A 113,449-nucleotide genomic window follows, 5' to 3' on the forward strand; every position below is an offset into this window, starting at 1 on the left:
GTTGTCTAGCGGTTCGGAGATGGAAGTGTATACAAAAGTAATATACTTGGAAGAACCGACCAAGTATATCACTTGCGTATACACGTCCTCCGCAGCTGCTCTCTCCCTACCTAGTTCAGAAAGCTTCTAGTTCGTTATCCTAAGATGGCCGCCAGAAGAGCCGCGCGCCTGGTCACGTGACCGGCCCCCAGCCTGTCAGCGTCGCTACACCCTCGGTTTCGTGACGCAGAGCGCGGGCTCAGCCCTGTTCTCCTCAGTCAGACGTGTCTGAGGGGAAGGCGCCATTACTCACAGTCCTGCTGCAGCATGTGTCATGTGTGACGGCTCTATGGCTGTTCCCTGTATGTTAGTAGCGGCAGACATACATGATTACCTGTGGACATAGAGGAGAGCGTGCCTCGTGCATGCTCTAGCGCTCCCTCATTTTTTGACATTTTTTTTTACATAAGAAGCTGCGCTTATTTTTTTTCTGGGCGTACGCCTTGTCATAAATTAGTTACAACTCTGGTAGCTCGTGGGCCATCCGGAAAATCTAGTTTTCTGCCAACTTTGATGCCTTTTCCCTAGCGTAACATTAGTAAATTTGCCAGGTCCGGACACCCTAGGCTGACCCCCGACACTCCTTTTTGTCGAATGCACGGGCGTTCAAAAAGTCACAAAAAAGGGGTTATGCAACAATTTTACACCAAAATGAGCCATAAAACTGTTAGTAAATGACCCCCACTCCTACTTTCCAGAACCGAGGGTCAAGTTTGGAACCTTTTTTGTCCCTGGCTTCTAAACCTACATATATATTGGGGTGGATCGCTGGCCCCAATAATGACTCGTGACCCGACAGTAATGTGCTGTTTGGGGACACCAGTGATTTGCTGCAGAGGCGACGTGACCCCGTCTGTAACGCGTCGGTTACAAGACCAAAGGCACTGCAACGTAGCGGTCATGCTGATGAGTTAGTGCTGTACTTTAGGGACGTTGTCCTGCTCCTAGCGAAAATTGGGGAAGAAGCAAAGATGTCATAGCAACATATCACTGGTGGTCTGATTGCTGAGACCCCCTCCAAATCACTAGAATGAAGAGATAGAAGCACTTGCATATCACTCACTTTCTTCCAGCAGGAGACCGCGAGGAGAGAGAACGCGCTAAGCGAGCACTTTTCCCTCCTAGCAATTAGTGGGGGTCTCAACCAGGGTTGATGACAAGAATTTTTTTTTTTCTGGGCAAAATATCCCTAAATCACTGACAGTCAACATTTTTATGGAAAAATTGGAAAACCCATAATGAATGATAAAGATTTCTCGCCCAGTTTCCTTGGGGGACACAGAAGACCTTGGGTATAGCTCATCTCCCTAGGAGGCGTGACACTAAGTGAAAACTGTTAAGCCCCTCCTCCACAGCTATACCCTCAGCCTGGAGAGAGAGACTGCCAGTTTTTGCTTAGTGTCCAAGGAGGCAAGACACTCCCTGCTCTGCAGGGCTCTTTTCTCCTTGTTTAAATTTTTAGATTTTTACTTTTTTCTTTCTTTTTGTTCCAGATCATCAGGGACAACAGAGACGCACTAGACCTCTCTGTTCTCCCGGGGTTGAGCTGCGCCAGTGCCGGTCACCGCACTGCTGCCTCCCCCACAGAAGGCAAGGTGGACCAGGGCAGCCCAGCTCCCCTGCATCCCGCCAGCACAAGGGTCGCCCGCACGCCAAGCCCCTCTTCCAGCGTCCTGCCACTACGGTGCCAGTAGCTGAAGGGGCGACCCTGCTGGAATGGACCGAGGGTGAAGACGGCTGTGGTAAGAGAGTGGCTTCTCCAGCCCTACGTCCCCCACCCAATGGTCTCCTGCGTGCCTGACCCCCATACTGGGCCTCTGGACCCTTCCCCTGCTGGACATAGGCTGGCCCCTGGGGTGCCGCTGTGCGGCAATCTGCTCCTCTTTTCTCCTGGCCTCATGGGACATGCTGCTAGTGAGGGGACTATATCCTGAGCTCTCCGTCTCTGGGTCCCCCCCTGGCATCTGGGCTTCCCCCCCATTTCGCCTGATCACATTGGGCTTACCGGAGGGGCAGGACGCTACAGTGGAGTAAGGAGGACCCCTTACTCTTCCGGCCGGCGGGGTGGGCTCCCGCGGCCAGCGAGCCGCCATTCCGGCCCTCCTGTCTTTTCTGGCGGCGGGGTGGGCTCCCGCGGCCGGCAAGACCGCACCCGCGGCCCGCATTGGGCTTGACTATGCCCCAGCAGGTGCCGGTCGGCGGGGCTCCGCTAGTTGGTCCCAGGCTTCGGGCCTGCTGGGCCGCAATCCCGACCGGCCTGCGGGGTGGGCTCCCGCGGCCGGTTTGAACCGCCATTCCGCCTCAGGTCCCGGCGGTATGACGGGCCGGACGCCACAACTTTAGCCCCCGGCTTCGCGGCCTACTAGGCCGCAATTTTCCGGTCTCTGGTGGAGGGGGCGGGAACTTCTCCAGGCGCGATTTTTTCCCGCCTGGAGGTTCCTCCGCCCCCAGGGGATCGCACGCCGCCCTCCAGGTCGGATCCCTGTTAACCCTTTGGGTACAGGCCGGCTCCCACAAGTGGGTCTGTATAGTTAGCCCTCCTTTTTTTTCTCCTGGTCTTCTCAGGGCCCCTATATAGTGGCTCCCCTTTAGCCTCAGAGGCTGGGTTTTTAAATTAGATTAAAAAAAAAAAAAAAAAAAAAAAAAAAACGTTTTATAATGATAAAATAATTAATAATTGATCATGATTTCTATTGGGCTGCGCAGGACGCTGCAGCCTCATCAGTAATGCTGCATGTCTGCATGTCCTCTTTCCACAGGCGGCATGGTGTTGCGCTCCCAGCCTGCGTCGCTGCTAGGGCATTTCCCCTTTTAGGTGGTTTTTTTTTTTTTTTTTTTTCTTGCCTCTTCCAGGATACGGCGCTGGCCAAGTGCATTCGGACCTTCTGTAGGCAGCATTCATCGTCTCTCCGGTTATGGTGCCTGCCATGTGCATTCCCCCCCTTCCTAGGCGGGCTACTGCACTCCCCCTGGCTGGCCATGTGCATAACCCCCTTCTTAGGCGGAATACTGCACCTTCACCGGATACGGTGCTGGCCATGTGCACGACTCCCTTCCATAAGCGGAACGCTGCACTCTCTGGTTTTGCTGCCGGCCCTGTGCGGGACCCCCTTCCTGGGCGGAACGCAGCACTCACTGGATTCGCTGCCGGCCATGTGCGTGACCCCCCTCCTGGGCGGAACGCGGCACTCTCACTGGATCTGTTGCCGATCATGTGCATGACCCCCTTTTTTAGGCGGAATACTGCACTCTCGCCGGATACGGTTTTGGATATGTGCACGTCCCCCTTCCATTGGTGGAATGCTGCGCACTCGCTGATGTGCTATGATGTACTATGTTCTTATGCTGCACTCACTGGTTTCGCTGCCGGCCATTTCTTAGGCGGTATGCTGCACCCTTGTTGGATTCCCTGCCGGCCTTAGGTATGCCTCCTTCCCTCAGGCAGCATACATACTTCCCTCTGTCGTTGGTTGTTTCCTCGCAGGTACGTTGCTGGCCACGTGCATGTATCCCATACATGGCAGGGTGCTTGCGCTCTCGCTGGATCCGCTGTCGGCCATATGCATGGCCCCTCTTCCGTAGGCGGTGTACGCACTCTTGCTGGATTCTCTGCCAGCCCGGGGCATGCCTTCCTTCCTCAGGCGACATGCACGCATCCTTAGTGACTGTGTTTGTCTCTTGCCAGTACATTGCTGGCAATGTGTATGACTCCCATGCATGGCGGTGTGCTCGCACTCTCCCTGGATGAGATGCTGGCCATGTGCTTTACCCTCCCTTTTTCTGGGCGTTGTGCTACACTCTCACCGGATACATTGCTGGCCAGGAGAATGGCCCTCTAACATGGGTGGGACGCTTGCACTTCCATTGGTTACGGTGCTGGCCTTGTGCATGACCACCTCTCACTTCAAGGGCAGAATTTGGCACGCTCATGAGATTCACGGCTGTCCTTGTATGGCTGTGCTGGACTTGTACATGTCCCCCTTCATTGGCAGAGTAGTTGCACTCTCGCTGAGTTCAGTGTTGGGTGTATTATTGCACACTCATTTAATGCTAGGATATCCCTGTGCATGTTCCCCTTTCGCTAGGTGGACCTCCTGCGTTCCTGCTGGAATATAGGGTAATGTCCTGCTTCTCTGAAGTAGGTATGGCCTTAGGCATCACTCCCTTTTGGGACGGGTCTTTGCACTCTTGCCGTCTGCTGTTGGCCAGGTACAATTTCCCCCCTTTCGGGGTGGGCTGATTGCGTTCCTTCGCATGCTATGCTAGGTTTGTGCATAACTCCCTTTCAGGTTGCACTTTGCAATTCCGTACATGCTGGGGCACTCTGGGACGAGCCCCCCCCCCCCCCCTTTTTTTTTCTAGGTGGGTTGGCCTTCTCGCTGCTTACGGGGCTGCTCGTACGTATGCCTCACCTGCTTCCTGCGGCATACCTTTGTTTCTTGGGAGACGATGCTTGCCGCCAGCCTTGCACTCGTCCCTAGGGAGTTCATTCTGTCCTCCTGACCGGACAGGCTCTTTTGCTCTCTGCTGCACCGAGCTGACAGGGAGTGTTCGTGGGTCCTAGATGCATGCCCATGCGTCCTTCTGCGGCATTACTTCCCTGCGCTAGTGGTCACATGGTCGAGAGTGCTGTTGTCTGCGGCGCCTCTCGAATTCTTCGTTGACTCTGGCAGGACTGTGGTTCCCTTGCCTGCTGCAATTTCCTCCTCTTCGGATGCAGTGTGGTATGAGTCCTTCCTCTTGGCGCCTCTACGCTCCTGTCTGATCTGCTACCGGGTTCGGGCTGCTCTTCTCGGGAAGGTCACCCGACTTCTCTTGGGTGCTGGATTACCCAGGTCCGGGGACCTCCGCCTTGGGTTCTTCAAGGTATTCGCCTTCTGCGAGACGGTGGACTGGGCGTCTCACAGTGTAGCGGATTCTGCTTTTGAGCTGTCCTATGGCTTCCCTGTTGCCCACTCCTCCTTTCGGTTGGAGGGTGTGTTGTCGGCCTCTGTCTCGACGGCCTTATCTCGCCGGCTTTGTTCGGCTCCCGCTCTATACGAATCACTCCGATGTGGCTTCTCGCCAGCCTTCGGAGGCTGTATTTTCACGGTCCTCCCCTCTGGGGAGAGCATGTTTGTTCATGTGGATGGTTCCGGTGTTCCTTTTGGCCTCGTACCGTCTCCCTTGTTCACGCTGGCTGTATTAGCTGTGTGCCTATTTACCGAGTCTACCGCGTTCTGTCCCCCCACTGAGTGCAGATTGCGTGGCCCGTTCTAAGACGATGGTCCTGATGTAGACTTACCTTCTCGATGTCTTGGGGGGACTACCTCGGTCCAGGTTGTCCTTTGGTCTCCCTCACCGGGACTGTACAACGTGGTTGCATCGGCATGGACTTTAGCCTGCCTTCCCCTGGCGTCTGGTGGATCCTTTGGGTTCTTTCCCTCTGTCCTCTGCTCCTCCACTCGGGTGGATACGGGACAACGTTGTTTGAGGGCCGACGGGGCTAGTTTTGTCGACCCTTCTGCCCGTGTTACTGGTCTGCGCCTGATCACATTGGGTTTTCGCCTGCTTGCCAGGCGACTGTCCGCTCCTGGCTGTGTTTCGTCCAGGATCTGTCGTAAGACTTAGGTTTTTTTTTTTTTTTTGACTGGGGTTCTGTGGGAAGCTGTGCATTCCCCACACTGAAGTTCTTTCCCCATGGTTCTGTCTTTTCCTTGAGGTGTCAAGTGTCGGCGCTGTTCTTCCTCTTCCAGCGTTCCCGGCCCTCTGGCCTGCCAAGTCCTTCTTCCTCGGAGTGGCTCTTTGGTTCCTCTGTACTGTCCTTCGGTACCGCCCTGGGGACTGTATTCTGAGCTCTCGGCGCTCCAATCTTGTCCTTGGAGCCGTTACAGGAGTTCTCTCTATCCCTTCTGTCCTGTACGGTCGTGTTCCGTATCGGTCGTGTCTCTGACGGGTGCCAGATTGGCCTTTTTTGTTGTTACGAGCTTTCTGTCTTTTCCAGGTCAGGGCTGTTTCTGCATCCCGTTTCTTCCTTCCTTCTGAAGGTGGTGTTTGCCTTTCGCTTCAACACCTCACCTATTTGGTCGTTGTTTGGGCCTTGCCGTTTTTACTTGGAGATCTCCGACTCTTGCAGACGTTCGGCCTCTTGGGTTTCCAGGAGGTCTGTGCATAGGGTTGACAGACTCCAGGGTGGTTTTCCTCCGCTTGATCAGATTGGCTATTGCTGAGGTTACCGCACCTAGGGCAGGATTCTGTCGTTGGTGTCACCGTTCCTTTCACCAGAGCGGTCGGTGCCTCCTGGGCTGGAGGCATTGGGCTTCGGCTGTGCATTTGGGCACGGTGGCCACGGGTCTGCCTTGCACGCCTTACTGAGTTTCTACAGGGTGCATGCTCTGACTTTGGCGGATGCTGCCTTACCCCGCCTGGGTTTACAGGCGGCGGTTCATTGATGCCTTTCGGGTGCTTCACCTTGGTGCTGTGGTCCCTCCCCCTTTTGGACTGCTTTTGAACGTCCCAAGGTCTTCTGTGTCCCCCAAGGAAACTGGGCGAGAAAACGAGATTTTTGTATAACTTACCAGTAAAATCTCTTTCTCGCTCTTTCCTTGGGGGACACAGCACCCACCCATTCATTGTTTTTTCTCTGTGCGTTTTCCGAGTTTTTGTTACCCGTTGGGTAGTTGGCTTTTTGGTTCCTTGTTGGTCTTTGCCTTTTCTCACTGCTTGGACACGCAACTGGCAGTCTCTCTCTCCAGGCTGAGGGTATAGCTGTGGAGGAGGGGCTTAACAGTTTTCACTTAGTGTCACGCCTCCTAGGGAGATGAGCTATACCCAAGGTCTTCTGTGTCCCCCAAGGAAAGAGCGAGAAAGAGATTTTACTGGTAAGTTATACAAAAATCTCGTTTTTAAGTAATAGATGTCTGTATCTCAGTATATTGATATTAACTCATCACCAGCGTGTAATGTGAGCTGTAAAATGATGAGAATTACCACCAAAATAATCAAGGACCCCCAGCCTCAAAAAAAAAATCTGACACATCTAGTTTTTTTCATGGACACAGGAAAAAAGTTGCCTATTTTTATGGACTGTCCAAAAGTTTTCTCAAAGCTCGGTGACCCTTTAACCCTTTCACTACCACAACTGGAGCGATAGGCAAACATGGCGCCGACTCGTACGTGCAGCGGGCGTCAAGGCCTGCGGGTCTCTATTTCAAACAGCAGAGACCCGTGGCTAGTTACTGCGATCAAGTGAGATCACGGCATCTAAAGGGTGAAAAAATCCGGAAGCACGAGCTTAGGGTGTGTTACCGGCATCCTCTGTGGCCAGTGAGGATACTGGTAATTAATTGATTTTAATGCGCTCAGCCTTTCAGAAGAGACTAAGCAAGGACATTTATGCTGTCATTCTTATTTTGGCCACCAGGTGGCAGACCAACATAAGAAATGAGCAATCCCAAGCAATAACTGGAATATAAAAATCCATGATTGTTCAGAATTTTTATTTTTTTTATTGGATTTTGTATGCTTAAATCTTCCCACTTTCCATATAATAAAAAAATAAATACATAAATAACAAAAAATATAAACATCATGGTTATCACTGCGACCGAAAAACGCCTGTACTATTATAATATAAAAATATTTTTTTAATACAGCGAATGGCATAAGGGAAAGAAGGGTCAAAATGGCCAATTTTAATTTGCTTCTCTTACAAAAAAAAGTAATAAAATGTGATAAAGTCACACACACTCCAATATTGTCCCGCAAAAAAATGAGCCCCCACACAGCTCAGTAGATAGAACTATAAAAATAGGGGTCAAAATATGGTGATGTAAAAAAAATTTTTTATTTTTTTTTCAAAGTTTAACCACTTCCAGACCGGGCCATTTGCCCCCTTCCCAACCAGGCGTAATTTTGCAAATCTGACATGTGTCACTTTATGTGGTAATAACTTTGGAATGCTTTTACATATCCGACCCATTCAGAGATTGTTTTCTCATGACACATTGTACTTCATGTTAATGGTAAATTTGAGTCAATATGTTTTACCTTTATTTATAAAAAAAATCTAAAAGTTAATGAAAAGTTGAAAAAATTCACCGTTTTCAAAATTTTTATCTCTGCTTTTAAGACAGATAGTGATGCCTCATACAATATTTATTACATACCATTCCCCATATGTCTACTTTCTGTGGGCATCATTTTGGTAATTTTTTATTTATTTTTTAGGACGTTAGAATTTTTAGAATTCTTGAAGCAATTTTTTAAATTTTAAAGAAAATTTCCAATGTCAACTTTTTTAAGGACCAGTTCAGTTCTGAAGTCACTTTGTAGGGCTTACATAGTGGACCCCCCCCCCCATAAATTACCCCATTGTAGAAACTACACCCCTCAAGTTAGGCCTCGTTCACATCAGCGTTCAGCCTTTCCGTTCTCCTGCTCCGTTATAGGAGCAGGAGAACGGAAAGGACGGATTGGGCACATAACTGAGGCGAGCGGAGCATACGGACCCCATAGACTATAATGGGGTCCGTTAGGTTTACGCTCAGAAAATGATTTTGGAGCGGAGACAAAAGTCCAGCATGCAGGACTTTTGTCTCCGCTCCAAAATCATTTTCTGAGCTGGGGTCCGTAGGCTCCGTTCGCCTCAGTTATGTGCCCAATCCATCCTTTCCGTTCTCCTGCTCCTATAACGGAGCAGGAGAACGGAAAGGCTGAACGCTGGTGTGAACTCAGCCTTACTCAAAACTGATTTTACAAACTTTGTTAACCCTTTGGGTGTTCCACAAGAATTAAAGGAAAATAGAGATTACATTTCTAAATTTCATTTTTTTTGGCACATTTTCCATCTTAATCAATTTTTTTCTTTAACTCATCGAGGGTTAACAGCCAAACGAAACGTAATATTTATTTCCCTGATTCTGCTGTTTACATAAACACCCTACATGTGGTCGTAAACTAATGTAAGGGCAGAAGGAAAGGAGCGCCATATGGTTTTTGGAAGGCAGATTTTGTTGGACTGGTTTTTAGATGTAATGTCCCATTTGAAGCCGCCCCTGATGCACCCTTACAGTAGTAACTCCCCAAAAAGTGACCCTAGTTTGGAAACTAGGGGGTAAGGTGCCAGTTTTATTGGTACTATTTTGGGGTACATATGATCTTTTGTGAGGCAATGTAACAAAAAAATTGCTGTTTTGGCACTGTTTATTTTTTACAACATTCATCTGACATGTAAAAATAGAATAAAATTAACTGGGCACTCAGGATATCTGAACCAATTGAAATTTATTATCATATATTACAATAGCTCTACGCAACAGTATATATTGGCGGTAATGGTAAACACTAAATGTCAATATATATATAAAACACACAACATGCAGTAAAATCATGTAAAACACCTGGAAAATAGAGATCTAAAAATATAATAAAATTGGAATATTCGATAGTAGAATGTTCGTATAAATATTCAGCCGAATATTTGTATGGAAAAGTCACCTCGGATAATGGTGGCAATAAACAGTGTCCTCTGATATTGTCCTATTGGATTTAATCACAGGGGTATCCAAAACTACAGTCCCAATACGCGGTCCACTGAACCAACTTTAAGCGGCGTCCCGCTTATAACATCCACCAGCAGCGCCCCACTGAGTTTTGGATACCCCTGTGATTAAATCCAATAGGACAATATCAGAGGACACTGTTTATTGCCACCATTATCCGAGGTGACTTTTCCATACAAATATTCGGACAGGGTGAGTCCACCCGACTGAGTGCACCTCTTGGGGCTGTAGTTACTCTTGTGTGTTACATTTATCTTTTTATTCATCTGACAGGTTAGATCGTGTGCTATTTTTATAGAGCAGGTTGTTACGGACGCAATGATATCAAATATGTCTACTTTCTTTTTTGTTTGTTTGTTTCAGTTTTACATAAAGCATATAAAAAAAAGGTTTTGTGTCTCCATTTTCTGAACACCATATTTTTATTTTTTCTGCCGATCGTCTTGTGTAGGGGCTCGTTTTTTGCAGGAAGAGTTGACATAAAAAACCTATAGATATGGGATATCGTAATCGTACTGACCCAGAGAATGAAGGGCATTGGTCAGTTTTGGGTACATATGATCTTTTGATCATTCATTATTACACTTTATGGGGCAAGGTGACCAAAAAATTGGTTGTTTTAGCACAGTTTTTATTTATTTATTTTTACAGCGTTCACCTGAGGGGTTAGGTCATGTGACTGTCATCTATGGTGCCAAAATGGCCTCCATTATATCCAAGGAATGCAGGTACCATCTCTGAATGGACGTTCCAGAACATCCATTCAGAGATAAACTACTGTACCACCTTCCGCGGTGACTCTGCCATATAGAGTGGTGGGAGAAATGGAAATATCCAAATATCAATATTTCTGATATTTCCATTTCTCCCACCACTCTATATGGCTGTTATTACAACCATTCTCAGCTGGCAGAGTCACCGCGGACGGTGGTACGGTAGTGTTCTGCCCCTACAGTGGTAAGGGTGAGAGATAGTGCACATCTCTTCTCCCTGCCTAATTGTCAAAGCAATACACCTACCAGTGAAGTGGTGTACTGTGTTTTTAACACCCCTTAAGTTTTTAGTTCTGTTTAAGTTCAGATAAAGAGTGCACCTCACACACACTTAGCATTTAGGTTTTACTTGTATTCAAATAAAAGTGAAGTATTAATCAAGACAGGTTCTATTGCCTGGATAGGCATTTGTAAATAAACTAGTAAAATTACCTTACCCAGGTCAGGTCCTAATTATATTCATTTTTGGTTTTAGAAAGTACAACTTGTCCCGCAAAAAATAAGCCCTCATACAGCTATGTGAACGGAAATATAAAAAAGTTTTGGCTCAAGGAAGATAGGGAATAAAAATAAAAATTAAAAAACCTCTGGTATCCTAAGGGTTAAAACAGTAATGTAGCGGAAACATTTTCTGTCCAACAATAGGCCTGAGGACGTGACTGAATATGTGACGTAAGTCCAGGTGACTCAGGCGCTGTTCACAAACACGTCACCAGTCTGGAATGAAAGATGTCACCAGAGTATATTACATGACTGAAGCCCGTATCAGATAGTGGAACCCATGGGGCTTGTGTTTTTGTAGGATGAGCTGTAGTTCTTATTGACGTACAAGTACTATGACTTTTTTTGATCACTTTTTATTCTATATTTTGGCAGAGAGGTGTTTTTTTTTTGTTTTGTGCAGGACAAATAATACATTAGTTTTTAATTTGGATGCAGATTCAGTGATGCCAATCTAGTATTTTTTTCAGGTGGCCATACACATTAAAGTTGATCGAAACGGACAATGTCAACTGAAATGATCACTGAGAGGTCATTATCATTGGAAAAGAAGTGGACCTTGTTTAATATTTTCATCCAATAGTTGGACAAACATAGAAACATAGAAACATAGAATGTGTCGGCAGATAAGAACCATTTGGCCCATCTAGTCTGCCCAATATATCTGAATCCTATGAATAGCCCCGGCCCTATCTTATATGAAGGATGGCCTTATGCCTATACCATGCATGCTTAAACTCCTTCACTGTATTTGCAGCTACCACTTCTGCAGGAAGGCTATTCCATGCATCCACTACCCTCTCAGTAAAGTAATACTTCCTTATATTACTTTTAAACCTTTGCCCCTCTAATTTAAAACTGTGTCCTCTTGTGGTAGTTTTTCTTCTTTTAAATATTCTCTCCTCCTTTACCGAGTTGATTCCCTTTATGTATTTAAAAGTTTCTATCATATCCCCTCGGTCTCTTCTTTCTTCCAAGCTATACATGTTAAGGTCTTTTAACCTTTCCTGGTAAGTTTTATCCTGCAATCCATGGACCAGTTAGTAGCTCTTCTCTGAACTCTCTCTAGAGTATCTATATCCTTCTGGAGATATGGCCTCCAGTACTGCGCACAATACTCCAAGTGAGGTCTCACCAGTGTTCTGTACAGCGGCATAAGCACTTCACTCTTTCTACTGCTTATACCTCTCCCTATACATCCAAGCATTCTGCTTGCATTTCGTGCTGCTTTATTACATTGTCTTCCCACCTTTAAGTCTTCTGAAATAATTACTCCTAAATCCCTTTCCTCAGGTAAATCCCTTTCCTCAGGTAAAGACAAAAGATCCTTGTTCAAAGTAACATTATTTGTGGCCTTTCTTTGGAAGAACATTCCCAGAAAGTTATTTTGTCCTCCACTCGGTTTCATGTACAATATGGGCAGTTTGAACAGCTGTGGAGTAAAATGTGTATGGTTATGTCTTAGAAACGATCTAGAGATGAGCGACTTTCCGCTTATGAAATTTGTTTGTTGGTAAAAGGTGATTTGCGTTATGGATTCCGTTACCACGGACCATAACGCAATGCATAACGGAATGCCTTTAGAGGCATTCTGTTATTCATTCCATCATGATAGAAGTCTATGGGCTGCAAAACTGATCCGTCCTGTTTCGGTTATGCAGTCCTTATGTGCTAAAAAAAATATAATCACATTACGAACGAATTTCAAATTATGAAATTCGCTCATCTCTAAAACGATCATTCACCAGATGTTTGTGTGTTCAACCATTGACTAACTTCTATGTAATAGGTATGGCCACCTTTAGAGTGGCTGCACATGGTGGTGATTATGCAGTGTAATACTTGCAAAGTGTATGGGTGCATAAATTGACTGCGTATTTTGAAATCCACAGCATGTCTGTTGTGGGTTTTTTTGGGCAGATTTCACCCTTTTCAATGGAAGGGTGAGATCGGCATAAATATCTCCATCAAATCTGCACTAAAAACTGCATAAAACAGCACATAAATGCAATAGTGTGGATTTACAGTGGGGAAAATAAGTATTTGATACACTGGCAATTTTGCAAGTTTTGCCACCTACAAAGAATGGAGAGGTCTAATTTTTATCGTAGGTACTCTTCAACTGTGAGAGACAGAATCTAAAAAAAAAATCCAGAAAATCACATTGTATGATTTTTAAATAATCACATTTGCATTTTATTGCATGAAATAAGTATTTAATCACCTACCAACCAGCGAGAATTCTGGCTCTCACAGACCTGATAGTTTTTCTTTAAGAAGCCCTCCTACTCTGCATTTCTTACCTTTATTAATTGCACCTGTTTGAACTCGTTACCTGTATAAAAGATACCTGTTCACACACTCAATCAATCACACTCCAACCTCTCCACCATGGCCAAGACCAAAGAGCTGTCTAAGGACACCAGGGACAAAATTGTAGACCTGCATAAGACTGGGATGGGCTACAGGACAATAAGCAAGCAGCTTGGTGGGACATGCGGTCTGGAGCTCCATGCAAGATCTCGCCTCGTGGGGTAAGGATGATTCTGAGAAAGGTCAAGAATCTGCCCAGAACTACACGGGAGGACCTGGTCAATGACCTGAAGAGAGCTGGGACCACAGTCTCAAAGATTACTATTAGTAACACACTACGCCATCATGGATTAAATCCTGCAGGGCACGCAAGGTCCACCTGCTCACGCCAGCACTTGTCTAGGCACGTTTAAAGTTCGTCAATGACCATCTGGATGATCCAAAGGAGGCATGGGAGAAGGTCATGTGGTGAGAGGAGACCAAAATAGAGCTTTTTGGTATCAACTCCACTTGCCGTGAATGAAGAACGAGGAGTACAACCCCAAGAACACCGTCCCTACTGTGAAGCATGGGGATGGAAACATCATACTTTGGGGGTGCTTTTCTGCAAAGGGGACAGGACGATTGGACCGTATTGAAGGGAGGATGGATGGGGCCATGTATCGCAAGATTTTGGCCAACAACCTCCTTCCCTCAGTAAGAGTGAAGATGGGTCGTGGCTGGGTCTTCCAGCATGACAATGACCCGAAATCACACAGCATGGGCAACTGAGGAGTGGCTCCGTAAGAAGCATTTAAAAGTCCTAATGTGGCCTAGCCAGTCTCCAGACCTGAACCCAATCGAAAATCTTTGGAGAGAGCTGAAATTCAATGTAGGCTAGTGACAGCCCCGAAACCTGAAAGATCTGGAGAAGATCTGCGTGGAGGAGTGGGCCAAAATCCCAGCTGCAGTGTGTGCAAACTTGGTCAAGAACTACAGGAAACGTCTGACCTCTGTAAATGGAAAGGTTTCTGTGCCCAATATTAAGTTTGTTTTTCTAGTGTCAAATACTTATTTCATGCAATAAAATGCTAAATAATTTTTTACAAATCATTCAATGCGATTTTCTGGATTTATTTTTTTAGATTCTGTCTTTCACAGTCAAAGTGTACCTACGATTAAAATTAACGACCGTAGTTTTGTCCGCATCCAATCCTTGTTCATTTTAATGGGGCCCCAAAAGATGCAGACATGTCTGTAGCCCCGCACAAAAATAGAACGTGTCTGAGGGCTCATACCCATGAACGTAAGGGCTCCGTGCCTATATTGCAGACCGTAAACAGCCCATTGACTTGAATGGGTCCACGATCCACCAGATACGGACAAAGATTTGTAATCTTCTGTTTTTGGTGGAGTCGGAAGGCCATGGAAGAACTAGGAGATGCTTTTGTGGGATTTCGGATCCATGCCTCTGCATTGCAAAACATAAGGCATGTCCCATCTTTTGTTGGATTTTGCGGATCACATACCCTTTCAAGCCAGTGGGTCCGCATCTGCGCCAGTAGTGCACACGGCCGGTGCCCGTGGTTTGCAGACTGCTATTTGTGGTCCACAGCAGAGGCACGGAGCCCTTACATTCCTGGGCACAAGCTCTTATTCTTGTCCGTTTTGCGGAAAAGGATAGAACATTTCTACTGAAGTAAAAAATAATTGGCAGCATGCACATGGCTGGTATTCATGTTTTGCGAACCGCAAAATGGATGTGGTCGTGTGCATAAGCCCTTAATGTTAGTGTGGGTTCATATGTGGCGAGTCTGTTCCAGATTTTCCGCAGTGGATTGGGGGGGAAACTGCTGCGGGAATCCACCCAAAATGAGCTTTTTTGGGGGGTGATAGGATACCAGTGGTTCCCCCACTTTTTGCAAGCAAAGGTTGAAAGCTGCGTGTAAAACCCTCAGCATAAATTGATGTGCTGCAGACTGGCATTTTAAAAATCTCATCCACTTTTATGGTATGGTAAATTGCTGTGGATTTACTGCACGCACCTGTACTGCAGCAAATTCCTTTTTGCCATGTGTGAGCATACCCTTAATTTCCAGTCACTTTTGTTTTTAATGTATTCTTTCTTTTGGTCTTAATAATGGACTTGAATGTGTGATCCCCTTATTGCTCATTGTTAGGCTGGCTGCCTGTGTCTGTCACTGTCCTGGCGTCTCGGGCAGGCGTATCTCCACTCCCCCTGGGACTAGTGCGCAGTGATCTTCCTCTCAGCACTGCTAGAGTTAATCTTTCCCTTTTGCTCCCTGTCCAGCTGATGACTAAAGTGCTGATCAGCTTCCCTGGGGTGTAAATCCACTCCCTTGCCTGAGGTTTCCTAGTCTCTAGCAACAAGTGAAGATCTGATCTCTTGCCTGATTACCGATTCTGCCCCTTGCCCTTTGCTCTAACATTAGAACTGTTTACTTGGATTATGCATTGAAAGAAAGCAAAAATATTTCCACTGTTGTTTTTCGGATTTTGTTTTTACAGCAGAACTTATGTGCTAACAAAAAAATAAAAGTTATATATATATATATATATATATATTTACGATCAGCAATACCAAATCTATAGTGTTTGTTTTACTACTTTGCAAAAAATAAACATTTGCATTACCATATTCTGAAACCCATAACTTTATTTTTGTTTATAGAGCTGTGTGAGGGCTTTTGATCACTTTTTCTAACATGACCGAAAAATAGCCAATTATGTATTTTTATTATTATTTTTCTATTATGGCATTCACCATGCAGTATAAAGATTTTTATATTTTAATAATTTTGACATTTTTGGATCTGGTGATAGCAATTATTGTTTATATATAATTAGGAAAAAAGGGGGATTTGAATTAATATTTGTGTTTTTTACATTTAAAAAAATAAATAAATTAGTCTCCTTTAGGGGAATTGAATATGCGATCCTCTAATCTCTTGTACCATAGAATGCCATAGAATACTATTGCAGTCTATGGGATTTGTACAGGCTGCCTCTCAGGCCGCGCCTCGGCCAGGCATGGCTTAGCAGACAGCTTAACAAGACAGGCCTGGCAGCCTTCACAAGCCCCCAGGTTGTCATAGAAACCAACCAGAGCCCTGCAATTTAAAAGCAGAGGGCTCCTCCTCCCTTTATCTAACCACCCAGATCCCACGGTCGCTATTGACTGTGGCATCTGAGGGGTTACGTGCCCGGGATCCAATCATTGCAACCGGCTATATTACACATATAGAGCGGGATCATCTGATGACCCTGCTCCATACACCTCTCATGCACCACTGACATACTATTAAAGGATAACTGTCACATTTAGACCCCAATTTCAATTTTCATATATGTAGTTACTAAAAGCATGATATTCCAGAATCAGTTACTATTAGACTGACTTACCCCATATTTAATAAGATTCAGCCCTTAGCAATCAGTCTGCATAAAACTGCAATTTTACTATTCAGTTAAGATGGCCGCCACTGCCCTCACCCTGAGGCTAATCCCGCCTGCCCTCACTATCCACCATGCATTGAGCTCCTCACATGCACTAGCCAGTAACAATAGTGTAGTGTCCCACTAGGTAAATGTGGGCACTACACAAGGGTCAATAGGGCCACGTTGTTCCCCACCTTTTGTGGAACAGGGTCATTGTATTTTATATGATGTTTTTATGTGTATATTCCCTGTTATCTCCTGTACCAGGCCTGTTAGGGGTAGTTCCTCCTCCTAGACAGTAGAGGGAGCTAGGGATCCCCTAGTATATATTGTCAGGTTCAGGACAAGAAAGGGTCAGTCTGGAAGGGGAGTGTAGTCAGAAGTCAGCTTGGACTTTAGCCAGAGGAGAGCTGAAGAGCAGCTTCTGACATGCAGCTAGATAGCCCAGGCTACTAGCTTTCCACCAGGAGAAGGGTTTGCCTCCTGAGAAACTAAGTTCCTATAAAAGTACAGTGCAGTGCCAAGTTTATTCCAGCCAAACAGAGAGCTGAAGGGCAGAAGGATATACTAAAGCAAGGATATACATATACCAGAGGAAGGTTTCCCTACCCAAGGATAAAGCAATAGGGCATACGGGCCTTGGAGTAACCCAGACAGGATCTGAGGAAAAGTGCAGCCTGATCTGTGAGTGTTTTTGCCCTCTGAGTATCTTGCAAGGACTTTACCTGCCGTGTATATAAAGCCTGCCTGTCACAACCTTTTTACATATGGAACTAACTAAAGACTGTAAATACTTTTACTGAAACAGTTCAACTAAGTTCTGGTTTACTGCAACTTGTGTTACTCAATTATTCCAACAATAAATCGGTGTGCCACCGTTACCGGCACTGGCGTCACAAACTTAAAGGGATCTTGCCACCGGCACATAAAAAAAAAAACTGCAACATCCAGGGCACCTCACCTACCACCCGGCCTGGTCCCTATATACAGAGAGTGCCCCAGAAGATCCATGTGCCAGCCTCTCCATCACTGCTGTACGCCTGCCCAGGGTATATAAAAACTGTGAGTACCAAAAACTGCCTCGGTTAGTAACTACCCCTGTGACCTCACCATTCGCCTCACCCTGCAGGGCTGCGTACTGCAATAGTCCCCCAAGTGTGTCAGTAACCAGAGCCCTCCCCCTAAATGGTTAATCTCCTGCAGCACAAAGGGGTCCTCTTACCACATGTTGCTTTCATTTATACACTGAGCAGACGGCAGATCTCCCTTCCCTGCTCTGCGCTGCTTCAACCCTGCATTCTCCTGCTCTGCTGAGTCAGGGAGCGTCTGCCAAGCGCAGGGACAGGGAGAAGTGCACACAGCCCAGGCACTGTTATCAGCTGCTGGCGAGGACCTGGCTTTAATCATTTTCTTACAGTTCCTGGCTGTCAGTAATCTGACCTTGCACGCTGCGTGCTTCTGCGTCCTCCGTCCTTCAACACATAGACACACATAGACGGACCCTGCATGCATAGCAACCTGATTTTAAGCACAGGTAAAAGTAGGCAGTACAGGGAACAAAACTGTGGAATTAAGAGGTAATTGAATACACAGTGAAAAGTTTAAATAGGACCACCACAATCCAATACTCCAAAAAAAAATAATAATACGACAGTTATCCTTTAAGTCAGGGATCATAAAGGAGTGAAACGATCATGCTCGATTTGTTTCTGTTGATTTCTCATCAAGACAAAAGACAGACAGTAAAACATTTATTATAAATAGACAAATACAAAAAGTGGCTCTCTAAGTCGCTGAAATGTGCAGTGTTTGGCAGGAACATAAAGTTGCGCCCGTCCGGTGTCCTGGGCAGAGATGATTAGCTCTTTGGCACATGTTGGGCTCCGGTTTCCAGTGTTGGATCTACATGTTACTTCTTCAGGTTACGTACAGGTATTAATTGTTTCCAATATTTGGCTGAAAAAAAATGGCAATTTATAGCACAGTCAATATATATACTAAGAAAAACTGCATAGGTCCTTGATTTATCCCTATTACCGGCAGTACTACATGAGTACTCTGTATCGCTATACTCATACTCTCCTGACCCTGTTTCCCTGCTGTGCACCCTGAAGGCTCTGCTGGATAACCCTGGGTTCACACCTGAGCGTTTTACAGCGCGTTCCTACTCGCTGTAAAACGCACAACAGGCAAGAACCAATGATTCCCTATGGGAATGGTTCACACTTGACCGTTTTACAGCGCGTTTGAACGCGCTGTAAAACGCCCTACGCTCAAAAAAGTACTTGAGCTTCTTTGGGGCGTTTTGTCGCGCGTTCCCGTACATAGACTTTCAGGAACGCGCGACAATGGGCGTTCGCTTGTCTCTGTATGCGCGATTGTAAACGCCGGTACAATCGCGCATACAGAGCGCTCGTTTCAGAACGCTCAGGTGTGAACCCAGGGTAAGGCTGCTTTCACGCTTGTGTTGGACGCTCCATTTGGGCCTCCTTCACAATAAGTACAGTATGCGTTTTGCCCCGTCCTAACCTTTTAAAAAAAATATATGTATGAAATAATACCACAATACAAGATTATACAGTGCTGGGACTACTTGTACTACAATTGTTGGATTTGTCCGTTCCCTCTGCAGCGCCACACAGGATCGGGTGCTGGGCATTTTCTACGTGGATATACAGTACACCAACATGTAGTCAACATCAGCATTGCCCAAATGCAATAGCCCTGACATAGATGTATTCATTTTGTAATTAGGCCTCCCTACACCCCATACCCACTGCCAATACGAGGTCATACCTGTGGCCTCGGGGCTCGGCTCCTCTTCTCATAAACGGAGTGAAGTCTATTAATGAGGAAACGCTTGTCTTCTCCTTCCTACAGCAAGCAGAAGAAGGACACGGTAAACCACAAGCACAGTTTGCTAACACATAGGTGTCTTCTCTGGTTTTAATAAAGTTGCTATAATTGTACTTGATAATTTTGCAGTAAACCCGCTGAGACGTTCAGGATTGTGCTGCGGTTATTGGACAGTACATCCATATGTCACTGTGTGGTCAAACAGGTATACAAAAGGCGCGCAATGGGCCTGTGCGGAGGGGGTCCTGCCGCCAAACTGAACGTTTTTGTTTTGTCTCATTGTGTTTCATCAGCCACAACTTTTATTCCTTTATTTTTCAGATATGACAAATAATAATTAAGGGGTTTTCCAGGTGTTTAATTAATATTGATGATCTATTCTCTGGATAAATATTTAATAGTTGGGGTCCGACTCCCGGAACCCAGCTGATCAACTTTTTGAGGAAGTCAAATGCGTGAGTTGTGCAGGGTTTTTTAAAGTGTTTTTTGACACACAGTGTGTTTGAGCACCTGGCATTTTCAAACGGTCTTTTTTGCATGTCTTTCTTTTTTCTAGGTATTGTACCACCCCTCTGATGTCACTTCCTCTTACAGTAATATGGAAAAAATACATTAATGCAAAAAATTACATTAAAAACACCACTCACATTGCCACTTTTCAAGCAAGTAAAAAAATAGGGTGGATGTCTATGGCACAAAAAGACCAGAAAAAGAAAAAAAAAAAAAAAAAAGCACCACATCCACACGTGTTTGCTGCGATAAAAAATAAAAAGTCACTGGTTCAAGAATGCCCCTCAAGTCTCAAAAATGCCAATTTGTCCTACTTTTCATATTTTTCATAGACTTCCATGCAACATCTCGTGGTTTTTTTGGGCTAAATATGTAAATATGAAAACGTCAGTAAATAAAAAGAAGACTCAAAAAGGCAAAAAAATAATATTGTTGAAAACAAAAAAACTTGTGTGACACCAGCCTGAGGCCTCATGCACACGGCCGTTGTGTGCCCGTGGCCATATAGCAGCATATGGCGGGTCCGCAATACAAGGGCACCGGCCTGTGTGCACTCCGCATCACGGATGCGGACCCATTCACTTGAAGTGGTCTGCAATCACGGAGATTCGGAACGGAAGCACGGATCGGAACCCCACGGAAGCACTGCGCAGTGCTTCCGTGAGGTTTCTGTCCGTGCCTCAGCACCGCAAATATAATAGAACTTGCTCTATTTTTTTGCGGTGCGAATGGATCACGGACCCACTTAAGTTGAATGGGTCTTGATCCGTCCCGCGCCAGTCCCCAATGCACGGAACGGACGCACAACGGCCGTGTCCATGAGGCCTTACAAAGATACAGTACTTCCTAGGACAAAAGCTCTCAAGTCTCAACTGTCCCTGCCTGCTAGAACAGTTCAAGCCAGTCAGCCTGAAATTATCATTATAAGCAGTAATACTCATCATTCAGAATATGGCTACTTTCACACTAGCATTTTTGCTGGATCCGGCAAAGCTCAGCAAAAACGCTTCCGTTACTGATAATACAACCATCTGCATCCGTTATGAACGGATCCGTTTGTATTATCTTTAACATAGCAAAGGCAGATGCGTCATGAACTCCATTGAAAGTCAATGGAGGACGGATCAGTTTTCTATTGTGGCAGAGAAAACGGATCCGTCCCCATTAATTTGCATTGGGGGTCATGCCGTCTTGCTCCGCAGCCCAGGACGGAAAGCAAACTACAGCATGTTGCGGTTTGCTCTCCGGTATGGGAACGCAACTAAATGCATTTTGGAGTATTCCGTTCTGTTCAGTTCTGTCCCCATTGACAATGAATCGGGATAAAACTAAAGCGTTTTTTCCCGGTATTGAGCCTCTATGACGGATCTCAATACCGGAAAACTAAAAACGCTAGTGTGAAAGTAGCCTAAAACACCTTACTTTACCCAGTAAGAAGTGAAAAAGAAAATAAGGCTTCTGGATTCATGATTTGTGAACAATTCAGAAGAAAGGCACTGATGTATCTTCAGCATTTCATATAATACCATCAGAAGGACTCACATTTGAAACCTGCTCCTTCAGTAACTGTATGATTTTTCTTTGGCCATTGACAATCTGGATATGGAAGTAAATTACAATCCTGGCAACGGAAAGAAAGAAGAGACAATTATATTTACGCTGTGGACAGATGTTACTTTAAGGGGGGTTCTCTGAGATTGGATATTAATGACTTATCCTCTGGATAGGTCATCAATATCAGATCAGTGGGGGTCTAACTCCTTGTACCCCCCACCAATCAGCTGTCTGCGGTGCTCCAGTGAGGTGCTGGGTGTCAGACCCCGACAATCATATACTGATGACCTATCCTGAGGATAGGTCGTCAATATCAAAATCTTAGACAACCCCTTTAAAGTAAATAGTGAAAAACATACTATATAGGGACTGATTTATTGAGGGGAAAAACTGAAGTGTGTCTTTAAGGCCTCCTACATACGACTGTATCCGTTTTGCGGTCCGCAAATTGCAGATCCACAAAATACAGATGCAGTCCATGTGCATCCTGCAATTTTCGTGGGACCCACTGTAAAAAAACAACAAAAAACAGCTAAACGGACAAGAATAGAATAGGTTCTATCATTTGCAGCACGGATGCAGACAGTACAAGGATGATATCCGTGTGCTGTCTGTTTTGTGCAGACCCATATCAATGAATGGGTTCGTGAGAGACCCGCAAAAAATGCAGATTGGACACGGACCAAAAATACATGATAGATGCATGAGGCCTAAATATGTCTATTTGTGTAAAAGGTAGTAGTCCGTGCCCCAAATTTATTAAAGTTACATGGTGCTTGTTAAAGCGGTTAGGACATCTGAGATATTGGTGGTATCAGATAAGTGTGGGTCCAAGAGGTGGGACCCCCATCTATCTCTAGAGCGGGGGTCCCAAAGTGAACAAGAGTGTACCACGCATGCACTGCATTCACTCCATTTACTTCTATGGGAGTTCCAAAAATAACTGAGCACTGCACTTGGCTGTTTTTGGGAACGCCCATAGAAGTAAATGGACAGCGCATCAAGCATGCATGTAAAGTCTCCATTCATCAGCGCTTGGCTATATTCCAGATTTCCATAGAAGTGAACAGAGGGTTGGCCACGCTTCCACAGTGCGCTCTCATTTACTTTCAGGGCCCCATTCTAGAGAGAGGTGCGGTCCCAGAGGTGGGACCCGCGCTTATCTCATATTGGCCACCAATGTCTCAGATTAGACAACCCCTTTAATTTTGCACAATCACATTCTGTCATGTTTTCAGGAGTGGAATCAACTTGTGCCTAACTTTTATGCATGGCACCCCCAAACAACAGAACTACTAGAACTGGCGCAAAACTTGCATAAGCTGGCGACGATAACTTTGATTATCTAACTATTACTCAGCAAAAGTCACAGACTTGAAAAACACCAGAAAAAAAGTTACAAAATAAAAACCGCTTACAAAACAAAAAATGCTTAGAAAATGCTATCAAAAAGCGTTGAAAAACGCTGCTGTGTGAAGAGGTGGTTTAGGATTAGACTTTTTACTAATTACATCTCCTTTAATCTGATCCTGCGGTCATCTGATATACTGATATATCCAGGGGAAGTGAAAGACTGTTGCAGGTAAAGTGAAGCACACTGTGAAATGCAGAAATGCTACCCTTGAATGAGATGTACTCTTTTTAGCGGAGCTTTGCTCTGGCTCATTAAAGGGGACAACCCAAGTGAAGTAACCCCTCCTCAGCTGTCATATACCCCAATAGTGGTTACTCACCATGCTGAAAACGTACTACAATCGAACTACAAACAGCGGGTCGGCAATATGCGGGCACTAGCCGTGTGCTCACCGCATCACGGATGTGGACCCATTCACTTGAATGGGTCCGCACTCCGGAGCTGCGGTGCCGAACGAAGGCACGGAACCCCACAGAAGCACTACAGAGTGCTTCTATGGGGTTTCTGTCCCTGCCTCCGCACTTCAAAAAAATAGAACTTGTTCTGTTTTTTGCAGTGCGGGCGGATCACGGACCCGTTCAAGTTAAATGGGTCTGGAACTATCGTGGCAGCTGCACGGATGGTGCCCGTGCATTGGGGACTGCAATTTGCACGGAACAGCCGAACAACGGCCGCATGTAAGAGGCCTAACAGAAATTTCTACCAGTAAATATCACAGCAGTACTCACAGCAGGACTCCAGCCGCCAGGTAAATGAAGAAGGTATTTTCCCAAAGGTAGTAATGAATCCAGCTGACCCAACTGAGCCGAGGATTTGACAGTTCCAGCTGCCTGACGTAGAACTTCCCTGCTTCATGCATGGTATTTAGAGAGCGGAACGGACCACAAGACTCCGAAGGCTTCACACTGAAAAAAATACAAAAATATGGAACATAAGAAATAGAGAACATGAAAGAGTAAGGGTACAGCCACACGGTTTTTTGGAGGAGGTTTTGAGACAGATCTGCCTGCAGGATTTTCAGCCAAAGCCAGAGGTCGATCCACCAGGAAAGAGAAGTATAAATCTATGCTTTATATTTCCGATACCTTTCGAATACACTTCCGACTGCAAAAAATTCTTCAAGAAGATCTGCCTCAAAACATTGTCCAAAAAAAAAATCTGTGTGGTCATACAGAATATGGATGGGGAAAGTAACCCTTTAACGACTGCCCATCATTGGGCAGAGCAGGTCCTCCGAATCTTTTGAAGAGGAGCGTTTCGGTGACGTTTCTGCACTTAGAACAAGCGGTCTTTAATAGCCATGATCAGATGAAACTTTGATCGTGGCCATTTAACTTATTGATCACTGTGGCCAAGAGTGACCATGCCGTGATTAAAGGCGACTCCCCACTTCATCAGGTTTGCCGGGGACACAATCAAGGAATGGGGGACTCCTGACACTAACGCTGTCGGCTGAAAGATCATTTGGCAGACAGCTATTTCTCCCGACTCTTCCATTAACACACACGTTTGTAATCTATGGGGAGAGAGGCGGCTTATCTACCAGAAGAATAAAAGGATCGGGTGAAAATATTGATTTCATTATCTGCTGGGGAAGAGTCAGGAACTCCCAATACGCTTTAGACCAGGGGTACCCAAGTGGCGGACCACGGTCCGAATCCGGACCCGGTTGCCAGCTGTCCGGACCCCTGCATGTTCAGCGTTCAACTCTATCTGCGTCCTGAGGGTGCAGATCCAGTTGAATAGAATGGTGAACAAGGGAGCTGCCATAGTCTAGCGCTTGCAGGCACAATGTACTGACTTTATCACGCCTGCTGCGCTCAGCCACAGACAGCAGAGCACAGAGCGGAGCTGCCCTGTTCATCAGGGGAACATGGGATAGGAGAGTTTTTACACTGGAGGCACCACATAACCCAGTGAAGGGTCAGTAAATGGGGCATAACTGTGTGCAGGGGGCTATCTAAGGGTGCATTACTGTGAGGGGGGCACTAGAGGGGGCATAACTGTGTGTGTGGGGCCATCTAAGGGGCATAATCTATGAGAGGGGCATCACTGTGTTTGGGGGGCCACCTAAAGGGGCATCACTATGTGTGGAGGCACTAAAGGGGCAACACTATGGGGGTATAACTTTGTGGAAGGGCATCTATAGGTGCATAACTTTGTGGGGGTCCACTAAAGGGGGCATACCTTGGCAGGGAGCTGGACATAACTCTGTGAGGAGGGCTACTAAAGTATGCATAACTATTAGGCCTCTTTCACACGGGCGTCATGTTTTTGGCCCGGATAAGATGCGGGTGCGTTGCGGGAAAATGTGCGATTGTAATGCGTTTTGCACGCGCGTGAGAAAAATCGGCATGTTTGGTACCCAGACCCGAACCCGGACTTCTTCACAGAAGTTTGGGTTTGGGTTAGGTGTTGTGTATATTTTATTATTTTCCCTTATAACATGGTTATAAGGGAAAATAATAGCATTCTTAATACAGAATGCATAGTACAATAGGGCGGGAGGGGTTAAAAAAAAAAATTAAAATAATTTAACTTACCTTAATCAACTTGATCGCGCAGCCCGGCTTCTCTTCTGTCTTCTTCTTTGAGGAATAGGACCTTTGATGACGTTACTGCGTTCATCACATGGTCCATCACTTGATCCATCGCCATGGTGATGGATCATGTGACGGACCATGTGATGACCGCAGTGACGTCACCACAGGTCCTTTTCCTGTGCACAGCAAAGATGAAGACAGAAGAGATGCCGGCTGCGCGATCAAGTGGATTGAGGTGAGTTACATTTTTTATTTTTTAACCCCTCCAGCCCTATTGTACTATGCATTCTGTATTAAGAATGCTATTATTTTCCCTTATAACCATGTTATAAGGGAAAATAATAATGATCGGGTCCCCATCCCGATCGTCTCCTAGCAACCGTGCGTGAAAATCGCACCGCATCTGCACTTGCTTGCGGTTGCTTGCGATTTTCACGCGGCGCCATTCACTTCTATGGGGCCTGCGTTGCGTGAAAAACGCACAAAGAGGAGCATGCTGCGATTTTCACGCAACGCACAAGTGATGCGTGAAAATCACCGCTCATGTGCACAGCCCCATAGAAATGAATGGGTCCGAATTCAGTGCGCATTGCACCCGCACGGAAATCTCACCCGTGTGAAAGGGGCCTTAGGGGAGCATAATCTATGAGGGGGACATCACTGACATTTAAGGGGCATCACTTTGATTGGAGCATTTAAGGGTACATCATTCTGTATGAGGGGCACGTAGAGAACATCACTTTCTTCTGAGGGCTTTTAAGAGGGCCTCATTTTGTGTGGGGGATCAACCTGCTGTGAGGGGGCACTAAAGGAATATCATACTATATGAGGGGCACTAAGAGGCATCATTTTATTTAGGGCACTGAATGGACATTCTTACTGTTTGGTCGGCAGAAAGGATATTAGTTGGGTTTAGAGGTGTAGCTTATTGTAAAAAAATAATAATAATAATAATAATCCAGCACTACATGTCACTGGTGTTCTCCCTCCTTCATTTTTTTTTTGCATCCTACAGCAGACTCTGGTATGTGGACCTTTAGAAAAAGTACTTGAGTACCCCTGCTTTAGACCATCAGCCATACCCACCGTTCTTGTGTATGGGGGCCTTAAGGGCTGTTTCACAACAGCGAGGCAACTGTGTGTGTGAGCGGGATCCTCCGTTCTGGACTTGCAGCAGCATGCAGCATTATACTGATTTATAATGCTGTGTGCCTCTCCTTGACCTTACTTGTGCAGGATCATACTGACATAGAGCTGCCAGTATGATTCTGTAGAAATAAGGTCAAGCAGAGGCACACAGCATTATAAATCATGATCATGTCCTGCAAGTCCAGAACGGAGGATGACGCTCACACACAGAGTGTGATTGGACTCGCTTGTGTGAAACAGCCCTATTTGTTGCTGTGACAGCAGCTTGCGTCATAGTGACACAGGATTTATTGTATTCACCTACATCATGACTATGGGTCACAGACTCAGTAAGCCCCAGCATTGTCCCTCTGACAGCTGGTGGCTTTTGATTTGGAGGGCTTGTAACATTTCTCACTGTTAAAAATGGGCATGATGGCTCCCATATGAAAGGGGCTGTCTGTGAGTGGTTGAACCTTGAACAGATAGGAGATTGACTGTAGACATGTTCTAGCCTGCACACAAGGCAGGAATATCTACATTCCAGTATAACTGGTCATGAAGTTTTCATAGTTTGCGTTTTTTAACCCTTTCATGACCGGGCCCAAAAAAGGCCTGAATATCCAGGCAACTTTTTGTGATTTTGTGCCCGTGGTGGTTTAGTGACCATAGCTTTCTTATTTGTTTGACTACCAAAATAATTTTAGCGATTTCTTTTTTTACTTGACACTTAGGACTTATTAGAATGTTTTATTTTAGAGATTTTTTTTCTCCTTTTTTAGGTTTAATTTGGAGGAAAACCGCTAATTATTATTAAAAAGTATTTTTTTAATGATAGCCTTTTATTTCTTAAATTTTAAAAATGACCCAAAAATGTGTTATTGCAATGGATTCCCTATTTTGCGACTATCGTTTTCATATATAACATGTATAGGTTTGAGCGAACGGGGCGACTATGGTGACGGTTTCTGCATTTAAAAAAAAAAAATTATTGGTAATTTTATTATTATTTTTTTACTTTTTTTCCCACAGTTTCCACTGTAACTGGGGCTCCTGTGGATTGAAAACAGCCCCCTGTTGGGACATGACACACTCCTTAGACCCTGCAGCTCTGGTCCTGCACCTGCACTAGACACCTCCGGCGGTCCCGTGACCGCCGGGACTAACAGAAGAAGCGGCTCTGCTTCCTGCTCTCTTCCCCAAGCACTCAGGTACCGCTGTCCTGTTGGCACATGAGAAGGCAGAAGCGGTAATAAACCGCTCCTGTCTTCTCCTCAGGGTCCCCGCTGTGTCTGTCAGCCGGGACCCGACCTGCTCCTGCTGATCAGCTCTGGGATTAAAGCGCTGCCTGCACGTGTACATACGTGCTATCTGCATGGGGTATGTTCAGATAGGACGAATATACACAGTGAGCAGTTGGAAAGGGGTTAAAAAGGACTTCAAAAATATTTTCTACACTTATCGGACACATCCTTCTTTTATCCCTCTGCATATGAGCCTTAAAGGGGTTGTGTCATGAAATATATTCTATATTTTTCAAACAAGCACCTGGATCTGAATACTTATTAAAAGTTTAGTATAGTCAGTGAGTTAGTCTGTCAATGATTGCCAAAAGATCTGTAATTACCTTATAATAACAGCTTTCATTAATATCCTCTGTCCCTTTCCACTGCTCCCTTAAAAGACCATTACTATGGCTCATCTGTCTCCGGCTAGGAAGACAGAGGGGCGGTCCTTCACACTGCATGCCTGCATTAGGCTTCAGAGTGAGGAGGCGTGTCTCTCAGTAATCCAATCTGATTGGCTAGCAGGAAGCTGCTGGCTACAGCAAGTTTCTATGTGACCTGAGGGAAAGCAGTTTTGGCCTCAGAGAACTGGCAGAGGAGCAATCTTGAGAAGATCCTCATAATGTAGGATTCAAAACAGCCGTAACTAAGGGGAAAACTCAAGGGAAACAGTGGTAAGTGAAGAAACTAAAGACTGCTTTATGCATAATGCTGCTGCAGCAGTAACATATTCCAAAATTGATTTTTTAATGAAAACATGACCGTTATTATTCAACTCTCACCAGCCATACCGTCTGTTAGAAGCTGTGGCAGTTACAGTGTGCGAGCTGCAGCAGAAAGATCACGCCCCTGAGCTGCCAGGCTGAAGAGAATCTAAGCAGAACAACTGGAGCAATGAATGGGGATCTGGATCCATGTGGGGTACAGGGGTGGTTCTAGCCTTGTTAGAAAGAGTTCGGCATGCACAATGTGACCTATGGCAAAAACGCCTTTAACTTCTAATCCCCCCATTGCTTCTACTTACGACCACACGGTGTAGGAAAGGAAAACTGATGCCCCTAAGAAGGAGGGGAAGCACAGCAGTGTGAGGAATGCCGTGCTCATATGTGAGGCTCTCCAGGGTTTGCTGGGAGAACGACAGTTCCTCATCAGACTGGCCTATAAAAAGAAGAGATATAAAACACGATGTTCATTTTTTAATTAAATCCTTAGGGATATCTAAAGGAATGTACATATACATAAAACGTAAAGGATCTAATATGCCTAAAAAACATTACTATGATAGATCTGTCATAAGACAGTGGGCGTCCCCTACAGATGCCAACACTTTAAAATACACCTCCGTTTTGGCGTTTTGTCCCCCGTTGTTTTTGGCGCCCGATATGTTAATTTTGAGTATTAGTACAGAGAGGAGGAGATGGTCGGGTTTCTCAATGGGCGTCTCTTTCTCGCTGGCTGTAGCACATTCCAATCGCAGCGGAGAGCGTCATAGCCAGGGAGAAGGCGAGCTGTTTTTTCTCCCTGGCTCTCTGCTACGATTGGACCGCGCTACAGCCAGGGAGAAGCAGACGCCCATTGAGAAACCCGCCCATCTCCCCCTCCCTGTACAGATATTCTAAATTAACATATCAGGTGCCAAAACAGCAGGGGACACAGCGCCAGAACGGAGGGGTATTTTAGAAAAAAAATAAAAAGTGCTGGCATCTGTAGGGGCCGCCCTATCTGGTAAGCATACCAGTTTCCAACACTTAAACCCATGAAAGGTCCTCTTTAAAGGGGTTGTCCATGATCTTACTATTGATGGCCTATCCCCAGGATAGGCCACCGGTATCTGATCTGTAGGGTCCGACACTTTGCACTCCTTCTGATCGGCTGTTTCTCTGTTTTGTGACTCTGGCGCCAGAAGTTTGTGGAACTACTTAAAGGAATTCTGTCACCAGTTTTATTCTGTCCTAACGAAGGGCACAATAAACTAGTGACAGATCTCCTTTGTAAAATGCTGGGTCACTTGAATTGATTTTTTTTACTGCTAATTTTGCAAAAATGTTGTATTGAACAGCTCCAGCACATGCCAATGAGTGCTGAATATTCATGAGCCGTTGGCTTTCTCCACCCTCTGCTGCAAATTCTAGTGGAAAAAAAACTGTCAATCAGTGTCCGGGGGCGAAGAAAGCCAAGATCTCATGAATACCAGGACTGGGCATGTGCTGGAGCTGTTAGAACTTAGCAGCATAAAGCTGGTAACATTCCCTTTAAGTCCGACCATTGTTTAGCGGACAGGGCTGTTTACCTGAGCGTTCACTTCAATGGGAGCTGAGCTGCAGTAACCAGGTCCAATCAAGCAGTGTAATTCTGGCGCCAGATTGGTGGGGTGTCAGACCCCCCACCAGTCAGGTATTGATGTCCTATCCTTAGGATAGGCCACCAGTAATAAAATTCTGGACAAGCCCCTTAATGTCAAGCAGCAGCTTCAAAAGCAAACAAGGTTTTATTGTGTATAAAAACCCGTAATCCAATGTAATATTACAGTCTATGAGAACACATGCCGAATACAGGATTCAGTTTAAAGGGATATTCAAGTTGTTACAATTTATCCCCTATACACAAAATTAGGGGACAACTTTTAGATTGGTGGGCGTCCTATTACTGGGACCCCTACAAATCCCAAGAACGGTGGCCCTGTACACCCTGTAGCTCCCCTGAAAAGAATGGAGCGGCCGGTTGAATATGCACGATGTGGCCGCTACATGCTCTTCTATGGGAGTTCCAGAGATAGCCGAGTACAGCGCTCACCAATCTCTGAAGCTCCCATAGGGAGCCGTGTATGTGCAACCGGCAGCTCCATTCTTTTCAGTGATCATGGGGGACTCAGCGGTAGGACCCTCACCGATCTAATAGTTATCCCCTATCCTGTGCATAGGGGATAACTTGTAACACGCGGAATGCCCCTTTAAGGATATAGGAGATTAGTAGAGGTGAGCTACTAAATTATTAAATGGGATAGAAGATCTTTCTTCTAATGAAAGACAAAAAAAACACTAAGCAGACCACAAAGTGCCAAGCAGGCGGCCAAAGGAAAGCAGAGTGTATCCCACGATCCCGGAAGTTCTTTAATTTCAATGATACTTCACTATACAGAAACGTGTAGTAATTGGGCGACTACACAGGGTCAGCAGAGTGTCGGTGCACCTCACCTTTTTCACGTAGAACAGCAGAAGCAATTTCAGAGTCTGCACAACAGGGATGATCGGGCAAAACAGAATGCCCAGCCTGTCCGGGAGATAAGACACAGGAATCAGCGGGCGGCGTGATGGGGACGGCACTGTCATAGCATTAGGTCCTCTCATACCGCTCAATGTCGGACCAAATTACAAATGCCTATAAATCAATAAACTGAAAACCTGCGCTGACTAAGTAGTATTGTATATTGTGGTATACCCAATGTTTCAAATTTGATGCTTTAAGTTGGTAAATTGCAATCTAAGTCAGTACCTGCTCCAGACGGTGTTCATTGAGCCCGGTTCCATACAGACTGGTTGCACTCGCACGATCTCGCGATAATCGATCGGTATCCTCGCAATGTCCTCAGTCTCGCTTTAAAACATCGCAAGGATACCGCTCGGTTATCCCGAGATCATGCGAGTGCAACCAGTCTGTATGGAACCGGGCTCAATGAACAGCGTCTGGAGCAGGTACTGACTTGGATTGCAATTTACCAACTTAAAGCATCGAATTTGAAACATTGAGTATACCACAATATAGAGTACTACTTATAGTCCGCACGGGATCTCAGTTTATTTATTAATGTTTTATAATACTCGGGGTACCGGCAATCAACCCATTTGAACCCAGCAGCGACATTATGAAGTGTTAATAACAGTACCTTAGTAATTACAAATGTAGCATAGCCACTAAGTTATTCAATAAAATGTATCTGTATAGCGCCACCTGCTGTTTTTTTATTTTATTATTTCTTTGACCTGCTTACTGAGAAGGCCGCACATGCTCAGTTTTATCCTTCAAGTGCCTCCTGAGCTGTGATAGGTAGAGCTGAGACACGCCCCCCGAGCTGTAATAGGTAGAGCTGAGACACACCCCCTGAGCTGTAATAGGTAGAGCCGAGACATGCCCCCTTTGCTGCAGCAGATAAGACACTCCCCTTGAGCTGTCAGCTTGATCTAAATTTAGCATAGCAATGAATGGGCAAATCTCTGGATCCATGGGAGGTCCAGGGCTGGTTCTAGCTTTGTTAGAAAGAGATTGTCATGTACTATATGATGGCTGATCTTCATTTTTTACATTAGTCACAGGACAACCACTTTAAGTGCTGCCCAAAAGATGCAATAACCTGACAAATGAGCGTTTTGCTCAAATGTTTCCAATAACTACAGCCAGCCAGTGTATACAAGCCCTTATACTGGGTTACATTACTTAACCCCTTAAGTTTTAAAATAAATCATAACAACAATAAGTACCGGGCCCATTTTTGGTTTTGCAATTACATTTTTGCCTCCCCACGTAATTTTTTTGCGTGGGTTTAACTATTTTTTGCGAGACAAGATGCATTATTTTAATGGCACCATTTCATTTACCATGCCTGTTATAGGAAAAGGGGGGGGGGGGGAATTATTTTTGGGGTTAAATTGACAAAAAAAAACAACCCACAATTCCACCAAGGTTTTGGGGGTTTTGACATCACGATGTTCACTGTGCAATAAAATTACCATGACTTCCTTATTATGCGGCTCAATATGAATACAGTGATACCAAACTTATAGTTTTTTTGTTCTACTACTTTGAAAAAAAATAAAAAACAAAATTGGAAAAAGTCAACATTTTCTTTGCATCACCATTTTCTGACAGCCATACCTTTTTATATTTCTGTACGAGGGCTTATTTTTTGCGGAATGAACTGTATTTTTCATTGATACCATTTTTGTGGTATGTATGACTTTTTGATAACATGTATGATTTTTTTTTGGGGGGGGGGGGAATAGTGAATTGCTTGTTTTTCATTTTTTTTTTTGGAATGGCATTCACCGCACAGGATATTTTAAAAATATTTTAATAGTTCAGACATTTTCAGACATGGTGATACCAGATAGGGAAAGGGGGTCATTTAAACTCTTATTATTTTAATGGTTTATATTTCAACTTTTAAATTAATAGAACCTGGGATCTTTTGATCCCTTGTCCTATTCACCCTAATAGAGATCTATTCGAGTGACTAGGATTTTTACAGTGTTCCTGCTGCACTGTGCTTTGTGCACACAGCAGCAGGGCGCTTACCACGGCAGGCCTGGAAGGCTGCCATGGTAACTGATCGGAGCCCCGCGATTTCATGGCAGGGGCACCGATCGGATGGCAGAGGAAGCTGCATCCCTCTGCCTTACTTCACAGGTGTCGTGATTGGCACCAGAGGGGTTAATGACAGGGTTCGACGGGATCACCTTTCCCAGTCATTATAGCCGGGTGTCTGCTGTATGATACAGCAGTCACCCACCGCTTATGGAGGGGGCTCACTATAGAAGCCCGCTCCATACATTCCCTCAACCACTGACATATGGGTACATCACGGTGGTTGAAGGGGTTGCCCCATTATTCTCTATACTGTGGATAGAGGGTAAGTTGTTGTAATGGGACAACCCACTTAACATGGTAAAACAAACAGTTCTGTTTTAAGGTTATCACATTTTATAAAAAACTACCTCCACCTTTGCAGCCATCTTTTATTGTTCCAGTCCATCTAAAATCAGAAATATATAAACTTTGCAAATAAGAGATTTTTTTATCCCATGATGTATAATCACGTATGTGATCAGCATTAAGCGATTCTAAAAGCGGGCTCACGCACTGAGTTTCCTCCATATGTGGTGGGTGCTGGCTGTATAGTACAGCTGACACCTGCTGGCAGTGACTGGGATTGGTGATACTAACGATCTCAGTATTTTAGCCGCTCAGATGCATGGGGTTAGACAGAGCGAGCCCCTTCCCAATCGGAGTCCCCGTGGTGAAAAAAAACCTCATAATAAGCATCTCTGCATATGAAAATATCCAAACTATGAAAATATTTAAAAAAAATTCTATGCGTGGTAAATGCCACAATGGGGGAAAAAAATCTGCAATTTGTCATTTTTGGATCACCTTGACTCCTTCAAAAAGTGTAATAATAAAGTGAGCAAAAAGTCATATGTGCCCCAAAATGGCACCAATTATTATATATTTTTTTAAAGGTTTTCAATTTTTTTTTAAAGTAGTAAAACGCAATGAACAAATTTGGTAATGCCGCCATCGGAACCACTGAACCACAGAATAAAGCCTCTTTCACACTGGCGTGTGCCCCCCATTGCCGTATTGCGGACCGCATTTGCGGATCCGCAATACATGGGTGCAGTTCCGTGGGCATTCCGCATCACGGATGCGGACCCATTCACTTGAATGGGTCCGCAAATCCGGAGATGCGGTATGGTGCGGAACGGAACTCTACGGAAGCACTACAGAGTGCTTCCGTGGGGTTTTATCCCGTACTTCCATTCCGCAAAAAGATAGAACATGTCCTATCTTTTTGCGATCCGCTGCGGCTGTCCCACGGACTGTGCTGGTGTATTGCGGCCTGCATTTTGCGGGCCGAAAAACGTCAACGGGCCGCACATGCCAGTGTGAAAGCGTTTGCCATCCGTTTTTTTTGCGGATCTATTGTAACAATGCCTATCCTTGTCCGCAAAACGGACAAGAATAGGAAATGTTCTATTTTTCTTGCGAGGCTACGGAACGGACAAACTGATGCGGACAGCACACGGTGTAATGTCCGCATTTTTTTAAATTAATGGGTCTGTATCCTAACTGCAAAAAAAAAAAAAAAAAAAAAAAAAAAAAAACGGACATGGAAACAAAATACGTTTGTGTGCATGAGGCCCAAGGCTGTCATTTGGCTTTTAGTGCATAGAGAAATAGAGAATCCCATGCCGCTCCAATTCCGATGCTCACTGGATCCCTGCTGGTTCTTACTGGTACCTCATGACACAGAGGGAATGGCCGCTCAGCCAATTGCTGCTACAGGAGCAGTGGGGGATCGGTGGAGGTCATTAGGTCTTCTTTTTGGTCAGATGATCCCTAAAGCACGTTTGTCACACTGGAAGGCTCTGTTCCTGCTCTTACGTGCAGCTCTTCCCTCCTACCTGCTGCTCTACACAGACACAGGAACTATAACTTTTCATCCTCTTCCCCTACTGGATTCCATGACAAACCCTGGGAGAGGGCTGGCCAAAATGGCAGAGAGAAGTTTTAGCCTTCCTAGAAAAGCTTTAAGGGCTATGTACACCTTCGGGGACAATTTTTTTATGATTACATTTTACTCATTTTGGGCTAAATTATTATATATTTTTTTTCAGTTGGTCTTTATTTTAAATATTCAGGGTTAACCGTTTGTCTAGATGTCTGAATCCTACTTTCACTTTGTGCCAGTCATCTCATAACCCTTCTCATTAAATTACTAAAAGGTCACACTTATTTAAGCCACATTCCTATCAGTAAGATTTTTTCTATTACCATTTGACTGCAGTGTGTGCATCCTTTTACCTGCGGATACATATGGTAAATATAGAATCTTTTCCTACATGTACTTGCTTTCCCCTGAGGAGTCGACACGACAGAAACGTGCCACGTCAAAAGGTCTGTAGTAATTAAGTAATTTTAGTGCCAGTGATCAGGTCCATAACTAGGGACAGGTATCCTGATGGGGTCGCCCTTCTTAGGGCGAGTGCTCTGTGTAGACAGGCAGTATGGGAGCAGACCCCTTCCCCCAAGTATAGGGTGAGATAGGGCACAGCACATTTTCCCTGACTGCACGCCTGCACAGGACTCCGTTTTACCCAGGCATCACGTCTGCTGTTCTGATCCTAGCTACTTGTTTGTTTAGGTAAGACTGCTGGCGTCTATCCAGGCGCAGCAGTGTAATTAATTACCTTTTGCCTTACCAGCATTGGGGTATCTATTTTTGAACCCCCCATTTGTATGTACGTCTGTCAATTTGATACATCCTTTGGTGTATTTTTTATTGCATATCTTATAAAAGTTAAATTTTAGAAAAGGATATTTCCCCATCTCTGCTGTGGGTCCCTGGTAAAATTGTTGTTTCTTGAAATATCGGTAATACTTCTATAACTACTAGTTTCACTCAGTTATTGGTTTATCAGTAAGATAAGAATTGAGCTATAATGAGTGTTTATAAGGTCAGAGATCAGAAAATAAGGAGCCGTCAGCTGAGCTGCCTGATGGAAAAAATTATTTTTAGATAAAAATGAGTACAATGCAATAATAAAATAAAAAAACTGCCCCAAATGTGTACCTAGCATTCCCAGCCTTCAAAGCATTGGACCATTACGGTAGTTCACTAGTACTGGAGCTATCTGTCCAGGCTTGGACTATGGATGATGACCCCGTCTCCCCAGTCCCGCCTGCATCCGAGAAGGATTATGATATTGTTCTGCCTCCATGCCCTTGGACCACCCCTGCAGACGTTCTCACTTTGCAATTCTGCCATATATTTTTTTAGTTTTGTAATCAATGATACAATTACACAGACGCAATATACTGTATGCAAAACTTTTTTTTTTATGAAGTAAGCCTTTGGACCTGGGCTTATAATAATCTGTGGCTGCCGATTCTTTACTGGCAGAATTGATTTAACTCAATCATAACCAGGACGTCACACACAGAAAGATAATCTCACCATGCCAGGGTCTGTCCGTAGATGAGCTCCAGTACATTTCGAGCAATGTCAAACTCTGTCCGACACTTTTGTTTGCGCTTCTTCTGCAGGATTAACCTGTCACAAAGGATGAGATGTGATGTGTGAGCAGACAATACAGAGGAGAGAGTTTGCAACTCAGGCCTGAAACGAGGCCCACTTCCCCAGGTTTCTGTACATCATGATGAAAGGTTATGCAGTCTTTATAGATTAGGGGAGCGTTACTAGGCTAAATGCACCAGAATTGGTCAATTTGAGCCAAAAACACAGGATACAAGTGTGCATCAGATTTATTATGCACTTCAGACAATTTAGATGGTTTTAAAATTGTGTAAATTAGGTAGTGTGGCTTAAAATACTACATAAAAAAAAAAAATCCTTATGTAAGACAGAGAAAGGTGTCAAACATGTCTGCGGAGATACTTCAAATCTGTCACACAGCATGCACCAAAATTTGGAGCATCTTCTGCCTGCCTGGACTAGTTTTAAGTTACGTTTAAGACAGTAATATTAAATATTCCCCAATGTGTTTATATCCTCACTATTGTCAATACCAGTGCTTGTTTTCAGGGAATGGAAAGCTTTGGCCTACAGCACACTAGTCAGAACTCTGTAACTTAAAGGTGTTTTATGCTCTGATGTTCTCCTTTGCCCTGCGCCGAGGGCAAAGTCTTTTTTTTAGATCAGGTGACGTACTGGGCGCTCCATAGGGACTGCTAGGCAGAGGCTTCCGCCCAGCAGTAAGCCTGATGACCTCACCGGCACTAATGGATGGGCTTTAGCGCTGCCCTAGCCTGTAAAATGGCTAGGGCAGCGCTAAAGCCCGCGCATCAGAGCCGGTGAGCTCACAGAATACACTCCACCTAGCAGCGTAAAAACAAACAAAAAAGCCCATGCCCTGCGCGATACAGCACAGGGCAAGGGAAAGCATCGGAGCATGAAATGCTCCAATGCTAATAACAGGGGGCCTGCCTGGGTGAAAATGGGGGGGGGTATGTCTGGGTTCAACTCTAAGATCCATCAGATACCATCAGTATCTGAGTGGTGGGGGTCAAACACCCAGGATCCCCGCCGATCAGCTGTTTGAGAAAGCACCGGCGCTCCTGTGAGCTCCGTGGCCTTCTCATAGCTTTTCCTAGGCCAGTGACGACACGTTCTTCGTTTACGTGGCCTAGGAACAGCTCTACTAAGCACGATATCAAGCACAGCAGCCACACAATGTGCAGCACTGTACTTGGCGAGCTGCGAGAAGGCTGCGGTGCTTACAGGAGCGCCGGTGCCTTCTCAAACAGCTGATCGGCGGCGGTCCTGTGTGTCAGACCCCCACCAGATACTGATGACCTATTCTATCCTAGGTCAACAGTATTTAAATCTCAGAAAACCCTTTTCAGCTGGATTTAAAGGGGGCAGTTGCCGGGCTGATGATTGGGAACCAACATTACTAAGAACGCTCATTCCCGATAATCAGCCCGTGTACAGGTGCAGCAGATCACTGGGTCATTAGGTCAAATCATTGTTTATGTAGACAACTAAATCATAATTCCTGTGCTGTGTGAACAGTGATCTGCTGACTGGAAACAATGAATCTGTATGAGGATGAGTGATGGCAGTAGTGATCATTCATCCCCGTACAGCAGAGGTGATCTGCTGCATGTAAATCCAGCTCTCATCTCCCTATGATGAGCAGTCAGTTATCAGGAAGGAACAGTTCCTTCCTGATAGTTGTTTGCTCAGTCGGCGCATGTAAATTCACCATCACACAGAGCAATAAAACCACTCTCTCTACTGTCTCTGACTTCCAGGTGGCAGCTCTTACCAACACGTACACCCAGCAGCGGAGATCAGGACGGGACGTGCAGTATCTCTCAATGCAAACAGTGAAGGTTTTCCATTTGCTGACAACAAGAAAATGTTTTCTGACTAAGGTTTCCTGTGTCCATGTATCTGCTGGGAAGCAGATCTCTGAATGATCTGCTGATCACGGCTCTGGCAAGATGGCCGTCAGAAAATAGAATAAAATATATATATATAAAATTGAAAGTAAAAACAAAATTTGCAAAAAAAAATAAAAAATTTATAAATTCTACCATATATTACTGATATCTCTAAAGAAATCTCTGGTACATTCCCATTATGGCTACATTGACACGACCCCATCTATTCACAAACCGCATATCCGCAAAATGCAGATACCGGCCGTGTGCATGGGGCACTTTTTGCGTGCCCGATTGTTAAAATGCCTATTTTTGTCCACAAAATGGAAATGTATAGGACATATTGTATAATTTAGGGCACATAGGCAGACTGCCCATGGGTGACATCATTGTGCTGTCTGCATTTTGTGGCGCCATAGAAATGAATGGGTCCGCGTGCGATCAGCAAAATATGCGGATCGAACGCGGACTAAAATACGGTTGTGTGATTGAGGACTAAGTGACAGATATATTCACCTCCACAGTAGCTCTCCAAACAAAGTGTCCAGCAGAGTAAAGATCAGGTCCATTATCACAAAGCGAAACAGCTCCTGTCCAACGAATGTCTCCCAGCACTGAAAAATCAGAAAGAATATGGAGGGCGCTACAGGTTAGTAGGGTGCAGACAACAGCAGGTCTCAGCATACAGGGAGGGTGCACTCGTAGTAAAGCGGGTGACGGTATGATTGCCATGTAGACAACCCCTTATATTGGACAAATACAGTGTCTTCTCATGTGCCCCCCTGTCCTGGCAGAAAATAATATCCCAACTCCTCACCTTGAGCCACGGGTGTATAACTACTGTCCAAACTGGCGCAAACAAAAAGTGGAGCAACCAATCAGATTTGACCGCTCATTTACATTAGATGCCAGGAATCTATTAACTATAAGATTACTTTACAAAAAAGGATCTGATCCCTCCTGCAAGCTTTGGCAGAGAGCTCCATAGTCTCACTGCTCTTACAGTAAAGAATCCTCTTCTATGTTTGTATAGAAAACTTCTTTCCTCCAGACGCAGAGGATGTCCCCTCGTCACAGTCACAGTCCTGGGGATAAATAGATGATGGGAGTGATCTCTGTACTGACCCCTGATACAATTATACATGGTTATTAGTTTTCTAACCTAAATAACGCTAATTTTAAAAATCTTTCTGGGACCTGTAGTCCACCCATTCCAGGTATTACTTTAGTTGCCCTCCTCTGAAAGCTCTCCAGCTCTACTATGTCTGCCTTGTTCACAGTAGCCAAGGACTATAGACTGTACTCCATGTGTGGTCTGACTAGTGATTCGTAAAGTGGTAGAACTCGTCATGTGCATCTACGTACCTTCTGTTGAATCCCCATGATCTTATTGGCCTTGGTAGCAGCTGCCTGACACTGGTTTCTACAGTTACGTTTGCTGTCCACTAACTGTCAGTGTCACCCAGTGTTTTACCATTTAGTATGTACTGGACATGTTTTTTTCCCACTCCCACAAAGGTAGAAATTAAATTACATCACAACAAAGGCCATGTTTTTTTTTAGCTGGCAAAGGATAGAACAATGTTCACTGTAGCCAGACAGATGTTATTCAGTATGGGGATGTTGGCCATTAAACCCCTTCACTACCGAGCCACTTTTCACCTTAAATCCCAGGCCGATTTTAGCAAATCTGACATTTGTCACATTATGTGGTAATAACTTTGGAATGCTTTTACTTATCCAAGCCATTCTGAGAATGTTTTCTCGTGACACATTGGACTTCATGACAGTGGTAAATTTAAGTCAATATATTTCACCTTTATTTATAAAATAATCCAAAATTTACCAAAAACCTGGAAAAATTCAGTTTTCTAAATTTTCACATGGATGGCAGCCACGATGCCTAAGGCATCGAGCTGCCATCAAGTCCCCGACACAGCAGCGTGGGGACCCGATGGACACCCTGCATGTGCCGCAGTCAGCACTGACTGCGACAGTGCAAGGGTTCATTTGCCAGCATTAGTGTTTTTACCGATGCCGGCGCATACAGCAGGGGTCCGGCTATCAGTGACTGCTGGACCCTAGCAGCTGATCAGAGCACCGTAGCTGTACGGCGCTAGGATTTGTGACCCTGTTTCCAGTGCTGTACATGTACGGCGCTGGTATCCTATGGGTTAAAAGGCATCCGTCAGCAGATTTGTACCTATGACACTGGCTGACCTGTTACATGTGCACTTGGCAGCTGAAGGCATCTGTGTTGGTCCCATGTTCATATGTGCCCGCATTGCTCTTCTCTCTCTACAACTGCTGAGCCCTCTCCACTTTAATTGACAGGGGCAGATGTGATCACATTTACACTGCCAGGCCCTGTCGATCAAAGTGCAGAGGGCGTGGCTGTTGCAGAGAGAGCTGAGCCTCTAGGTGTAACAGCAACGCCCCCATTGCTCTTAGAGGCTAATTTGCATATATTAAAACATCATGTTTCTCAGCACATATGAACATGGACCAACACAGGTATCTTCAGCTGCCAAGCTCACATGTAACAGGTCAGCCAGTGTCATAGGTACAAATCTGCTGACAGATGCCCTTTAAAAGGGTTATCAACTGTTTTCTTCGCTGTTTCTTCGAGTGCCGTGCTCCGGTCCTCCCACTGCTGACGTCATTTTTCTTTGCTGCAGCGGAGACAGGTACACAAATCACTGCTGCAGGCAATTGTTGGCCTCAACCATGCATGGGACGTCAGTGTTTGGCTGCAGCGGTGACTGGTGCACACAACGTCACAGCTGCAGCCGTTAATACATAGAGCAGCGGTGAGGACCGGTATCCATTCATTTATTTTAGGGTTTACAGGGTTTGACTGAGCTTTTAAAAAAAGAGGACAACCCTATAATAGGAATGCTGTGCCACATGGGACATGATATTCTTTATATGCATTGCGGCACATGTATTTGACGATTGCCTTATTGTAGAAGATGCCTCCAATTGGTTACGACCCACAAAACAATCGTCCTATGGTGTGGAGCAATTGTATTATTAACATACACCCAAAGATGGAGACGTCGCTCAGCTGTATGGGCGCCATTACTGGATATACCTTATTCTCCAAGTATTTCGCTTTTCGTAACAACCAGTGATAACACAGCACCCCGAGGATGACCACCTTCAGCAGAAGATTTCTACGAGGAAGAATTTAGGAGTTTAGACTGGGAGTGAAGGGTACGGCAGGAGTGATACAGGTGGGAGTAGATGCTGGATTGTCTGTAACCTGCATATAGCAATGTAGACTTCTAGTATGGGGGAGTCCAGCTTCTCCCAAAGCCCCAGGGCGTGATACATGTATGGTAGTAGCAGGTTACATAGAGACACGGCCAGTGGCAGCGGCAGCAGCATCGCCTCTACTTCCTCCTCGCCTCCTGTTCTCAGTCGTCCTCGATGATCCTGCATCAGAAGAGACAACATCAGAAGCTAATTGTCCACCAGTTATGTGACCTTCAGTCAAATCCCAAATCGGAACACCACTGGAATTTGACTTAAAGGGCACTTAATTTTGCAACGCACCACATTATCAATGTGTGTGGATACACCCTTTCCTTGCAAATAACTTACATTTAGAAGATGGATACCTGGTAGTAGCCAGTTACACTACGCCCCTTAAAGGAGTTGTCCCATCGCAGACATTGATCATTAGAATATGCCATCAATGGCAGATAGGTGCGGGTCCCACCTCTGAGACCTGCTCAGATATCTAGAATGGGGCCCCCCAAAGCGATGGAGAGCACACAGTGCGTACGTGGCATGCTCTTCATTCAGTGCTATGGGAGTCCTGAAAATAGCCAAGCAAGCGTGCTTAGCTATATTTGGTAATGCCATAGTGGTGGATGAACAGTGCAGTGCACATGCACAGCCGACTCTCTATGTATCGCTCAGCTGTTACACAGAAATGAGCGGTATATTGAGGGTGACTGCGCATCCTTGGCTGGTCTCCCTTCACTTTGGGGGGCCCTGAAGACGGGAGCAGATCCCACACCGCACCTATCTGACATTGATGACAATGTCTGAGGTTTTATTCTTGCGCTTTCGTTTTTTTTCCCTCCCCACCTTCCATGAGCCGTAGGTTTTTACATTTACCATTTACATAGCCAAATGATGGCTTATATTTTTGCATCATATGTTGTATTTTTTATTAGCCCCATTAGCGTTTAATAGACCATATATTGTGTTGGAAAAAGAAGAAAAATCTTTGTGTGGTGTAATTAAAAAACTATTCCGTCATAGTTTTATGGGTTTTTGTTTTTATTTTGTTCACTGTGTGCTACAATTGACATGACCACCCTATTCTGTAGGTCAGTATGATTACTGCAATACCAAACTTCATCATTTCTATTGTTTTATACTGCTTTAAAGACAATAAAAACTTTTAGAAAAAATAATAATTTTCCTCTCGATATTCTGGCGCTCATAACCATTTGATATTTCCATAGAGCTGTGTGAGGGCTTTATTATTTGTGGGATGACTTGTAGTTTTTATTGGTACCATTTTCCAGTATATAGGACTTTTTATAAAAAAAATTCTGGGCGAGAAGGTGACAAAAAACAACAAAACAGCATTTTGGCCATTTTCTTTCTCTCTTCTTACACTGTTCACCATGCATGACATTGTTTAATTGTAATAGTTCAGGCATTGTGGGGATACCAAATGCAAACTCTACATACAGAGGTGACGCAGCACTGACCTTGTGTAGGCGTTCTGAAATGATGTGCACTGCCAGTGCGGATCCCAACCAACTGCCCGCGCACAACACCCACGAGACGACGAGGACGCACACGTGTTGGACCTTCTTCCTGAAGTCATGATTATGCTCATCTGGACGACGCTCACTCAATAACTCCTGAATGAGATATCACAGACTTATAAAAACCGTACGTAACCTGTAAATGACTAGATACAGTTTACTGGTAATATAAAACAGAGAACAATTGTAGATAAATTATGTTCTGATAAGTCCATGGAGCTCTATGGAAAACCATGGAGCACATTTATTAAGACCGATATTTTATGTTTCAATGGGGTATTTATTGATGAAAGCATAAAAATACATGTCAGTGTAATGCAGAAAAATTCAGGTATTAAACTTGAATATACTTTTCATAGAACAATATTACTTGTTGGCATTCCTACTGCTATACACAATCTAGTGCAGCTAGTGCAATATCCGTGGCTTATAAAATAAAGACAGAATACATAGTCAAGAGGTGAATCAATGATGTACATCCCGACATATCACTACCAGTTATAAAGTAAAACAGTAACGTATGTCTGAGGAATGAGAGGAGGATAGCCAAGGGTCCCAGAATTTTTCAAAGGTAGAAAAAGTATCCATCCGAATAGCCGATAATCTTTCATATAATAAGATCCTGTTGACCCTATCTAATACTGCTTGGTAACTTAGTCCAGGTGATCTCCATTTATAAGCTATATGTATTCTAGCCGCTAATAGTATAAACTGTGATAGCTTAAAACTAGGGTATCGGAGCCAAGTAGGCTTATCACCTAGTAGACATAGCTGAGGGGAAGTCGGGTAAGTACATCCTAGAATGGAGGACAGAAGATTGCTAATCTGACTCCAAAATCTCCGGACTACTGGACAGGTCCACCAGATATGGAGCATCGTACCACTATCTTCACATCCCCTGAAGCATCTGGGAGAGACCTCAGGGTATATGTGATGTAGTCTAGATGGGACTAAATAGGTTCTATGCAAAATTTTTATGGAGGTTTCAGCTAGTGTTGTTTGCCAAGACCCTTTAGTAAGCGTCTGCAAACGCTGGTGCCATCTGGATGTAGAGTAACTCTCGTGCAGATCCTCCTCCCATGCTCTCATGTAAGGCAGCTTAACTCCCTCCTGTGGTGCGTTAAGTATTCCGTAAATCTGGGACAGTAAGCCCTGTTTACACATTGAGTAGGTAACAAATCGCTCAAACTGGGTAAAATCAACCGACTGATTGTTTGTACAAAGCGATTGGAGGAAGGAAAAAATCTGTCGGGTTAAAAACCTTTCCCGAACAGGGGGAGAGTATTTGCCTTCGAAGTCAGACATAGAAAGTAATTTACCCCTAGCCAGAAACCTGTAGAGGGAGCACAGCTTGTTAGAGACCCACCAATCCATGGATGCCTGGGAGGAAAGCAGACCCACCATGCATCTGGATGCCTGGGAGGAAAGCAGGATTACCTACTAAATACGTCAGTGGTGGGATTTTGGACTGTAGAGAGAACTTAAATCTAACTGACCTCCATAAAATAAGGGAATAGTGTGTTAATAAGGAATTGGTGCGGATGATACTTGGTAATAGAGGCTTAGACCAAACCAGAGCTCTCCAGGTGTACGGGGCTATCAAAGATTGTTCCAATGGGATCCAAAGCGGATGTGTTTTACCCTGGGTTCAGAACTGAGCGTACTGAACGTACGCTCTGTATGCGCGATTGTACGGGCGTTTGCAATCGCGCATACAGAGACATGCGAACGCCCATTGTCGCGCGTTCCCGCAAGTCTATGGCCGGGAACGCGCGACAAACGCCAGAAAAAAAGCTCAAGAACTTGTTTGAGAGTCGGGAGTTTTACAGCGCGATCGTACGCGCTGTAAAACACCCAGGTGAGAACCATTCCCATAGGGAATCATTGGTTCTTGCCTGTTGTGCGTTTTACAGCGCGTAGGAACGCACTGTAAAACGCTCAGGTGTGAACCCAGGGTTAGGGTCTAAATGAGTTAAGAACAATTGAGCCAACCTGGCTGCCTTATAATATTTTATAAGATCTGGCACCGAAAGGCCTCCTTGGGATTTGTGGCGGCACATCGTTGCCCTAGCAATTCGGGAGCGTTTATTAGCCCAAATGAATTTCATAATGACAGTCTGGAGAGCTCTTAGGTCCCCGCCACTAACTGGAACTGGCAATGTCCGAAATAGGTAAAGGAATCTGGGAAGGACCACCATTCTTATTATATTAATCCTACCAACCCAAGACACAGGTAGTGTACTCCAAGACATAAGGTCAGCTTTAATTGTACGGTACAGTGGGACAAAATTGGGGTAGGTAATTGTATCCCTAAGTATGGGATGTGGTGGGGCCTGTGTTGAAACGGGAAATTGTCTAGAATAAGGGATTTCATGTGGGGTTTAACATTACATAATAAGAGCTCTGATTTAGCATGATTCATTTTAAGTCCCGATACTAATGAAAAGGAGTCCAGCATCTTCATTAGTGAGGGGAGGGATATGACCGGGTTTGTAATGGACAGCAAAATATCGTCTGCAAAGAGGCTCAATTTATATTCTTTCCCTCCAACCGAGATGCCCGAGATGTCAGGATGTGCTCTTATGTGGGAGGCTAATGGCTCCATGGCAAGCGCAAATAGTGCCGGGGATAAGGGGCAACCTTGTCTAGTACCTCTATTGATTTGGATAGATGAATAATTAGAAGCAGGCAGTTTCAGGTTGGCTTCAGGCGTAGAATACAAGGACTGTATAGCTGCTATAAAGGGGCCTCTGAAACCCATAGCAGAGAGCACTCTATGCAGATATTGTCATGTCACAGTATCAAAGGCCTTTTCTATATCTAATGCTAGCACCGCCAAGGGAGTATTAGATTTGTTGGCCCTCTGAATTAAGTTTAGGACTTTCCTGATATTATCCGGGGCTTCCCTACCAGGTATAAACCCCGTTTGATCCTTATGTATAAGGTCGGGGAGTAGGCCGTTAAGTCTACGTGCAAGAATGGAGGTAAATATTTTGTTGTCTAGATTTAAGAGGGAGATGGGTCTGTAATTAGAAGGTGACAGAGGGTCTTTATTTGGTTTGGGCAGTACCGTAATTTTGGATGATAGAAACTCTGCTGGGGGCCTAGTGCCCTGTAGGTAGACCATTGCAGTACTTGGTAATATGAGGAATTAGTGAAGTAGCAAATTTCTTATAATAAAGAGCCGAGAATCCATCAGGACCCGGGGCTTTACCTATTTTCAGATTCTTGATCGTATATTCCACTTCCTCCCCTGAGACGTCTACCCCTAACCCTGCTGCTGCTTCTGAAGTGAGTTTTGGGAGTGGGATAGAGGCCAAAAAGTCTTCCCCCTGTGGAGTCTTGGGCCTCCCTAGAGTTGGAATAGAGTTTTTTATAAAAAGAGTGGAATGTCTCGTAAATAAGATCCGGGTTTGAGGTGGTCTGACCTGAGCTAGTACGAATTTGGAAGACCTGATTAATTCTCTGTCTTGCCTTAAGCTGGCTGGCCAACATTTTATCTGGTTTATTGGCGTATTTGTAATAGTAAGAGGCTGTCCACCGTAGGGCCTTCTCTGTGTTATTGGAGAGTAGCACATTAATTTGGGCCTTAACATCCTTAATCGCTTTTAGAAGGCAATCCCTATTAGCCTCCCTCGCATGTAGGCTTTGTGTGTTAGCCACAGCGTCATGGGATCGTTATCAGGCGTAACATTTTCATTAAAAAAGTGTCTCAGGTCATCTTGGAACTGATTATGCACAGCCGGTCGTGTCAGTAAGGATTCGTTCAGTCTCCATGAATATGGAATGCTGAGTTTGTTTGAGGATAGAATTTCCACCAGGACCGTGTCATGGTCAGACCAAGATGAAACAATGTGCCTGGAGTAAGAGATATGAGGGAGGTAATTAGCAGACACCAGTATCATGTCAATACAAGTATACACTCTATGAGCAGGAGAATAGTAAGTGTAGCTTCTCTGAGAACCATTATGCTCTCTCCAAGAATCAGCTAGTGACAAAGATTCCAGAACTTGCCGAATCTTGGTAAAGACCGATATTTTAGACGGCAGTCTTAATAAAGCCCTGTTCTGGCGGTGCATTCGCCGGAGCTAAGAAGAGGCGCCACCGCCACTTCGAAATGTAAGACAGCTTTCGAGCTGTCTTACATTTAGACCATTTTCAATGCCTAAACCAGGCATAGAAAATGGTAAATGAGGCAGGCCTGCCTTCCCTGCCCACTTTTTTAAACCAATGAAGTCATAGATTGTGATGCAAAGGACCTTTGTGCCGCAATCTGCGCCAGAAATACGCCTAATATAGGCATATTTCTGGTTAATAAGTGACCCTCTATGTACTTTTAAACAAGCATTTCCAACCAGTGGCTTGGCGGCCATGTATGAGAGATTGCCGCGGATCCAACTTTTCTAGTAGGCAGTGATCAGCTGCTATGGCTAGGAGGAATCCTGGGAAAATGTAGCATTACATGCATGGACGGGCCACGGCCGCCATAGTGAGAGACATTCTTACGTAGGGGTGCTCTGCTTGGCCCCACTCCCAAGGTATCCATGTGTCCGTGCAGGCCTATGGACAAGGATTATCATTGTGAGACAACCCTTTAAATAGTTTAGTGCACCTTTAAATGCCACCCTATAATCTCACAATCGTCTTTATGAAATCTGCCATCACCATTATGTGGAATGTAGCAGGCTGAAGCCACCTTCCCGGGGACTGACTTTACCTTCAGCCGCATACGAATATTCTCCTTCTGTCTCTGTACACAATGGATCCTGTTAACTTTGAAATCCCAAGAGCCGAAAACTTTTAGAGCCAAGACTCCAGAGAAGAACCCCACTCTGAAACTTTCACCAAACGAACAAGACATCCTAAAAAAATAAATAAACTGGTAGGAATGGAAGAAAACTGCTGAAAATACAAACTGCCTGGTGTAAGATTCCAAACTGTCCTCATACCTGTACACCAGTATAATACATGTGCTCAGGAAACCAACCCCTACAGTGAAAAGGTAGGCCAGGGGCATGTGATATGGAAGCCAGACCTTGTCCACTGGACACTCTGAAGTATTGGGCCTTGAGGAACAGTCATCATTCAGGGTATAGTTGCTGTAATAACCATAATACATGACTGTATTGGTAAAATAACCCTAAAAACAAAGAAAGAAAAGGTTTTAGAGAACAAGATGTGGGTGAATCAGATAAAGATACATTAACAGGGTTTTCTGAGATAATTAAAATACCTCTGAGGACAGTGATTTGCTGCAGCAGCCATGTGCCATATACATGCATGTTACCGCTGCAGTCTGAACAAGCAGCGTCAGGACTGGATTAGTAGTACAGAGAACAGCACCAGATAAAGAGGTTAGGACTCATTTATGTGACCGCCCTGTCCGGGGAAACAGGGGCCATGTGTCAGCCACATCTCCTGGACCAACTGCAGCATCATAGTGATTTCTAATACAGCCAGTTCCTATCTGATCGCGGGTCTATTGTACTGTGCTCACGTGATCATCGTAATGTGAATACAGTATAATAGACCTGTGATCAGATGGAGACAGGCTATATCATAAATTACTATGATGCAGTTAGTTCGGGTCAGGGGTGCCACAGTCCAGCTGGGAGATGCTGTCGACACACGGGCCCTGTTTCCTGACTGATGTGGTCTCAGCCCCAAGTATAGCATCATTTTTTATTTGATTTAATTAACATTCAGGCTTGTATGAGATTTCTAACTATCTTAGACAATCCCTTTATATATACAGAAATAAAAAAAATACTTAAATACCCCCCATTGATCCTAAACTGAACAATATAGCAATTAAAATAGTAAAAAAAAAATATATAAAAAATATAATATAATAATAATATATATAATATTCATCATCTTTTCTGTTCAGATCGCCTGCTAGTCCCTGGGAGGCAGCTTGCTGCAGCAGAAACCCTCCCCTGTTGCTGCTAGGTCGGCAATGGGAGACCTGGCCATGTGAGCACCTAACCTTGAGCTAGGCCTCTCCCATTAGCCTGTCTCTTGCTGAATGCACTGCAAAGGGGTGCACAAATTCCAAAAGCAGAGCCCCTGAAAAACTGTTAACTCTTTGGGTTGTTTCTGACGATGACTATGGAAGAACTTGTTATAGGCCACTTACAAGTTTTTCCCTAGAATAGGTAATGAAGGTCTGATCGCTGGTGACCTCACCTTTGAGACCCCTACTGTCCTGAACCCCTTGTTCTTCCAAGTAGGAGTTTCATTGGAGCATTAGCTTCCTTCAGTGTCTATAGGGCTGATGGAGACAGTTGAGCATTGTATACACAGACTATGGAGTGGCACCGCACATGCTCGACCACTGCTCCACTCAAAATCTCCCTCACTGGGGTCGTGCACGGAGGAAAAACAGGGGTTTGAGACCCTGGTTTTAGTAATCATAGCGGTCCAAGCATCAAGTGTGGGAAAATATCATTTAAAAAAAAAAAGAGATAAAACTGGCCGCTGAATAGACTGGCACACAAACTCTACTGTACTTAGGCTATCCTTGGAAAACCACGCTGGTATGCTTGGCCTTTGCATGCATATCTGAAGTGAATAGAGTACATGAGTGCAAATTATTACAATGCTTGAGTCATATACACATATATCATATACATATATATATATATATATATACACACACATATATACACACATATACACACACACACTTACCGCTCCTGTGAGAAGCTCCAGACTAGTAAAGGTTCTCACGTTTGGTGACCCGTGAGGATGCACAGCCTGGGGGGTGACAATGAACAACAGGCACAAAAGGCTCATGAAGAGGTTAAACCCTAGAAGAGTTTTCAGGAAGAGAAAATAGGAAAGAACACTGGATCCAAATCTTCCCCCAATCTGCTTCAGAGCTGCATGCCAGGGTCGCAAAGCATAAAGTGCTGAAAGCAACGAGAGCCAGCATCTATGAGTGGCCTGTAGAGAAGAAAAAAAAAAATATATAAAAAGGCAAAAACAGTACAATAATACTAAATCCCAGAGCAATGCTCCTTGTGTCTCACCAGGCTGAGGCAATCGCATGGAACGCTGCAACAAGGGTTAACATTTCCCACCTTCCAACTACCGCCACCATCCACTGTCAGGTACCTGAAACAGGTAAGAAGTAGTTTCAGTGATGGACTAAAGACAGTGCAGGACTCAAGTGACATTCCCACTTTCCAGATATACCACATATTCTATGGAGGTGTCCTACAAGTGAGAAATGACCCCTCACCTCAACTCTCTTTTCACACGAAGGCTCAACGGGAAGCTCTTAAGCAGTCGGATTCGCTGGGCTCCTGAGGTCTTCTGCAGTTCTGACGCCAGTAATCTTTGATGTTCTGGTAGAAGGATAACATTTTTAGTCAGTCGTCTAGATATGCTGATACCATGTTGTTACATACACAGTTACATAGATTGGATAAGGACACAGGTCCATCAAGTCCAACCTTTCCTGGTCAAGTCCAACCTTTCCTGGTCAATTATACAAAATGATTTGTTAGATTAATTAGAACCATCAATGCCATTTGCTCTTAGAGAAGCATCTACATGCTGACATAGTATCTGCCATTACTACCTCTTAGGGTAGGGCATTCTATAGTCTGGCTGCTCTAACCGTAAATAATCCTTTCCTGTATTTATGTCTAAATTTACCTCACGTCCACATATCGGGAGTATCTCTTCCTGGAGTATCATCCTTTGAACAACTAATCCTGTGCCAGTTCTTTGTCCTGACCAGGGGCTTAGCTATAGGGGGTGTAGAGGTAGAAGTTGCTACTGGGCCCAGGAGCCTGAGGGGCCCAAAGACCCTTTTGCTACATAAGAAGACACCGGTATTATAGAAAGTGCATGCTGGTCGTTTGCCTCAGGCAGCTTCCCTTCCCCCTGACTACCAAAAACTACTGAGTGAAGGGGGGCCCAAGCTGAACTCTTGCACCATGGCCCATGAGCCTTTAGCCACACCCTTGGTCCTGACCACACATCTATATATACTAGTGATGTCCCGCTACAGACAAACCCAATTAGTTATGAATATTATCTATACGTATTCTTTCCGATAAGGCCTTATTAAGATGGGCACCAGTTTTACAAAAACTTTTTTATTTCGCACATGCGCCGTTACTTTATTACAAATACAAACTCTGATTCGTTGTGATTGTGGGGCGTTACCACAAATTCCGGATTCAGATTTATAATATTATATATTGGTGCATGCCTGCTACTCACAGTAACGGCGCATGCGGGAGATTAAGACTTTCTCACGAGACTGGTGGCCATCGTAATATGGCCTCATTCGAAAGAATACATTTTAACAGCGTGTTAGAGACCACAGAAAAGATAATATTTAGAACAAATTGGGTTAGTACGTAGAGAGACAAACCAATTTGCTCATCTAAGATTACCTATAAGGCCCATTTTCTCCAGCCTATCATTATAAGAAAGACCTTCCATCCCAATAATAATGATCCGGTCACCTGTCTCTGAACCCTTTCCAGCATTCCTGTATAATTTTTTACAATGTGGAACCCAAAATTTAATCCCAAGCTCGAGATGTAGATTACAAGAGGTTTATAAGAAGCTAATATTACATTGGGATCACAGGTTTTTCTCTCTCTTTTTATACAACCTAAAATCGTATTTGCTTTTGCAGCTGCTGCTTGGCATTGAGTACTGAGCTTAGCTGTAACCAGAATACCCAAGTCCTTCTCTTCTTCTGTTCAGTAAGTGGACTCTATGCCTTGGCTGACTTTATGGGTGATCAATCTAATGATCAGGTTGAGGAACAGGCCGTGTGGGCGGACTACCACAAGTGCCCGATATTGTACAAAATATCTTATGTTGATAAATCTGCAAATAGCAAATCCTAGTTATAACGCATGGATGGTGCAGGTTCAGAAGTAATGCCCGCACTGTCCACAGTGGGTGTCAGCCTTTCTCCCTCCGTTACTCCTCCAGTGAAGCAATCACTGGTTCCCAATGGATTATAGCAGCCGGGAGCCTAATATATGTGTCGGTGTCTGCCATGTACATTTGCCTATTAGGGCAGGACCTAACAGACTGCCTGTCAGTAAGAGACTGATAGGCATTAAAGGGCTGAGCTGAACCCGGACATATCCCCATTTTCACCCCTGCGGCCCCTCTGACATGAGCATTGGAGCCTTTCATGCTCCGATGCTCTCAGGCAAGGGCTTGTTTGTTTTATATTTTCACACTGCTAGGTGGAGGCTTCCGCCTAGCAGTGCTGCTGGTGATGTCGCCGGCACCGACGGGCGGGCTTTAACTCTGCACTAGCCGTTTTTTCGCTAAAGACTGCCCATCAGTGCTGGTGACGTCACCGGGCTCGCTACTAGACGAGCAGTCCCCATGGAGAGCCCGGTAAGTCACCGGATCTCCCAAAAAAAAAAAGCTATTGTCCTGAAACCTGGGTGAAAATGGGGATATGTCCAGGTTCAGCTCTGAACCCGGACAACCCCTTTAAGACACTACAATACAGTAGTATTGTGTATTATATATAGTATAGCTGTAATACAGCAACCTTCACCCTTCTCGGTGTTGTCCAGTCCTGACAAGGGCCCATTTCATCTTCCGCTCTCCTTACCTTCCTCCGCGTCTACAGATGGGTCCCTCTGTCTGATGCTGGGTCTGGCACTGCGCTCCATACTGTACAGAGATGGCCGCTTCTTGGACCGTCGCCTCCTCACAGTGCGGTTAACATATTCGGACAGCATCCCCCCTTTACAGCGCCCTTTAGAATAGGTTTGAAGGGAAAGAGAATGTGAATGAGAACCACTTATCTTGCACATTTAGAGGCAATATCAAAAGGCAAAAAATAGTTCAACTAATTGCTGCCCAAAATCTACCCAAACTGCTCTATTTATTTGTGTCAGGGGCAACATTTTCATTTTTTATTGGTAAGCCGTGCTAGTTATAGTGTTGAGCCGAGCATATCATATCCATAACCAGATTACTCCCACCTCTTCTCCTGGTATACCTGGTCATACCGTCCTCAGCACTGTACATAACCTCCTTTACTACCTTCTCCTCGCATAGACCGCCATACTCGCTAGTCACCAGGGCTGCCAACCGTCCAGGAATTCCTGGACAGTCCATAAAAATAGGGCAGTTTTTTCCACTGTCCGTGAAAACAAAATCACAGGTAGATGTGTCCGTGATTTTTTTCTGGTCTCTGGTGGTACTTGAGAAGATCATGGTGACCATTTATCATCATTTTAGGGCTCATAGTCTCACACTAAAGACTTACAATGCTTATATATCAGTTTATTGAGCCATAGATATGTATTATTTATAATATTTATCATTGCGGGTTTCCAACCTGTCCGTAATTTTGGCACACGTTGTCCAGAAAAAAAAAGAACATTTCAGGTTGGCAACACTGCTAGTCAATCACATTGCAATGACCTTTGGCAGTGCACAGTATCGGACTGGGGTGCCTAGGGCCCTCTAGTAAAATGTATTTTGGGGGACCACCATACAATCAAAATATTACTTGCTCACACAGCAGCAAGATGCTTTCAGATGACTGAATATGGGGGTCCCTAAAGCAACTTTGAGGAGGTAGGTCCTGGGGAAAAGAGGACACTGGCAGCTTTCCTGTATACCTAGAAGTCATCTCAGCTCTGATGGTGTCTATAATAATACACTGGGGAGTTTCTATAATAATCTATCACGTTTTTTATATGAACATAGGCTGGTTGAGGTGCTGTTCACTGGATATATGTATGTAGTGCAGTAAGTCTACTGTGCTATATGCATTTGTGCAGGGGGAGGCTAGGGGCCCACTTTGCTCAGGGGCCCATCGGGGATTCACCTGTACCCCTGTGGGCCAGTCCGAGCCTGGCAGTGCAGCACAAATGAACAGCCTGTTGCAGGTCCTGTATCCCGCTTTCACCAGGCAGTGCTTCATTCTCCCTTTCAGATCTTACAGTCTTAGGCCTCATGCACACGAACGTATTTTCTTTTTGTGGACCGTATGAGGAACCATTCATTTCAACGGGTCCGCAAAAAAAAATGCAAGTTACTCTGTGTGCATTCCGTTTCCGTATGTCTGTTCTGCAAACGAATAGAACATGTCCTATTATTGTCTGCATTACGGACAAGGTTAGGACTGTTCTATTAGGGGCCAGCTGTTCCATAAAATACGAAATGCACACGGAAGTCTGGTACAGATCCTTTTTTTGCGGATTGCAAAATACATACGGTCGTGTGCATGAGCCCTTAGAGGAAGCACAGCTAAAATCTATGAAATTACGAGCTCAAGTTCCAGTTACATCCCAGCTTGTGCGCCGTTATCTAGCGTTAGACACAGACAAGCTGACCCTCCCACACGCTCAGAAGCATATGCAACTTCAAGCTTACAAAAATTAAAATTTGCATCATGATGCAACCTCTGCCCCCCATATACCCTATTAGGCCATACAGACCTCATAGTGGGGGTCCCCCACTCAGGAAACCTCTTAGGAGTAAGAATGAAGAGATGCTCTATTTTGGCAGACCATCCCTGTACTACACGGACTGGCTGCCATGTAATACTAGAGTTTCCCTGCAGCAGCAACACCCTCTGCCACATTAATAGGGTCCCTGACCCAAGCATTAGAAATCCCCTTTAACCCTTAGACGACCGCCACCGTACATGTGTCATGTTGCTAACGGGAAGGGGGAAAATCTGCGAGGGGCTATTTACTATTAAAGAAGTTATCCCACAAAAACATATTCTCCAACACCTGGATCTGAATACTTTTACAAATGCATGTATTATTCAATAAAATGTATCTGTATAGCGCCACCTGCTGTTTTTTTATTCATTTTATTTCTCTGTCCACTTCTCTGAGGTGGACACACATGCTCAGTTCCATTCTTCAACTGCCTCCTGAATTGTGATAGGGAGAAAGCTGCAGCAGAAAGGACACCCTCTGGATCTGTGTGAGGTACAGGGCTGGTTCTAGCTTTGTTAGAAAGAGGATAGTCCTGGACTATATGGTGTTTGATTTCCATTTTTTCATTAATATTGGGATAACCCCTTTAAATATAATTATCTCTTGACCAAAAAATACCAGGAGTCATCACTTTACCCAGGTGAAAGATCATTTCCTACGACCTCTGTCCACTCCCTAATCTTCATATATCCATCTCATCTGTGTACTGACCTAGTCTATGTATTCAGGGGGTCTACAATACAAGGGGAGTTTGCACACTCTGCTCAGAAGTGACTCCGTTTGGATTCGGGGCCCCTGAACCAGTAGTTAACCAGCGAGCCGCCATGCTCCCCTTAGCCTCGCCTCGGTATAATCCCACTCGCTCGGCTGTTAGGAGACTTGCTGCACTGATGTTAGACTAGGGTTGAACATACATTGGGTTGTGCAATGTGTAAATAGGAAAGATCACAAGTGAAGTGTCATATGACTCACAGGATCTGTCACCTCTGCTGACGGGTCTGTTCTAGTAAATCATTGTCATTCCGCATAATATTACAATTGTAGCTCATCTTTTCTGAGAACGATACATTGTGCCGTTCCTCTGTTATTCCTGCTGCAAATGTATTAATAAATTGCCATCTGGGTTTTACAGTCTGTGGATGTGTCCCTACACAGCCTCATGCCGTCAGATTAGTGCCGACTATGGCAAGCTGCGCAGGGACACACCCCTTTGATGAGAGCAATGGCCAACCGTTTATACATATATTTCTAAGAGAAATAGCACAATATAGCGTTCTAAGAAGAGATGACGCAGAATTGTTATTTTATGGGGAATACAAGTATTTACTAAAACAGACATGTCAGGTGTCTGTTTCAAGGGCATCTGTCAGCAGTTTTGTACCTATGACTGTGCACTTAGCAGCTGAAGACATCTGTGTTGGTTCCATGTTCATATGTGTCCACATTGCTGAGAAAAGTTATGTTTTATGATCTGCAGAGGTATAATATAGTGTGGGCTCAGCACTACCTGCATTCCCTGAATTTAATGGAGGTCAGTATGGCACCAGTATTTACCGTATTTTTCGCTTTATAAGACGCACCTAGGTTTTTGTGGAGGACATTAAGAAAATAAAATATTTTGAATCAAATGGTGTGCTTTTAGTGGCTTTTGAACTAGTGGGAGGTCTGTGGATGGCGCACTGTAAGGGGGGGGATCTGTGAAGGACACTGTGATGGGGATCTGCAGAGGACAGTGTTATAGGGGGATATGCGGAAGACACTTATTGGGGGATCTGTGGATGACTCTGTTATGGGGGGATCTGACCCCATTATATTGGGCCCCAGTTATAGCAGCCTAGCCATCACATATAAAGGGTATGCAGCAGCTACCAAAAAACGGTAGGTTTCTGTCCTAAAGAGATCACCTTGATGTTGGCGGACAGGCACACATAATTTGGTACAAAATTTATTTGCCAAGAATCTCAGATTTATAACGCAGCATTAGCATTCTACATTTTCTATAGTGGGTATGGCACTATTGTATTTACTTTATTATTTGTGTTTGCAGAGTGCTGTTGTATTGTTTGTTTTTTGCTTTTGTGCTTCCAGCCATGGCGACGTGCACCTGTGCACTGGGATGTACTGACAATTTTTATTTTTCTTTGCGATCTTCTATCAGTGGCCATGTTCCTCCATTGGTGGCAGACACGTCAGTTACAGATTAACTGAGTTCCTGTACATTTCTTTACATCAGATGACTACACTTTCTAGAATGTAAGGTACCAGAGACCATTGTATGCAGACAATCTGAAACTAAGACCTATTTATTTGGTCAGTTATTTCCATCAGTGATATTGGGCCAAAACCAGGTGCGGGTCAAAAACACAGAACTTGTGCAGATCTTTCCATTATACCTTATCTCTGAGTAGGCTTCACTACTGGTTTTGGCTCATGATATGCGAGCATTCACACGACCGCGCCATGTTTTGCGGTCCGCAAATTGCGGATCTGCAAAACACAGATGCCGCCTGTGTGCGTTCTGTCATTTACAGAAAGGAATGGGCATCCCATTATAGAAATGTCTATATTTTTGTGGGGCCGCGGAACGGAAATACGGATGCAGACAGCACACGGTGTGCTGTCTGCATCTTTGCGGCCTCATTGAAATTAACAGGTCCGCACCCGTTCAGCAAAATTGTTGTTCATATGGTTGTGTGAATGAACTATAACTGATGGAAATAACTGACCAAATGACTGATGTGTGAATTGCGCCTAAGCCAACCAATAGCTTATATAGAGTCAGAGAAAAGGGTCTGTCTTTGGACCACATGTTTATCCAGCCTGAGCCCCTGTGATAGATCTGGTGGAGGTCTAAGCTTATACCATCTACACAGGCTTAGTAGATCTTGGCCATGGTGTGTAGAAAGTTACTCAACTTTAAGTATGGAATCATTTCTTCGGTACAAGATAATATATAGATATTCTGTCCTCCAACAATCATGGTATTCACACGTATGTACAGTTGTGCCCTGTGCCCATTTGATACAAGGTATCGGCCCCCTCAGACATCCTGAAGATGCCACACTTACCAATAGTACGACTGGGCATATTAGCGAGGATTCTCATGGTGGCAGAGTAGTGGTCACCCACCGGCTGATTTCCATTCCCTGGGGAGAAAAAAAAAAGAATACAATCAGGATTTAAAGGAACACATAGGGTAGGTTGATGGACAGGTTTGCATAGGATCTGCTGAGAGAGCATAGTGGAAAGAGTGAGCGTTAGACGTGCTCTTATTTTGTTAAAGAGGTTGTCTCACTTCAGCAAATTGAATTTTTCCTGTAGACAAAGCTAATACAAGGCGCTTACTAATGTGTTGTGATTGTCCATATTGCCTCCTTTGCTGGTTTGATTCATTTTTTCATCATGTTATACACTGCTTCTATCCAGGGGTTACGACCACCCTGCAGTCCAGAAGGTGGTCGTGCTTGCACTCTATAGAAAAAAGCGCCGGCCTCTCTGGTGGCTGAGAATGTAGGAGTGCACATAGACAAGGCCAAAGTTCCCTAAAATCAGCTTTAAAAGTGTAACACACAATATATCAGGACAACGTAGCACGTCCATCCCCAGTTAGTTCAGCAATTACTGCGGAACCCTTTCAGTGCCAATGACACATATTATACGGCATGAGTGTAAACATTTCTCGCAGCTACGATATATAAGTCTATGATTTGACTTAGAGCCTTGATTATAATAAAGCCTGGCATCTCAGCTTTCAAACGATACCAGGAGCAAAGCTAAGCAATATTAAAGGGCACCTGTAATTGGGTGCAGGGTAAAAGGTTTTACTTGCTGGTTGCTGTGTCTGAGTAGGGTAAGAGGGAGCTGCAAGTAACAGCAGAACAAATATCACAGTCCTCAACTCCACGCGGAGTGCTACCTCTATCCCTTGCTTTGGATTTTCCATCATTAGGGGTGAAACTTGGACCAAGCCCCCTTAGGGGCATGCACCCTCACATATAGAGTGCTGTCTGCTTTTGTTAAAATATCACAGTCCATCACTGCCCGTCAGTGTCATCCCTCCTCATCTACAGGCTTTAAGTGACCCCAGGGGCGTGAGAAGGAGTCGTACATCTAATCACCTCCTGCTCCTTATGAAACTATTTGTTGACTTGGTGACTTTTGTCTATGGGAATGTTTATCATGCTCTGCATTGTTGATATTTTTGGTCCATTAAAAGGTATTGTCTCATCTCGTACATTGATGGCATATATCTCCTGGATATGACACCAATGTCAGATGGGAGCAGGACCCACCTCTGAGACCCACACCTACTGCATCTCCAGAACGGGCCGCCCAAAGTGAATCATGGGGCAAGCACGGCCACCCTCCATTCACTTTTATGGGAGTTTCAAAAATAGCCGGGCAGTCCAATAGAGGTGAACGGAGAGGTGAACTGTGAGATCACGCTTTATTCTGAAGACAGGAGCAGATACTAGAGGTGGAACCCACACCCATCTGACACTGGTGGCATCTTCTAGCGAAATGCCACCAATGTATGAGATGAGACAACCACTTTATGTGGCATTTATGAAATTTTCACATCCTGAACTTTTAGACATTTTACATAACTTTACACTTTTATGCAATATTGGCTGAAGGTGCTACTGATGGTAAGTTGTCATTTTGAAAATGCGTGAGGTGTCGACCTTCAGAAAATAACGGGCATTATATAATTTTGTAGTTTATAATTCAGGGTTTATAGTTGTCAAAAGTGTGGAAATTGTCCCAGTCGAGGAACGCACTAAAGGGATTGTGCCAAGCACTGTATGAAAGTTATCCCTGTCCGTGGAATAGGGGATAACTGATTGGTAGGGTCCGACTGCTGAGACCCCCTCTGATCCTGGGAATGGGGGTGCCATGTTCCCGTCCTGATGGAGCAGCAGACTGAGCATGTGCACTGCTGCTCCATTCATACTCCATGGGACTGTGAAAGACAGCCGAGTACAGCGCTCCGCTATTTTCGGAATTCACATAGAGATGAATGGAGGGGGTCCCAGCAGTCGGACCCTACCAATCAGTTATCCCCTATCCTGAGGGTAAGGGCTCATGCTGAGCCTGTGCTGTGGACTGTAAATTGTGGTCCGCAATGCACGGGCACCGACTGTAGGGCCGCCGCATATGGACTCGGACCCATTCACATGAATGGGGTCCGCACCGCAAAAAAGTAGTGCATGCACTACTTTTTTTTAAGGTGCAGAGGCACGGATAGAAACCCCACGGAAGCACTTCGTAGTGCCTCCGTGCCTCCGTTCTGAACCGCACCTTCCAGATTGCGGACCCATTTAAGTGAACGGGTCTGCATTCCAGGATATAGTGCAAAAATGGCTGGGGCACGTATTTTGTGGGCCCACTGTTCATATTTGGCACAACCCCTTTAATCTACCTGTACCACTGATGGGCATGGGAGCCTGACAAGAAAACCGTATATGCCGTATCATGGTCTAATCACACAACCGTGTCTGTTGCAGAGCCACAAAACATGGATATGGGCCGTGTGCATCCCGCATGTTACAAATGCCTATTCTTGTTTGTTTTGCAGACATGTTTGATTTTTTGCGGGAACGCATAGCGGACATATGGCTGTGGACAGCACACCGTGCATCTTTTGCAGCACCACTGAAATGAATTGAACCACATCTAATCCGTAAAAAATGTGGATCGGATGTGGACCGAAAATATGGTTGTGTGAATGGACCCTTATTATGTACTGAACCTCTTGAAATGTCCTGCACGTCACGTGAAAGAAGCATTTATGACTCCATATACTGTAGGAAACTTTGATCCATAAAGCGATGCATATTTTATGTTTATGGGAATCCATTATACCCTCAGAGCTATCAGTCACTGCCGATGAGCCATCAACGTCTCCGACTGTCCAAGAACGTTCTACAAGATAAATCCCTCCAAAGACTCGTAGGCTGGATTCACACGCAGCAGATTTGTCTCAGAAGTTTCTGGAACTGAGAATCCCTTCCTGTTAGGCCTCATGCACACGGCCGTTGGGCGGCCGTGGCTGTATTGCGGCCCGCAAACGGCGGGTCGGCAATCCACGGCCGCTGGCCGTGTGCACCCCTCATCACGTATGCGGACCCATTCACTTGAATGGGTGCGCAATTTCGGAGATGCGGAACAGAGTCACGGAACGGAACACCGGAAGCACTACGGAGTGCTTCTGTGGTGTTTCTTTCTGTTATTCCGCACCGCAAATAAATATGACATGTCATATTTTTTTGCAGTGCGGACAGACCACGGACCCATTCAAGTTGAATGGGTCCGGCCCGCTGCACGGATGTAGCCCGTGCTTTGGGGACCGCAATTGCGTGGAACGGCCGCACAACGGCTGTGTGCATGAGGTCTTAATGTGGTTGTTTTTACAGGAATTCTACAGGCGAATGAGACGAATCTGCCAGGTGGGAGTATACTCTTAGGCGGCGTTCACATCTCCGTCAAAATGATCAGCTTGCATGATCCGGCACAAATGCCGACTGTCAGCCAGACCAAAAAACGCTGCATGCAATGGTTTTTGTCCGGCCGAAATCCGGCACTTATGCTGGAAAGCGGCCCGATCGCCGCTACATACCATTATAGTCAATAGGGATCCAGCGGCAATACCGGACCTGGTGAACTCCGGCAGGCTGTCCTCTACCGGAAGAGCCTGCCGGAAAAGTTCCAGCAGCCAAAAATGCTTACTTGCTATGGGGGAGATTTATCAAAACTGGTGTAAAGGACAATGGACTTAGTTGCCCATAGCGACCAATCAGATTTCACCTTTCATTTTTCAGAGCTCCTTTGGAATATGAAAGGTGGAATCTGATTGGTTGCTACGGGCAACTCAGCCAGTTCTACTTTACACCAGTTTTGATAAATCTCCCCCTATGTGTTCCTTTCACTTGACATTTTTCTGTACTTTTGTGAGCGGCCATTTTTTTGGGCAAAACAGACAACAAGAAGTGCTGCTGTTTTTTGCTGTCACTTTTGGCTTGGCTTTGGTGATGCCATAGCTCCCCTGATCTTAAAGGGGTTTACCCATCTCAGACAATGGGGGCATATCACTAGGATATGCCCCCATTGTCTGATAGGTGCAGGTCCCACCGCTGGGACCCGCACCTACATTGAGAACGGAGCGGGGAAATGAACAGGGACGCACTGCGCATGCGCAGCCGCCCTCCATTCATTTCTATGGGGCCGCTATTATTTCCGTCTGCCCCATAGAAATGAATGGGAGCATGCGCAGTGCGCTCCCATTCACTTCTATGGGAGCAGTGCTTGGTGGTGGACAGACCCCGGGAAATCTGTGGTCCTCCAGCCACAGCGCTCCCCGCTTTGTTCTCGTTGGGACCCGCACCTATCCTAGCGATATGCCCCCATTGTCTGAGATGGGAATACCCCTTCAAGGAATTCTGTCTGCCATGTAGCAGGAATCCAATCCATCTCTTCTTTAAAGGGCATCTGTCAGCAGTTTTGTACCTATGACACTGGCTGACCTGTTACATGTGCACTTGGCAGCTGAAGACATCTGTGTTGGTCCCATGTGCATATGTGCCCGCATTACTGAAAAAAATGAGGTTTTAATATATGCAAATGAGCCTCTAGGGGCAATGGGGGCGTTGGCGTTACACCTAGAGGCTCAGCTCTCTCTGCAACTGCCGCACCCTCTGTACTTTGGCTGACAGGGCAGGTGTGATCACATTTCCACTGCCTGGTCCTGTCAAAGGAGGGTGCTGCAGTTGCAGAGAGAGCAGAGAGCAGAACCTCTAGGTGTAACGGTAACGCCCCCATTGCTCCTAGAGGCTCATTTGCATATATTAAAGCCTCATTTCTCTCAGCAATGCGGGCACATATGAACATGGGACCAACACAGGTATCTTCAGCTGCCAAGCGCACATGTAACAGGTCAGCCAGTGTCATAGGTACAAAGCTGCTGACAGATGCCCTTTATGACAGAAGGCAGATGCAAGATTTCAGCCGTTCTCTTCTGGTTTGTTACCGGCCCGTTTACTGAATCCCATAGAACGCAGTATCACCTCATGTTTTGGCTCCATTGAAAATGTTTTAGGGGCTACGCATACCTGCATGGTGGCCGCGAGGCTGAAGTTCAAGTAACGTGTCCGTCTCTGCATCTTCAATGACGCTGCTGAAGGAATGGTGCACGTCCTGCTCATCACAAGGACTACAGGGGACAGAGACCAGCAAGAAGTTACAAGGGACACATCTGCAGCAGTGGCGCATCAATACCAGAAGCTGACCGCTTATACTCTGTATAGTGTGGAGAAAGAGCCGGTTTATAGTTTACTGTATCATGTAAAATATACATACATGACGCGTTTCAGCCCTTCTAGCCTTCATCATCAGTTAGCAGGCTGAAACGTGTCCAGTGTGTATATTTTGCTGCTACCGTGGACCGCCCCTTCCCGCTGCAGCGCCTTACGGATTGAGTGCTGACCGGATCACTACTACCATATTCTGTATAGGTCATCAATACCAGATCGGTGGAGATCCAACACCCGACATCCCCACCTAAACAGTAGACGGGCTGGAAGCAGAAGGCCCTGTCTATTGGATAGTGGCCCTGACAGATAGAAAGGGCCACTACACAAGTGAATGGGAACTAAGCTGCAATACGCCGGCACAGCCATTAGACTATGGACGAGGCCTCTGCATCTGGCCCATGTGCATAAACCCACTGGGGGCCATTCATCAAAGACCAGCATATTACCCCAATGGAGGATACACTTAAGGGTCCATGCACACATCTGCAAGTGTTTTGCAGTCCGCAAATTGCGGATCCGCAAAACACAGACACTGGCCATGTGCGTTCCGCATTTTGCGGACTGCACATGGCCGGCACTTTAATAGAAATGCCTTTTCTTGTCCGTGTCTGCAGACAAAAATAGGGCATGTTATATTTTTTTGCGGAACGGAAGTGCGGATGTGGACAGCACACTGTATGCTGTCCGCATCTTTTACGGCCCCATTGAAAATGAATGGGTCCGCACCCGTTCTGCAACATTGCGGAGCGGATCCGGACCCATTCTTGCGGACGTGTGAATAGACCCTAAAGGGCATCTGTCAGCAGATTTGTACCTATGACACTGGCTGACCGGTTCCATGTGCGCTTGGCAGCTGAAGACATCTGTGTTGGTCCCATGTGCATATGTGCCCGCATTGCTGAGAAAATTTAGGTTTTAATATATGCAAATGAGCCTCTAGGAGCAATGGGGGCGTTGATGTTACACCTAGAGGCTCTGCTCTCTTTGCAACTGCCACGTCCTCTGCACTTTGATTAACAGGACGAGGCATTGTGATATTGTCACTGCTTGGCCCTGTCAAAGGGCGCAGCAGTTGCAGAGAGAGCAGAGCCTCTAGGTGTAATGGCAACGCCCTCATTGCTCCTAGAGGCTCATTTGCATATATTAAAACATATATTTTCTCAGCAATGCGGGCACATAGGAGCATGGGACCAACACAGATTCCTTCAGCTGCTAAGCGCACATGTAACAGGTCAGCCAGTGTCATGGGTACAAATCTGCTGACAGATGCCCTTTCATTTATGACGATGTGCATCCTCCAGCAGTCCGTGCGCCTAGTCTGAAATCTACTCAACCTCCCAGCTCTCGTCATGCTAGTAAACTGGCCTAAACCATAATGAATGTGCTGGGGCCGAGGGCGCCATCCACCATGCCCTTGTCCCTTCACACCCCATTTTCAGGAAGTGGTGAAGTCTACGTACTAGCGCCACATCCACCTAAATTTAGGTGCATCGGCGTTCAAAAAGTCACACCGTGATTTTACGTCTTTTTTTTTTACACCAGTTTCTGTCCTAGTGGGTCATAATAATTGCCCCCCCCCCCCCATTGACTTGCATGAAACTCGCTCGCGTGAATGAGCCCTAAGGCCGTCTGCACGCGCTTACAGTGAACGCACATAAGATCCGCACATTGTGTGGATTTCTGTACCATAAGTGCAATTTTTTAACAGCGGTTTTTAGTACGGATTTGCTGCGGTTTTGCTGCAGATCTCACCCTTCATTGGAAAATGGTAAAAATCCGCAGCTAAAACCGTGAACATAGTTGACATGATGCAGATTTGGAATTCCGCACGGCAGGTCAATTTCCGCACTGAACAAATGCGCAGAGTTTACCTTGGATTTGTGTAATCTCATACCCTTTGCTGGTACTGTACTACGCGGCGGTTTTTCTGCACTGGCATCCACGTGGAGAAAACACATGTACTGCAACTACACAGGTGCAGGTTTACAAACAGAAATCCGCACAAGTTTCCGTAACAAAATCCACGTGTTATGTGCGGATTTGATGTGGTTTTACCGCAGATCCCACCCTTTGCAACAATTGACATGCTGCGGATTTCAAATTACGCACATCAGGTCAATGTCTGCACGGGAGTAAACAAGCTAAATGTACATTGGATTTGTCTAATCGCATGCACATTACACGCGAGCCCTGGTATAGGAAAGAGCGACTAATCGGAAAGTGCACCAAAGCTATGCAATTCTGCCACATTTTTTCTTAAAGAGACAGTACAGGGCCAGCTTCTCAGAACTGCTTGCAGGAAGCGTCAGCCTGCCCGTCTCATCAGGTTCTTATTGACGGTCACTTACCTGTAGTCCTCTGGGAGCTCAGGAATGTCCAGAAGGGTGACAGACATAATGAGACACTGCCCGGTCACAGGTATCCTCCGCAGGGAGCTGCATACACCTAAGGGAAGGAGGCTGAGGAAATCAGGACTCAGGAAAAGTCTTAGAGAAAGGACTCAGGAAGAGACAGGAATGAATGACACATATCTGCAGCCATGACCCCGCTCTCCACAGTGGGACAGCTGAATACAATGCAGCCACGATCACACCCAGCCTCCCCACTATTTGGTTTGATCCACCCCCTCTAGGCATTGAATGCAAGCAATACCATCCCATCTATGAGGGGGGGAGGAAAGATCCCTAGGGCTTTGTTACACTATTAAAGCCCCGCCCCCACAACCTGCCCGGACGTATTTATAGAGGAGGGTGTTGTACCCAGGTGGAGCAGAGGGACTGAGACTGCTGGTGCCCACAGCAGGTGCTGGGCAGAGTGACACTGGCACATGGTACAGCGAGTGTGGAGGGTCATGTAGCTGGGTGAGGGAATGTGGAGAGCTGAGGACACAAGACACACTGGGGAAGTCCTGGAACTCTTTGGTGGCTTTTACACACAGGTTTTCAGGCTGTTTTTCAACACTTGTATTTTGCAGGTTTTTCTGTTTGCACCAGCACTTTTTGTTGAAGTTTTTTCAATATTTTTTTTTTTTTTGCTTCGGTTGTTTTTGTTTGGTGACTTTTTTTGTGTCTTTTCAAAAAACACAGAATGTTGGAGCTCTTGGTGGCTGTTGTGTTTTTTTTTTTTTTTTTCATTTTTTTTTTTTGTTTTGTTTTTTGCATCCCTTTTCATTATAGGGGGAAAAACGCAGTTCAGACGGCCAAGTCTTATCCAAAAAGTCACATAAAACGCAGGTGCCCTCAAAAAGACGCATGAGCGGTTTCTGGTGTTTTTTACTTTTAGGGAGCATTCACACGACCGTGTTTTTCTTCCGTGTCCGTTCCGCTATTTTTGCAGACAATGCACAGACCCATTCATTTCTATGGGTCCGCAAAAATTTCGGAATGCCTTTCATTGTCATCCATGTGCTGTCCGTTCCGTGTGTCCGTTCCTTTTATTTTAGAACATGTCCTATACTTGGCCGCAAATTGCGGTCCGTGGCCCCATAGAAAGTCATTGGGTCCATAAAAAACAGATAGCACACGGAAATGCATCTGTATGTCATCCGTTTTTTGTGGACCCCTGGACTGAAAACATTCTAGGAAACCCCATTTCAGTTTTTTGCGTACTGTGAAAAACGGATGACACACGGAAGCACCACGTCCGTGTTCTACGTACTTACGAAATGGAAACGGAAAGATAACTGAAGACACACGGATCCGTGATTGCGGACCGCAAAACCAACACGGTCGTGTGAATGCTCCCTTAAATTGATGTGTGTGTACACAGTGTCTGACTGGGGTGCCTAGGGTCCACCAATCAAATTAATTCTGGGGGCCCACTGTACAGCGACATGCATATATTACCTGCTCACACAGTGGCAGACAGCTGCAGGAATCCGCAACCTCCGGCACCCCAGATGTTCTGAAACTACAACTCCCAGAATGCTCCATTGACTTCTATGGGAGTTGGGAGAATAGCCAAGGATGTTTGCATGCTGGGAGTTGTAGTTTTACAGCAGGTGGAGTGCCGAAGGATGCTGATTCCTGCGCAACAAGATGATTGATTATGGCGTCCACGCAGCGACTTCAAGAAAGAGGATGCGGGCTGGAGGCCTCTGTACCTAGAAGTCATCTCAGCCACCCGATACATCTATAAGAATAAACCGGGCAGTTTTCTAACTAATCTACCAGTTTTTATGTGAACATAGGCTGGTTGAGGTGCTGTATGCTGCCTATCTACAGTATATGTAGCGCAATCAGTCTACTGTATCATGTGCCACTTGCATAGGAGGTGAGGAGCTGCGGCCCACCGGGGGGCTCACCTGTTCCCAAGCCCAAGGACTTTTAGGCATCGTACAAATGACGTATTTTGCCTCTGTGTCCAATCGGGATTTTTTTTTTGCAGATTAAACAGGTACCCATGCTTTTCTATGGGTCTGCAAGTTCATCCATGTTCTGTCTGCATCTCCATGTCCACTAATGATAGACCATGTCCTATCCTGGTCCCCATTGCGGATGAGAATAGCCATTTCTATTGATGGGAGCGAGAATAATGTGGTAACACATGGGGAGGTGTCCTTATGTTGCGGATATGTGATTTACGGACATGGTCGTGTCCGTAAGGCCTTAGGGTGGGTTCATATGTAGTTTTCTAGTGGTGTATTTGCTGCACTTTTGCATTATTTGTGGCATTTTTTGTAGCATATTTTGCTGTAAAATCACCAGCTCTAGTTCTATTTTTTGATACTGGCATTTTGTTCATTAGGTGTTTTTTTTGTTGTTGTTTTTGTCTTGCTTCTTTTCATAAATGCAGCATGCTGGAGCTTTTGGCATGTTTTTACATCTCTATAGGGGAAATATGCCATAAGGGTCCGTACATACGTGAATTTTTTTACCTTTCACATGTAGTTTTTTAGTGGCATTTTTTGCACACAGTGTGGCTTACTATTAACTTTTTCTTTATGCTATTTTTCCACTGTGGAGGTGATGTGAAAACGCCTGAAAAAACACCAAAATATCAAGCATGCTGGAATCCAGAAAGACAAAAAACATCACCTAATGAACAGAAACTCCCATAACGTTGCGAGCGCAGTGCAATAGAGCCGCACTCAGGCTGGAACACACAGCAAGAACAGCCGCTACACAATGTACGGTGCTCAGACCAGCGCCATGGCCTCGTCCACCAGCTGACCAGTGGAGGTGCCCCGAGTCAGATCCCCCACCTGACAGGAAATCGCTTTAATCTACAGGACTTCTAACATTTGGGAACAGGTTGATGGGGTTTAAATATCAATCATCAGCATTAACATTAAGGCTACTTTCACACTAACGGCACGGACCTCCGGCAGGCTGTTCCGTCGGGTAAACAGCCTGTCGGCCTGCCGCTAGTGAACGTGTGCCCCCAGACTGCCGCTCCGTCCCCATTGACTATAATGGGGGTGGGTGCGGAGGCACGGCGAGAGGCTGCCGGAATAAAACGACATGTCTGACGTTTACTCCGGCAGCCACTTGCCGTGCCTCTGCCGAAACTCCACCCCACCCCCATTATAGTCAATGGGGACGGAGCACCAGTCTGGAGGCACACAGTCACTAGCGGTAGGACGGATCCGACTGCCTGCCGGAAGTCCGTGCCGCTAGTGTGAAAGTAGCCTAAGTATGCAGGAATGGGTTAATGTCCTCAAAAAAAATACCATGATGGGTCTCGAGAGACCTAAAGGAAGAATTGTAGGAAGGAAATAATGGAAATGTAAGGAATTTTAGAATAATTGAATGCGTTCTTCCTCACAGGTAACATAACCCTGAGTCAAAGTATAAGCATCATATGGTCAGCCATCCATGTAACTTCCCATCCTGAGAGCAGAAGATACAGGGTATACGGCGGTGTGAATTTTACCTAACATCTGGGTTGTTATCTTTGCATCTATGGCCGTCTTAAAGGGCACCTGTCACCATTTTTTCTTTGCTGTGAGATAGACAAGCCATCGGGGGTTGTGAGGTAATTAAATGTCCGGCTCAGGAAGTTGGGCGACACGTAGTTGCATTTATTACAGTTTTTTTTCCTCATTGAATCTGTGAGCAATAATAACTTCTATGCAATAATCAGAGGCACATGGGAGTCCAGCAGCAGTCCATAGATTATTCTAGAGCAGGGATGCTCAACCTGCGGCCCTCCAGCTGTTGTAAAACTACAATTCTACAGCCTACAGCTATTAGAGCATGCTGGGAGTTGTAGTTTTGCAACAGCTGGAGGGCCACAGTTTGAGCATCCCTGCTCTAGAGTATTTGGGATCTGTCCGTTACTTGTGCACCATAGACACTCTAGACATGTTTCCTACACCATAGCTTTGTGCGAGCTCGGTGGCTATGTGGTCGCAGCTAGAAGTTGAGGTTTTTGTGACTTTCTAGTATTAGGTGCTCATGCACTCGTGGGTGTGCATACAGCGGGTCTGCAATATACAGGCACCGGCCCTGTGCACTATGTATTAAATGGGTCCACAATCCTCAAGATACGGAGCAGAGGAACTACGGAGCTCTTCCCTGCGATTTTGGTCTGTGCCTCCACACTGCAAAAAAAATAATAGAACATGGCCTACCTTTTGCGGTGCGGGCTGTTATTTGTGGATCGCAGACTCATTCAAGTAAATGGGCCTGCATCCGCAAATGGCGGGCACACAGATGGTTCCCCTACATTGCGGACCACAATTTTTGGCCCACAGCATGGGCACGAGGCACACACGGTCGTGTGCATGAGCCCTAAGTCCTTATGCACACAGCCTAGTCTCCAAACAACTCCCAGGTTGGATGGAGATAATATACCGTAAGTGTCCAGGCCCTTACCACACCTCTGAGGCCCTGTAAAATGATGACATGACTGGACGCGGTGGATGTATGGAGCTATGTATTCATGCATTAGCACACAGAAGCTTCACCGCATACATAAGTCTGATCTATGCGGGAACACAATTACTGGGGTTTCCTAGATCAGGAAGGCCAGATGTCATCATGTAAGTGTATCCCATAAAGAGAAGAAAAAAAACTTCCTATTTCGGAAAAAGCTATTATTCAGATCCATAGGCTGAAAAGTTAAAAAAAAAAGTTGTCGAACATTGGTGGGTTCCTGATGGCCAAAACTAGCTGCACCTCTAAATGAACATTTTGTGACACGGTACAAACTTTTTGACCCTTTCTGAAAGAAAACAGAATCCAGAACTCAGCTCTCAGCTGGCAGCTGCGCTCCCTTACTAACATCCTCCGTCCACGTCCAGACATGTCTTTCGCTCCAGATTTACAGTGATATACGCGAGATGGAATGCTTCTGGTTTTCACTGGAGGTTATACCACGAACAGCATTCATCCTACGGGACTATCACAGACCTCCACATAGAAGTGGACTGACATGAGCACCACCGCTCCCTTCAGACAGGGGACTTGGGATCACTGGGGTCCCAGTGGTCCAACCTCCCTGCGGCCCGACATTCATCACCTATGCTGTGGATAGGTAATTCATGCTATGTGTGTCACCCTTTAGTATGGAAATTAAATTCAAGAACCAGTACCATACTGGATTAGCGGGTCAGTGGCCTGCTAAAGCTTTGTAGGTAGTTGGTACCAGACCGTAGCTATTAACATGGGATGTCCATGCCAGTCTTGTAGAGCCTGCACTAGAGACATCATGTTTCATCATGGGGGTCTGACTTCTGGAAGCCCTCCCATCAGGACGATGAAGGTGCCATTTCCCCTCCATTGTTCACACAGGCACTGCTCCTTTTACGTATAGGTGTCTGGTACTGCAGCCTGTCCTACACACCAGAGTTGGAAACCAGGGTCTAGGAGCCTGGGGGGCCCACATGGCTGCCATCCATGAGATGGGTTCATGCAAACGACCGTACATTGGGCCTGCGTCCGATCTGCATTTTTTTGTGGATCCATTCATTTCTATGGGGTCGCAAGAAATGCGGACAGCACACAGATGTCATCCATGTGCTTTGCACATCCGTGCGGCTGTTCCGCAAGTTATAGAAATGTCCTATCCGTGTCCATTTCTACAACAGGGCCTGCGAAAAGTGCGGGATGCACACGGCGGTTATCCATATTTTGCAGGTCTGTGGTTTGCTTGTGCTTGAGCCCTAAGGGGACGTTCACGTGGCAGCTTTTTCAGTGGAATTTTGGCTCTGACAGCTGCACCGAAATTTTGAGAAAACCCGCAGGCGGCTGCGTCTTTTCTGCCTCCCATGCATCTCAATGGGAGGCAGCGCTGAGGATATTGGGGCCGCGGTTGTCCCGAGAAGGGACATGTCCAACATTACGTCGGAAAAAGCTGCTGTGTGAACGTCCCCTATGGATTGGGCTACTAGGAGACTTGGGGAATGGAGAGACGCTGCTGCACAGCAGGTGGGACAGTTGCAACCACCCGACTCAGCAAGTATCATATTCTGATTAATAGGACCCATTCATGATACCCGCTGTGTGTCACCCATTTGCCTTGGCATCTGTATCATCCAGCATGCACTTGATCTGAAGATAGGCAGTACTTTAAAAGGGGATCAGGCACCCCAACCATAGCTTTACCCATAGTGTACTTTGAACAGCCCTAAAGATAGCTCAGGGTCAGCGCTATGCTGAGCATGCAATCAGACTTCCCTTTTATTCTGACCATACAGTACATGACATGAGCGCTTTCTATTACACCACAAGCCAGCCATGTGACATCTTAAAAGGGTTGGGGGCTTAAAGAAGTTTTCTGAGAGTACAACTCCAATCACCCCTGTTGCCACAAGTCAGGCCGCCACCATTCTAAGGATAGTTTAGGTGACTTCTTTTTCCTTTATTCATTTTTTTATACCACTTACATATTCTGCAGCCCTGTGCGGAGAGTGTCATAACTCATATCAGTCCCTGTCCCCATATAAGCCTATCTGTGTATGTTTTTGGAATTTGGGATGAAACCAGAGCACCCAAAAAGGGGAAGAAAATATAGACTCCATGCAGATGTTCCCTAGTAAGATTCAAACACAGAACCCCAGCACTGCAAGGCGACAGTGCTAACTGCTCATCAGTATTGTAGTCCTACAAAACTCCTTTAAAGAGCACCTATCAGCAGGACTAACCCAAAAACTAGACATACTGCCTGGTAGGGTTGATTCTGCCGATTAAAATGATACCTATCTTGTGGAAATCAGTTGTGGCATACCCCCTAAAAAAAAGACTTTTACTTTTCACGCAAGTGAGGGTTTCCATGCACTGAGGGGCGTGGCCGACACTAGGCTAGGCCCTACCCCTCAGGGCACAGAAAAACGTATTTGCATAAAGAATAAAAAGCTTTCATTCTTAGGAACGCCACCACCGATTTTCACAAGACAGGTATCATTTTAATCAGCAGGATGAACTCTATCAGACAATATGCCTCTTCAATAGGGTTGATGCTGCTGGCAGGTGCTCCTTAAACTGTCTGAGCCCCGTCAAGTTTTACACAACATCTATTTTGTTCCCTTCAATAACTGGCAGCTTCAGAGCTGACTCGTATTCTGTTGGGGGTCATGCAGGCGTGTTGGCGCCTAATATTTTATTCCAGCATGAACAATAGTCGTATCTGTGTCGAGGAGACACAGGGCTGCTGTGTGCAACAATGTAACTCAGAGAGCATCTGATGATGAATAATGACGTGGGGACTCGTTGTCAGAATTCACTTCCATTTTTTAGCTTGAAATACAAAGTTATAGGATGTGCTGGTTATAGAATTCTATATACAATAGGTAACAGGTATATTCATTTTGCGGAACGGAATTGCGGACCCATTTATTTTGATGTGCGGCCCGGATCCGGAATTGCGGACCCGCACACACGGATGTGTGAATGGACCCTAAGGGAGTGTGCAACAGAAGGACGGCTGCAGGGAGAGCCACGAGTGGCCTGAAGCATTTAACAGCAGATGGGGTGAGTATTCCTTGTCCCCGCCAGGAGAGGGGAGATGCCAGTGGACACAGACCACCGACATTACAGTTGAGTACAGAGCTGAACCCGGACATAAGCTCCCCTTCACTCATTTACCATGCCTGTGTGAAGCATCGGAGTATTTCTTGCTTCGATGCTCCCCCTTGCCCTGTGCTGCATCGTGCAGGACAAGAGCCTTTTCTTTACTACCGGTGACGTACCGGGCTTCAGAGGGGTTTGCTAGGTGGAGACTTCCTACCAGAAAAACAAACAGCTCTTGTCCTGCGCAATGAAATGCTCAGAGGCTCCACTCATATATGGTAAATGAGTGAGAGGGAGCTTATGTCTGGGTTCAGCTCTGAACCCAGATAACCCCTTTAACTGATGACCTATCCTCTGGTTAGGTGATCAGTGGGGGTCTGACTCCCTGGACCCCCACCAATCAGCTGTTTGAGATGGCACGTGCTTGCAAGTAGTGCCACGGCCTCCTTGCAGCTCACCAAGCACAGCGCCGTACACTGTATCGGGGCTGCGCTTAGTGTTGCAGCTCAGCCCCATTCACTTAGATGGGTACCTACCGATGAACATGACGTCACATGGCAAGGCTGCAAGAAGGCAGTGGCACTATCCAACAGTTGATCAAATAATGATGACCTATCCAGAGGGTAGGTCACCAGTTAAAAGTTTTCAGGAAACCCATTTAAGGCCTCTTTCACATAAATGATACGGATTGGCTCCGGGTGCGTTCAGTGAAACTCGCACCGTTTTGCAAGCAAGTTCAGTCAGTTTTGTCTGCGATTGCGTTCAATTGTTCAGTTTTTTCTGCGCGGGTGCAATGCGTTTTGATGCGTGATAAAAAACTGAACATCTCCTAGCAATCATCAGTGAAAAACGTATTGCATCCGCACTTGCTTCCAGATGCGTTTTTTCACTGAAGCCCCATTCACTTCTATGGAACCAGGGCTGCATGAAAAACACAGAATACAGAACATGCTGCGATTGTTCACGCAACGCAGAACTGAAAAAAAAAACGCTCATGTACACAGATCCAATCAAATGAATGGGTCAGGATTCAGTGCGGGTGCTATGCGTTCACGTCACACATTGCACCCACGCGGAAAACTCGCTCGTGTGAAAGGGGCCTAACCCAACAGACACTGAAATCACTCCTGTTGAGCTCAATACTAAACCCAGATGTGGCCTCTTGGTGGAGGCTGTCCCGTGTCCTCGCACACTGTGCTTACAATTTCGCAAAATATATTTAAGCCCGACAGTTTAAGCGGTTTGTAAAGTTCAGGATGATATTTACGTTTTTGTGCAATTTAAAAATAGTGTATTGTTTTAGACTTATGTTTTTAGAATTTTGAGTGATTATTATTTTTTTTATTCCATGTCACTATCTACGTAAAAAAATAAGTCCAAAAACCCTGCTATTTTCGCAATGGCCTCTAAGCCTAATGAGAGGTTGCCACTTCCTGTCCTGTAGAGATCACTTCTCAGCAGTCATCTCATTAACAGGTCGGATTACAATGACAGGTAACGCCTACAAAATTGATTCTAGTGTGCGTTGGGTTTGAGCGCCTATATGGATGCCACTGACTCCCCAGGGAGTCGTCCAGCCACACAACTATCCCTGCGCTTTGAGTCCCTCTGAGAAGAGCCCATTACAGGTTTGTCATTGTATAGATAACAGAGAATCCGCCATTCACAGTGGGTGAAGCCACAGCTCACCTTCTCCCCCTCCCTGCACAAGTAGAGCATGTCTAGAAACCTCTCCCATAGATGTCAATGAACTATTAATGTCCGTTGTGACTATGGCCATGTGGCTACTGTAAAACATATCTCTAAATGCTGTTTACAGCAGCTCTGGCAAGATGGCCGCTTGTGGTGTTAAAGTAGAATAAAGAAATCTACAATCAGATAGGTGATATAGAAATATAGCTGATACAGTCCTTTTAAAGACTGAATAAGTATGCCATCATCATCTATAATAAAAGTCTACTCCTATAAGCCACTTATGGTTATATTTAAAGGGGTTGTTGTCCCATTATAGCAACTTATCCCCTATCCACAGAATAGGTGATGTGTCTAATTGGCAGAGGTCTGACCATTGATGACAGCAGTTTCCTTTAGGGTGGGTTCACATCATGTTTTATGCCTCCGTTTGATGTATAGGTTACAAAAAAAAAGGATACAAAAAACTCAACACCACTTTCTAGTGAGGCCGGACTAGAGCATAGCTAAAGGGAGGAGAGCATGACGCTGGTTTGGTTGGCGAGGGGTTGGGCAGTGAAAGGGTTAATAGGCCGGGAGGTGGAGGGTGTTGCCGGGGTAACTAAGGGGGTGTGGTGGGGGGTTATATAAAGTGGAAGTGAGGAGGGGTGCGGGTGCCGGTGCCATTTTGTTTAGGCGGTTTGCCAACTGCACGTACCTGACTCCCTCACCATGTCGCTGGACGAAATGCTGGCCCAGATCAGGATGGAGGTGGAGGCCCGGGGACCCGGATGGTTGAGAGAGCAGTTAGGAGGCCTGCTTCAGGGACCCCCAGTGGCGGCGGTGCTCCCTGATGATCGGGCTAGACGGCTGCGGCGGGTCCGACCGCCGGCGAGCTTAAGCCCTGAAGACACCCCACGGGTCAGACGCCAATTGCGGAGCCCCTCCGGGGACCCTCCACGGCAGGGAGCGGCGCAGCAGGCTTCAGGTAGGCGCTCCTGCCGTGGCAGGAATCCGATGCAGCGGCAGGCCCCTGAGCAGAGCGGGATGTGACCCCCCGCTCTCTGCAGCAGTGTCGGCCGGATCAGGACCAGGGTCTGCGGATTCTCCCATGTGTTCCGGTTCTGGGAGGACCGCTCAGCGTGGGAGAGGGTCTGCTGTCGTACGGGCTGTGCAGGAGGGAGGCTCCCCAGGATGTGCACAGGCTCCATGCTTCCAGTGAGTTCGTTGAGGGACACACCCCCCAAGTGACGGTTGATATTTCAGACAGAAGCTTGAGGGATGCTGCTGGAGAGGGTGCTGTCCGGTCTGAAGACAGATGCAGCGCGATCGTCCCGTTGGCGAACTGGAGCGGCTGGATTCTGGATTAGCGGCGGCGGGATTCACAGCACCCGCGCGTCCTGGTGAGATATCATGGGGTCCTTTTTTGTCTTTGCTGGGCTGTCCGGGGGGCGTCGGGGGAGCAGGATGGCCGGAGGAGGTGGGAAGGAGCTTGGGTCAGATTTTGGGCGGATTAGCGGGGTGGGTGTCAGGACGGGGGGAGCATCGTCGCTGCCGACTTGGGGTGTGGGGCCTGGGGGCGGGGGGACGGACGCGGGGGCGAGTTTTAGGTCAGTGGGGTCTGCGTCAGTACAAACTCAGGCTGGGGGATAGGAGGATAGTCCTAAAGTGGATGATGGTGCACGTGGGGAGGTGTACGTGTGTTTTGAGGGTCCGCTAGGGGCGCACTTAAAACAGGAGGTTAGGGAACGGATCTGGAGGGGGGAGTATGTGGAAATATTTTCCCTGCTTCCGTTGGAGAGGTTTCAGCTAGACAAGGGGAAGAAGGAGGAGGGCAAAAAAGAGGAGGATGAGAAGCAGCGTTATCGCTTGATTCCGCAAACGTTTGCTAATTGGTTGCAGGGGTTTGCAATTTTGGCCAGCGTCATTGGGGAGAAAGCGCCGGAATGTTGTTCGGCTCTTTTTTGTTATATGGACGCGATAGGGGAGGCATACTGGGTTTATAGGGGTACGGGTTGGCTCCGATATGACGAGCAATTCCGGCAGAGGAAGGCGGTCCGGCCTAACATACGGTGGGACCACAAGGATATTGGGCTGTGGTTAAGGGTTACGGCCCCGGTACGGTCTGTGCAGCCCTTTCGGGGGGAGGCGGGGGGATCAGGACAGGGGAATTTCGCGGCGGCTTCAGCAAGAGGGTTATGTTTCCTGTTCAACGACGGAAACTGTAAATTTGGCGCAAAGTGTAAGTTCAAACACGAGTGCACCAATTGCCGGTGCGGGTGGAAAGGATGGCACGCTTTCTAAATAGGTACCCGCGTAGGGAGGCGGCGAAGTTGCTGGCTGATGGTTTTCAGGCGGGTTTTCATATTCCGTCAGTTTTGTCGCAGGGGTATGGGGGTTCCGAAGAATTTGAGGTCAGCATTAGCTCATCCGGAGGTAGTTTCCGAGAAATTGGCCAAGTAAGTGATGCTGGGTAGAATGGCAGGGCCGTTTCCCGTCCCGCCTCTGGCGAACCTGATGGGGGTGGTTCCCAAGAAAGAGCCGAATAAGTTTCGGCTCATTCATCACCTGTCCTTTCCAAAAGGGGCGTCGGTCAATGATGGTATTGATCCTGAATTATGTTCAGTGGTTTATACGTCATTTGATGCAGCTGTGGATTGGGTACGGAAGTTGGGCCCGGGGACGTTGCTAGCTAAAATCGATATTGAGGCTGCGTTCCGTTTGTTACCGGTGCATCCGGAAAGTAGGCACCTGTTGGGTTGTTGTTGGGAGGGGAGTTATTTTGTGGATAGGTGTTTGCCGATGGGGTTCTCCTTGTCGTGCGCTTATTTTGAGGCATTTAGTTCGTTTTTTGAATGGGTAATAGTTGAGGTGTCCGGTTGCTCTTCAGTTATTCATTATTTAGATGATTTTTTGTGTCTAGGCCCGGCGGGTTCGAGGGTGTGTTCGTTGCTGTTGCATACGGTGCAGGCAGTTTTTGGGGAGTTCGGAGTTCTGTTGGCGGAGGGGAAGACAGAGGGACCGTCGACTGAGTTGTGTTTTTTGGGAATTGTGATTGACACGGTGAAAATGGAGTGCAGGCTGCCGGAGGATAAGTTAGCAAATTTAAGATTGGAAGTTAGTAAGGCAAAACGGGCGGCAAAAATTAGGTTGAGGGAATTACAGTCTTTGTTGGGGAAACTTAACTTCGCATGTAGGATCATGCCGATGGGGAGGATTTTTTGCAGGCGTTTGGCGCTCGCGACGGCAGGGGTTAAGTCTCCCCATCATTTTATTCGGTTGGGTAAGGAGTTACGGGGGGACTTGGATGTTTGGGCTCAGTTTTTAGAAGTTTATAACGGGAAGACGTTGGTGATGGGGGGGGGTGGTGAGTAATGTTGATTTTGAGCTGTTTTCTGATGCGGCCGGGGGGGTTGGTTTTGGGGCATATTGTCAGGGCCAATGGTGTGCGGGACGGTGGCCTGATTCTTGGGTTACTAAGGGTTGGGTTAGGAATTTGGCGTTGCTTGAACTGTTTCCAATTGTGATGGCGGTGGTGCTGTGGGGGGAGAAATTTGCGAACAAAAAAGTTTGGTTCCATTGTGACAATATGGGGGTAGTGCAAGCAATTAATAGTCTTTCTGCGTCGTCTCCGCCGGTTGTGAAGCTGTTGCAGTTCTTAGTGCTCAGATGTTTGTCCATCAATGCTTGGATAGTGGCGGTTCATGTTCCGGGAGTTTCTAACTGTATTGCGGATGCCCTTTCTCGTTTGCAGTGGATGCGCTTTCATCAGCTGGTGCCGGAGGCGGAGGCCAAGGGGTTGGATTGTCCAGCTTGTCTGTGGGAAATCTTGGAGGAACGGTAATGGGGCTGGTTCGGGCATCCTTGTGTCCTGGCACCTGGGCTGCGTACGGTAAGGCATGGGTGGATTGGGAGAGGTGGTGCGTACAGTTAGGGTTGCAGGAAGAGGACTTGGAGATGGCTTTATTGTTATTTTTGGGGCACATTAGGGAGGAAGGGTGGTCAGTTGCACGGTTAGATAGGTGTGTGGCAGGGTTGGCCTTTGGGTTTCAGTTGAGGGGTTATACGGATTTTACGAAAACATTTTTGGTGAGGCAGTTATTGAAGGGGTGGAGACGAGAAAAACGGGCGGAGGATGCTAGAAGACCGGTGTCGTTTCAGTTGTTGATTGATATGGGGGCTCAGTTGGAGGCAGTTTGCAGGTCTAGATGGGAGGCTCGTTTATTTAAAGCTGCTTTTTCATTAGCGTTTTTTGGGGCGTTTCGGTTGGGGGTATTGGTAAGCAGTAGTGTATCTAAAGCAGGGGGTTTGCGGTTGGAGGATGTGGATTTATATGTGGATCGAGTGGAAATACGGATACGGAAGTCAAAAACGGATTGTGAGGGCAGGGGAAGGCGGTTGTCTTTGTTTGAGGTTCCGGGATGTACGCTTTGTCCGGTCAGGAGTTTGCGGGAGTACGATGGGGGGAGGGGTATAGGTAGTGAGCCTTTCCTGAGACACGAAGACAGGTCTTTCCTGTCTCGTTTTCAATTCCTGGCAATTTTTAAGCGGTGCTTGAAAGTGTTGGGGATTGATCCGGTAGGATATACAGGGCACTCTTTCAGGATCGGGGCTGCGACGGAGGCGGCGCGATGTGGATTGAGCGTGGAGGTGATAAAGAAGATAGGGCGCTGTGAGTCTATCCGATTCCACTCGTATGTGAGGATAGGGAGATTGTGATTGGTGCGAGATGTTTTTTCTGTTTGGTAATGCGGCAGTTTTTTTGTTGTTGTTTCATTATAGGTTCGCAGGCGGCCTTAATGTGGATACTGGGACACTCGTTCGTGTTCTGGGGGGCAATAAGAGTGGATGTCCGACCGAATGGGTGGCAATTGGGTTTTGCACACGAGGTAGCGGTGTTGCGGTGGCTCGGGATGAGAGGTATGCTTTGGGGCGGGGTGTTGAGGGAGGTGCATAGGTTTGTGCGCTTAGATCGCCCCCCAGATGTTTTGGTGTTACACGTTGGGGGGAATGATCTGGGGGCACGGCCGTTCAGGGAATTGATTAGAGATTTTAAATTCGACCTACTGAGGTTATGGGGTTTATTTCTGCGCCTGGTTAGGGTTTGGTCGGATATTGTGCCTAGGCGGACGTGGAGGGGTGCAAGGTCTGTGGAAAGGTTGAATAAGGCCCGCATTAAGGTTAACAGGGTGGTCGGCAGATTTATGTCTAGGAACGGGGCGGTTGCTGTGCGGCATTCAGAGCTGGAGGATGGAGTGGGAGAATTCTGGAGGGTGGATGGTGTGCACCTTAATGCGGTGGGAATTGATATATGGGCGTTAGGAATACAGGGTGGTATTGAGGTGGCTCTGAGGATGTGGAGGAACGCGCATTCTTAAGGTGGTCAAGTTGCGCGCTGTTGGCGGTGGGAGGTCCTAGAAGTTGGTGGATATAGTGTTAGTGGAGAATGGGAGGGCCCCCACGGGTGGGGCTGGACTCTCATCGGTTATCAGGAATCAAGGATTAGGCGCCCATCACCTGGTGCCTCCGAGCTGGCGTTCATCGGCTGGGGGCAAGATGGAGTTGCCAGTTGGTTTGGTAGTTTATCTTATGTGGGCTTCTAGGACCTCCCTCGTCATTTACTTGGTATATTGGGAGTTAATGTTAAATTATTCATGTGCTGTTATGTTATGTAATAAAACGGCTGCTGTGGCCGAATTTTATCCGATTCTTGAGTCTGGCTCTTATTTGTAAACGGGGGTAAGAGGGGTAAGGGATAGGAAGACCCGAGCAGTCTAACCAATACCCTAGTCAAGTGAGGCCGGACTAGAGCGTAGTTAAAGGGGTTGTCCAGGTTCAGAGCTGAACCTGGACAGCCCTCCATTTTCACCCCGGCAGCCCCCCTGACATGAGCATCGGAGCAGTTCATGCTCCGATGCTCTCCTTTGCCCTGCGCTAAATCGCGCAGGGCAAAGGCATTTTTCTGAGTTCCGGTGACATACCGGGCTCTCTATGGGGCTGACAGGCAGCCTGGTGACGTCACCGGCACTGATGGGCGGGATTTGGCTCTGCCCTAGCCAGTAAAACGGCTAGGGCAGAGCTAAAGCCCGCCCCTCAGAGCCGGTGACGTCACCGAACACACTGCTGGGCGGAAGTTACCGCCCGGCAGTGTGTTATTGAAAACACAAGAGCCTGTGCCCTGCGCAATCTAGCGCAGGGCACGGGAGCGCATCGGAGCATGAGATGCTCCGATGCCAGGCTCAGGAGGGCTGCCGGGGTGAAAATAAGGGTATGTCCGGGTTCAGCTCTGAACCCGGACAACCCCTTTAAAGGGAGGAGAGCATGACGCTGGTTTGGTTGGCAAGGGGTCGGGCAGTGAAAGGGTTAATAGGCCGGTAGCCGGGAGGTGGAGGGTGTTGCCGGGGTAACTAAGGGGGTGTGGTGGGGGGTTATATAAAGTGGAAGTGAGGAGGGGTGCGGGTGCCATTTTGTTTAGGCGGTTTGCCAACTCCCACCCTCCCGCCCTTATATTACAGGGTATCGGGGGGACGGTATTTAGTTATATATCATAAAAAAAAACAAAAAAAAAAACAAAAAAAAAACACGGGGGACAGTGGACGAGGGAGCAGATAGGTGAATGGGGCATAGAGATGGCTGGAATTGTCGCGGCAGTCGTGGCGGTGGGAGGTCCTAGAAGTTGGTGGATATGGTGTTAGTGGAGAATGGGAGGGCCCCCACGGGTGGGCCTGGACTCTCATCGGTTATCAGGAATCAAGGATTAGGCGCCCATCACCTGGTGCCTCCGAGCTGGCGTTCATCGGCTGGGGGCAAGATGGAGTTGCCAGTTGGTTTGGTAGTTTATCTTATGTGGGCTTCTAGGACCTCCCTCGTCATTTACTTGGTATATTGGGAGTTAATGTTAAATTATTCATGTGCTGTTATGTTATGTAATAAAACGGCTGCTGTGGCCGAATTTAATCCGATTCTTGAGTCTGGCTCTTATTTGTGAATGGGGGGTAAGAGGGGTAAGTGCTAGGAAGACCCGAGCAGTCTAACCAATACCATAGTCATGTATCCTGCACAGTCTGGTAAAACAAAAAACAAAACGTATACTTTTTTTTTTTTTACAATGGAACTCTATGGTGAACGGATGCCACAGTATGGCACCAGTCTGAGGTATCCATTTAACGTATACGTTTTTTGTATACATTAAAAGGATGGGAAAAACGTCTTGTGAACCCACCCTTAGGAACATTGCTGCTTTTGCAGGAGCACAAAATACACAAACTGCTCCATCATATTGTGTTATCTGAAATACAACAGGACATTTGCAGTGAGTCTCTAAGGAGCTGGTACAAAGGATGAGAGTGGTAGTGGCCCTGATGAAGTGTTGTGTCACAGTGTACTCCCTCAGGCCATTACCCCCTGGGGATCAGTGCAGTGGAATTGTTGTTTGAAGAATGAGACCAGAAGTAAGAGTATGACAGTGTCTTTTTACTAAACGGAGCATACAATTTTTGGTACATTCAATAGCAGCAGATTCCAAATGCAATTTCTGGCACCAGTAAGGAAATATCGAGGCAGGTCTGATGGCTGCAACTTAGCACTTGTGGGTATAGGTTGTCTACTATCAGGTCTAGACTTTAGCTTTAACTGGCCTAGTGGTAGTTTTGGGAGATAGGTGTCTGAGCCGTAGTCCCTCACCTTCAGCTGTTCACTCTGCTGTCTTGTCTCTCATGTATTTGCTTGAGGCTGGTTTAGTTAGTTCTCTCTGGAGCAGGAGCTCTGCAGTGTTCTTCCTCTCCTCTCTTTGTCTGCACAGGAGCTCCCCCTCCTGGCAGGAAGCAGTACCAGCCCACTCCACCCTGTTCCTGCCAACCATTTGCCAACCATATCTCTAACTGGTACTTACTCCCAAAACATAACATTACAATACAATACAATACATAACTATATACAATAAAACAACAATTGTAGATATCCCAAGGTCTGGGGTACTCAACATTGAAGTTGAAACTTTCTTTTCCAAAGGGAGTTCAGTATAGCACTAAAAGCTTTTCTCTTGTGCATACCCTCTGCAGAGTGGTAAGTGAACAGGACTTCTCTCGGGCCTCTAATTTGTAACTGGGAGTTCCAGGTCCCAAAGCTGCACAAAATGTCCTCCTTATTATTGTAGTCCACATATAACACATTGACTTGTCTCAATCTGATTTGTTTTTCCTCTTTAATTATAGGACAGTATGCCTGTTAAGCCTAAAGGCTTCCGTAGTTTAATTTCAAGTATAGGACCCCATTCGGGCAAAATAGAAACTTCCAGTAGATATAATATATAAAAGTATTATATAACCATAGTGGCCGCATTCCTGTGGCTCCTGGCTCCCCAACCCCAGGACAAACAAGTGTCCAAGATTAATTAAAATAGTCCTGGAGTCCTAGCACAGTACCCCGGAGCAAGATGGTATCTGCAAATTGTTAATTTCTTTATGTTATGTAATGTAATGCTATGTATTACACCCAGTATAACCAGGAATGGATAGCATAGACAAGGTTAACGATCCTTGCTTAGCCCTTGTAGGAGGTTAGGTGTGGACTGGTTCCACCCCTAGCTGTAGTCAGTGACAGGGAGACTTTGGAAGGGAGAGGGTGCTGTGACTTGTGTTCACTCGTGCTCCCTCTTCTTAGGTTTCTTACATGTGTGCGTTAGGCAGGCTGTTCTGGATGTTACCACATGCCTGTCAGCCTCATTAAAAGGGTTGTCCTGGTTCAGAGCTCAACCCGGACACAACCGATCTGCACTCATTCACCATGAATGAGTGGAGCATTGGAGCGTTTCACGCTCCGATGCTCCCCCTTCTGCGCTGAATCACATTGGCCAAGGGAATTTTCTCGAGATCCATTTTTACAGGCTAGAGCATTTTTGGTGATATCCATTTTTTGGTGATATCACAAAATAAAACTGCTAGGCAGAAGTTTCCGCCTAGCAGTGTCCAAATGTAAACAAACAGCCCTTGCCCTGCGCAATTCAACGTAGGGCAAGGGGGAGCATCAGAACATTAAATGCTCTGATGCTCCACTCATTCATGGTGAATGCGTGCAGATCGGGGTTGAGTGCAGATTGGACAACCCCTTTAACTATAATGAGATCTGGTGTACATCTGACTATTTCATGGCAAATATGATGGGATTTGGCCGGGCAAAAGCCATCGCGTGTAGTGTTTTTTGTCCGACCGAATCCTGGCGTGTTAGGTGTAGAAACCCTAGATGTGCCCGATTGCTCCACTTGTTAGGCAGATATTTGGCGCAGACACATTAGTAAACGCCATCTTTCCGATTAGTAAAACTGGGCTAATATTTTTACGAGATGAAAACATATTGCAAACTTATATTTTTGCTCATACAACATATACTAAAAAGGAGCAAAGACATGGCAGACCTGCAGCATACTGGCATCTTATGACAGAACGTATTCATTGGAGCCGAGGAGGAAAGGACGTTTCAGTCACTTTGATCGCTTTGAGTCCTCATAGTAAATTCCATCATACACTAGTGACTTGTTGCCAGATGGATTTTGACCACTTATTGCGCTCAGTCACCCTTTGCACATGACTGTACTAGACGCTTGCGCTAACTCACTGTGTTGCGTCCTATCAATGGCGTTCTCATGGAGAAGGACAGCTTTCACGAACCCAGTGTAAAAGACAAGTTGTTTAGAAAAACTGATCCGATCGCCTGGTTAGCTACCTAGGCTTTACAGGAACTGCATGGCCCTATATTGTACCTGTGAGCAAAGCTGATTTCTAACACACATGATATAAAAAAAAACATTGGGCAAATGGATTTCATTCATATGAAAAAATTTAGAACTTTTTATAGAGCCCCATGCAGGACCAATCGACGATATAAGTCGATAGGCACTCATTTCAATTCGATTCAAACTGCATGGGGGACAAACAATCGTTAGTACGATCGTTTGCCCCCATAGAGTTTGCTTAATGTTGGCAGCACATCCCGTGTGTCCAGAATGGCGCGTGCGCATAACATCTTCATCCCGACGATTAAAGATGTTGTGTGGTCTAGCGCTGTCAATCTAAAGGCAGGGTACATGATGAAAAGCAGAGGGGCGTCACTATGGAGTACCAGGGGCGTCGTTGGAGCGATATTGGAACCGCATAATCCCATCTCCTGGTTTTCAAATAGTTAATGTGCATAATTTTTAAAGTTAATTTTTCTCCTCAACGATACCAACAACAGACATAAGACATCAGCGCCATCAACCCTACCAGGCTATATCCGGGTGACGGAGATGTTTTAAGGTTCCTTTCCTATCATTGTCCCGAGTAAAAGCAATGTAGTATGGACTGGCGTTTTGATCTTGCCAACTCTGATTGCAGTACATATTTACAACGTACTCAACCCCGGTATTTAGAGCACCTCCTCTTACCTTTGTGCCGTCAGTTGTGACTGTCAAGGTCTAACATGGCGGTTGACTGTGGTGCCCTCAAACCTCCGTTATCTGGGCTAGTCAGCATCTTCCTTATATCCGTATATATGTGGGCTGCCCATAGGTATACTGCTTCATAGAGATAACTACAACACTGGGCAGGGAAGATGCGTTGCATTACATGTGGTTTCCTGAGCACATATTTATGCCTCACGACTTCCTGTCACATCTTCTGCTCAACAGAAGCAAGAAACCAAACAAGAGTGTGAGGTTCTGACGACGAAATAACAAGGTATGGACAATTTGTGTGTGCGACGTGCTGATAGTATGAAGAACCCATTAGTAATACTCAGCCAAAACCAAAGCGAAGATAAGGGAGGTAATCAGCAAGGCTGCAGCTTCCATTTGTGGTTAAACTGCTAGGTGTGTATTAGAGGCAATGCAGATAGTAATATTATGTATGTTAGCCCAGCGCTCCATGCCTGGGTGGCTGGCCCTACACACGGGCGCCGGGCTCCTTCATTCCCTCCTGCTGCCGTGCACTGTGCTGACAAGCGCGGGCAGCGGGTAGCTTAACTATTGTATCTGTGCTCCGTGCCAGAGCTTACTTCCTGCTGAAGACCTGTACTGTTGTTAGGGCGTGCACGGGCATGTCTCTCCTCCATTGTGAGGCAGCATGTACACGCCCTCTATCTCCCCAGCCTATGGATGGGTTGCAGGAAGAATTTATAGGCGCTTTATTTTCCAGGAAGGCGCCTGAGCAATCTTGGTTACTAACCAGTCTAGTTCCTAGTGTGAAGGTGTTTGGAAGTTTCTGCTTTTCTGTGTACCAGAGCCTGCTTCTCGATTTAACAGATTTTGTTTGATTGCCGCCTGCCTATGACCGTCTTCAATTATACACTTTGCTTGATCGCTGCCTGCCCTGACTTCCTGACTACGTCTTTTCCCTCGGTGCTTTCATCAGTATCTCTGAAAATCTGCGACTGACCCAGGGACTGCTCTGGAATGGTACCTGGGAACTACCCTAAGGCCCCAAGCCTATCCTCACCATCAGACACTCTAGTGAAGACCAGGTAGTTACTTAGTCACACCCCTCCAGGGCATAGCCGGTCAGTGCCACAGTGGGTCCACACCCACTTGCATAACAATGTATAACCTGTATGTGTTTGGTCTTTCACTTCCCTTTCCTATCCAAATGGTTATAGATGGACCCCATTGACTTATAATGGTTTTCGTTAGGGCTCCATCAGGGGAGTCATCATTTTGACAGCAAGAACAGAGCTCCATGCTGTGGTATTCTTGTCATGAAAAGTGGCAGATACCATGACAGATCTTTTGACAGAGGATCTGAAAATATATGTGAACAGTGTCTAAAGCACCTATTCGACTGCAAAATAATCAGGCAAATTATCAAGATTTGGCTCGTATAATTGAGCAGTGAATCAGCCGTTTATTGGCTGATGGGCATCGTTCATCGGGATGAAAGATGACCCACTCTCGGTAGCACATCTCCCTGTGTAAGCGGGGACATGCTGCCAATAATAGAACAGACCAAGGACAATCATTCCTCCCGCATTCAGTTTGCATAGGCCTGTGTTCTCATCCATTAGCGCTCGCACTGCCTGAAGATCGGGCAGTATAATACCACCCTAAAGGTGGCCATGAACAACTGGAATGGCCAAAATGGAGTAAAATGTGAATGGCTGTGTCCAGGGGCATAGCTAAAACCTCATGGGCCCTGGTGCAAGAGTTCAGCTTGGGGCCCCCCTTCACGCAATGCTTTGTGGCCAGGGGCAGGGGAGCACATAGCCTTCGTGCTGCCTGAGGCAAAAATTGAAAATGAATATTTTAGACTTTGGATAACCCCTTTAAATGTTGGTTGGTTGGTGTGATGCCAGAGCTGTGGTCTCAGCAATCGGAGGTCACGCCCTGCTGCTTCCCTTTTCTCAGAGGCAGAATGCAGCTACATCCCCCTCCTCCCTCTATTCTATTCCTTATTTTACATTAGACTGACATTTTGATGACTGAGGAGGTTTCAGAACATTTATAGTGAGCTGGCAGGCAGGGAAATGATGGGCTACTGAGATGTGAGAGAGATACCACTGTTCTCTAGTATAGATATATTTCAGAATTGGATATAGTCGTGTCTTCTGCTGATTTATGAGCAAGAAAAAGGGATAGCTATGGGTAGGTGCAGAGGCGTATAACCAAATAGCTAAGCCATTTATAGCTCACCAACACACAAGTGACTATTAGGGCTTGTTCACACATTCTGCATCTACATCCTGGCCCAATCTACCAACATTCTATCATTTAAGGAGTATTTTACACCTTTTCCACATGCAGTGAAAAGAAACCCAACGCATTTCAGTATGCCCCTAAAAAAGTCATCCTAAAGTAGAATCAGCATGTTTATACATTTTGCAAATTCCGCCCAAACAAGCAGCGGAATAACCCCACTGAATTTGGATCCGTCAGCTCAAGATTTCCACTGCAGATATTGTAAATATTCATCGGATTTGCAACCATGATAGTTTGCAATATTGTCACTGGCAATCCCAGTGTAAACTCAAATGACTGGTAAAATACAATACAAGGCAATGATCTCCAGCTGCACAGTCGATCAGTGAGTTCCAGATGTATGATGTACTAAACTTTATTCCTTATTAGTGCTACTCACCTCAGGCGGCTGCTACGTGGCGCCATCATTTTCAAATTGTCCTCTGTAGAAGGCCAGATGTTTTAAAGATCGTTTACATCTTTCTCTTTCATTCAATATAACATTTCTACCTCCACAAGATATTTTTGACCAAATAGGTTTTGGGGTCTTTTCACACACAACATTTTCTTTGTTGGAGAAAACACCACTGTAGTTTTTCATGCAGTTTTTTCAGCCAAAGCCAGAAATGGGTCCAGCAGGGAGAAGTATAAGGCTAGTGCTTTCAGATCCGGCAGGGAACAGCCTACCAGATCTCACTGCGTTCCGGCATTTCCGGAAGCTACCGTGTTGCCATCTGGTCCCATTAACTATAATGGAGACCGGCGGAGATCCAGCCACAACTCGGCAAATATGCTGAGAATGGGGCTGATTGGCAACGGGGTAGATTCCAGCAATGCCGGATCCGGACATCTTCTCCAGCAGGCTGCTCCCTTCCGTAACAGCCTGCCGAAGATGTCTAACGCTAGTGTGAAACTAACCTAAGGCTACTTTCACACTAGCGTTTTTGCTGGATCCGGCAGGGTTCAGCAAAAACGCTCCCGTTACTGATAATACAACCATCTGCATCCATTATGAACAGATCCAGTTGTATTATCTTTAACATAGCCAAGACGGATCAGTCATGAACACCATGGGGGACAGATCCGTCCCCATTGACTTGCATTGTGGGTCATGACGGATCCGTCTTGCTCCGCATCCCAGGGCGGAAAGCAAAGCACAGCATGCTGCGGTATAAGAACGGAATGCATTTTGGAGCATTCCGTTCTGTTCAGTTACGTTTTGTCCCCATTGACAATGAATGGGGACAAAAGGAAAGCAAAATATTAATGCTAGCGTGAAAGTAGCCTAAGGCCTTTCTTTTATATTTCCAGTTTCTTTTTAATCCACTTCTGGATTTGGTTCAAAAAGTGCATCAAAAACTGCAGCAACATTTTTTCCCAAAAATGCTAGCACTGAGAGAAGAGAATGAAGCGGCCCAGTAGGACCACTGTTTTATTATACTGTCAGTGGGGGTTCCCGGCACCTCCGCTGATCACCTGTATGAAGAGACTCACTGGAGCACTGCAGTTTCCTCACCACTTACCAAGCATGCATACGGTAAATTGTATAGCAGCTGGTATCGTGCTCAGCCCCATTCACTACTACGGGATTGAACGCCTAGGCTATGTGACTGATGTACGATGATGTCACTGGCTTAGGAAGAGGCCTAAGCACTGACCGGAGCAAAGTAAGACAATATAGCAATACACCGATTGCCGCAGTCTCTTGAAATAGCCGAGAGTTGGATCCCCACCCATCAGATATTGACGACCTATCCTGAGGATACTCCATCAATATAAAAGTCCCAGAGAACCCCTTTAATTATTAGCTTTTTATAACCTCTACCTTTTTTGTCTCTCAAGGGATTGCTGAGAAATGAATGAGACCAATACTGAAACATGGAAAATTGGGGACAAAAGTCGAGGCACAAGGGTCAAATATAATGATCTCCGTAATAATGCCGTGCCCATGAAAGAGAAGCGTAGGTTAAGGTCAGTGGATTATAATACGGTATTCTGTATGAACCTGGTGTAATTATATCTCATGGATGTAATGGTGTGCATTAGGCGCATGAATAGGTGGTCCATCATTAAACCTGGCACCAGACCCTCATCATCATACATGAGTGCATATTAGGGTTTGTTCACACATCCAGGATATAGGCGATCTGATGTAAATGTTCTCTTTCTTCATCTTCTCCATTCAGACCAGACCGCCATGATGATTTCTTTCAGCCATCTCTTATCTCAGCACAGTTTGAAAACTACTCTCATGGCCAAAAGATAGGGTATTTGGTGTTCCCAAATCAAAAGGGATCACTGCCATGGGGAAACGCTAAGAGAAAACAATCTTTATTATTTATTATATTTAAACATCTTGCTGGGGTAGGAAGATTACATCAATTAGTGTGATAGCAGCAGAGGTAAACCGCTAGGCGCTATTTTATGTGCTCTCACAAGGGCTATGTGATTGGGTTCATCACCTCTTATATACTTTTTCCCACTGTTTGTGAGAGTGTGATCCACAAAGATATGATAGCTGCCTGAGCAAACAACCTGTATCACTCAGGTTCGGGGAGTGCAGGCACCTGCCAATTAATCCACCACACACTAGCATCCAATTCACAAGGGCTAGGACCGTCCAATGTTACAGGTGTGAACTGGAGCCTCTCTGAAGCGCTAACCTAAGCAGCTGTGATATTCATACTGGAGTGATCAGATTACTATCTAGAAATACCTGAAAAAGGTAGCTGGTTGCATGAGTTAAATAGAGCAAACTCCGCGCTATTAGGGGTGGAATGGATCAAAACGGCCCCCAATCGAGATGGAGACAGCGGGTGGGCAGGTCTTGCCATGCCTCTCCTCCACCTCATGGGTCCGATGATATCATTGAGGGACCTGTTTGCGGTAAGCATGAAGCCCGTAGTAAAGGAGCTGAAGGACTAACCAGCGCTCGTGGGCTATAACTCCATATTCACTGGGTCTGATTGTCTCCTCCATAAACACCGTTAGGTGGCATCGCAATGGCAATTAGACCTAAGATAATAATAAATTGAACACACAATGTAAGAAGAAAAATGGTGCAAAGGATAATTATAAGAAGTGATGTTAAAAACATATATATTATAGGGGACTAGATGTAAGACCAATTAAGGGCCGAATCTGACAAGAATGCACTGCTGCACTCACTATAACATGTAAATTGCGCCGCCAGTATAAATGTGCCAAAACTGGGACTAAAATAGGTATAAAGTCACAATAAGTCCCCGTTCATTGATGCCAAGCATCAAACAGCAGTGGGCCTACCAGCACGGGTGATGCCATTGGTGTTTTATTGAAGCAAGAAAAAGGGACTGAAATGCTAGACAAATTACATCAACATTCAGGACACCAAGGTTTGCTTGTTTCAGACGTGGCAAATGACGGTGGTCACAGATTGGTCCACCTGATCACATCATCTCAAACATGAGGTGTTTGAGATATATTAATTTAAGCCCTCAAAAATGAGGTATATGAGATATTTTCTTTTAAGCCCTTAGGACGTAACATTTGCAATCTGAACGTCCATTGCGCTTCCTCCTTTAGGAGTTTTGTGTCAATATCTCCCCACGTGGTAAATATTTGATTGATTCAATGCCCTGAAAAACAATGGCTTTTATATCAGCAGCATTCCTCCACGTGTCTAGCTATTGGTGTGTCCGTTTTGTTGCGAATGTCATTGAGATGCTCCCCAATCCTCACGTTTTTTTTTGAATCAAATCGTTTTTATTAAACCAATAAAGACAGAGGTTCACAGATCAATACAATGTCTTTTCTTACTTCGTCCATATCACGGACTCAGCGTACATTGGTATCAAGTCAGTACCGACACATTTATGAATCAAGTATCTGCATGTACAATATATCCATATATAAAACAATAGACACCAGGCATTATAAATGTCTAGACCCTCCCAGACCCCCTCCCGCCACCTCCCCCATCCCAACACCCCCCCACCCCCCCACCCTGTAAACTAGTCTTGTATCAATCTGAGCCTATATAACCACATGGGTATGAGATAACCAATCACTCCACAGTTTGTCAAACTTTTGAGGACACCCTCTTTTCACATACACCCCTTTCTCTAATATCAACATATCATGCACCTTCCTCTCAAACTCCTCCAATGTAGGCGGACTTCCCTGGATCCATCTCATAGCCACCAGCTTCCTGGCCACATACAACAACCGTCCTACAGCCACCCTGACCGATTCATTCCCTCCAATCTCAGACACATAACCCAATACACATACCTTAGGGTCATTTTGAATAACTAACATCATTTTACTATTAATCATGCTCCTTACAGCATCCCAATATTTCCCAATCACCGGACAAGACCACAACATATGCATCAAATCCGCACCATCTTCCATACATTTCGGACATCTATCATCAGGTCTTACACCCACTTTTTTTAGGAATACCGGTGTTTTGTACACTCTATGTATGATAAATAATTGGGACAATTTACCCTGTTCACTCAAGGACACCCTGGGGACACCTTCCAGTATATCCTCCCACTCATCCTTAGACATAACGCCCAAGTCTGCCTCCCATTTCTTCATTCTCGAGAGCGGAAACCCCTCCAAGAATTTACCAAGTAAAAGAGCGTATACCTGTGATATCAGCCCTCTCTTCCCTCCCCCTGTCAGAAGGACAAGCTTATGAACTGCCTCCATTTGGGCTATCACACATCCTTTCCGCAGCGTGACCTCAAGAGCATGCCGCACCTGAAGATATTTATAAAACCATCCCTTAGAGATATCAAATTCCTGCTGCAGAGTCTTAAATGATTTACATATCTTGCCCTCAATTAACTGGCCAATTCTCATCACTCCCTGAGCTTCCCAACCTCCAAGTCCAGACAAGTTAAGAAATTCAGGCAATAGATGATTATTCCCAATAGGGGAGAGCTCACTGATTCCACCCACACCTCTCAATTGCTTCACCCTTGCCCAAATCTTTTTCATGAGTTCGATAAGAGGAATTTTCCCCCTCTCAACATGCATACCTGATCCTTCCAGAATACCCATGAGGTCCCTACTACCCAACCAATGCTGCAAAATCTGTCCAGTCATATCCGGCACCTGGAAACTAATCCATCCCTTGAAATGCTGACACTGGGAAGCCAAAAAATAAATCAATGCATTAGGAACAGCCAGGCCTCCTTCAGACTTAGCGTACTGCAATGTTTCCAATTTAATCCTAGCCTGACCGTACTTCCAGATAAGATCCCTAAAAATAGAGTGAATTTTCTTAAATCTATCCAGGGGGATCCATACGGGAGCATTATTCAGTATGTAGAGCAGCTGAGGCATCATAACCATTTTTAACAGGTTCACTCTACCCACCACAGAGAGAAAGAGCCTACACCATGACCTCACCTTAAGCCTGAAAGTAGCCAACAACGGGGACAGATTGAGGACCTCAAAATCCGAAATTCTAGGTGTTATAAACAGTCCCAAGTATTTAAATTTATCCACCCAGGGAACCAAACTATCTGCTTGTCTACCTGACAGGGCCTGCCCATCAATTGGCATCAGAGAGGATTTTTGCCAATTTATCCGAAGGCCAGAAAAGCCACCAAATCTATCAATCAATGCCATGGCCGCATCCAGGGATGCCCCAGTATCACCCATAAAAAGCAGAGTGTCGTCTGCGTACATAGCCACTTTGTTGTGTAGCCCACCATATTTAAATCCCAGTATATTCGGTGATAGACGAATATGTGCCGCCAGCGGCTCTATTGCAAGAGCAAATAATAAGGGCGACAAAGGGCATCCCTGCCTGGTGCCTCTGGTCAGGGCGAAACGGTCCGACAACCCTCCATTGGCCCCCAATCCTCACGTTTGATCTTGCCCATGTATTGGAGGTCACATAGGCAGGTGGCCAGGTAAAGAACTCCAATAGTCCTGCAGTTTATGAATGTTCTGATGGTAAACAATCAGTGCTAGTGAACGAATTGCCCGTATTGATCGAATTGCACGCTATACCTCATCGAAATGTCCCTTTGGCAACAGAATTAAGCCAAGTACGTGGTTGTGGTCTTTGAAAGAAACTGTGGGTTAATCTATCCCTAAGGTTTCACCCACGACTTCCTAATACTATACTGCAGAAATAGATAATCCCCCTAAAAATACTAGTACCACACAGATAGTTCCCCAGTGCCCTAAAAAAAAACCCTGTGCCCAGAAAATAGTGTCCCTAAAAATTATAGTGCCGTAAACATAGTGCCCTCCAAAAATAATTGTGCTAAGCAGATACTGTGCCAGAGTGCCTCCCAAAAGTCCCACAAATAGTAATAATTTTCTGGCACAGTGCACTCTGTGGTAACAGTGCACTCCCAGAAGTAATAATGCCCCCATAGTGCTCCTAGTAGTAACAATTCCTCCTAAAACTTTAGTGACCCATGTAAGAGAAAGGCCTGCATAGTGGCCACCTTAGAATGTGTGCCAGTACAAAAGTGCTCCCTTACAATGTGCGCTAAGTACAAATAATGCCCCCTCATGTGCCATGTGCTCCCTTATAACATTTGTCAGTACAAAAGACGACCCCACTTTAGTGCCCCCAGTACAACACATTCCCCCATAGCAGCCCCCTAATGCACAAATACTTACCTCCATTCTGCTGTCAGACTCTTCTAGTCTGGGCCTTGAGCTCAATGCAGCCCGGCTCAGGCAGTAAGATAATGACACCAGTCTCTGGTAGGTTACAGGAACTGGGACTAAAGCCTGTTAGAGGCAATGGTGGGCAAGGAAGACATCGCTTCAGTGCCCTATAACAGCATTCAACTGTGTTGCTGTCCTGAGTACAGCGATGCAGTTGAATATGTTCAGATGAGCTTTCCCACAATGGTAGCGCTCATTGCCCTTCTGCTGTCCACCTCTAGTCTCTACTTGGTGCTGCCTGAGGTAATGGCCTCACCTCGCCTCATTGGCGGTGCACCTCTGGGTATGACCAAGGTTTACAGTGCAGGAATGTAGCCATAGAAATGAATAAGATGCCTTTATTGTCACTGTACAATACAATGTAATACAATGTACAACACAATGAAATGTTGTTTGGAGCAATCCTAGATGCCATGGACAGAGGAACAAGTACTGACATTTAAACTAAAGCATTACACTAGAAAAAAAAAAAAACATTGCAAAAGAAGGCATTACTATTCACAGTTCACAGCATATATATATAGGAAGTGCTTGTGAGTATATATACACACTGTTTCAGACACCACTGCAGACAAGAGGTCATCATGGGTTCATGAATGCAGCAGTCACTTTCAGTCTGTGGTAGTTTCTATCCTAGGAAGGGGCAATAATCTCCGAGCATTTAGGAGACTGATTGCTTTGGGGTAAAAGCTGTTCTTCAGCCTAGTGGTGCGGGCATGTAGGGCTCTAAGACGCCTACCAGAGGGTAGGGGAGTGAAAAGGCTGTGGCCGGGGTGAGTTGGATCCCCGCAGATAATTTTTGCCCTGTTGCTGCAGCGAGCAGTGAAGATGTCATCCAGTGATGGTAACTGAGTACCAGTAATTCTGCCAGCCATTCTGATGATGCGCTTGAGGGTCTTCTTGTCCTCAGAAGAGCAGCCGGAGGACCACACTGTAATGCAGTATGTGATAACAGATTCTATGGTGCACCTGTAAAAATTGACTAGCAGCTGTTTTGGGAGTTGTGCTTTCTTCAGACTCCTCAGAAAATAAAGCCTCTGAAGGCCTTTTTTGGTAATTTCTGTTGTGTTTTTTATCCATGACAGGTCCTGACTAATATGAACTCCCAAGAATCTGAAACTTTGAACTATCTCCACGTTTCCACCATTAATGCTAATGGGATGGTGTACATTTTGTTTCTTCTTCCTAAAATCCAGAATTAGCTCCTTTGTTTTCTTGGTATTGAGTATGAGGATGTTGTTCTTACTCCATCTCTCTAGGTTCTCAACCTCTTTCCTATAGGCTGTTTCATCATTGTTGGAGATTAGGCCTATCACGGTCGTGTCATCTGCAAATTTATAGGGTTGGAGTGTTACTTGTGAGTTTGCTGCAATGCCAGAATAACAAAAAATCCAGTAGGGTTACAATTTTTATAATTCTGGGGTCATGGTTGTGGCAAACTTGCAGGTTGTTCTGTGACCCTAATAAATAGATGTGCTGCTACGCTCAGATCCTTGGTGTGACAGGTGTGGACCTAGCCTAATTGCAGTCTTTGGGAGTGATATAAATGGACCAGAAAAGGTTATGCGCCTCTTTTTTAATACCTCATCTGACTTATAGTGGGACCTATTTACAGAGTGATATGGTGTAATGGCTGCATGTTTTGCTTTTATAGGGAAGTAAGGCAATCTGAAGGCTATAATCCTAGTTTTTGGACTCACAAACACTACTCCTGTGTGTTGCCATATTGGAACAAGGGAGAGCAAGTCATCTCGATCTTCAAATTGTGGGGGAAAACACTCATTGCTATCAGAGGTAAGAGAATCAGAAAACATGTATAGCAGGGGAGGATTTGTAGCAGCCACTTGGGGGCATGTGTGGCAGGAACTCAAGAGATGTGGCAGCAATCTGGTGGAGGATCTGTGGTAGGGGCTCAAGGGATCCGTGGCAGCACTCTGGTGGATGATTTATGGTAGGCATCCAGAGGGAATTTGTGGCAGGCAGTCTGGGGCACGATCTGTTGCAGGCACTCGGCGGAGGGATTTTTATCTTTGGCAGTCACTCAGTTGGGGCATCTGTGACAGTCACTCTGGGGAAGGATCTGTGGCAGACACTCAAGCGGTAGATTTGTGTCATACACTCAAATGGGTCACCGGTGGTAGGCAATCGTGGGGGATCTGTGGCAGATACTCTAGTGGAGGATCTGTGGTAGCCACTCTGGTGGAGAATCTGTTGCAGGTGCTCTGGAGGAGGATCTGTGGCCCACACTCAGGAGTCTGTGGTAGGCACTCACGTGGGAAATCTATGGCAAGTATTCTGCAAGGAATCTGTAGCAAGCACTCTGGTTATATGTGGCAGGCCCTCTGGGTGGCATCTGCCACATGGTATAGGGACATTTGTGGCTGGCCCACACAACCTAGGTATTTTTAGGGTAAAATAAAAAGCAATGAGGTAGGGCCCCTCATGACTTCTTAGTGTTAGATATATACTTATGTGTGTATGTATTACAACATATGACAACTCAGTTATAGTTTATTGTGGACTCAATTAATCTACCAGAGCGATGTCATTACCAATAGGACTTGCTATAGGATGGATATCATTGTATTAATCTTTGACTCTGTTTTCTTATATCCCCTTCCAGCCAAGTTTGGCTCAAGTATCAGCTCCTATTTCTTGTTCCTTCGATTCCTGATGCTCTTGAACTTGGCTTCCCTCATCCTGACCACTGGTTTCATCATTGTTCCCACCATACTTCTCAGTAAGACAGAACACAACCACAGCTATCTAGGTATGCCTCGAAATATACAAATGGTGACTTTTGCCCATAGCATATAGACCTTTGATTCCATTACTGTTGTGTTTTGTTCCAAATTTTTATCACCAGCACCATGTGGAAACTCATCCGCCTTTCCAAACCGTACCTTGCCAGGCCATCTACTGGATTTATTCACAGGAGAAGTGAGTAATTACTGATCACTACATTATATTATATATAGACAGTGAATACCATGACCAGGTCTAGGTTGACTATTCTAGGGAGTAATTGGTCAGCAGGTGAAACCTGACTGTTTTTTGCCACACTTGGTCTTTGCAAATGTATAGACCCAGTGACAGATCTTTGTGTCATCTGTGTAGTTTAGAAAACCAGTGGCAGAACAGACTACAAAAGGTTTATCACCACAGGCACAAGGCATCCAAGGGTTGTTCATTCTACTGAACTATGGGGTCTTGGATTCAAGATACTAATACAGTATATACACTTTAACATAGTTGTACAATTTGGCTTTTACATGTGGTATATTTACTTTTTTGATGTCCACTTTTTAGGGCTTTATGCAGGACACCTTTCTTTTCTATGGTCATTATGGTGGTGTGGTGGAGTTCGATGACGCATTTAGTGTCCGCTTGTCGTACCTGCTGACTCCCTTTGTCTTCTTATTAATCTGTAGCCTGCTTCTCTTACAACGGTATGAACCCTTCACTGCTTAGTTGGGCTACACTGACATTTCTAACATAAAGTTTATTTGTGTGAAGCTCAGTTCCTTTCTTGTTCATCAAAATAGTACTGTCCTGATTGAAGCTGGTACATGCAGCAGATTTATTGCAGTCTCCCTTCTCTTTTTCTGCTCACTGCTGCTATGTCTATGGTAAACAGGAAGAGAGAAGGGAGATGGCACACGCACACTGCACGCACCTTCCCTTCATACAGCTGATTGGCGGGGGTGCCGGGTGTCGGACCCCTGCCGATCTATCCTGAGGATAGGTCATCAATATTAAAAGCCCAGAGAACCCCTTTAGGGAAGGGTTAGACTCTTCCTTATAAAACACAATATACTGGGCTACTAAAATCTTTTTTGAAGGGTCACCTCACTGATAAACTTCTTCTCCCATTCTGATGCTTCACGGGTCCCAGCTAGTCCTTATGAACACAAGGGAAGTGACCACTAGCCATTGGTGACTTGAGATGCAATGGAATAGGGGATCAGTGAGGTATCTCTTTCTTTGTTTTTTATATTTTTGGGTGGACCCTTTTAAATAATTATGTACAGTACCACATTATGGTGATTTAGGTGTCTGTCATTTCAAGGGTGGTTTTGCCTTCCTCTGAGGTTTGTAAGTAGAAGAGGTGGAACTTGGTGGATTTAGTTTTTTTCTCTATCCATTAATTATGTATGTTGTTGAATCTAATATTTGAGAGCATGGAATAAACCTAAGATATTTCTGAATTAAGTACTATCTGTGGCCAGCTGCACTCCCAAATTTTGTAGGGTTGTTCATCACTGAACAGATACCCTGTCTAGATCATTTCTCTCTTTTTAACATGAAGTACTGTGAAAGGAATAACACAAAGGCGAGTGCGGAGCAGGCAGTACAGGACCTCGATCAGCAGCAAAGTCTTCTCTGGTTGGGATTTTTGTGTGAGAGAAACAGGGACATCGGTCCTTAAACAGAAGCGTTTCAGCAATGATATCAAGGTTTGTTAGATTCTCTTCATGTCATAGTATGTGTCTTATATTTGTGCCATTGGTAGTCATCTAATATCTTCCTTTCTCACAGTCGGACTTGGCTGAGGAACATTGGTATATGTTAACGACTCAACAATCTCTTGGTGTAAAAGTTCGCATTGTTGCTTTGCGTGTTTTTCTCAATTGCATCATCCTGGCTCTGATGGCTGGAGGTTTCTATTTTATATATTTGGCTACTGGCGTATCTCAAGGTTATCAAGAGGTGAGTACAAACTTCTCTTTCCACTGTCTTTCCCGGTCCTGTTGAAATTAATGAATCTTTAATTCCAATGTGTTCCTCAGAGGTCAGACGATCCGATCCTCAACCTGATGACTCAGTATCTAGTGCCGGTTGTCATCTCCTTGGTTCTTCTGATCCTGCCATATTCATTTATGCTCCTGGTAAAATTTGAAGGCCTATCACCAAGTGCAGAGATAACTTTAACTCTTGTCAGGTAAATAATGATTGTTTAGGTGTTCTTCTCGTTTCTAACCACGAGTCACCTACCCAGTACATATAATTTGTGTGTTTGGGCTGGTTCCTAGTCGGTCTTTCACTTTTCACTACATTCCTTTTGCTGAAATTATCTTCATCCTAAGGTAGCCATACACATTAGTCTAAAGTTGATCAAAATGAACAATTTCAACCAAAACAATCGTTTGTCGTGTTCATTTTAGCCGACTAGTAACAGAACATTATTAAGAAGTTGGCTGTGTTTAATATTTTAGTCTATTAGTCAAAGGAGGGATCTTTCTTTTAAAGAAGGTTCCTAGAGAAATCTTTCGTCCATCACCCGGTTTCATTGAACGTGTATGACCATTTTGAACAAATGTAACGGCCAATATTGGCTAAAATGAGTATGACCCTGTCTGTGAAAAGATTGTTCACCATATGTTTGTTTGGAGTTCAACCAACTTTTATCTAATGTGTATGGACACCTTTACTCCACTTTTAAATTACTTTTTTGTAGAACATGTCATGAAACACTCATTAGTGGGAGTACGACCACTGGGAACCCTAATCCCCTTCCACCTACGGCAAGCATTCTGTGCAGCCAAATTAACCCTCCACTGGAAAAAAACTGCCATGCTCTTAATTTGAACCCTCTGAGCTGTAATGCATCCTAATGGAGAACATGCCTTTACATACTGCCCACTTGATAGTAACAGTTAGGGCCTAAACTGACCCCTCAAATTTGGACAGCTCTTCACTGATCAATGTATTATCACTTCTAATTCACTTCCCCCTTGCATAACTTTCCAAACATGGTGTTTGCTCAGTAAACCAGTGAATGGAACACAGTGTTAATTGTGCCATTTTTAACTGTCCCTTTTCTCTACACTCCAGTGTTGTTTTTGAGCCTGCCTAGTTATGGCCCATGTGCCCAGGCCAATATCAATGGTCAATGATCAGGAACGAGTGTTAAAAACTTTTCTTTCCAATCATTGCCCACTTGTTATGGGGTTATTCTTACAAATTAACATTTTATGTGCCAGGCCAGTTATCTGAAATGAGTGTTCGTATGAAAGTTAATTCACAATAATTGTCCCAATACTCCGTCCATGTAAATGGACCTTTACTCATTTCTAAAATTCTAAAACTATCCTTTATGAAATGTTCTTGCTTTGGATGCAATAGCCCTGAATGCTATACATCTTCCGGGCTCTTCCTGCATCCTTATTACACAACTTGCCCTGTTTCAACATTGCATCCTGGCATGCGGCTATGATCCCTGTCAACGGGTGCATCTGATTGCTAGATAACCAGATGCTTCCTCTTCTCCAGTTTTTTGCTTGGGACCATGGCTTTCTTTCTCACCAGCTTTAGGCTGCTATGGCAGCTGGCAGTCAGAAATGATGTAATCCCTATTTAAAGAGGAAATGCATTGACTGTTAGTTGAGGTTCTTACCCATTCCTGGCATAAAGTTCTCTGCTATTTTGACACTGATATTGACTCCTGACTGGTTCTGATCCTGACCTTTGTCTTGTTCCTGGATATAGTTCTGAATGGCTTCAGAAGGTAAGGGATGGAGGATTTAGTGGCAGAGGATCATAGCAAGTGTTAGGTCGGCAGTCTGTGCCCACTGCGTTACCATAATACCCAGTCTTGTTCCCTGTATTTTTCTGCCTCCATGCTGCTACCTTGTGCTCCAGTCTGTCCCCATAGGGCAAGTGTGCACTCACCTGCACCCTATTAAAGTGCTTGCACTTGAAAATCTTTCCCCAACCAATATCTGGGGGGCCCTGGGTATTTAAGGCACTTTCCCCAGTTAGTGGGCGCCCAAGCTTTAGGTTCCCTGGTGACCAGCAAAGGTGATGTTAAGTCTAGTGCTTCTGTGATTTACCTGCATCAATCCTGCGTTATCTCCTGCCTGTGAACCTAGTGTGTTCCAAGCCTGTTCCCACCCTACTTGTGTTCTTCTGCCCTTTCAAGTCAAGTGTAAGTTCTTTTTGTGTCAAAGTTAACCCTGTCCATCTGCCTAGTCTGTATTCCTGCCAAACACTCAGCCTGGCCTGCCTGTGTCTGCACTACTACCTTGCATTCCAGCCTTTCCTATGTCTGTATTCATGTACACTTCCAGTGTGCTTCCTGTACCTTACAACCTGCATTCAAGTCTAAGTGACTATTCAGACTGAACCTGCATTTTTGTGCATTTTGCTATTCTGAGCTCCTGGTGCTTGCAGAGTCAGCTGCCAACTACACCAGGACTATCCCAGGAGGTAGCAGTCTGGGTAAATATTGGGGAAGCGCCAGAATAACTCCCTTAGGGTTAGCCCTCCACCAAACCATTTAGTTACCACAGTAGTCCACTCTCATTGATCCATAACAGCAAGTTGCTATCCATCTTGCAGCCCTGAATTATTTTCAATATTTCAGATTTTTTGCAGATACTTATCTAGTAGGGTCCAGCTATATCTCCTTTGCCATGCCTCCCATGACTTTATTTCTGGCCCAGATAGGAGCCCGTTAGATATGGGAGTCCCTTCCACAGCTTATGGAACCACCTTTCTTCTTGACTCTCTTGCTTGGCCTTCTCAGAGAATAATAATACAGTGTGTGCGCTTTGCGTTCGATGTACCTGACCCTTTTGCCCATTTTGTTTTTCTTGTTTCTTGTTACATTCAAAACTCAATAAAGGTGGATAAAACCCAAACTTTCCTTGCACAGGTGTGTGTTCCTCAGACTCGGGACCTTAGGGATATTCTTATTTTCTCTGGGTCAAACTATCCTGTGTGTAGGAGGCACCAAAGCACCATGTGAAATTTGTGGCTACAATATGCAGTTCCAGGTAAGAGTCGCTGTCTGTAGAGTGTTGGCAGGAATGGCAGCAGGTGATGTCACAACAGCAACTGGGTACCAAGCTGCTTTTTCTCTGGTGGTCCCAGCTGCAGTAGAATTGGCTGCAACATTCCACAATTGCTTTTTTTGGGGATTTTGAGGTGTCCATAAACTTTAGAGGAAAGATAACTGAACTTGACAATTTCACTGGGACTGGCCAGCTACTGTATCTCGACTCATGTGTAAGGATGTGTCCTACATCTACCTTGATGGCTGTCTTCTTTCAAATACCACCACTCTTGGTAGTTTTGTATTGTATTTGAAGGGATTGTCCGATAAATTATGTTCTACAGTTTTCAGACCAGCACCTGGATCTCAATACTTTTATATTTGCATGTCATTAATCATCAATTTAGTACAGCCACTTTATTTAATAAAATGTATCTGTATAGCACCACCTGCTTTTTGTTCATTTTCCTTAGTTCTCTGTCCACTTCAATAACATTGAGGTGGACGCACATGCTTAGTTCCATCCTTCAACTGCCACCAGCTGGATCTTCTGTTAGAAGCTGTGATAGTTACGGGGAGGGAGTTTCTGAAGAATGGACACACCCCCTGAGAAAGGACATGCTGCTGAGCTGCAGCTGAAAGGACACACCCCTGAGCTGCCAGCTTCAACTAAATCTAAATAGAGCAAATGGAGTAATAAATGGAGAGAACTCTGGATCCATGTGATGTACAGGGCTGTCTCTAGCTTTGTCATAAAGAGATTGTCATGTACATTATGATGTCTGAATATATATTTTTTTTACATTAATCATGGAATAATAAATAAATGGGGGCTAAGCTGCAATACCAGACAAAAGCAATGGATAAAAATATCAGATGTTTTTTCTAATCTTATACAAGTCCTTACATCCAACTCTTTGTCCACATAGTGCTGGGAGACATCGGTGGGGCAGGAGTTTTACAAGTTGTCCATGTTTCACTTTCTGGAACTGTTAGCAGAGTTCTTGTTCCTGAAATTGCCTCGCAGGTAATATGGATTTTGGCACCTTATCACTTACTCATTCAATGATGTTTACTACATCTCGACATCTCTTAAGGCTGTATTAGACTGCCAGATCATCGCTAACAAGCATTCATAGTAACGCTCGTTAGCAATGATTTGGCAGTGCAATATTGCTCCTGATTATCCAGATTTGTTTGCCGGCGGCAGATCATGCTGTCTAATCACGATCTGCTACCTGCAAACAATTCTGTGTGGGGACGAGAGATGGCATTAGCATCGCTCCTCCCCATACTGCGGAGGAAACCACTGCATGCAATAGCAGCGGTCTGCTCCACTAATGAGCAGGCGATTGTGGGAAGGAACACTACCTTCCCGACAATCGTTTGCAAAATCTGCAGGTCTAATACAGCCTTTTCTCCCTTCCTTTTCTTTTACCAGTTTACTGTTCTCCCGATACCAATGTCGCTTGATTCGATGGTTTGGAAAAGAAAAATTCATCCTCTCTCAGAACGTGTTGGACATGGTGTATGGTCAGACCTTGGTGTGGGGGGGAATGTTCTATACCCCATTACTGCCGCTGCTCAACCTTATCTTCATTTTCATCACCTTCTATATTAAAAAGGTCAGGCGGCAACAAATGAGCCACAGTAAAGGTCGAGATATTCCTGATAGAAATAGTGTGCGAGATACTTACAGTATTTGATGACTCTCACATATTGCTCTGATCGTTTCATTCTTTTCACAGTTTTCTATGTTCCACCTGTATGATGTCTCCGAAAGATTATTTCAAGAATCGACCCTGAGAATTATGTTTAATTTTGTCCTGTTCCTAGGCCTGATGACAGTCTTTCTCCCCTTAACTTACCTGTTGACAAGGTAAGTAAGCATAGAATATTTAGATAGAGGCTGTAGGTGGTGAGGATCAGTAGAGACAATCTATGCTAAACTGGCCATACACATTAGATTATGTGTCAACCGAACCCACTGATTTCAGTGGAAATGGACCCACGGCAAATGTCAGGGGAAATCAGGATTGTGTAGTCGGAGTTCAACTACCTAATACTTTTGTTCTACTGGAGATATCTCACTTCAAGAGGTATCTAGCAGCTTTCTCACTACTGGTCCAGGACACAGACATGCTTGGTAGAGCCAAAACTACATGTGTGTGGAGGAGACTGGAGAGATTGTTCAGCCGACAGATATCTACTGTGCGTGGCCAGCCCTCTTTTTGAGCAGAAGTGATTGATGATGGTACATTACTAATCATGCAGCTGGGAACATTATAAAGTTTGTAACAACCATTTGGAAGTTTTATTGGAGTGATGTGTTTGCGTGATGGTGAAGTTGGTCTTATCTGTTGGGCATGGTTGACAGTTCTCCAACATGGGCCATTAGTGGAGACAGGGACTAAGGAGTTTCTGATAAAGGAGTTATCCGATGGCATGAAAAACATGGACATAAACACATGGAAACCACTTATAACTTATGTTAAAAAGTTAACTTTTTCTGGAGATACCTACCTCTAATATGATGGCTAAGCTGCTCCTGCTCTTCCTGGTCTTAGGCGGCTATACATATAAGATACCTATCGTCCTCTTCTGGCTGATCATCCGTGAAATATGCCATTGTCTGACACCTGTCCCTGAGAACATAAGGATTGGGAATGTTGAAATCTAACAGCCTAATCCTTATCTCACCTGACATCTGCAGTCAGCAGAGAGTCTAGTGGCCTTCATACACATTAGATGGTCAGCTGGTCCTGCTGATATTGGTCAGCTTTGGTCTTTCTGTGCTCACAGAAAGAGTTCAAATCACAGCATCCTCTTCTCTACCATTTGCTCCTGTTTCTCTGCTCATTCATAGTGTCTATGGCATCATTCATAGAACCATCCTAAAAAGCAGCAGAGGCAGTCATGACAGAGAAGGGGGTTGGCTAACATCATGGATATCCCGCTAATCCTGTTCTGATGCTGACTGGTATGCCACAGGGGCTTGTGACTGCTGCAGCCAATCTGGTAATTGGCTGCAGCAATCACATTCCCCCGTGATCATGATGTCTTTGCTGGTCCATTGTGTCTTTAGTCCAGGAACAGAAATTGTTTAGATCTTAAATTCTTTTTTTGGGGTTTCTTCTGATTTAAAACACTGACAGTGCTCGCCCATCTCGCTCTTGTGGCCTGTTCACTGACTACAATACTCCATGGGAAGCTGTGAAGAACAGGACTCACTCAGCACTGCCCCCTACAGCCCTGACATATTTGACTTCAGACATTGGTGCTTACATCCTGCTTTTAATCCTAAGGTAAGTCCATCAAATTAATATCCAGTAAAATGTTATGTGTGTATTTATTACAATGTTAGATGCTTCTTTGACATATTACACATAAGCAATAATGTCTTCTGAAACTGATAATTATTAATGATACAAACAAGTTTTCAGTAGGGAGATACACTGTACAAGAAAGACCCAGCCAAACATCTCTGACCATGGCTTATCTCCTAGAGCAGTGATGGCTAACCTCCGGCACTCCAGCTGTGGTGAAACTACGACTCCCAGCATGCTCCATTCATTTTAATGGAATTCGGAGAACAGCCAAGCAAGTGTGCATCTTGGGAGTTGTAGTTTTACCAAAGCTGGAGTGCCGGTGGTTAGCCTTCACAACCAAACCTTCTCTCCCCCGACAATATCTTGGGGGTTGATTCAGGAGCTCCTCATGCACATTAGTTGGCCAGTCCTGCTGAAAATGGTGAGATTGGCTGACATTATTTTAATGTGTATGTGGGTGTTTTTAGCTCAGTCTTGGAGAAATTCTTAAATGCCTTGGTTGACTGAACATTTTTTTCTTGGTTTCATAGTCTTGTGCTCACCTGCTATGTCTCCCGTGTCCGCCAGAATGAACTAGACGTGGAACTGCTTAAGGAGCACTTGTCTAATGTAAGCAAGATTCTATCTATCTATGTATTTATCTATCTCATATCTATCTACCTCATTCTTCTGTAGTACCGTATAAAACTGGTCATTGAAAAAAGTAGCGGTACAGGGCCATTTACACGGATTGATAATCTCTAGAAGTAATCATTAGATCGAGCAATCATTGTACGGTGTAAAGCAAGGAAACGATGAGTAATAATTCACTCGTTTGTCGAGGATCATATACAGGTCCTTCTAAAAAAATTAGCATATTGTGATAAAGTTCATTATTTTCTGTAATGTACTGATAAACATTAGACTTTCATATATTTTAGATTCATTACACACCAACTGAAGTAGTTCAAGCCTTTTATTGTTTTAATATTGATGATTTTGGCATACAGCTCATGAAAACCCCAAATTCCTATCTAAAAAAATTAGCATATCATGAAAAGGTTCTCTAAACGAGCTATAAACCTAATTATCTGAATCAACTAATTAACTCTAAACACCTGCAAAAGATTCCTGAGGCTTTTTACTTTTTCATTACTCAAAACCGCAATCATGGGTAAGACTGCCGACCTGACTGCTGTCCAGAAGGCCATCATTGACACCCTCAAGCAAGAGGGTAAGACACAGAAAGAAATTTCTGAACGAATAGGCTGTTCCCAGAGTGCTGTATCAAGGCACCTCCGTGGGAAGTCTGTGGGAAGGAAAAAGTGTGGCAGAAAACGCTGCACAACGAGAAGAGGTGACCGGACCCTGAGGAAGATTGTGGAGAAGGACCGATTCCAGACCTTGGGGGACCTGCGGAAGCAGTGGACTGAGTCTGGAGTAGAAACATCCACAGGCGTGTGCAGGAAATGGGCTACAGGTGCCGCATTCCCCAGGTCAAGCCACTTTTGAACCAGAAACAGCGGCAGAAGCGCCTGACCTGGGCTACAGAGAAGCAGCACTGGACTGTTTGTTGCTCAGTGGTCCAAAGTACTTTTTTCGGATGAAAGCAAATTTTGCATGTCATTCGGAAATCAAGGTGCCAGGAGGAAGACTGGGGAGAGGGAAATGCCAAAATGCCTGAAGTCCAGTGTCAAGTACCCACAGTCAGTGATGGTCTGGGGTGCCATGTCAGCTGCTGGTGTTGGTCCACTGTGTTTTATCAAGGGCAGGGTCAATGTAGCTAGCTATCAGGAGATTTTGGAGCACTTCATGCTTCCATCTGCTGAAAAGCTTTATGGAGATGAAGATCATTTTTCAGCACGACCTGGCATCTGCTCACAGTGCCAAAACCACTGGTAAATGGTTTACTGACCATGGTATCACTGTGCTCTATTGGCCTGCCAACTCTCCTGACCTGTACCCCATAGAGAATCTGTGGGATATTGGGAAGAGAAAGTTGAGAGACGCAAGACCCAACACTCTGGATGAGCTTAAGGCCGCTATCGAAGCATCCTGGGCCTCCATAACACCTCAGCAGTGCCACAGGCTGATTGCCTCCATGCCACGCCGCATTGAAGCAGTCATTTCTGCAAAAGGATTCCCGACCAAGTATTAAGTGCATAACTGAACATAATTATTTGAAGGTTGACTTTTTTTGTATTAAAAACACTTTTCTTTTATTGGTCAGATTAAATATGCTAATTTTTTGAGATAGGAAATTTGGGTTTTCATGAGCTGTATGCCAAAATCATCAATATTAAAACAATAAAAGGCTTGAACTGCTTCAGTTGGTGTGTAATGAATCTAAAATATATGAAAGTCTAATGTTTATCAGTACATTACAGAAAATAATGAACTTTATCACAATATGCTAATTATTTGAGAAGGACCTGTATTTTATGAAGAAATAAAATTATAGTTTGTTGACAGTACATCTAAGCCCTCATGCACACAACCGTTTTTTTCCAGTCCCGATCCGCACTTTTTGCGGTTCAGATGCAGAGCCATTCATTTCATTGAGGCTGCAAGAGTTTGTGTTGTTCACACCCATTTGTCCGTTCCACTAGCCCACAAAAAAAAAATATTGAACATGTTCTATTCTTGACTGTTTAGGACATTTCTACTGGGCTAAAAAAATTGCAGCATGCACACGGCCGGGATCTGTGGTTTACGGACCACAAAGCACTTGCGGTCATGTAGTAAATATATAATTGGGGTGTAATTCATACGTCCCATAAAAAATGTTTTCCTATTAGTAAATAAAAGCTGGCAATACATGTATGCCTTCATTTAAACTAATCCATTAAACTGAATTAATATGTTCACATGGGTGATATTCCACATTGGCCATTGGTCCGTGCAGAGAAAATTGCAGCATGTACTATAGTTATCTGATCTTCCTGTAAGACTCGCTCATTCAAATGAATGGGTCTGGGGGAAAATGGACTACAGCTGGACTCCACTAGTGTATGGTCCATAGTAGTAAATGCAGCTGAACAGGAAAAGAAGGGGCCACATCTGATCAGGACCCAGACAGAAGAGCATGCAGCTTGTAGCAAGGGACCGGTAAGCACTATGTATAAGATCTTTATTCCACAGGTTATTGCCAAATACTTATTAGAGGAGAACCCCTTAAAGACCGAAATTATTTACTGAGCCCTTAAGTGGTTAAACAAATAAAATGTTTGTCGTCAGTTTATGGTGTCAGTAGAAAACTGGAAATTGTTGTCATCTTTTACCTCTAGAAAACCCAGTCATCTGTGCGTGACAATAATATATAGAAAAACTCCAGAAATATCACGATTCATCGTTTCTTAATGAATATTGCGTGCTTTATTGAATCTGCTTCTGAATTTAGTTATGTTTCGGCCTGATTTGGCCTTTTTTCAAACTGGTGCCGCTGTTAGGGATAATGGAAGATGATCAGCGCTCAAGAAGACAGGCGTGCGTCCGCACCACGATTCGCACTTGGCACATACACATCGTGGTGTTGACACACGCCTTTCTTCTTGAGCGCTGATCATCTTCCATTATCCCTAACAGCAGCACCAGTTTGATAAAGGCCAAATCAGGCCGAAACATAACTAAATTCAGCAGCAGATTCAATAAAGCACGCAATATTCATTAAGAAATGACGAATCGTGATATTTCTGGAGTTTTTCTATATATTATTTGATGGAGTGGGAACCCGACTCCTAGAAATCTAAACAACATAGTAAGCAATGTGCGACTAAGCAACCCTTCAATATAGCTGTGTGTGACAAACATTGAAGGGGTTGTCCGGTGGTTGAAAATTCCATATAGAATGGGTTAAAAAAATAACAGAAGCAATAAACATCTCACCCATCCCCAACCACTCCAGTTCCAATGCTTCCTAGAGCCACCACCGTATCACTCCTTCCTAGTCTCTTTCGACCTGCAGAAAACAACCTCTCACTCTATCACTGGCTGAGACAGGTCACTGCTTCTTTTATTTATATTAGTCCGTCTTGAGCCTACTATAAGAAAATTTCAACCACTGGACAACCCCGATACGGCTATTGAAACATGGTTCATGTGTACAATTCATTTTTTCATTTTAGCAAATAGAAGATAAAGAATTCCTGGTACGAAGACTGAGAAAAGAAGAAGACATTCAGAGTCATACGGTTGACCCTTAGTCCCATACCCAACAGATGTGACCTGATGAAGAGTGACTGGAAACCCTTCTACGTATGGTGAAATAATAGACTTTGTCACAGACTCAGCAGTAGAAGATGCATTTTCAAAGCTTTTCATGCTACATTCAGGGACGTAAAAAGTAAGCCTAGGAACCCATAATGAAAACTTGGAATAGGCACCACTCTGCATTAATAACTGTGGAACTAACCACACAATTAGGAGTTTAAGAAATGGGAAAGTTATGACTACCTTTTCTTGAGGGCCAGCAAGACCAACTACCCCTTAGATGTGAGGGTCCATTAATAGGACGCGGATGTGGGACCCCATGTTTTTCACGGATACCCTGGTGGTTACATCTGAGATTGCACTTTTGACCACTATAAAGCTTTTCTGTCGCCAAACAAAGGCTCTCACACAAAAGATATTTATACATCTCCAGGGTCAGACTGGTCTACCTCTTGTGATCTTGGGTTCTTACCTAATAAAGAAGCCCAGCCTTTGGTATTTAATACTTTTTTTTGATTATTTCACATTACCTATTTGTCCTTATGGAAACTAACATAGCCATGTTAAAAAAGTTCATTGTTTAAAAAATGCCATGAATTTCATGCTTGTTGGGCGGCCTTATTTTTTTGTTAAGACTTTTTTTTTAAATGCCCTGAAAAAGGCCCTAGTGCTTGGCTGCAGCAGTCATCTGTCATCAATATGATGTCAGCACTGCAGCTCAGGAGCACTGGAGTGGCGGCAATTGAATAATTTTGTCAGTAGACCTCGCTTAAGAATAATGCTCAAGAGTTTCTCATATATGAGCAATATGTATATGACTTGCCATGCATCCCCTTCTGTACATTAGAGGGACATTTTTCAATTTTAAACTGTACTAAATGTGTAAAATATAATTTTTTATAAACAATAAACTTGATAAATGATAGAAACAGGTTTTGTTTTGTTTTTTTTGTCCCTATAAGGATTTTCCAAATGCCACCCTTTATAGCACTTGTTGTTAATAAAGTTTCCCCAAGCCTTCTTTTCATCAGTACGACTGAGCTTGTTCTCCTGTTTAGGAAATTAAAATTGTCCTTCTGTTCCTTTCATCCATATTGTTTGTTCTGTCCCCACCAGGGCTGTCCCCACCAGGGCAAAAAAACAAACAGGGGTCATACCCTATGGTATACATTGAGCTTGAGCATACATAGTTTGGGCATCAGCTATCTCTCCTGACTCCCTATGGCTCCCCCATACAAATACACATTTGGCTCAGCCGAATGTGTATATGTTTTTAATGGGGAGAGAGTAGAAAGCCAATGTCGGACAGCTCTGGCGGTGGCTTATCTCCTGGGAGAACAAAAGGATCGGGTGATAATAGTCTCTTCACCAAATCCTTCTCTCCCCTGACATAATTTGTCAGACGGAGGGAGTCGGGAGCCTTCCACACACATTAGATGGTTGGCTGAACTGACTGTTCTCTGCGCATTTAGCTGACAATACACTAATGTATAGGGGCCTTTAGGCCCCCATTGTCTGAATGTGCAGTACCCCAGAATAGGGTACATACAAATTTATTGTTATTTAAATGTTATTTCATCTTTTAATATTTTGTGTTTCACATGCATAGTTTTGTAAGGATCAGTCAGGGTTAACAGTCCTGATTTTGCCCCTGTAGGAAGCTAGGTAATGGACTTAGGTCTGCCCCTAGCTCAGTCAGTCTAAAGTTAGCTGAGGAAATGAGAGAAGCTACATGTGCTCACTCGTCAGAGTAACATGCCTAGATCCCAGAGAATCAATATCTCAGAGAGATCCCCAGAGAGAAAGTCATCTTTAGAGAGAGAAAAGAAAGAACCAAGAAGGTCCAATATCTGCATGGCCAATAATCCTGTACCCCTCAACTTGGGAATTACAGACAACTTTTCAAAAACCTCATTGCCAGCTTTAGATTCTGTAGAGAGACTTTGAAAAGATAACGAGAAGGAATACTACAAATCCCATCCTTGCTTATATCTATACGTCGCTATTTGGGAAGAACTGCACTGCAAATTGTTTGGAAATGTGTTTGATACCATTGGATGTACTACAACTCCCATTCTGCACTGAACTAAAGAGACATTTATTTTCTACTACTGGCCTGGTTGCTGACTCCAGCAACGTTTGCCGACCATAGCACCTACATCTCTTGTCTTGCACCTGAACAACACTCATAACACCAAGTGCACCCCAACTATCATCAGGCAGCAGCCTTAACAGCTGGGTGTGCCCTGGAGAAACAAAGGGTGCACCCTCCTGTCACTGCCCTGGCCCTAGCGAGTATTAGGCGTCTTTCACACGACCAGTCAAATATGGCCCCCCAGTGATCTGGTACAGATAATCAAAATCTCGAAACTGGAAAACCCTCTTAAAAGGGGCAGCCAGCCTGACCTATAAGCTTTATCTGAGTGCATTCATAAGGGTATTTTCACAAAATTCATTACAAAAAAAGTGCAAACGCCCCCATATAACCATGTGTGAATAACCCTTAGGCCTCTTTCACACGACCGTTTTTTTTTTCTGTTTTGTGGGCCGTTCTTTGCGTTCCGTATACGGTCCGTATACGGAACCATTCATTTCAATGGTTCTGCAAAAAAAACGGAATGTGTTCTGTATGCATTCCGTTTCCGTATTTCCATTTTTCCGTTCCGTTGAAAGATAGAACATGTCCTATATTTGGCCGCAAATCACTTTCCGTGGCTCCATTAAAGTCTATGGGTCCGCAAAAAAACGGAATGCATACGGAAATGCATCCGTATGTCTTCCGTATCTGTTCCGTTTTTTGCGGAACTATCTATTGAAAATGTTATGCCCAGCCCAATTTTTTATATGAAATTACTGTATACTGTATTTGCCATACGGAAAAACGGAACGGAACAACGGAACGGAAACGGAACCACAACGGAAGCAAAAAACAGATCTGTGAAAAACAGACCGCAAAACACTGAAAGGCCTCATGCACACGACAGTTGTGTGCATCCGTGGCCGTTGTGCCGGTTTCCGTTTTTTTTCGCGGACCCATTGACTTTCAATGGGTCCGTGGAAAAATCGGAAAATGCACCGTTTGGCAGCCGCATCCGTGATCCGTGTTTCCTGTCCTATTTTTTTCACTGCCAATGGTTCACGGACCCATTCAAGTCAATGGGTCCGTGAAAAAACACGGATGCACACAAGATTGTCATCCGTGTCCGTGATCCGTATCCGTGTCCGTTTTTTTCCTATAATTTCAATGGCAAACTTGACTTTGATTTTTTTTTCATTTTTCATGTCCGTGGATCCTCCAAAAATCAAGGAAGACCCACGGACGAAAAAACGGTCACGGATCACGGACCTACGGACCCCGTTTTTGCAGACCTTAAAAAACAACGGTCGTGTGCATGAGGCCAAATGGACATACTGTCGTTTGAAAGAGGCCTTATAATGACATTGGTTCATAAATTTTCTAAAATGTTTCACCATATTTGTGGAATGTATAGTTAAAGTTGGACCATCTTACACTTTGGGGGCATATTGCGAGGAAATGCCACCAATGTCTGATACTCACCTCTGAGACCCGAACCTATCTCTAGAACAGAGACTACAAAGTCCTATAGAAATAAACGGAAAGCACACGACGCACACGACGCAAGGGCGGTCACCTCTTCATGTAATGTATGTAAGATGGCTACCACATTCTCAGACTATCCTATACAGAGTGGCCTAGATTTACTAATCCTAAAGATGGCGTAAAATTAGACAGACTGTCTAGACCTGCACCAGATTTATCACAGACACTTTTCTCTGACTCTAATAGGAGCTATTGGTTGGCTTACTTTGAGACAGAATTTTACACCAGAATTGTGGTGCAAAATAGTGCATCTTAAAGGGGTATTCCCATCACAGACAATGTGCCCCCATTGTCTGATAGGTGAACAACGAGAACGGAGCGGGGAGAGTTGTGGCTGGAGGACACCACCACGCACTGCTCCCACGCTGCTCC

At 45.2% G+C, this 113,449-nt stretch overlaps 3 protein-coding genes across 6 annotated transcripts in view; 1 reads left to right on the plus strand and 2 right to left on the minus strand.

The window, feature by feature from the left end:
- LOC122940872 overlaps positions 1-148 on the minus strand; it is a 7,434-nt gene extending 7,286 nt beyond the window's left edge. The window contains exon 1 of the mRNA XM_044297742.1: positions 1-148. This exon is cut by the window's left edge and continues 24 nt beyond it. The gene's annotated coding sequence lies outside the window, so the exon portion shown is untranslated.
- An 18,196-nt stretch (positions 149-18,344) lies between these two features.
- Positions 18,345-85,330, minus strand: TMC6 (transmembrane channel like 6). Its single transcript, XM_044300202.1, has 21 exons — positions 85,192-85,330; positions 65,496-65,592; positions 62,947-63,047; positions 57,907-57,984; positions 52,984-53,130; positions 50,620-50,725; positions 50,408-50,492; positions 50,067-50,321; positions 48,323-48,513; positions 48,091-48,235; positions 43,314-43,469; positions 41,846-42,018; positions 41,675-41,756; positions 39,097-39,194; positions 36,629-36,724; positions 31,092-31,167; positions 28,922-29,055; positions 23,669-23,845; positions 21,515-21,593; positions 19,403-19,480; positions 18,345-18,562 (listed from the first exon to the last, which is right to left on the minus strand). Exons 2-21 carry the CDS (start codon positions 65,540-65,542, stop codon positions 18,542-18,544), a joined length of 2,325 nt encoding a protein of 774 aa, XP_044156137.1. The 5' UTR covers positions 65,543-65,592; positions 85,192-85,330; the 3' UTR covers positions 18,345-18,541.
- TMC8 (transmembrane channel like 8) lies at positions 73,039-110,380 on the plus strand. Of its 4 annotated transcripts, none has more exons than XM_044300205.1 (16): positions 73,039-73,061; positions 89,314-89,442; positions 95,816-95,955; positions 96,785-96,931; positions 97,028-97,101; positions 97,471-97,610; positions 98,471-98,618; positions 98,701-98,871; positions 98,952-99,103; positions 101,819-101,939; positions 102,868-102,965; positions 103,380-103,563; positions 103,687-103,817; positions 105,094-105,243; positions 105,798-105,876; positions 109,371-110,380. In XM_044300205.1, the coding sequence occupies exons 2-16, from the start codon at positions 89,327-89,329 to the stop codon at positions 109,446-109,448; spliced, it is 1,929 nt and encodes a 642-aa protein (XP_044156140.1). In that variant the 5' UTR covers positions 73,039-73,061; positions 89,314-89,326; the 3' UTR covers positions 109,449-110,380. The 4 variants fall into 4 exon arrangements, with proteins under 4 accessions (XP_044156140.1, XP_044156138.1, XP_044156141.1 ...); XM_044300203.1 differs by lacking the exon at positions 73,039-73,061 and adding an exon at positions 85,342-85,483; XM_044300204.1 differs by lacking the exon at positions 73,039-73,061 and adding an exon at positions 85,994-86,264.
- The last annotated feature ends 3,069 nt before the right edge of the window (positions 110,381-113,449 follow it).

Source organism: Bufo gargarizans, chromosome 6, assembly GCF_014858855.1.
Source record: "Bufo gargarizans isolate SCDJY-AF-19 chromosome 6, ASM1485885v1, whole genome shotgun sequence".
In the NCBI taxonomy this organism is placed as follows: Eukaryota; Metazoa; Chordata; class Amphibia; order Anura; family Bufonidae; genus Bufo; species Bufo gargarizans.

Excerpts from the sequence above, each read along its gene's own strand:
- TMC6 (XM_044300202.1), bottom strand. The coding sequence starts at position 65,542 with ATGTCTGTCACCCTTCTGGACATTCCTGAGCTCCCAGAGGACTACAG. Across the intron at positions 29,056-31,091 it reads TGCTGTTCTACGTGAAAAAG|GCCAGTCTGATGAGGAACTG; the intron begins GTGAGGTGCACC and ends TTCTTTTTATAG. Across the intron at positions 21,594-23,668 it reads CTGGCGGCTGGAGTCCTGCT|GATTGTAATTTACTTCCATA; the intron begins GTGAGTACTGCT and ends TTCCGTTGCCAG.
- TMC8 (XM_044300205.1), top strand. The coding sequence starts at position 89,327 with ATGAATGAGACCAATACTGAAACATGGAAAATTGGGGACAAAAGTCGA. Across the intron at positions 97,102-97,470 it reads TGGATTTATTCACAGGAGAA|GGCTTTATGCAGGACACCTT; the intron begins GTGAGTAATTAC and ends TCCACTTTTTAG. Across the intron at positions 103,564-103,686 it reads TCACCTTCTATATTAAAAAG|TTTTCTATGTTCCACCTGTA; the intron begins GTCAGGCGGCAA and ends TTCTTTTCACAG.